The following is a 109,787-nucleotide window of genomic DNA, read 5'->3' on the forward strand; positions in this document are numbered from 1 at the left end:
TAGCAGCACAGGAACTTGCGACTTTGCTTATTGAATTTTAGAGGCCCGTTTCCAGTTGAAATTCTACAACCAAAAATAATCAGAACTAACCTGCATGGATTGCTTGTATTGCTTAGTTTTTACTGCTCCGAGGCATTCAGTGTACATGCATGTAGTACTTTTTTTGTCTGAGTAGCGGAATGAACAAAGATAAGGAGTCACAATATTTCAGTTCCTTATAATTATTGACGAAGAAAAAGTTGTGAATGTACAGGCTCAGTGCAAAAAGAACCTGTAACCAGTCTTAGTTTCAAGACAAGAGGAACATATTTAATACTTCATCAGGAGTTCACATAAAAACTGGGTCTGCATTCAACTCCGGTAATCTGCACACTTACCGCAAAAAGTTTTACACCGATTGTTTGTATGCATGTTTCTGCTGCTGCCCCGAACTATTTGCATGTCATGTGAGCAAATATAAATATCTGACGCTCTAGATTCCGTCTTTTTATAGACTCTAGCCACAGGGCAGTTCTCGGACAGTTCTCGGACAGTTTTCCGACAGCTTACAGACAGTTCTCGGACAGTTTTCGGACAGTTCTCGGGCAGTTCGGACGGCAGTGGAGAGGCGCGTTTGGCGTCTCCGGAAGCATGCCGCCGGAAAAGACTACGTAAGTACACCAGTTTTTCTGATGGTTTCTTCATGGATCTGTTAATTCTGTTCGCTATTTCTTCTAGTAGCATAAGAAAGAGTGTCCTTACTCCTCTTTTATAAAATATATTCGGTTAATATTTGCACTACAAAGCCATCCAGCGACATCATACGTCCTATGTCGAATAGCTTGCATATATGTGGCGATGTAACGAGTAAACAATGGGTGAAAATATTCAGTATGCCAACGCTGAACGTCTCATGCTACTTTTGATGACAGAGGCCATTGCGTGATCTTCTCTCTGTGTCAACGCTGGCTTTAATGATGAGCAGATATACCTGTATTTAACTATCACTAAATAAATTTCAACTGATAAGATATTCCATGAGAACCTAATTTTCGCTACTTTAGTGGCAATTACGAGCAGACAAAGTGTGCATAAAGGTTACATTTTCCTTTCTTGCTCTAAGAGGTACCTGAACAGCACAACTTGAATGTGACCAAGTTGTCGCGGCAATATTAAGAGCGTCTTTTGTCATGTGCACTAGAAATTTGATAGTGAATGAGCTTTTCATGTCCTGTTTCCGTAAATGTGAAGGGATGTCATATGGCACGCATTGGCTGCCAGTGCAACTCGCTTTACATTGGAACACGACACTCAAGAATAGACAGGATGCTGTGCTTGTTCTGTGTGCCTGTGTGTAGTGTTCATTTTCACAGCGTGCAAACATGGCGAAAATTTGCCAACTAGCCAACATGTTCTAATGGTGCATCTGTCGTTACAGGTTCCACACTGCCACAGTGAAGTCCAAAACGGAAAATATACGCACACACCAGCGACCGCAGGCGTCATCAAGCGACTGAGGGATTATACACAGCTGGTATCTCAGGTCAGCGAAGAGCTGCCTAAAGATCGCCACGGGGGAAGTACTAGAGAAGTTGATGCATCATGTCATCCCAGAGTTCTAACAACCATTGGGGAGCCAGGTGGCACTCCATTATCGCTAGAGGAAGGGAAGAACATGGAGAATTGTTTTCTGCAACACGTTGGCGTGGTCGCGCGCTTGTGCAGCGTCACCAATGTACTGAAATATGAGCTACGCAGCAGTATTCCCTAAGAAATATTTTGCTCTAGAAATTATCGCGTAGGCTTGCTGCAGCAGTTCTGTTATGTGCGGCTTATGCTGCATTTAAATGACGTCAATCTGGCTCTTGAAAAACAAGGCGAGAGAAAGAACGCTGTAATTAGAAAGCTCCAGAAGATTGAAATTGAGGAAAATTGCCTTACAGACATTTTATTTTTTTTTTTGCAATTCTGATAGCTCTTAGGGTGGTCTCCTGATTAACCTATCTTTACAAAATATTTGGCACGTTTCGATATTTGCATAAGCATTGCGCAACGTATTGTCTTTGTTCAGACCATCATTGCTCCCACACTTGTACCCTCCTCTTTCAAGATTATTACGTAGCTACCATATACGGATCTTGGGATTCTAGAATCCTCTTGAGCTTACTTTGGTGAAGTTGCGCAAGTAATAGTTTTGCTCGACACTTTTGACTTCAGCAGTTTCGTTATAGTGGCAATAGTGTGTTGGTGGTTGGGGGGGGGGGGGGCGGGGAGGGCTCCGTTTGGCAAAGCCGTGAATAAGCTGAATAAGCAAATAAAGCATGGTGTGCCAGTGGAAAAGTTTAAATGCTTTCGCCTCTTTATTGTGTTCGCATCAAAATTCTCAGTACAGGTGACCTTCAGCCAATGATTAAGCTCGCAACATAGCTCCGACATCTGTCCTAGGCTTCAAAGAAGTCGCACTAATGTGAGCTTTTGTGCAAGTATAAATTGCTAAATATTTTTGGCCCATTAGCACAAAGAGAGCTACGGATAAAATTTACTAGATGTAGGATGTTTTTTGGACTAACAAATATACCCCTTGTACGGAATAAGAAAGGCAGGTCTTTCTACTGGTATGCGAAAGACGTAATCAGCTGCTCTTGATAATCTCTTTACTATTCACAAATTACTATTGCGACAAAATTATACTTCATTAGAGTTGTGCGCAGCAAACGTTTTTCGGTCCGAGAAATCGTAGGAAGCAGTCTTATGTGCGATCGCAGTATAAAATGTGCCCATTTGTGCCGAATAATTATACTGAACGTGATATTATGTAGTAATATCAGAGGTTGCTAATAAAAGCCGTGAATAAACGACATTTTTCTTCCTGCTTATGTTTTACCGAAACACAGATGCGTTGCACACACGACTACAGCAAGAAATTTTGCAAAGTCGTGCGCCCGTCGAGTGCATAGCAGACAAGCGGGATGGTGTTTGTCCCACGCGAGTCAACTCGTTTTTTCTCTCTCGGAAGCAAACCTACCAAGCACCAGGGGGAGAAAATGGCACTAGTGACGCAATTGCCCTTTACCTTGACGGCATACCAGCTCGCATAACCCTGCTGCAGCAGAGAGTTCGTGAATTTGTTGTCCACTAACGGCCGTCACAGTAGCCGAGCAAGTGGGGCACTTGGTGTCTCTTGTCGATCCCCATGCACAGGTGACCGACGCTGTAAGGGCCACACCAGCCTCCGAAGATATGATCCTTGCCGCCGGGTAATGTTACGGAGAAGGCGAACCCTCGGGGCAACATCGAGCCGTTGCGGTCAGAGTCAGAGGTTGCAGACCATCACGATACACACGTTTTTTTATTTCAGAGATGTCCGAAAGTATGCGACAGGCACCTATATCCACCACAAGATGCCTGGAATACACCCAAGATTGATGTTAGTAGCTAGCGCATTTACATACTTCGATAAGAATACGCAGATTTGAGTGAAAACAGGAGTTAGACAAATAACTATGCAAGGCAATTACGGGATGAACAAGTTAGACATGCAGAAACAGTATACCTGATGTGTACGCGTACAACGGAGACTCCCTGGCATGCTGGCTGACCACCTGGTACGATACATGGCCTTTAGTGATAATTATGGTATGCATAGTGATCATATAAACAGCACATACACCCGCAGCCACACACAAAAAACGAATGAATGAATGAATGAAGCATTTATTTGGGTCAGGGATGAATGTCTTGGATAAGGTATGGGGTTTGTCGGGCAGGGCCCCTATTTTGGTGACGTGTTGGAGCTCCCACTGCTTGCCTCAGCCTAAGGCCGCTGCCTCCGTCTCCGATGACAGCGCTTCACGGCGGCCGTCCCTGCAAGCCATGGTTTCGGCGGCTGTTGTCGACAACGCCTGTGTAAACGAAGTAAATATTGGCTAAAGCTTCAGAGGTCATGCGATTGTCGCTTATCTATCCTTCCGCACACATTACACCGTGTCCAAATGACGCGAGCTCTACCGTATGTCGTGTGCACAAGAATACAGGGCTAAAAATATTTCAAGTGGGCGACAACTTTATTGAATATCCCCTAGTTCATCCGCGGGCATTGCAACTAATTCGCAATCGCAGAGTACATACATGTTCTATAGAGTGGTTTCTCTATCATCACATAATATACATTTGGCATCAGGGTATAATTCTGGAAACATGCGGTTGAGATGTGTCGGGTTCGTGTAAGTTCTTGTTCGAAGGCGCCTCCAGTCAACCGCCTAGACAGTAGGGTTTCCTACAAAAATTACTTGAGGGAACTCTGGCGCTAGTGTCTACGGGAGCTGCAAGGTTGTACCAGCATGGGAATTAGGGGAAGTACATGGATTTGCCTAAACTTCGTCCTTTTGGCTTCAAACGGCTTTGTGACTTTGTAAACTCGTCCTTTTCAACACTGTATTGCGTAATAAATAATTAAATAAACATTAAGATTGCCCGCCGACAGGATTCGAACACAACTAGCACACAAGCCTGATATTGAAACCATTAAGCCACGGACGCATGTATCGACAGGCGAATGAAGCGCCCTTATGAAGTTATCGCGGGCATGCCAGTGCCGTGAGACGCTTGGCGCGTTTCGATTTGGCCACCTGGACAAGCTCAATCGTTGCAATTAATAGCAATTGTGCGTGTCTTCTGCACTTATTTACGACAATAAGATTGATATAGCATATATACAAACCCACAAGACCGTATGAATTCACAAGCACGAAGATCAGGCAAATCCATGCACTTCCCATAATTGCCATGGTGGCGCAATGATTGCAGCGCCAGAGAGTTCCCTTTAGTAATTTTTGTAGGAATATCTATGCCTGAACCTCCTCGGCCAGAAGGGCGCCCCCCCCCCCCCTTTAATCGGGCGCGGTTAACGAGTCCTCACTCAACACAATGGGCAGACTCGGAAAGTTTGGCGGTGTTTTTCTTGTCGTAAAATTCCTCAGATACGGCTTTATTGTTCAGAATTTTTGCAGCTTCAACTGATATCCGGCCTCGGACAATTTCGTATAGGCGATTGAGAGTTGCCAGTAACGTATATATATATTTGGGAGAAGCGACAGCCAGAGTGATGGAGACCTCCTCCACAACCTCAGCGACCCTAGTTTTGAATGAGCACGTGTCTAGGCTTTCTTGCTTTCTCTTAACAGTACGGCATATTTTCCGCGTCTGAATTAAATCCGCCTAAGTTTTGTCGCTATTCGCCTTCTCCTATGTTATTGACAAATCGTTTCGGGCCCGCAATTAGTCATATTGTCGGGTCAGTAACGCTTTTCACTGATATGTGATCGCTCGATTGGTTGTCTGGGTAGGAGCGATTGTTCTATTCGATTCCAGTCCTTCACAGCGAAGCTGTTAGCCTCTAGTTTGTCCGCATTTTTTCGTGTCCGCGTCCGCCAGTGTGGAGCGATTCTGGCGGCAGTGCAAGGCAGTGCTGCTTCAAGCAGCGAGCAAAGTGAAGCGAACGAATCGCTTCGGGCACGAATTTCGTCATATTTTTTGCATCAGTAATTATTTTCGCTGCTATGTGATCGCTCGATCATGGCCAAGTCTGCAGCCACGTCCTGAAAACTAATTTCCACGGCAACTAAATAGCTTTCAGTCATACCGTTTCATAGAGATGATTAGCGTGCCTAAGCCAGGCTTTGTCCAGTAATGGTCCCGCTCGCAAGAGAAGAGGTCCGCAGGAAACGTCAGGAAGCAGGCGCAAGCTGAAAATGAAGCAACTAAAATAGGATGACTGTTCTCCAGGAGCAACAGCAGTTTTGGCACTGTACCATGCGTGCTGTTTGATCACAGTGGGAACAATCTGCTGTCACAAACTGCTGTCAGAACTAATAAATAATAATAATAATAATAACATAATAATCGAGGTGGCCCTGCAAGAGCCTCTCGTACCTCAGACTGCTGCAGCCAATTCGAAATCGGCCGAATTCGCTTTTTTTTAAAGAATTCTCCTGTATGTTTATAGTGTGTGACGTACTGTGTATTTGCTCAACTGAATATTTTAACAAAATGGGAACCACCTTCCAGGTCATGCGAAAGTGAATGTCCAGCGAAGCTGTTGAAAACGACCAGTACAAGTGCTGAGGGGGGGTATACAATGCTTTGTTGCTTTAGAGTAATCGTGGTAATGGCAATCTTGACATCACGCCACCGCTAGTCGTATCATCGGCATAATCATCATCAGCAGCCCATTTTATGTCCACGGCATCCCAGGACCCTGCGATCTCCAATTACCCCTGCCCTGCGTCAACCGATTCACGAGCGCCCGCGAATTTCCCCAATTTCATCGTCCCACCTAGTCCTCTGCTGTCCTCGACTGCGCTTCCGTTCTCTTGGTACACATTCTGGAATCCTAATGGTCTGACGTTATCTCACCCGCGCATTACATTACCTGCCCATGCATTCTTTTTTTCTCATATCGGCGGGTTGTATTGCTGTTTATTTTTCCCTTCGCCACTCCTGTTTCTCTTTGAGTTATCTTAAATTTACAGTTCAAGTGGAAGTGACCTAATTGATCGAAATTAGTAGGTAATTGGCTACTTTTGTAAGCTGGTGGCAGGCCAGTGATTAGACTGTCAGTGTCAGATTCCTTTTGGCAAGAACATCTACTTATGGAGATTGCAAGCTCACCACAAATATCAATGCGACAAACCTTTTTAAGAACGTTGACTGGCCGCTTGTGGCGTCTGCGCGGTCGCCATGGACATTCCAGCATATATTGTTAAGAGGCCCCAGCAAGGATCCTGTGAAAATGTTCATTTTAAAATGTTGTCGCCAAGTTTACCTCACATTCATTGTGATGTTTTGTGCGCGTTTGCGCGTGTGTCCACAAATAGTGGACCCAATCGGCGCCTCCCATTTGTAGCCAGCAACTTGTGCCACTTTCGCCAGTGCCACTTGTGGGCTTGGCAACTGAAATGCCCCGCGTCAGCATATTCCCATGCTCCACTGCAAGCAAAATTGCTTCTGACGAAAAGCAGGCTATACAATTCGAATTATTACACATCGGCTAAATAAAACGCAGCACGAGCAGAAGACTGAGCAACATGCACTCGAACCTCGTTATAGTTCAGTTGAAAGGCGAACCGAAATTCGTCGTGCAAAACACTGGAATGCTTTCCTGCCCGCGGAACCACCATGCGGCTACGTACGAAATTAAGTTTTAATAAATACTCCTGACGTCTACCAGCAACAGCAGTTTCGGCGCTGTACCATGCGTGCTGTTTGATCACAGTGCGAACAATGTGCTGTCACAAACTGCTGTCAGGACTAATAAAAAAGGCGAAGTCTTGCAGGTGAATGCTCACGACATGGTCCAGCTGTCCTCCTTGCCGAGAACATCCTCTCGACGAGGAAGCCTCAACGTCACCTGCACGTCGTCAAGTAGCCCAAGCCTGCAGAATTGCATTCACAAGCTATATAGCACGATGAAAAGCCAGCGATGTGCTCTATGAGATTATGGTGCTGTAGGCCTGGCCAGGTAGCTAACTATCTAGTGTCAATTTTTTGCCCCAAGCATCATGACAGTCAAGTAAACAAACCAACATAACATGTCTGATCCCACCAGAGAGGTAATCTTTAGATTTGTTGAGAAAACGATGCATGCGCAGATTCTCCTACATGCATCGGAAAGACCGCTGCATAGGTTGTGTTCGATTAGGAAACAGAGGACTTTATTGGACGAGTCTCACGTTTGCAGACCACTGTAACCTCTGGCGCATAGATTCATTATGTCCATCAAATTACGTTTCGCATTTAGCAGGGGATAAGAGCTTCAGGTCCCAAGCACAGTGGAACCTAGTTCTAACAAATTTCCGTCCGATAAGAAAATGTTCTTTCCGATATTCACTATAACCCTAGATTCACTTCAACATATCGAAAAGTTATATCGGGTTTCGACTGTAGTTTACGGCTATGTGCAACAAAGGTGCAGCCAAACTAGTAAAGCATTCGTCAGAGGTAGCGCCCTGAATAAACAGCCTGTGCGCATAGGAATGTGCTATAAGCACATCGTAAAATACGCTTTTCAAGTGTCCTTGGATTTCTTCCTTCCTAGAGCCCTCCACGATTCCTCTAGGAAATGAAGAAATCCGAGGACACCTCAGCGCTTGCTATCGGTTGTGAATTTCGAAAGCATTACTGACCAAGAAAAACGCCGTTGACCGGTCCTTATGAACTCCTCTTGGGCAATCGATCGCGCCGAGACGCTTGGCGCGTTTTGATTTGGCCTCACCGAGGCGCAGTTAAAACGCTGGCGAGAGCTTGGGCTGACAAGGAGCGCGCGCATAGCACAGGCGAGAGAGAGAGAGAGAGAGAGAGTGACGTGCCGTCACCTCGGCAGTAGTTTCACCTTAATGCAAGTTATTTCTTTGAACTTGATTTTTAAGGCCTTGATTTTAAGCAAACTTGATTTTAATCGAGAATTGCTGCTGGTTGTTTCCGTGGTTCAGTCTCATAGTGAAGGTTTAAATAGCACTTCTCGCTTACGAAGCCGTGTCTCGCGGCGCACAGCGTTCCAGTAAGTGGGTTGATGCGGCAGCACAATTCCGGTAAGATTGCGGTTACATGGCGACACGCCAAACTGACCCCGCTGGTGAATTGGTGGCAATATGCCTCTGCAGCAACTGCTTCGGCATCATGCTCTAGGAGCTTTAGGAGCAGACACCTACACCCCGTGCCCAGGTGGACCGCGATGCAGAGTTGCACCGTACATAAATCGAACAGAAGAGCACGTAGTACGCTGACTGAGCAAAGCTCATGCGCCTATGCGATCACGTGTTTAACCGCTGAAAAAAAACTGCTCTCAGCTTCATTAGAATTGTATACTGGCCTGTACATTTACAAAGTTTAGCTAGCCCTTCAAATTGGTATGCGCAAAAGGAGCATGTACCACAGATATACAGCGCCGTGTTGCGTATTTATTCTTTTTGTCCTTGTTGCTTTTTCGCTCTTACCAAGCCTATTATGAAGGTGGGTAGCACCGGAGATCACCTGGTGGGTTACGTGGTGGATGCCAGAAAGAGGCTAATGACTTCTTCAGGAGGACTGGCATACTCCGTTAACGTCATGAGGCAGGCCCAAGATAAGAAGAAAGCAATAAAGATTGGATTGGAATGCACGAGACAACGTAGCGATGCAGATAGAAGAAAAGGTACTTTAATTGTGCTGTGGCAGGGTAAGCAGTTTTGACGGCTCACATGTACAGGTTTTTATTGCAGTCAAATTTCTTCAATGTATTACTCTGCCACGTGGGACAATGTGTTAGTATCTTTTACAGTCGCGCGGCACTGTTTCGCATTTTGCGGGCTGTCTTCAAAAAAATTTCCTCATTACGACAGCTGGGAGTGTACAGTTATGTACACAGCCTATGCAGCTTGCCGAAGGATTTTAAATGCACATCGGAGACAGTGTTGTCCGATGCAGACCGCAAACAAAAAAGGAACCATTAGGTTCACACGACCACTTATATTTCTGCGTGTTTCGACCGGTCTTAAAAGCTCATCGTACAAATGGAACAGACAGCTACACATTTTCAGGCATTCGAGCAAGCAGTGCATGTGGAAAGGCATGGTGTGAGCGCAACGACGACTAGATACACACGCACCTGCAATATGCAACGCCTTCAATATGCAACACAGTGTAGTGCACGACACGTCCTCGTGGAGGGCTTCTTGCGCAGTCTCCAACACGTTGTCAAGCGATCCAGCAAAATGGCCTGCAGTAGTGCGTTTTCAGATGTAAGTAATGTACCCGTTGGCAATTATCATAACTGATACAGCTGAACCTTGACATAGTGAAGATTTACGCCATTATCGGATCTAACGAGGAAAATTTCTCACCGATATCAGCATGTCATGTATATAAAAGGACGAATACTGGATACACTAGGGCACCTCGTACCGCATGCCGCTTCGTGTTGAGGACGTTTCGCTGTATTGCACCATATTATCATCGAACCGTTTTGCAGTATTTTGTATGTAGCGTAATGTGTATACCCTTTCCGGATGGGCACATCCTGCCCCAAAGATGATTGCCTCAGGATGGCAGCTTAATGGCGTGACACCAAAATACACGAGTTAACGATTGATCATGTACTATTAAAAGCCAAGTGGAATGCAAATAAGTTTAATTCGCAAGAACAGGTATTCGTGTTCGAGCAACACTTTTAATCTTTAGTGCTTACGAACATGCAAATAAGAAAATGGACGAGGACTTCGCAACAACAAAATTCTGTAATCGTAAAAGCGATAACCGCACTGACGGCAGAGAGGCGGGTGAATCGACCACCATTCTGCAACTGTTTTCTGCTGGAAGCCGACAGGAAAAGCAACACTAACACAAGAACACAAACAGCCTTTTCAAAGTAAGGTCAATGTCACGTAGCGCACTTATGCCAAGAACACTGCCACACTCTCCTAGTGGATTATTTCGTGCAGGTGATTACACAGGCCCTGTTCCTAAGCACCTTTCGATGACGATGAATGGTGCCCATGATACACTGAATTATAAAGCGAAAGCTGGTTTAAGTTTACCGAACTTTTGTCATGCGTCCCTTTTTTTGTGTGTAACGACCTTTCAACGTTATTTCACGTTAAGCACAATCATATAAAAAATAATGTCTGAATGTTCAAAACGTCTATCCAAGATCACGAATATAGAGATTCTCAGGTACTGTGTGCTGTACACCTCATTGGGATATTTTATTTTGTGGTCAGCAATGCCTGCACGCCGTATTTCGCCAATCAAGAGCAGATAGGCCAGCGCCGTGACGTTATGCGGTTATCTTTATGTTTTTTGTGTGGTTGAGCCCTTCCGAAATACAGGGGCGATGTGCTAGTGACAAAAGAAAAATGATCAAAAGTGCCAGTTTATTTCCTTTTTTTTTGGAACTCGTCTGCTGTAACTATTGCTGGCCTTGATAAATTTTTTGGCAAGAGCACCCGCTCTTATTCGGGCTGACCCAATCGCAGCTAAAGTATCCTATGCAAATTTATGCTGTCATAACGAAACACACAGGCGAGCGAGGCGAATACGTCTGAAGCTAATTGCTTTCCCTTGTGGATTTCTCCCTACATTTTATCCTATTCTGCATTTTCTCTTTCGATATATGGGACACAGTCGTTGTGCAGAACGGTATCAGCTTCATATGAACAGGTAGAACATAAATCAATAAACTGACCCGTAACATCGTTAATATCTAAACGTTAACCAAACGAGGACACCTACCTACCTTTGCCAAGCAAGTACTTGCTTGGCAAAGCTGGAGAGCAATGATGCAGATGCCTGAACGTCGGTGGGCGGACTCGTGCTGAGAGCATAAACCTGGTTGTCGCGGAGCTTCTGCTGCACCCCATGCACGACGCAATCCACGAGTGCAAGTTCGGAGAGCCACGTGGGATGGAAAACAAACGGAAAGTCTTTCACAGGCTGTGCGACAATTACGACACGTACTCATACATGGCATACACCGTGCACTGTAATATTTGGGCGATACTGTGGGCAAATGGAAAACATCAAAGCTAAAACTGTGTACATTAATCAGACTCAGCAGAATGACCCGCGTATTTATTTCTAGGCTCGCAATTGGCGAAGAAGAAATGAGTCAGCATCAAAAGCCAACATGCGTACAGAATTGCCAGATCGACATTCCGACAAACACGCGAGGGTCATTCGATAAGGCCCGTTTCCTTGCTGATTAACGAAGTTCCTCTAGCTTGCTTTGACGTAGTCTCCTGGGAGACATGGCAGAGGATTTCCTACACTAGAGAAAAACGAAGAGAGCTTCACCAGGCTCTTTTCATACAATTAATACACTACAAACATTTGTCCCAATTTTGGCAGATGGATATAGAAGAGCAAACTCATTGTTCGGTTTCACAAAATATTTGGTACAATTATCAAGCCACACTAGGCATCCTATTGCAGCTGCATAGACCGTAGCAGTATTATAGTTTGGTATGCTTCATCATAACCAGCCGAAGTCAGTGGCCTACATGCATCGACCGTTACATATAAGGCGCTGCATGCAACACTGCCTGTTAAGTACCGATGAAAAGGCAATGATTGCATATCGGAATGCATAAAATAAGTGGGGGCTTACACCAATTCCTTATACTCGTTTATTTGGTACACAGCCATCACCTTTTGAGTTCGTGCTTCAAAGCGGAAAATTTAGCACTTCCTACCATGTAAACCATAGCAGTTAAGATAGCGCTTGCAAAGCGGTTTACTGGTTTTTTTTATTCAATTGGAGAGTTGGCTAAGTTACTGAGAATGAAAGCAAAGATATCGTTGCTTTTACATATCTTTTACGATATCTTTTACAATGCACACCACGATGCACACCACGGTGTCATAACACTTTAGTAGAACAAGGAGCGGAATAAGAAGCAGAGCTACGCTGAACGCCGCCTTGGGCACTTGGGCTACGCTCACTACAGCCCGCACAAAGCACAAAGACAGAAGACTTGCGATACATGAAAGCTACCACCGCTTGCCAACGCACATGCGGCGTGTATTTTGCCCGCCAAGCATATCCACTTGTATCATGTAAGCGACTTGTGACGTTGGCGCTTTCGTTAAGGCAATAAGAGTGGTCAGTCCAGAATGAGTGGCGCCTCCCGTGGAAGACCTTACAGCAAATCACACCCATCACGCTTACTTCTAGACATCCATGGCAGACTTACTAGTGATGGACCGCGTCTAATTTCACATACTGTAACACCGTAATAGCATTTGAATATTAGCAGACTTAACTACCTAACAGAGTTACAAAATGGTGCCTAGAGGGACTGACCTGACAAGATGACAGAAATGCGAGGTCAGTGTGGCAACCCTTTCATGATGCCTCTTACTCTGTTCCTTCTAAGGAACAAACAATGATTCGAAAAGTTACGCATGCGAAAATGTATACAAAGCGAAATATTTTCGACTGCAAATACCATTGCGAAGTGGATTACCAATACCAGATTGGAATATTGTATGCATATATGAGGGGGATTTCCACGTCCTGTAGCAGACATGAGATGATGGTAAATAGGCTTTGCAAATTGACGCTTTCTTGGATTGAAACGAGCCTGTGCACGCTATCTCAGGCCTAATAAGGGCCTGAGAAAAATGCTGGAGTGAAGATGACACCTCAAAACTGAAGCCGGGCCACCGGCACCTTAGCATAGGCACGAAAAAACGTTAGTGAATAGCGGGGATTATAAGAAACACGTGCTGTTAAGGACGAGCAACTTTGTCGTACAAATATTGATGTTGATCTAAAATTCGTCCAAACATATCGTAGTGGCCTTTTCGAAACAAGGCTAACGTCATGCGGCAGGCCTATGCCAAGAACACTGCCATGATCTAGTATCTGCAGGCAAACCGTACCTGCATGCAAGCGCACGAGTCACTTTGTGAGCATCATTTCGAGGAAGCCGAATAGTCAGATGCCCAGACTTCATGCTTTGCATCTGATATCGCCTCTTCACTTGAGAGGTTCTGCTACAACTCAAGGAAAAAGTACCAGACCATATTTCCCCTCATCCAATCAGTAGCATTCTTGCGCTAGAATTCAAAGTAGCATTCCAAAAACTATCTCACCTAGTCATCCTTAACCTCACAAGCACGAACTGCGGAAACAACACATACAATTACATCCGAGCTTTCTTCACCGATAAAATAGCTACCAGAGGCCTCAACAATATCCGCGCACCTCCTCTTCCAACTCCCAACCATGGCATACCACAAGAAACCGTGCTCTCCTCTATGCTTTTCAGTATTACCATGATGTATCTACCCGAACGCCTCAACTTTCCGAACGTCCATCGTGCATCGTACGCATATGACATCCACGACCGGATTCTTAGGCAACCAGCCAAATGTCCTGAAAAAAAGCAACTGACGTCACCCACCAATATGCCACTGAAGGTGCTCTTCAATTCTAAGAGGAAAAATCTGAGTTGCTCATACTTCGCCCGAAACTTCACACAAAGCACCAGCCAACATCGACCCTCTACCTCAATACAAAGAGCCACAATACTCGAGGTATTGTGGCTACGCCTAGAGGGGTGCACTTACTACCCGGCACCTTACACAAAACACTGCTCAGGTGATTAGGATGGTTAGTCGTACTACGTCACGTCACGTCACGGCCCCTCTCTGCTTGACTTCTCACGGAATTTACAATACTACCCGTGGAATTACCGAGGCAAATCTTGTCAGCCAAAACGAACACATGTTCCTTACCAATGCAGTCATCATTCTCAAATAGTTGAGCGATACCGCTAACATCGCCAGACACGCCATCCCTTCCCCTATCTCAAGACAAAGCACCTCGAATCTAGACAGCGCTAGCATAAGCACTTTATTGTCGCTATGGGTACCAGCCAGACATACTGACACCGCCAGTCACCCGTCTAAACACGCCTTCACTATCGGCACGATAAACAGTGAACTCTTAAGAAACCTGCTCGCTCACTCTAACATTAAACACCAGTGCCCTCGCAGCTTAAGCAGCAACAATCGCTCTCGCCATCACTTCTACTCCCACAGTAATGATCACCATCCTCACAGACTCCCAATCAGCCTGCCGCAACTATGCAAGTGGCACAATATCTTCTGCAGGCCCTCACATTATGAAGGCCCCGACGAGGTTGCTCCCGCAAACTGTGCCAATCTGAACACCGGGCCAGGGCTCGCTGGTTACCGTGATCATACGCTACCCGGAAACCGCTCAAGGATAATGATGAGGCGGCAGGCATGGTTCCAATAATTCCACAATACAATCATCCAGCACTTTCACCTTGCGCGCCTAACATACGCACACCCTGGATCACTACATTATCAGAGCAGAATTCGTCACTGTACGCCAGTTACACTCCACCTATCCACCCACCTATCCAGCCTCAGTCTATCAATACCATGACTCCAGCCATTTGCACATGTGGCCCAAATGCGCGGAAATCAATACCATGACTCCAGCCATTTGCACATGTGGCCCAAATGCGCGGAATATGCTTCGCGTTGTCATGCCACTTGGGAGTGCTCCCACACACGAACCCTTCCATACGTATACCACCACCATCAAAAAATCACTGAAGCCGCTCGCTCTAGCGCCGACCTGCCTGACCAGCAACAGCTGGTGCGGCGGGCCCTAAAGGCAGCCCGGGCTGCTTATATCCTGCACTGAGGGCCCCACCTACCACACGTAGGCTGTACAAGGTCCAGAGGACACCTTCGTCAATACTAAATAGAGTTGTATTTTTAATCTCTCTCGGTTATTGTGGTCTACATACCTTATTCGGACAATGCGTCTGGTGGACCGCACTGCGGCACGTTGTCAAGCGGCCCATCAAGGATCCTACAAAAAAAAAAGTTATTCAAATCTGTACGATGCAATGGCGAGCACGTTTTTAACGTCATTCGTCAGTTCAACATGTTAGAAAGCGAGTCGACCTATTTCCTTCGGTGTAACGTGCCTTCATATGATAGGTCGTGCTTCTGGAAAGGAAGCACGCGCTTTCATAGGCGCAGAAATGTGAAGGTTTTCGTACATACAATGCGTAATTGTGGCACGAACGCCTAAGTTGTATCGACGCGTAGAGGCTTCGTGCGGTGGTTATGCATTGCGAATGGGCTCTTGTTCTGGACGTTGCACGGCACGTGATAAACCACGAGATCCTTCGCAGTACTTATAGCTTCCCTCCAGAGAAACTTGAAATTAATTCAAATGAATATTTTCGCATTGATTGCAAGCTCCGCGTATGAGAGAGGAAACTTATCGACTTTTTGCACTGAGGGAGACAGCCAATGTTAGCGGAAACCTATTTTGCTACTTGTCCATGTAGAGGGTGAGAGTTTTGTCGTACAACATGGGGTACGCCTTGGCTTCCTTAATGAGCATCAGCGCCATTTTCAATTTACGACGGGATGTTTAGGTGTTAGTGCTACCTCCACTGAATCAGAAAATTTTGTGCTTTTGCTGAGCAAAAAAAAATGACCCAAGACTGAACGGGCGTATCGCTTGGTTGTCCGCTTGTTGAGGTGGTGGACTAAACGGATATATTGAGGCGTTTGCCGCTTTTGCTTGCTCCGACGCGACGTGTGAATGTGTCCACACAGCTTCAAACGTACAAGCTGCACAGTCCGTGTGATTGTGTATCGACGCGGTATGATTAAGCCCTTCCGCAATTCATGGCTGACTTGACAATGGCTGAAATGACTAAGAGTGGCCGCTAATGTCCTCATTTGGGAACTGGTGAGCGACTGGTGCTTTAACTGTTGGTGGTCTTCACTACTTAATGGCAACAGCATCCATTCTTGGATGGGATGACTGCCTGCGAGATTGTAAGCTCATTGAAGTATCAGTGCAGCAAACCTTTTTATGTGCGTCGACTGTGCGCCGGTGTCGGCGCCATCACCGTTCACACTTGTGCACGTTGTGAAGCGGCTCACAATATCCCGTGGAAATTGTGTCCGGTCCCGACCATATATGCTGGCCAGCCAAACGCATACATCCGACGCTAACTGCTTTGCTTTGTCCCGAGTAACACAGGAGCCTGGAAGTCGAAGCGAACGGGATAAGTTACGGTGCACAGTCGAACAGGTTTAATAACAAATGCGAGAGTTACACGACTGCAAGTAAATACCAAGTCTAATCAAATGTACTGCAGGCACAAAGAGAGGTCTCTTATTCGAACCTTCATTTGGAAGCGGAGCAGGAAGGGAAACATCCCTTCGGACTCCTCGAAAAACTGGAACGTCATGGGGCGGACTCCCGCGAGTGGCGTCTACGCGGCTTTCCAGCTTTCTGCACGTTGTTGAGCGACCCAACAGTCATCCTGCGGAAACACTGTATTGCCACGGCAGCCAGGTACACAATCTCGGTGATCTCTTACGAGGCAGTTTTTTGGCGAGGCAATGTTATACGACTACTTCTGAACGTTGCACAACGTGCACTCATTTTTTTGTACCTTGGATCAATGCGAAATAATGTACATACAATGTAAAGTTAAAGGGCCCCACTTTTTTTCTTAAGTGGCAGCCCTTAGACGGGAAAGGAGCATTTCTGTACAATTTCTTGGCTGCGCATAATGCCCGTGATTCATCTTAAAACATTGAAGCTGTCGTTTTTCTGAGGCATTTATGAGCATGGTCCTCATTATTGCTCAGTAGCGGCACAGTAGCACATTCGTGGGTACAGTCTTGTTACGTGCCATTTATAATGCTAAATATGCTTGTGGCAGAGTGTTTCACACCAGTGCCCAAAGCCACCGCAAGGACTAGCTCATATCAGGGCGTAACCTTGTTTGAACTTTCTGTTAATTTTGCACTGCGATTTTTGAGCTACGACTCTCGCACGAGCCTCGACCTCATTTGAGGGTTCTCACGCTATACCATCGCACCCATTCGAATTATATAACGCTTAAGCCTCTGAAGCAAGGGCGCTAGCTGCACTAAAGAGACGCTTCATGCAGTGTATAAACTTGGTTCGTTCATCACCTATCTCTGCTGCAAATAGGCTACACCTTTTAAAAGACACGTCACTCTTCACTATTCACATATGCACCGCTACCACTAGCATATTTTTGATATTCCTAAATATTTTTTCAATACCGCGACAAAAAGAGTGCAGATGCAGTTACCAGCAGAATGTGTTCCGAAAAGGCTTGCCAACAGTATGCCTTTTAAAACCTTATTTACTACTACATGTGCACTAAGAGTGCAACACACTAGGTATGTACTAAGTATGCTACATGTCTAGGCTCCAGCGAACGTTTATATTTTTGAACATTGCCAAAATATTGTCCTACATCAGATTTGTTTCATTCGTATTTTTGCACTATGAATTTCCAAAGCATTCCGAATGAATGGTTTGAAGATATCTATCCACAGTTTCTGCTTGGGCGACCAAGTTGCTTTGATGTTAGCATGGCTGATAGCAGAGACAAGCCGAGATAAGCCAAAGAGGAAGCCCTCTACATCATTGGCCCCCGATTTTTCAGAGGCTACAACATTTTATCATCCTCGTGGGACATTATGCGTGAAAAATGACAGCTTTGAAAAACGTTGTAACCATGAAATTTGTACGCAGAATAGCTTACTTTTACTAGAAGGACAGGGCACTCCAAGAGGCGTACAACCACTGTGAATAAAGCTGTGCCCACTGGAAGCAAACACGCTAACTTGCAGCAAAGCTGCGTTAATTAGGCATTAGAGCCAATTATGCAGCCTTAAAAATTAGTTGCTGGCGGGAGTGACTTTGCCCGCAGCTACAGCAAGCATGCCTACCAATTTCATCTGTGCGCCAACTGGATAGAACTGGATAAGTTCATGTATATTAGAAAAAAGCACCAACACAAATTCAAATTCTCAAACTTTACCTGTCCCGAAAAGCTGGGTTTGACTAAAACGCATAAGAAAGCTCAGAACGCTGAAAGCTTCCCGGAAACTGCCCTGTTATTTTTTTCTCACAAATATGACTTACCATGCTAGCGACGACCTGCTCGCTTCGGATTTCGACTTAACATTCCCCTGGCCATAATTTCTGTAAGACACGCCTGGACCCACAGTTCTTATCAGAATTCGAAGTGTTTCTAAAATGCCGTCACCCGAAATACTATGATTTGCACGAGATATCTAAGACTAGCTGCTACATATTTAACAAAAACGACAACTAACGGGAAAAGGATGAGATGAAGACACTGCTGACTAGCAACCGTGGCACTCTTTACTTTCTTATCAGGCTGGTGCAGTGTAGTGCAGTGGCAATTAAGGCCTTTCCAGTTTTGAGGTTCGGGTAAGCTTGCAACAGCCTCCAGCGGCCAACCTGAAAAACTGTTCTCGAAGCCACTGACATCACCTGCTCCCGGGAGCAGACGATGAATATGCGTGGTTGCCAGCTTCCCCGATTGGCTCATAGGGCTCGCACGATTTGTATGCATAAATAAGAGCAGGAACTTTCTGGTTGATTCAACCGTGACCAAATGTCTCCGCCAGTGCCCGCACAATTCTAGTTATTTCAATATTGGCACTTCAATCATGAGCTTGACCACGTCAGCATAACTCAAATCGACTTGGTGGTGCTAATTAGGGCAGAGATAAGACATGCCTATCAGTCTTTATAAATGCCAGTTTTACAACTGCTCTTGGATGAGGTTTGCGTAAGCAATTGTAGCTTCTACACTTCTCAAAAAAGAATGTCTCGCGAAATTACCTGCACGCCAGAGTAGGCCCCGAAGCCGGAGGGCTGGATGGCATTTCCTCCACCACGCAGATCAGGAACAGAACACTTAAAATCCATAAAATCTGGGCCATACTACATATCGGGGGGATGGGGGGAAGGAGCGTGATGCATTGTTATTGACTAAATACTGCGAAAACTATGCAACAGCTATTGTGTTTATAGCAGTACTCATTGCACGGAGGAGTACAAATAAACGAGTGGAAATATTTTATTATGGCATAGTATCATGGGGAACGACTACAAAACTAAACTAATGGAAATTTCATACTGCAGAAAAGCTGTGCGTGCTATTGAAAATCTGTTACTTCGCGAAAGTACGAAAAGTTCAGTTCATTTTTAAAACAGCTCCTTCACATTTCACATGCATATTGTTACGGGTAATTTGGACAGGACCGTGCGCGCAAGAGGGAGACGAAGAGGAAGTGGTAGACTGTATCCTGGAGCTGTGACCTTTGTACCAGCCTGCGCGATTACCACTAATAATAATAATAATAATAATAATAATAATAATAATAATAATAATAATAATAATAATAATAATAATAATAATAATACCACTTACACTTATTTTGAACAGCGGCCTAATCTTTATAGATTAAATGACAAGCGTCTCAGCTATAGTGCAGTGTAGCGCTGTGATGAACAGGTGTAAACAAATCTCCCACCTAAAGTTATGTAGATACTGCCTCACATTATCACCAAGCTGAATAGCAACCCAATTTTGTTTGGATATTTCTGAAAAATTTGTTTCAAGTGGTGCAGTCCTCACTACTCAATGCTTGTGTGAACGTAGCGAAAACTGAATGCGAGTTACCTGTTTTGAAAACTGGCGGCTAATCATTGCTCCGAGTTTGGCAGCCACACTTTTCCACAAGAACATACATTCAGTAATAGGGGATGATGACAAGAAAGAGCAACAAACCTTTCGGTTTTACTGTCAGCTTCGTTGTGGTGCTCTACTCTGCACATTCTGGCACGTTGTCAAGCGACCCAACAGGGATCCTGTGAAAATATATACATTTTTTGTCAGAACCTAACACTTGACTATCCCCGTATTTCACTGTAAAACACATCAGAATATCGGGGACAAAGAAAGTTCGATTGTAGGCAAATGCATCATCACCTTCTACGTTGTTGGGAAGTTCACGCAGCTAGCCACTAAAGAACTAATATGAGATATAAATTAAAGATCTAATTTGAAATAAACGAAAGAACATCGAAGTTATAATATTGGAAATCATTTATACATACTAAGATGCACTGACTGATACTAAGATTTATACTAAGATACACTGACTATTTCTCGCTTAATTGTCTTAAGTCGGGCGGGATGCGACACCAACCATGCAACTCAAAATTGCAACTTAAGCAGGATGTTGGCCCACTCGCCACACAGCAGGCAAAATGCAGCTTTGCCACCATACTTGACTCTCATCCTCGCGTAATTCCGCACCCTCCCGTGGTGTGAACGCACAAACCCTATGCCCTTGTATTTTACCACCAAGAAACCCAAGCTAGTGCCGACACTGAAACGTCGAAAGCTATTCTATAACATTTCCGCACAAAACCAGTTTGTGGCTAGGTCTCACAGTACGATGTGCCTACTTTCTGGCCTTTTACCTTGAATGATTTAGGAGCACAAGCCGGCCTGAACTTCTATGCTCACCTCGTTTGTTTTTTATAAAAATAAAAGAATAGAACTAGCATTAGGCACAAACCACGTTTTCGCATAAGGACACGTATGTAAGGACACGCAAGGTCTAGGCTTGCTACACTGAATGCAACCCCGGAACATTACAATGGAACCTTTAAGCAGGCAAACAATGAGAATTGTTCAGCCTTGTGTTCATCACCAATCTCGCTCGGTACTGCGGTGGCCAACCAAAGAGGAACCTATATCAACCTTAAGGAATGAGGAAGTGGAGGCTAGTGACGCAAGCTCCTCCACTGCTCGCCGCCGACAATCGCCTCCGACGCCGCCCCGAATGTGACGTCATCGCGCAGAGCGCGCGCGCAGCCTCTTTTCTGCGCAACGCCACCTGGCGCTTAAGACTGCCCACGCGTGGGACTTACGCGCTCCATTTTTTAACACTCGTGACATGACGTGGCGCCACCGCCTTCGCACCGCCACGCGCACCGCCCAATGACGTACACGCTAGTCAGTGAAATGACTTCTCGGCACGCCCGTTAGTAAGCCAGAACCGAGGAGCAGCAGTGGCTTCAGGTAATCGTGCTGGCCTCGCACCCCGGAGGTTCGGGTTCGATTCCCTCACGAGCCCATATAATCCCATATGTCATGTACTATGATAGGCTAATTAATATTGCTGAATTTGTTTTTCTGAGAAGTACGGAATGAATGGTTCGATGCTCACACAAAAGTATTTTTTACTTGCACGTGCATACACATGAATGGCGTTATAACGAAACTGGATTTAACGGAATAATGGTTATAACGAGGCAAATAATTAAAGTTACTAAAGAGGTAACATTACGTTTGAATTAAATCAGTTTTTCTTCCAATGAATCAAACAAATTACAACCAGGGCGGCAGTACTCTCGCCTCGAATACACCTTTAAGTAACACTAGTCTTTCAGTGCCCCGAGTTGCCGTACCGTTGCCGAGGTTCAGCAGCAGCTTACCCTCTATCGCACTTCTCCAACTGCCCCGAAAGTTGGTTTGGCCTCCGAGACGGCATCGGCGCGGATGCATTCTCACGGCAGTTGTCTGTTCGTCCCCTCCTTTTTACACGTGTCAACTTCTGGCTGTTTAAGTCAATGCTTGGCGCCGATCCCACAATCATTGTGCGTGAGCTGGCCATGCCAAGCTGGCGCGGGAAAGTTAAATGGAACCCTCATTCACACAGTGGTGACTAGGGCCACGTTAGTGCTCCGGGTCAGTTGCGTAGCCGGCGCTGAGAGAACACGTCGGAATGTGTTCGCGTCACAGCGTGGTACCTCTTTTCTCTGGGACCACGACCCCATTTTCCCTGTTTTACAACAGAAGCCAAATGATCGCAGTGGAACACAAGGCAGCCATCGTAAAGCGGTTGCGTCAAATGCGTATAGACATGTGCAGATTTTTTTTGTGCTTCTAATTAGAAAAATTTCATGGAAATTCGCGCGCGTGGCCGTTTGAACCTAGTTTGCTGTCGTGCACCTACTTGGGCATAATGCAGTAAAGTGCAATAATTGAAGAAACAAAGTAATGAATATGACCAAGTAATTAAAGAGCAGAATCTGTACGCATAAAATGCACGCACAAACCTACCACAGTGGGCAGAGGATAAAAATTAAATTATGGGGCTTTACGTGCCAAAACCACTTTTTGATTATGAGGCCCACCGTAGTGGCCGGACTCCGGAAATTTCGACCACCTGAGGTTCTTTAACGTGCACCTAAATCTAAGTAGACGGGTGTTTTCGCGATTCGCCCCCATCGAAATGCGGCCGCCGTAGCCGGCATTCGATCCCGCGACCTCGTGCTCAGCAGTCTAACACCATAGCCACTGAGCAACCGCGGCGGGTCGGGCAGAGGATAAAAGTGAGGTTCCCGGAAAGGCTATTTCAGTGTGTCACTACATTGCGAAAAAAAAGCGAAGTGTTGCGAACGAGTGGGCCATCAACCTGTGAATGTGTACCAGATGTAACGAAATACGTGAATAGCAGATGTGTTTGATTCTATGCTTAAATGAAATCTACAAATTAAAAAAATGGCACCTTGGATGGAAAGTTGAAGGCAACGAGGGACATCTGTATCATTTGCCAATACCTGTGCTATGTTTCAGACAAATAGTACATCCGCCTGTTTCCTCAGAAGAGAATTACAACTTCACATATGTTCAAAATGTATAGAGTCGCCGTCATGCCCATGGCGATAATTTCAGATTTTAAGATAACATTCGTTCCATGTGCCACTTGTGCAATGCTGGAGTGATAAATGAATTAAACGTAGACATCACTGCTTTGCGCATGTGTGCTTTCAGCCTATTGCATCTGTTGCTCTTCAAGGCATCCCTGTTTATTCAGGACATACATCCATGTATCACTGCGGTGGATGTCATGCGGTGGATCTTGTAACCAATGGCTATAATAGCGGTCACTCGGATTGTGCCTACGAGACTAGGAGAAGGAACCGTCTAAGTTACAAACCAATCGAAAATTTTTGTGAAATTAAGTCTCGGACGTTTTAAATGCGAGACATGTTTTTCAAGTTTTGTTCCTACTATTGACTCCTTGGAACTAATGAAGCAAGAGGTTATACATGCTTTGCCCAAATTACACTACGCCTTAATGAATAAAGCAACTTCCTGGTCATCACTGCATGTAGTTATCAATAACCCAGAAAGCATATATGCGGGATTAACATTAGATTGAGTGCCTTCTGGTAACTTGGCCGTTTAAAACGTACAAATTGTTTCTCAGCCTTCTGCGCGAATAAGAATCTCACATTATTGTAGGGTTATCCTTCCGTCCATTTGTTCGAACAAAATTTGTCGCAATGATATCATGTACCGTCAAAATAAACAGGTTTATCTCGTATATTTGCAGGCCAGAGAAATGTTTGGCTGGTGCGGTTCTGCCGTTGTACGGAGGCGCAACAAGGCAATCTGGCACTGACCCATTCATATCGTAACTCCTGTCACAGAAGAAAAAAGGAGGCCCTGCAGCTACACGCTTACCCAACTGTCCGTCCAACGGCTTTTTTTGTCGAGAAACATCCCCTCGCTGAGGAGATGGGGCCACACTGGTCGCACTGTTGCGCACGTTGCGAAGCGGCCCAGAATAGGCGCTGCAGAAATGCAGTCACTTAAATTAAAACACACCGACAAGACCACGATGTACAATATACCTCCGACTAGCATAGGTAACGGAAAGCAAGTTACCCGTTACACAGCCATTTTTTAGTATAGCCAAGTTCCTTGCAGCACAGTCGACCTTTCGCCGTACGGTCGAAAACCCCCTTCCCCCTTCCTTTGCTAACTTCTGACTGCTAAGTAAATGTTGGGTAAATCTCACAATCCTTGAACTACTATCGAACTTAGAAATGAATGTTCATACGTCTTAACTAAAAAAAAACATGTATGGCTATCTTTTATTTCATATAAAAGATTTACTCATCATTCATGACCGATTAGGCTGTCTTTCCTATGTCACTAGACGCTGCGTGGCAAGTTTTGTGACGCATCAATTATAACCTTCTGCAACATGTCGGCTATCTGGCAAACTAACAGAGTTGCAGAAATACCGAATAGGCGACGATATCTTAGTGTACAGCTGCCACCTTACTACTGCACCCTCCGAAAGCCATTCCTCCCTGCATGTTCTGCAAGCTGTACCTTGGCCGAAATTTATAGGACGACACAAACAGCGGGACACACTTAACTCACGGAACACGGAGGGGTGATTCTTACGCGCATCATGGGTCATCTAACAGCAGCAGGGAAGCACTTATGCTCCCTGCCTGATCAGTGATTATCGAGCACTGAAAGGCACACTGAAATCCAAGCTTTTAAACACTTTATGACTTGGTAAGCTGCTACTTGCACGCATGTGAAATGAGCTAAAATGGATTAGTACTGATGCCTGTAGTAGCAAGACAACTAAAGACAAGCTTTTCCCATCCTTCGGAAGGGCGCGGCAGGCTTTTGTCTATCTTGTGACTGCAGGCGCTGCATTTTGCTGCTTCGGAGACAAAAATCAAGCTTTTGATTCTCATCAGCGCGCAGGAATCACCTGTTTTTTATCGTGGTAGAGGCGAACAAATGACTTGGCGACGCCCTCTTTCCAGAGGTCCAGATAATGCAGCGAAAGTAGAATTCAAAATCATCCGACCACACGACATGTACGGATGCAAATAAACTGTACTCTCGTGTTTAGTGGAAGGACCATAGTTCTTTTTTGGGGGAAGCAGACACAGTGCATTGATTGGTTTTAAAATATTTCAGGTATTTCTACGCCAAGAAGACCGCATTAGGCTTTCTAAAAATGCTTTAGCTGATGACTTGTAGCATTTACGCATTATGTTGCCGAACGAAGACAGTGTCAATCCCATCCCATTTTTTCCTGTTTCACAATTACTCAATGAGGCCTCCATGGAGTCGGTGCAACTTGCTCAAGGATTTCATACGAGTATTACCGCGATAGTGAGAGTTACTGTTTGCGTAAAACAGATTTAAACATACGAGGCTCAAACAATCGGGTGAATCACTCATGTTGTGGCACATCACAGTGCCCAATTACTATTAGCAGAAGAGTGCACGTAGAAAGGAATTCAAGCAGGCAGATCACGCATAAGAGCCCGATGTCAGCAACATGAAATGTGAGAGCACATAGGTGCTTTGCAAGGCGCAGTGCCGTAATGAAATGCATATTGTCCGAAATCTTGATCTAATTGCTGACACTTCTCTCTCATACCAAACATCCACCCTGACCGCGATGGTGAGTTGCGAATGCATCAGAAATATGCACCTGATGCGCAGAAAGTTATATGTGAAAGACATTTCGCACTATCCTCGGTCCATCTGCTGCACAAAATTGTAAAGCGTCCACTTGACTGCCATTGCGACACTGAAGTGCCGGTAGAGGGTATAAAATCATCCATGGTTTTCATGTGGCTGGGCCCGTTTCACCAACCAAACTACGCTCCGCGCCGTGGTTGTAAAAAAACGAACTGAAGTCGTACAAATTGCCTCCTTCGGGAACTAGTGGCCCAGTGGCGTTCGGCATTTTGATGGCTTCAACCCCCTTTTTTCGCAAGAGCAGCCACTCTTACTCAATATGACAGCAACAATAAGGGCCCCGCAAAGTGAAAGCTCACCGTAAGTATCAATGCAACGAACCTCTCCTAGAACGTTCACTGCGCACCGGTGTCTGCGTCACCGTCGTTACAGCGCAGACGCTCGTGCACGTTGCAGAGCGGCCCAAACAAGGATCCTGTGGAGAGAAATCTCATCAACAGCCAGCACCGCCACTGTCGGACACCGCTAAGGAAGTCGGCAAACTTGATCAGAATACATTCGTACTAGTTAACAGCTCTCGAGAGGCCACCTGCACATCTTTGATTTTTCTATAACGCTGCTGCAACAGTATAACGTCTACAGACAAACATTTTAATCACAATTTCACGAACATATCTTATAGATCCGATATTTATATACATGTGTATTAAGTATGAAGGCACGTTTATATTAACAAAATTCTTTAACTCACTAGAAGGCAGAATAGGCACCTACGATCAGGCGCAAATACGAAGTCAGGGTCTCGTCAGGGTCGACGAAACCGAGCAAAGTGGGATACGAAACCGCTAACCTACCCCAAATTCAACAGACACTACATTCATCCAAGGGACATCACCCCATGGTGGTAGACCCTGTCCTAAATAATATTTGACCAGAAAATAGTCCAAGAGGGAGGTCAAAAACGAACATAAAATATAAAGCAGACTCGCTATAAAAACCTACTACTATACAGAGGCCCGTCAGCTACCGAGCTAAAGGCGTGCAATTGCTGATGATAATGCTAGTCATAACGACAGTCACGTGATAATCCGAACTAAGGTACTTTTAGAGAAAAATGATGCCGTGCCTTTATGCGTACGCACGAAGCTCCACCAGTTACGTGCAATATGATCTGTGCCCATGGTACGGCTCCGCAGACAAGTTCCAGATATAAACAAAGCTTCAATTAGTGGTATTTACTAAACCACCCTGGAGCCCCTTCGACCACGAACAAGGGTGTTGCAAATCACATTGCACGCGACTGCACATGTCTGCTTACCGCATTATACGAACGTCTAGGTCATACGATTCTAGGCGTGGGAAAATTTTAGCAGCACATCAGCTCTCGCACACAGGGAATCCGAGGCCTCCGATGCTTTGTGCGGCCAAAGACAACCCGAGAAAGAGAGCGAAATGCAACGAAATGAAAGGCTGTGTATTTTGAAGTTTTACGGGAAAGGCATGAACACTTCTCGACACACGATTCTACACCCTTTTAAGGGACACCTCATTCATTCAGAAAGCGCAAACACATGCATTACTCCCACCACACTACGTGTGAAATTAACAGGAACCCAGGCGGCCTCATTTGTAAACACCTGTGTGGCCTATCCATCAAATAAACCGACCTTGTGGGAGGTCTCCGCGAATTCCACCTTAAAAAACTACGACCCAACAAAAGTCCCGGCAGCTGGGAGTAGTGGACCACTCCCCGATGAAGTATGGCCACTTCTGACCATGCGTCAAATCAGCCCTGGTGCCAGCTGGTGACCACAACCATAATTGGGGGAAGTAATGTACAACATAATTCACGGGAAGTCATGGAGTGCTTAACCTCTCACACTATCTTTGGCCTAGCAGTACAATCTTATTAGCTGCACACATCCATCGGCAAAGCCTTCGATTATGCACCATTTCTACGCAGAAGACGGTCAGTAGGCCCACTGGCCAAAGTGGCAATTTGGATATTGCAAAATGGAGATCCCAGAATCACCCAAATACGTTTGCAACAAACCTTTTAAGCACACGTAAATGGCCCACCGTTGTCTTCACCTTCACTACGGTTATTTCTGCACGTTGTTAAGAGGCCCAGCAATGATCCTGTGAAAATAGACTGCAGTTACTCGCATAATTAAGCGATGCACACTTTGGGGCACATTTGCTGTGTGGGGTACCTTCTTTTCGCGTTAGGTAACTGTTTTACAGTAAAGAATACATGCACACAATTGACAACATTCTGGTCTGCTGCCCCTGAAAGGCGCGGCGGGCCCAATTCATAGCGAGAAGCTCTTGCTGCTTTCGCCAGTAGCACGCGTGCAATGCTGCTTTCGCCAGTAGCATGCGCCAGTGCACTGCATGCTGCTTTCGCCAGTAGCACGCGTGCAATGCTGCTTTCGCCAGTAGCATGCGCCAGTGCACTGCATGCTGTTTTCGCCAGTAGCACACGTGCAATGCTGCTTTCGCCAGTAGCAGCGTCCAATGCTGCTTTCACCAGTAGCAGCGTCCAATGCTGCTTTCGCCAGTAGCAGCGTCCAATGCTGTTTTCGCCAGTAGCATGCGTCAGTGCACTGCATGCTGCTTTTGCCAGTAGCACGCGTGCAATGCTGCTTTCGCCAGTAGCAGCGTCCAATGCTGCTTTCGCCAGTAGCAGCGTCCAATGCTGCTTTCGCCAGTAGCAGCGTCCAATGCTGCTTTCGCCAGTAGCAGCGTCCAATGCTGCTTTCGCCAGTAGCATGTGCCAGTGCACTGCATGCTGCTTTCGCCAGTAGCACGCGCGCAATGCTGCTTTCGCCAGTAGCAGCGTCCAATGCTGCTTTCGCCAGTAGCAGCGTCCAATGCTGCTTTCGCCAGTAGTAGCGTCCAATGCTGCTTTCGCCAGTAGCAGCGTCCAATGCTGTTTTCGCCAGTAGCATGCGTCAGTGCACTGCATGCTGCTTTTGCCAGTAGCACGCGTGCAATGCTGCTTTCGCCAGTAGCAGCGTCCAATGCTGCTTTCGCCAGTAGCAGCGTCCAATGCTGCTTTCGCCAGTAGCATGCGCCAGTGCACTGCATGCTGCTTTTGCCAGTAGCACGACTGCAATGCTGCTTTCGCCAGTAGCAGCGTCCAATGCTGCTTTCGCCAGTAGCATGCGCCAGTGCACTGCATGCTGCTTTTGCCAGTAGCACGCGTGCCGTTGCCCCAGCATGGTTCTCATGTTCCACTGTACGCGCCATCGCCTTTGTCTAGAAACCGGTCATAGAACTGGAATGCAACACAGGCAGAAAACTGAGCAAGAAACAATGAAGTTGTCACATTTTATGTAGAAGAAAGATCATGCAGAGCCCATGCGTCACTGGAATCGCTGTAGGCGAATATTTGATGAGCCAGCACGAAATAATGACGCATCACAATAAACGCGAACAGATTTGGGTGATGGACGCGTTTTGTAATGATAATCACCACAGTGGTGCACCTTGCAAGGGTTTCATTAAGTTTTATTTCCAATGAAACCCTAACACTGACAGAACCAGCGCAAGCTTGTGTATTTCGCAGTACATTCTCATATTTGGCCGACTGTGGCACAGTAAACGCTCCCGAAAACGCTCTCGAAGTATTTGCCTTGTGGTCTACCTTTGTCAATAAATTAACCAGCTGCCCGCCGAACTGCTATGCGGCTACGTACGATATGAAAATTTAATAAAGCTACCAGAAATCCTCGGCATCCACCGCCTAAAGCATTCCTGGAACCATGGCATGCGTGCTTTTGTATCAGAGTGCCAACAACCCACTGTCCCGAGCTGCTGTCAAATAAGTAGAGAAACCTTGCAGGAGAACGCCTACCCCACGGTCAAACCATTCTAACTGCCGAGAATATCACGCTGCTGGGGTAGTTTTGTAAGATCAGGCGCCAGCCAACCAAGATTTTGGACATTCGTGATTTTGGACATGTATACTATGGCTGAACACACCAGTGAGGTTATCTTGACATGCCTGTCGTATAGTGACGTACTGTCGCGCTCAATGTGAGCTATGCATATGAGCAGGGAATAACCACTGGTATTTAAAGAGTACCAAAACGCGCGCCAAAATTAAGGAAACACAATTAGACACCATATGAGAAACGTTTGCGCGCGTAGATGATGTGAGCGGAAGCTAAACTGGAGTAATGGGATGCCTAGTACTTCTGTGAACAGCAGGACAGGAACACCCGCTTGACTTCCTCCAAAGGTGAACAAACGTCACGCAGCAGAGTCAGCTGTTCTACCAGTCACTTCTGACAGTTCTCGACGCATTTCGTGAGCACCACTTTGAGGAGCCCGAGGGATTTCGTAATTTTACACCTACGCGTAAAAATTGCGAACCATCTAAATTGACAAAGGAGCCATCAAGCGCAATATAAGCAGGACAGCAAGATGTTACGGTGTGCGTATAAACAAACGCAGTATTTCTGCATGCAGTAGCATAAGAAATGTGATCACGTGCACTGCAAGCACGAAAGGAAGCCCCCCATCCGAACCTTTATTTGGAAGCAGAGCAGGAAGCGTAGTGTCCCTTCGAGCTCCTCGAAAGACGTCGACGTCATAAGGTGGACTCGTGTGAACGCTGCTTACTCTTCCTAGTTTTCTGCACGTCGTTGAGCGGCCCAACAGCCATCCTGTGAAAATAGGTTATCTTGAAAGGGTAGCCGGTATCTCTGTTGTGGCAGTTACCAATGCCCTACTACTACTGCCTTGCACATGTATTTCGAGATTTTTCTAGTCCTTCGTTACATCTACTTGTCTTATCATTTTACATTGACCGCTTACCACCGGCTAACAATTGCGAAACGTTATTGCTCGGCATAGGAGCGCGTGTATCTATCTGAATATTGTTGGCTTTTTGTCTTCTTTATTGCAGCCAAATGTTATCTAATCAGATTGCATGCGCGAAGCAAAATAGCTTTAGTATCTAGACCTTGCGCGATCATCAGAGTTTCCGCTACAACCTTGCGCGAGTCAAAAATAAATAGCCGATGACTCTGAACCACAGATCAGATTTCGAGGACCGACGACTGTACTCGCCGCTGGCATTGTGCTGAGTGTCGCGTGTTTTGATGGGCACGAGTTCACCCAATGAAACTTGGTCGCGTGACATGCAATGCGTCACTGCGGTACTTCGTCACGACAACGCAACAATATAAAGTACGCACCACATGCTATCTGCGGTCCCTTAACGGGAACGGAACAATTCACTACAATTTCTGACTGTGCAAAATCCCCGTTCACTCTTTTGTAGAAGGAAGCCACGAGGGTTGTCAGTTTCTTAACCGCTCAGGCAATGTGCTCTTTACTTCTGAGGCCCACCAAAGCAGCAAAGCCATGGATACAGTCGTCATATATGCCTCTCCATGGCGCTAGGTATGCCCATGTGACGAGAGCTTTCCATAGCAATGCCAGGCACACCACACAGGCAGGCTCAAATAGGGGCCCCTGACCTCAGTAAAGAAGAGGCAGGGATGAAGCTTGAATGATCGCATGCCGCAGAAAATCCTGCCCCGACACACAGCCGCGCGTGCTTGCCAGGCAAAGCGCGTCGTGCCAGCAGATGCCGTGACTGTTCGGCTTCAAACTTTCTCGCGCTTTTCCTCACGGGGCGTTTCAGAATGGTATCATAGCGGGGCCACCTTTTCTGCGCTCTCACGGCGCAAGGTTCTTATATTGCCAGGATTTACCTTCGTAATTTAATAACATCTTGAATCGGGAGCCACTGTCGAGAATTCTGAAAAAAGTGAGGTGGCATTAAAATGTGACTGCCTGCAATTTCACCATTTAAACAAATGCTGCTAACGAACTACTTCCAGCTCGCCTGGGAACTCCTCTGCACGAACGCCACGTTTTAAAAGGTTTGCATTGTCAAAAAATAATAAACGACCCTGAATATGTTCTGCGGTGGTACAATCGGCTCGATGAAAAAACTAAAACTTGGGCGGCCTGCCATCGACAAATGCTGTTTTTTGCCGGAAGAATTTATCTCTGGAACTTTTCGAACACCCACTTTATTACGTACTCGCCTGCACATATCACGCTTTCAACATTAGGGCATACTATCTCATTAAGACGAACTTTTTGAGACTTCCTGAGGACTCTTACTCAGCTGACAACATTTACTCAGCTTTTTGCTCTACAGTGTCTTTCACAATCGCAGCCTTGTTCGTGGCCATTGGCCAAACATCCATATACGACTGAACATCAGAAAGTGAATACATGCTATAGTACAGTTTACACATGGTATGCAATGCTAGAAAAGTCACTCACTCACTGCTCGCCCTTGCAACGAAAATTGCGTCACATATGAAACGAAAAACGCTTCATGTAATCTGTCACGAAATATCTCAGGCATTTTACCACCAAATGAGTGCGTTGACAAATTTATGGTATCAGCAGGCACAGCCTCAAAGCTTTATATCAAAACACTAAATCCTACAGCTTAAACGCAAAGATGAACAAACCATACGCGATTTCACGGAACAATAGTATCTACGAGATGTGGTTGCAACTAAGTTATTTCGAAGAAATCGCTGCACATTAAAACGTGCACTAGAAAACGTGTGTAAACTACTGTGCCCACACTGCTTGCGTAGGTTTTCCAGTGCTGCAGGCTAAGTATGAAATTCAGTTACATGAACGCCACGTAGCAGTGAAATCCCGACCCTCCTCACCGAGGAATCCGAGCACGGCGCAGTTTGTAGACGGCCAACAGCACTGTCATGGAGACGACCCAGACGTGGTTGAGCTACTTTCCTGTAGAAGTCATTTATGAGAAACAAGTAGCACGCAGTGAAGCACTGAATGCCGTTGGTACTGCACAGTACTCTACTTTTAAAAATGCGCTTCGAGTTTACGATATCCTAGGTGATGCAAACATTAAGTTGACCAGCGCGTTCATTACTTTTCATGCTCTTTTAGAACGTTACCTGTTTTCGCCCGACTCATTTGCACACCAAGAATGCAGCAGTTTGGGGCACCTACATGTCGCGTGCAAAAAACTTCATCGTCTCAACTGTGGTGGCTTTACAATCTACACCTCAATGACGTGGACGTCTCGTTTAATTTATGTGGAACGCAAATGCCAATCGACTTTATTAGAAACTTACTGCACACTTGATTCATTGGCAACGCTACTGAGGGTGTAGCAATTCACGGGAATGGTTTCGTGGAGTATATCTGCACCTTTTTAAAAACGCAACAGTGCTTTTATGAAAGAAATTGAATGCAACCTCAATAGCAGATTGTATGGCTAATGCATTTCAAGCAACCCAAGACGACTGCCGAAGGTTTGTCATGGTCACAAATTTGCGAATGGAATAACTTATTTCACCTGTGCCGCAAAAACACCTTTGCAGCCTGTTTCACATTTCAGAACACAGTCAGTGGCCACACATTTCTATGTATTTCAAAAACGTCATTTCAGTTATGGATTTTACGATAGAACTTCAATGCTTTTCGTTGTGCTAGTGAACCGCGAATGCATCATTAGCTTCTCACTGTCACTGATGACACCGCCTTGGACTGCTCCTGGAAGTGATTTATGTACTTAATTGTAACTTGCACCTCTTTATAATGTACACGAAAATTTCTGCGAAATAGATAAGAACATATAACCGGGGTGGTGGGCGGCATTCTGCAGCAACCAGCCTAGGTAACAAAATCTTGTTCGAACTCATAAAATCTGGTGCAGATTACATTCAACAGGTGCATTGGAATGGGGCTAACACTTTTCACAAAACGCAACACACCTTTGCGCACCTCCGCCGTCCTTTACAGCACGTTGTGAAGCGACTCAAAATTGGGTCCTGTAGGAATAGATTCAAAGAAATTTTATCACAGTCTTCTACTTCATGACAAAAAAAAAACTTTTGAACGCGAACATGTGTCACTAGTTTGCATGCGCTTGGAACACGGACGCAGCTAGTTGTAACTTACAAAATAAAACGGATTTCAGCAGGCAAATGATAGATGTAATTGTAACGCACAAGGCTTTGCTTACCTGAAACAATTATTTCATAGAAATAATTTTGCAAAGGAGCTTTTCGTTTTTAATGATAGCTTGCGAATTATTTCTCCCTCATTACTGTGAAATACAGAAGGTTGCGATGCTGGTGATGCAGTAACTCAAAGCTGCAGTTCGCACGAGCTGTAACATGCGACTGCGAGAACGCTGCCTGGCCGACACACACTACACCTCTCAAAGTCAACTACTCCCGCGCTCTCCTGTGCTCTGAATTCGCAATGTTGTGCCTGTATGTTTTTCTTTTTTTTACCAGGGCACCCTAGCTTGTATAGACACCTAAACTTGGGAGGTCATCTTCCACAGCTTTTATTGCGACAGCCACTAACTATATGGATGCTCCCAGCGAATTTTTGCGGTCGCAGTCGTCGCCGTCGGTGGGGCGCTTCACATATTACAGGGAAGCTGTGTATGGCTAGCCGATTGGCGGCGCCAATGGTGACGTCGTTGCTCTCAGTCGTAGCTGAGAGCGCGCGCAGCAGTTTATCTCCGGCCCCGAAATGGGTAGGCCGTGCGTCACACGCTCTCCTGAGGAGCCGGCAGCTTTCCATCAGCAACGCTGCGAGCAGAACCGGGAACGAGCTCGCCTATGCCGTGCCCATGCTGCCGCCCAGGAAGAACGCGCTCATGCAGCCGAGCGCAATCAGCAAATGCTAGCCGAGGATCCGGCACCCTACCAAGCCGTCGTTTAATGAACCGTCGGGATTAACACAGTTATAAACACCGGGGCCGCCCGTTTCAGCTTCGCTGGTTAACCCTCTTCTACGGAGTGCTTGGGTGGTGATACATTGAGTTATATGCATGCTATATCTTTATCCAGGCCGTATAGGCGGGTTGTATTGCTACACTAATCAATCACTAAAGTGGCTCATACCAGGTCTTACGTTTCTGACAAAATTATTCCTCATAATTCTGAGAAGGACAGCCTACAAACAATCATGAAACAGGACATACGCAGCGCATGCATTCTTCATATCAAATCTTTCAGACTTAAATATTAAGAGTAGAAAACACCAGTGCTCAGACCTGAGGGGATTGTATTGGCGTGGCTCTTTACGGGTAGCGTATAGGCGCCTGTGCGATGTCATTACAGGCCTTACACGGCGTGCCAAATCTTTTCAGGGTACCAAAAATTGACGTAACCACGATGTCGCGTCCGCTTTACTAGGCCCCGCGTATAGTTAACTTTCCATTGGGGGGGTGTTACGTGCCAAAACCACTTTCTGATTATGAGGCATGCCGTAGTGGGGGACTCCGGAAATTTCGACCACCTGGGGTTCTTGAACGTGCACCTAAATCTAAGTGCACGGGTGTTTTCGCATTTCACCGCCATCGAAATGCGGCCGCCGTGGCCGGGATTCGATCACGCGACCTCGTGCTCAGCAGCCCAAAGCCATAGCCACTGAGCAACCACGGCAGGTGCGCCGCGTATAGTTAGAACACCGTGCTCGAACTATGAAGTTCTGGCAGACTTCTACGACTACTTGTGTTTTTGGAGCACACGCCAGCCTCAACGTCCTTGGTATATAACACTTGCCACACTGCACAGTTCATAGGCTGCATCCAATGAAGCCTATGAACTGTGCAGTGTGGCAGGCTGCATCCCATGCAGCCTATGAACAAAACAGAGCAACAGCAACTTACACGCAAGAAAACAATACCTATCGCGCAGCATTGTGTTCATTGCCATCTAGCCCGAAATTGTGGCCAGTAGTGACGATCACCCTCAACATGAGGAGGTACATGAAAGCAAGTAACGCCACCAACCGGTGCAGGCCTAGCGCTCTTCAACCGGAAGCCGATGCAGGATGCATTCCGGCAGTCCCATAGTGCTGTTCCACAGCGGTGTCATGGTGGCGGCCCACGTGTATCATGGACAACCCCTCCTGCCACAAGAGCCGCGTGACGCACAAAAGTTAGTAGCATGCACTTGACATCCATGAGCACAAGTATGCATGAAAGCTCTAAAGGCGCAAGGTGCAATGTGAAGTACGCTTCTCGATTAAGAGCACTAAATTAGAAGTCTGGTCGATGTCATTTTGTGGCAACGGTAACACATGGATGAACATTAAGCTTGATGACTAAGCCCGTGATCCCTGTGTTAACAACAGAAGACAAGCTTATTGGGCTTCGTTAATGGTAGTTTCATCGTAGTTATCTATGAAACTCAAAGTGACACTTACCAAAACCTATTCATTACGGTTAAGAAAACGTGTTAACGAGAGATCACCCTGACTTCATCTTAGCTTCTTCGTATTTTACCTATCGCATCCAACTGAAGTATCATCTACCCTAAGCTGTTCATAGAAAGCGGTTTATTTCCGTTTGGATCCCCAAACAAGAATGGTTCCAATTGGTTTGAACCGGATTGTGCTCGCGACATGTTGAAAACGCCCGGTACAGTGATTTCTACATCAAGCAAATTTTACCCACAAATGCTGGCACTTCATGGATGAAGAGCTCTAAGGCAGGTGGCCAACATAAACAAAAAACAGATTTCCTTCCTTTGGTGTTCACTCTGAAATTGTCGCACCATAGTTCTAGTTTTGGTTCGAAACTCGGCACTCAACTCACCCAAAAGGCCCTGACCAAGATTGCTCATAGGGGTCAACATGCAGGAGGGCCTCCACGAACGTCGCATGGCAGGCTCAAGCTGAAAATAAAACTTAAACTTTTACGTTCACTCAGGGCAGCAAGTGAAGCCTAAAATTTGAAGATGCTAGGTCTGCATCTTACGCACTCCTGCCAAGTCGAAACAAGACAAGCACCAGCAGTGCGTGGTTCACAGGACAGAATTGTAAAAAAAAGTGAAAATCAAGCCTGTAATTCATCGATTGTGGCTAAACAAGCATGTGGCCGAACATGCAAGGCAATAAAAAAATTGATCTTCTGAGTTTATACGCCATGTTTTCTTAGGTAATGTTACGTGAGCATAAGCTTATTTTTTGTCTCTTCCACCAAAATTTACAAACCGCATGAGCCTATGCAATATTGTCCAAGGACATTGAGCAGACGTAGCATTCAGCGCAGTATCCTCTAAGAATTATCTACTGTTACATTAGCACAGGTTTATTCTATTTGTTCGGTTAAAATTCCTGCCAACAATGTGCATTATCACCGTAATGATAAAGCTGGATGCAGCTCATATAGCTGAATTTTTAGAGTGGAGAAAAGGCTTATCGGTGTGCATCTCATAGCCTAGGGACACAGGCAGCCAGTTAAACCTATTTACTGTCCCATGATCGCTGTCACGATCAAAAAGGAAGACTCGGCAGTTGAAGGCTTGCCGCACCGACCATGCAACTATTCCCATTGCCGAGAATATACCTCCCCTTGATGCGGGGATGGGGTGACTGCCTCTCCCGCACGTTGTCTTGAGTGGCCCAGCCTAGGTTCCCTACAAATGCCCACGATGGGCGGCATAGCCCTTGTTAAACAAGTTGGTCACGTTGGACAAGTTGGACATTTTGCAGTCTAGGGAAGTTCTTTGCAGTATAGCGGAATTTCCACAACAGAGTCAAAGGACCCCCCCCCCCCCCCTTATTTCCCACTTGTCCATTTCTGGTTGTTGTGTCAAGTTTTCACACATTTTGCACGATTTATAAACACTATTGCTATTTCTTTCGAATGACGAAATGAATGATACCGTACTCCTAAATCGTTCTGTGACTATAGCGAAGCAGTTTCTGACTCGCCGTGATTGCTCAGCGGCTACGGTGTTGCGCTGCTGAGCCCGTGGTCGGAGTCGCGGCCACAGCGGCCGTATTTCATGGGGGCGAAATGCGAGAACAGCCGTGTACTTAGCTTTAGGTGCACGTTAACCAACCCCAGGTGGCCGAAATTTCCGGAGTCCTCCACTACGGCGTGCCTCATAATAAGAAAGTGGTTTTGACACGTAATACCCCGTAGTTTAATTTTCTAATTCAGCATTTTCTAGTTCATAATTTGCTGATAATTTCTCACTTGTTGGGTCATGCCTCTCGGCATGCAACGCTCCACAGTAAGTGGACGGATGCATTGTATTGTATTGGGTTTTATGGCGCATAAGCAACTCAAGCTATCACGCGCCAAAAACATGGTATAATTTATTTCGAAAATTGGGTATCCTCAGCGAAGGTCCTTGTCCGGACAAGGACCCTGAGGAGCCCAACAAATCAAATGAAGACATCAGCCTTCTCAGGACTGAGAAATTAGGTGAGGTGCATTATAAGATACCTGAAAAAACTGGGTAAGAATTTTTAGAATTAGTAGTTCTGTGATATTTCGTTTAGGATCGCTGCGTCTTTCAAAAAACTAAAAACAGATGAAGCTCCTACAAGTGGTTTATGTCCTAAAAGTAGACTGGGATGGAAGGGAATGCGTTCATTGTAAAATACAGTAAAATATTATGCAGCAGTTCAAAACAACCTGTCGCCTCTACTGCTAAGCACAGTACGTAAAGCGCAGTTGTCGGCAATGCCCACACTGTATCGCTGCCATCCCGCCTCCGCGCGTTTACCGATGCGACAAACTCGTGCATTATCTGCACGCTGTTCCCTGAATCGAAGGTAACGTTGCAACACAAATAGGGGCGCACACAACTCTCGGTACATGGAGGAATTGGTTTTACTGTACGGAATGTGCGATCTAGGCTCTTTAATTCAAGTCTTGCAGTGCCCCGCTGGAACGCCCAAGGAACATTATAACAGCAGAAACGGATGAGCACTGCTTGCAGAAACCAATAAGAGCTAAAAGGAAGCTTTCGAAGATCTTTGTTAGAGCGGTGCAGATTTTTCTAAGTGACGTTCCATCTCAACGCTTTGTAATTTTACTGAAGGACATTACTTCAGGCTACTTCCAAGAGTAAGCTTAAGATCAAGATGTTTGAAACTTGGCTAAGCGCAAGAGATAACATGCTTTGTTTGACGGTGGATGCCAGCAAGAGAATATATGACCACTTTCCCCACGTTTTTAGCAAACGTCCCGAAGTAGGCCCAAGCTAGGAAGAAAGCCGTGGAGAGAGGTCTAATATTCACCAGACAGCACAGTTATGCACGACTCGCATAAAGTGCTTCCAGGTGCAATGCAGAATTTTCATAGGTGCAGATGTACAGCGCATTCATTGCATTGAATACATCCGGGGTACTGCTATGCGAAGTGACACGTGCGTTTTTTTTACGCTTGTGGCATTGATACATCGTGTTCTCATATGAGCACGCTAAAGTATAATTGCCATAATACTTTTTAAGCTTGCGAAATTTTTAACACAGACAGCAATTATATAACTCCGACAATTACTAGAATCCCTCAATGTTCCATGTCTTGAATGAACATTAAGAGATGTACAAACAGGAAAGTGCTCAGCCAGGCGGAGCATGGAGAAGGGCATTATGTTAACAAATAATGTGACCACACGCAGATAGCTTTTAAATGGCGTCGTGCAAGTTAAATACGTTAGATTGTCAAAGTCCCTATTATCACAAATATATTGATAGTGTGCCGAAGAATCATCAACCCAGGTATATGCACAGGGAGTGGGGTAAGGTGGAATACATTTAACAGCATCCTTGGTTTATATTCTAGCATCTTCAAGGCGCCCACTTGCACTGTCACGTAGGGATAAATATTCGATCGCTTTCATGTGATTCAGCCCATTTCACTGAGCAAAGCTCACATCGCGGTGGCCAAGATCAGAAATGGGTACCAAACTGCCTCCTTCAGAAACTGGAGGCTGATACGTGCTCCAACTATCGGGTTCCTTGACTGCACTGTTTGAGAGGGGCAACCTCTCAGATTCGAAGCGCGCCAGAAATACAAGTGCAACGAACCTCTCCAAAAGCTTCGACTTCAAGCCGGTGTCTGCGCCATCGTCGCAGCGTGGCTTTCCCTGCACGTTGTAGAGCGGCTCACACGGGACACTGCGAAGATAAAGATTTGTTCAACACCTTAGACAACTAGCAACACACCGTCGCACACGGCAAAGAAAGCAGTTCACTTTCTGATAATACAGTCACACTAGCTGACATGTCTTTGGGAATTCTCTATACCATGCAGATGACAGCTCAAAGATATGTGAGCCGACGTTTCAGCTACTTCGATATCTTTGTGTAGTCGTGATCGTTATATGGAGATATTGTAGAGTGCAACAGTACACTACTCGTCTGGTCTTTCTGGTTAGTGCATTTTTTGTGTTAAGTTTATCCCAAAGGAACCTTCAACGAGCACCCAATCTACTGTTAAATGCGGACTTTGCTCTCCAAAATGTCCGACCGCTCGATCGTATTTTTTGGAATTGGCCCATGAAGTGCTTGATTGCCCATGAAGTGCATAAAGAGCCGCCAAGAACACCAGAACGCGGATGCATACCGAAAACTGCACATGAGGGGCCACAGCACAAGAACATCCACGTGCAAAACGCCTTTCAAAGAAGACGCGTTAAGGCAGGTTGACAGTCTTTAAGGACAACGCCGGCTTAGCCAGCACCTTCCCGTTATGACAGAGTGATGACAAATAGCATCTGCCTTGCGCATAGCTACTATCGGCAGGTTTGCTAGAAGGGACCCTGAATGCCAAAACACCAGGTAAGGTAAGCAGCGAGGCATAAAACACCACCAGGTAAGACAAGCAACGAGACATAGCAAGCTTTATAAGAATTCTGACTTCACTAATAGGAATAGATTGCCATTAGTGCAAATATAGCAGTCATTTTCGTTATACATGCAATATATACATATATGGCCAACAGACTACTTTCACTATTTGTCGCTTATAGGACAAACACGTTTGTATCGATACCAGTAGGATCCAATACACAACAACTATTTGTCTCCTATACCACTATTAGTGTGTGTGAATTTCTACCAATAAGAGGCCAATGGTCCATTTGTCTATTTGCTGCCGATTCGTCCTTCGTTGCAGGAATGGTACTAAATATTTGTGGTGGAAGCAACTTCGTGATAAGTCTCTTCTGCGTGTTTCGACTGCGGGATGAGCAATACACTTGTCAAGCGTATTGTCAAATGCGGACTTTGCTCTTCCAAATGTCCGACCGCTCGATCGTATTTTTTGGCGGATCTAGTTGCGTAGAGTAAAACCAAAAAGAAAAAAGATTATTCGACGTTGGTGTCATCTACTTCGCGCCATTGGAGCCCGCGCACGCGCAATCGAGTCAACAGCACCTTAACCGGTAGCCTATCACGCCGGGCCTTTGAAGTTCGCCCAGCGGCTGCAACGTTCGACGTCTGCACATCCGCACTGCGTCACGACAGACGAAGTGTGATCAATAATTGCAAACTATGGTTAACTTCCGCCACTTCATTTTTTTTCGATGTTTTCGCAGCACACGTGTGAGCACTAAACATCGCAAGAACACAGACAAGATATAGGAAAAGACGAACACGGCGCTGACTTGCCACACTAAAGGTTAATATTGAAAAACGACGAGTAAAAAAACACTGCCACGACACCAAGCCAAATACTTCAGGAGACACGTCACTTCACCTTCTGATCAAGGAACAAACGTTTGGCAGAAAGTCACGTCAACGAATATAAAAAGGCTTCATGATAACCTCGCAGGTAGGGACTTATGCCGATACAATATTTCTTGGAGCATTGAGGTACAATGACACCTGCAACAATAAACAACAAGATGCGAGCCTATCCCGTTTTTAACGTTGAGTGCATGCTCCTGAAGCTTGCAATTCATACACCCGTTCGCTCTATGTAGGCGTTTCTGCATGAGCAGGGAATTTGGTAAACTTAACAGTAGAGTTAACATAGTTACCGTCAAGAGCAACTATGCACCCGGTACTTGTCAAACATCAGACTTCGACTCCTACATGACGAAAACAAATTGCATATTATATCGGCCCGTCACGTTTACTTTTTTCACACTTTCAGCACATTCTTTTACTGACTCGGTCGTACACTTGCGGCTCTCAAAAATCGAGTAATCAACTTTCTAACGAGTGCATTCATTTCTAATTCACATTCTCGTCCTCTGTGGCCCTGCTTTGACGATAGCATTCACAGGCAGGCTTTTGACAGCAAGCTTCATACTCACGTCCAAGAAAATACATTTTCAAAAGTGTATATGGCAACAATATTTGATAAAATCTAAAGGTGCATATTTTTGCAAAAAAATCGAGGATTTACCCTTGTAAATTCCCTAAATTTGTCCCGTAGAAGACTAATGGCGAATCGGCAAATCGAACCTGTGGGTACCGGGACGCCCTGGTGTACCACTTTAAGCAATCATTGTCGCCCCTAGGCGTCCCAGTGCTCTTCCGAGCAATCTGTCAAAATTCGCCATAAAAAGCTCAGGCGGTGCATTCTTGCACACAAGCACACAGGTAGTGCAAATGTGTAAACAGGATGACTCCAACAGAAAAAAAGCCGGTCTTACCGATGAACGGTTTCCACAACGTCCCCGTGCTTCGGCGCAAGCTGTGACTATTGCCTTGTTGGCGGAAGCACGTTGTACAGCGGCCCAGCAAAGGTCCTGCAGAAATGCATTTCACTGCAACAGGTCCGCCAACAACCACAGTACGTTGTCCGAAATTAGCTTACGTTTTATTACAACACATTCACTCTCATGCGGTTGTTTTGTAGAGAAAGGTCCTTTTGACTGCTTTTTTGATTACGATCTTCTGCCTGAAGTGTAAAAAATTGCTGTCACTGCATCGTTCTTGGGGCGAAACTGCCCATAGCGTTGCAAGCATCAAATTTGTGTGGGACAGCCGGCTACCCTACCAATCGAGCAGAGGCTACCCTACCAATCGAGCAGATGAAAAGCGTGTTCACAGATCAGTAGTAGGAGAGAAGAAAAATGTTCGCTGCACGTGTGCACAGGCATGATTAAGCTTTGACAATTCTGTGCAGCAAAGGCTCGATAGAACGCACACACGCAATCTTGACCTCAGGAGCGATTACTCGAATTATTATTCCTTAATATTAAGCCCGGTGCTTCTGGAATTGCATATATGCGGCTTACTAATATTCTTGTCATCCGCTTTCAAAAAAATTGATAATTTAATCTAGACATCTGAGTTGTCACAAGCAGAGGAAAGCAACCTTGCATTCTGCTTTTAAATCCTTGAGATTGGATAAACATTCAAGAAGCGGAAGAAACACGGCGACGTACTGCAGAGTAGTTTCACCTTGATATTTCTGTTTACGCAATGAAAGTCAGTTTTCATAATAGACGTTAGAAGCTGGTTATTCCGCTTTTCGCATGTAACGTTAGTGTTTACTAAAAAATGCCTTTTTGTATCGCAACACACCAGCCGACAATAAACATCGATTTCAAAAGCAGGTATGTCCCATAGCCATGTTCGGGTATCGGACGATTGTGAACAATTTCAACTTTACCAGTATCCCCATGTAACGAATAGCAAATTCTCATAACAACTACGTAAAACCAAGGTATTTTGAGCAATAAACAAAAGATTCCCCTATTGTTTCTTCCCTATGACCTACGGAAACCATTTAGGTCTCACCGTCTACAAACTTCCCACAAATTTCAATATGGAAATCCTCCTACCGACTCTTTTCCAACGCTGTCGAGCGGCTTGGTAAGTCCCTGCGTTGTCGTAATGAGTTTCCGCACGTTGTCGAGTGACCCAACCATCGCCCTGTGGAAAATAATCCCGATATCAGCGATTTTACTGGGGCTCGCGAAAAATTCAACGTTCAATACTCCTCACTTTACCCTTCCTCTTATGGCCAAGTGGTTATAAGCTTATAATTTTTCTGCTTGGTGTACTTTACTATGGGCAACGTGGCTGTGCATCTATTAAGCTATTGCAGTGCCACCGCGTGGGCATTGAGGCGGGCAGCAATGCATGGCCGCCAACAAGTTGGAAATTTTCATTCACATTGCCACGTTCAATAAGACCCCTGAAAGGTAATTTTTTATTCATTCGGTTCATTTACGCCGACGTTTTTTTTAAGTGGCCAGCTTAACGGCACTTCCATGCAAACAAACGGCTGGGACCCAGCGTTTGAGCTGCTGGGCTGCTAAGCACAAGGTCGCGGGATCGAATCCCAAACATGGCGGGGGCATTTCGATGGCGGCGAAATGCGAAAACGCCCGTGGACTTAACATTTAGGTGCACGTTAAAGGTGGATCCAAGCAACGGTCCAAGTGCCGTCCGTTCCGCGACGGGCGACGCATCACGTGACTGTACGTGACGGATTAATGCTGTCCACGCGTCGTACGCGACCCCCACGGACGTAAATTGCCGAGCTATTTTTCGCATCCGGATTCTGGTGGTCGGATGCTGTAGATTTGGCCTAGGATGCTCTACAAAGCACCCACGTGATACCCTTGCCTAAAGCGAGGTATCATAGTGTCACCTGCGGCCTTGTTTTCGCTGGTATTGCTCGCCGCATCACGCTGTCCTACCTTTCTATACGAAGTCCCACAATCGACAGCAACTGAATGTGCTCTCTTGTCAGTCGAAGCAGCCTCTGGTATTCCTCAACGTCACTGACCAACAGCTCTCAGCACAAGTGGTTTTAGGATATAGTGGTTTAGGATATATAGTGGACGGATATAGCCCATGTAACAATACCTCTTTTGATTAAACAAGTACTTATCATCCGACTCAAAATAACAGCCATTGCGGTCAACCATCGTTTCCTTTCGATCTCCAAACGCAATACTGCGAAAATGGCTACTGCCTTCGTGCTATTTCCCGGAAGTTCATGCCCGCTGATGGTGCCGACAGCCGCAAACTGTTAAAAGGTGAACGTGCGGTGAAAAAGCAGCGTGCCTCTTCGTGAATTGTCTCTCCCGAGTCACAAAATACCAATACTGTCGGTACGACCCAAACATAGCCAGGATACTCTTGTTAAGGAATACAAATAGATGCCGTCGCTATTGCAGCACACTCGCAAAACAAGATGCACGTCAGGTTGCATAACACGTGGAATCCAGTCAGGAATGTGACCCAAAGTCAATTTCGCGTGCCACGACTAGCTAATATTGATTTGAGTGTGTTCAGCTCTGTGTTGCATTAAGCCCGAAGATTCGTTTAGGGCCCGGTTAAACCTGTCATTAACAATTGCGCTAAATATGTGCCTAAAGAAAAATTTCGCTTGCTGTAGTGCGGTTGTCCAGCAAGAATTCGTCCTTTCTGAGATGCATGAATGTGGAAATCTCAGTGTGCTCTGGTCTAGCTCTCTCTCTTAAGAGGAAGCTTTAGCTCAAAGAGAACTACAATTTCCCTGTCAAAATGCAGATATGCTTTTACAAAACACTGTTGAACTGATCTGAATGAAATTAGTAGCATTTGAGGGAAACCATTAGTTGTGATTACTTTAGTAAGCCGCCTTCATTTAGGGACAATTTACCAGTACCAAAATTCTGTAATAGAAAAAGCACGAAGATCAGGTATCTAACTCTCTACCAAATATATGTGACAACTCTTTAAACTGGATCCGTTAGAGCATAAATTGCAGTTATATTTGATATGTCGTACTCTTTAATGGTATATTTCAGAGGTTGTATGACAAACTAGATATGCGCATTTTATTTGTATTTCAGCTGCAGTTCACTTAACTGTGGTATTGTTTTCATTGTTGAGCTGCAGAGTTATGAAGTCTTGAGTTTAGTTCTTTTTAAATTGACAGCCTTATTAAAGCTGCTTCCCAGTTCCTGTATTTAACCTCAGTATTTAAATATAACATACACTATTAAATTTGCTACTGTGGTACCCAACAGCAATTGATTTCTGTGCACCCAGACCCCAAATTTAGAGCTAACGAGCTAAGCCTTCCTCTTGAAGAGCACACGCCCATTCACACTTCAAGTCTTTCACGGCTTTATCATTCGCGATAACTGCAACGGAAAGCCAGACTGCAAACTCACCACGAATGTTAATGCAAGGCTTATTGCCGAGAAAAACACTGGCTGCCAGTGTGCGCGCCGTAGACCCCGCGTTTCCGCCTTGGATCCATGAGAACACCTCGCTGAGAAGTACTCAACCGTCTCGTACAGAGCTGCTTATTTCGCCTCCTCCAACTCCCAAGTCCGACAGAGGGTCGGCCAGGCCACAAAGTCAAACAGCATAGAGCACTGTCACATTTTCTGAATAAGCAGGTCCTCACCATCAGCCAATGGAGCGTCCTTGGTCAAGAGCAGCAGCAGCTCGCGGTTGTGGCTCACGTTGAAGCCTGCCGAGTTGTTCCTATTCTCCTTCCGCATTGCGGCAGCCAGGGGCGGGGCTCAACAACAGTGTCTGCGCTTCACTGCCTCTGTTACGGGGGGGGCACGTTGCGGAACGGCTCAAGAGCATCGAGAGCCAAACAATGGTGTCTGTGCCGTCGCTAACCCCTTTCGACATTGCAGAGTAGCTCAGCTGACATCCTGTGCACGTAACCCACGAATGAGCAACAATGAGCAACACACAGTGTAGCTTCAACAGGCAATGTTCTATAGTCGCAACTTTGCCCTACCCTCAGGGGCCATCCGACAACACTATTTCGGATTCTCTGCTATGCTATATTTGCCAGTGCAAGGGATTGTTTACATTCCGTATCTTGTCACTGTATACTCATTATGGCGAAACGCTGCAGCCGCATACTGGAGAAAGGACACGGCACCAGTCTGCATAGATATATACTTTACTACGTCTTCAGTAGAAGTTTAGTTGGCAGCTCAGCGAGCATCAGCGTAACCTAGCGGACGAGCAAATGATGAAAGAGCGACCAAGGGGCGCAGCAGGGGATGGAAGACGTGAGTAGGAAATTGAAAAAAAATTTTCAGCAGTTTTTTTCATGAAATTGAAAGTAAGGAAGGAGAAATTCAATAAAAATAAGGAGATTATGGGGCTTGGCGAAAGCGTGAGAAAAGCGTAGTGCAGCGACGATGGTTACGAGATGGCGCCAAAGTAGCGCGCGTCGTCTGCCAGTGCGTCTTCGGCGGCTCCTGCGATTCGCAAGAGAGTCGCTAATTTACTGATCGTGGTACCTGCGTCTGTTCGCCGCCATTCTCCACTTCGCGGCACCCGTCTTACTGTCCAGCCCGCTACTTACAGGCAGCGCTCCGGGCACGATCTTGCTACTCGCCACCCGTTTCTTAGCTGTCATCTTGCCACGCCAGGTGTCAGCACAAGCCTTACTGCTTTCCTCTGCCTCTCCATAGAGGCTATCATTATGTAGTATTGGGAGGCTTCTTAGCTTTCCTCCTGCTACCCAGGTGTCACCACATTCCTTACAGGTTTGGTTTGCTTTGCATCTTCACAGAGGGCGCGAGACTTTTGAGACACTGACATTGAAAAATGTATGGGAGGGTAGACATATATAGCTCCGCTGTAGAAAGCACGAGACATACGCCCAGCTCCCCTTGAAAATTGCCGCCATTGCACGATACCCCTGTAAAGGATGCACCGCCGTAGATGCACATATGCTGAGGTGCAGCCGCTGTACTGCACACTTATGTGGAACGAGTTTGCTTAGGCTAAGCAGGGTTTGCGCCAGGAAAGGATGAGCGGAATGTGGCTCTGCCAGTGTTTACAAGGAACAAGCGCTAGTTGCACACTAGTTAAAGTTAACATCATGTATGTAATCAGTGCTAATATTGTGTATTTGCCACATATCACCGTAGACTGCACTATTCACGGGATCAGCCCACCTGGCTTCTTTGTCAAAAAAGGAAAAGGTCAACAAAGACAAGTCCGACGTCATCATGCATAAAATACAATACGAATTAGATACGAAGTGAGCGAATAGTGAACATTAAAAAAAAATACACAAGAGATACATACAAAAAAAGCAACATACAATCGTGAAATTTTTTGAACCACCATGTACGCCTGAAATTATTTGAGCCAGTACTACACCGTCAACAAGTTTCACCCGTAAGCTGGAGCATTATTGGCGATAGCCACGGCTTAAAGTTTGTTGTTTGGTATAGCAACCGTTAACTACGATTTGAAACGTTTCCTGGCTTTAAAGGAGGATGTGTACCAACACTGGAAGGCAAATAAGTTTTGTATAACATGCACAACAAATCTAGCATTTTCTTGGACGTCGCAACTATCGGACCCTATCTGCACTATTAGGCGAATAAATGCAATATTGTTGAGAGCCTATACTGAATGTGTGCTTACAGGAGCCTATAAAATCGACTGCAACCTTATTCATATCTCATCACCGTCACCAAAAAATTGCGTTGTCACACGTCTCGCCATATTATGGCGAGCTAAATGTTGCTCGGCTACTTGTTCTGCAGAACGAGTTTAAATTATTGTAATGACTGCTAGGAAAAATGGCTGTAGTTGCGTGTAGTGGTCCATACCTTCTGCTACTCCAAAGACAATGCTGGAAGGCTTTCACGAACGTCCCATTGCCGACTCAGGTTGCTGGTTCCAGGAAGAACACCTCTTTATAACTCTGGGATAAAGTTACACCAACAGATTAGCATACGGTCTCAAAAGCCAATTCATTGCCATCAGTCATGAATTACGATCGATTGCAAATGGTCATCGAATAATTGCGAGCGGCCCTAAAATGATCAAATGCGTTATTTCGATAGTGCTCAAATTTAGTCATGATTATATTTTTCTTCTAAGATGGACTGAATCACTCGTCCTTTTTAAGTACACGCACGTCGTTATAACGCGACCGGATATAACAAAATAATCCAATTCAAATGAGAATGCAATTTCATGTAATATTCTCGCAGAGACGTCTATTAAAAATTTCATAATACAATTATATTGTTCTATGGCTGAATACCGCAAAAATCATTCGATGTGGCAGCTCAAAACTTGTGCAATGAATACACCTTTATAAAATACTGGTCTTTCTGACCACGACGTGTAACAGTGCTTTAACCGTGGTATTAGGCAGTCATCATCACCCTATCGCTGTCATACTTCTCTCATTGCGTCGTAGGTCGGCGCGGCCTCGAGCTTGCACAGACATCAGTGCAATCTCAAAGGACATGAGCGTTCCAAGCGAAGCTACTGCGGCGAGTTCGCAGCCTTCCTCGTTCACACAGCAAAACCAAGGCCCACATGAAAGCGGAGGGTCAACTATGTAGTCGGCGCTGTTTGAATACGATGGACTACGATGGCGGGACGCAGCGTTCTCCCTACTCTTTTGGACCACGTCGCCCATTTCGCCAGTTTCACGGTACCAGCCACTTAGAAAGCAAAAGCGAACTGCCATATTGTTAGAACAGCAGGCCGTCACGTCAAGTGCCGAGAAGGTTCGTGTTACACGCGCCTTAGATCCTTTTGCCTTTGCTTAAGATTGAAGCTTGGCGAAAGAACACAATCAGCGGATAGCATACGCCGCTGTGAACATCTTAGCCAAATTCGCGTGTGCTCCTGAACCGGTAGACACGTTTAGATTAAGAGCAGCCGGATCTTATCGACAATTTTGTATGAGAAGGATGAATTAATGACTAGGTAAAGACGTAGGCATGCTAATTAGGCGAGGTATAAAGAGGCAAAGGGTAAACAAAGATATCTTAGGACCATTTATGGGCTACCGTCATAAAGAATAAAGATGTCGCTTGGAATAGCCTGCCCATGGACAGGTAGTGATAGCAGGAATAAAAATAAATTGGCAAAAATAAAGTATATTTACTGACGTTAGATGTGATGTTAATTAGTTCAGGAAATCGGGCCAGGAAGTATTAGCGGAATATATGAATACACAAATGGAGGATGTAGATGTATATACTGATTACAACAGCTCTCTAGCGCTGTATCTGTGCGATTAACAGAACCTTATGACAGTTAATAAGGAGAAAAAGGTCATCAACAGGTAACGTGGCAATGCACAAAAATGCAGTCCTGTGTCGCCTACGCCAGAAATGAACGAACTGGTAGGTGTAATCGAGCAGTAAAAAAAATACGAAAAAAACTGTTGGAGTGGAAAGAAGAAGCTACGTAAGTTGTGGAATAAGGAAATAAGTTATACAAGATCATAAGCAGGCGTCTAGAGATCATACAGAAGCCAAAAAGCCGGGATCACATGAAGGAGGGGTGCTCCTTAGATGGAACAAGTACCGAAAACCGGAAAGGCTGGTGAGTGAGCTTGTGCAAAAAAACAACTTAATATGTACAATGAAGGCTGGGTGCATAGCGTTCGCAAAAAAAAAAAACACACACACACAAAGGCGCACCAAAAATATCCTGGAACCACCTAAAAGCACTCGACTAAAAAGTCCTGAAGGCCCTCATCTCGGAGGCATACGGCGCACGGCGGTACATCGCAGTCGTTATACCTTTATCTCTATTACTGTTCACGCTATATGTTAAGCGCTTAGAAAGATGTGTGCAAAACAGTAATTAAGATTTCATTTATCCTACATCCGTACTGGCCACGCTATCAACAGAATGTCCCGGGGCTCATGTGCGGACGACATAGCTCCACCACCATACAATGCCAAAAATATACAGGGACTTGCGAATACATGTGGCTACGCGATGACAAATATAGGCTTTAAATGTAGCGCGAATAAATCGGGTGTAGTGTTCGACCCATTGTCACGCAATAGAAATGCAGCATTAACGAAACATACCACTTTCGGCCAGCAATAAGTATGAGGCGGTGTGTAAAAGTAGTGGGGCTTGCGCTAACGTTCACAAACCTCATTTTTTTCTTAGTATCAGCTATCGTCCACACATGCTAAAGAAATGCGAAGGCATCCACTTAGCGAGACCCGTAGACAACGGACACCTTCCAGAAGCGCTTGTATTAAAAAGTGGATGAAGCGTTACACGTCAGCGGAAGAAGTTGATAGGACCCGCTTCATTACAGGCGTAGGTAACGCTACAAGGTAGATATAGAAGGTTTCATAGCGAAAGGTTAAGGTGATCTAGGCCCAGTGTTAGACGCAAAAATGCATGCATAGCATGCCTGAATAGCTCAAGCAGCACAGATCAATATTTGTAACGGCCCCGTTTCAAAGTTAATGTCAATAAATCATCGTGATCAGCAGCATAATCGTAGAGAGGAGGAGAGTTAGGAGAACGAAGAGCCGCCGACCGCTCAGAGTGCGTCGACGAAGACTCGAACATGCGTTTCGATGAAGCCGTCAGGCATTCGAGCCTATGCCTCGTGGTAGAAAGCAGATAAAAAAAGTCCGACGCCAGGATCCTTTCCAGAGTGTCAAACTTTAAAAGGGAAAGTCAACTATATGCAAAAAAGGGAAAGTCAACTATGTGCAAATGCACATAGTTGCGGTACAAATAAGATGCGGAATGCGTGACCAAAACACGATAAAAATACAGGATTTACGTAATTAAACGAACGACCATAAACGTCTTCGCCTTCAGCGTCGACGCTTGAAGTGCGTGGTACCTATGGATGACGTTTCCGTGTCAGCGCGCGACACTCGTGCCTGCGTCCTTTCAGCTTGACAATTCTCATGTTTTACTGAAAGAAAAAGCCTTCATGGAGTCGACACAATTTGTCCAAGGATTTCAATTGATTGCTGCCACAATTTGTGTTTCTACTGTTTCCTACAGGCATCATTGGAGATCTGACGCTTCGACAATGAGTTGAATCCTACATAGTTCCAGCATGAGTCATGAAAATCACAGTGAAATACCAGAATTATTAGAGAGGTACATGCAGGAAATCATTAAAGTGCGCGGAGGATTGAGAAAGTCACGATATTGGCTCAATGAATACGACGGCATTAGGTGTTGTCCCACTGCGCAGGGCAATAATGGAAAGCATAGGAGAACGGTTGCAACTTGTTGCCATATATCTCCGAGACCAAACTGACACTAACTGCGGTATCAAAGATACGCATGTTAAATTAGGCATCACTTCATGGTGCGTAGACAAAGAAAAAGAAAGAAAAACATTTTTGGGGGGCTTTGAAGTGATGGAGCACCTTGAAATAGCGCTCGTGTCGTGGTGGCCAAAACGAATGAATGTAGCACTAATATTGCCTTCTGCAGGAACAGGTAGCCAATTGGTGCTCCGACTTCTTGGACAGCGTTGACTGCACGTATCGGATCAAGCATCCACACTTACTCATAAAGACTGCATATAATGAGCATCGCAGTTCGCAAGCTTACAACACAAAAAAGCAATATCAACGAACCTCCGAGAACTTCTAGTGCCTGAGTGTCCCCCTTATTGGCCGGGTAGCTTTCCCAGCACGTTGTAGAGTCACCCACTTGGATCCTGTGGAGATAAGAAAAACGAAGTCTGTTCCCTTGCTCACGATACAGTTGCGTTAACCGACATTTCTCGAGTGGTTGCCTGGACATTTCCGGAGATTTCGGAGCTACAGCAACCACAATGCATGTCTTGCTACAGACGAAGTTTATTATGACAGCGTTAAATTAGACACAAAAACACATATTCGATAGATGTGCTATTTCTTAGCACATATCCATTACACGCTGACTTGAAATTCTTTAAGTTACTTTCATATTCAATAATTTGGTAAATGCATTATCGTAAAGAAGTTTGTTCGATGAATAAGCGCATTATATAGGCAGCATTTACGCCTTATCTAATAGGCCTTTCTCATTAGAAGGACCTCACCACATACCCACGCTGCCTGCAATTAACGTGGGAAGGGCCAGATGGCGGGACAGCCCTGAATATCAAAACATGAACGCTTGCCCTGAATGCCGCCTGGTCATCACGGCCCACGGAATAAATGTTTGCACGTGCACGATGCGATAATGGACGTCCCTCGGACAAGTCGGCACTTGATATTCAAGGACAACTGAAGCTGAGCCAGAACCTTCCGCTCATCACAGAATGACGAAAAGGGGCATCACGTATGGGCATACAATGAGTAGCAGTGGCAGCTGGCTTGAGAAGAGGGACCCAGATTGGCTGACCGATGTGAAGGGAGATAGGCAGTGAGGTACAGCAAGCCCACAGTACTCAAGTAATGTTGGGAGGCTAGTGTTCCTCATAAAGGCATCGAGAAATACTCATCGCGCAAGAAACAAGTGAAAATTGGAACCTTGTTTGGTTGAGGGTTCATTTGAGCACCCTTAGCTACAGCTTCTCTGCGATGCATTCTGTGGGGCTTAATGCACGTGTTTTTTGAGAATTCCAAAACTAAACTACGGCATGGAAGTACTGCACACCTGTTTTATTAGGAATGATAATCCGAGGCAGGGTGGACACCGTGGAGTCCACGGAAGCTGCAACGTCATGGGGCGGACTCATGACGACGATGGAAACTTCCTGGCTGTCATGGTTATGCCTGTCCTTGTGCTACACGTTGTCCAGTGACCTATCCAGACCCCGAGGAGAGATAATATCGCTGGGCTGAACTGGGGTAGTTAAGACATTTCTCACAATCTGAACTGCATCTCGCATAATTTCTGCCTAAACGACACCGAGGCGTATGCGAGGTTTATTTTTCAAGATGGACTTTTAAACCACTACACTAATTTCGATTAAATTATTCAGAGTGAGCAACGTTGCTGCTATTAAATATGGCTTATATTTCACTAGTGCAGCGGTGGCGCAGAGGTAGAGCATCCGCCTCGCGTGCAAGAGGACCGTGGTTCGAATCCCGGTGCAGCGCAATTTTCCACCGGATTAAAAAAAATCCGCGTGTTGATAAAATTGCACAAACAGGCCTGGATTGCGGCCTGATCCCGGTGACCAGAACCGGTAACGCAGTCCCTCACCAGAGCAGTATTCGCGACCCTGGTGCAGTACTTGGCTACAACCTCCTATATGAATAAAACAAACCCCAGTCATCAGTCCCCAGCAGCTGCGAAGCAACTGACCACGGCAGCGGTCAGACCTGTGACGCAGGAAAGGGTGCTAAGAATCCCTGGATCCGGACAGGCCACCATTGGAATCTATCCCTGGCAACGTTTAACGCTTGAACGTTATCTAGCGAGGTGAGTCTAGCAGTGCTATTGGAGGAATTAGAGGGCAGTAAATGGGATTAATAGGGCTCAGTGAAGTTACGAGGACAAATGAAGCATATACAGAGCTAAAAAGCGGGCACGTCTTATGCTACCGGGAATTAGCGGAGAGACGAGAGGATTCCTGATTAATAAGAATATAGCTGGTAACATACAAGAATTCTGTAGCATTAACAAGAGGGTGGCAGGTCTTATTGTGAAAATAAGAGGTACAAATTGAAAGCCGTACAGGTGTACGCCCCCACAACCAGTCATGATAACCAGGCAGTCGAAAGCTTCTATGAAGACGTAGAATCAGCAATGGGTAAAGTCAAAACGAAATACACTGTACTGAGGGGCGACTTCAATGCCAAGGTAGGCAAAAAGCAGGCTGGAGAAAAGGCAGGGGGGGAATATGGCATAGGCACTAGAAATAACAGGGGAGAGTTCTTAGTAGACTTTTAAGAACAGAATACTATCCCTTCTTCCGCAAGCGGGATAGCCGAAAGTGGACGTGGAGGAGCCCGAATAACGAGACTAGAAAAGAAATTGACCTTATACTCTACGCTAACCCTAGCATCATACAAGATGTAGACGTGCTCGGCAAGGTGCGCTGCAGTGACCATAGGATGGTAAAAACTCGAATTATCCTAAACTTGAGGAGGGAACGGAAGAAACTGGTACATAAGAAGCCAATCTATGAGTTAGCGGTAAGAGGGAAACTAGAGGAATTACGGATCAAGCTACAGAACAGGCATTCGGCATTAACGCAGGAAGAGGATCTTAGTGTTGAAGCAATGATCGACAATCTTATGGGTATCATTAAGGAGCGTGCAATGGAAGTCGGTGGTAACTCCGTTAGACACAATACCAGTAAGCTATGGCAGGAGAGGAAAGATCTGATCAAGAAAGGCCAATGTATGAAAGCCTCTAACCGTACAGCTAGAATAGAACTGACAGAACTTTCGAAGTTAGTAAGCGTAAGACGGCTGACATAAGGAACTATAATAAGGATAAAATTGAATATGCTCTCAGAAACGGAAGAAGCCTAAAAGCACTGAAGAAGAAACTAGGAATAGGCAAGAATCAAATGTGTGCGTTAAGAGACAAAGCAAGCAAGATCATTAATATGGATGAGATAGTTCAAGTGGCTTAGGAGTTCTATAGTGATTTATACAGTACCAGTAGCACCCACGACGATAATGTAAGTGAGAATAGTCTAGAGGAATTTGAAATCCCACGAGTAACCCAGGAAGAAGTAAAGAACACCTTGGGAGCTATGCAAAGAGGGAAGGCAGCTGGGGAGGATCAGGTAACAGCAGATTTGTTGAAAGATGGTGGGCAGATTGTTCTAGAAAAACTGGCCAACCTGCATACGCAATGCCTCATGACCTCGATAGTATGGGAATCTTGGAAGAACGCTAAAATAATCCTTATCCATAAGAAAGGGGTCGCCAAAGACTGGAAAAATTATATACCGATCACATTACTGTCCGTCGCCTACAAAGTATTTAGTAAGGTAATCACAAATAGAATCAGGAACATCTTAGACTTCTGTCAACGAAAGAACCAGGCAGGATTCCGTAAAGGCTACTCAACAATAGAAGATATTTACACTATGAAACAGGTGATAGAGAAATGTGCGGAATATAACCAACATTTATATATATCTTTCATCGATTACGAGAAAGCGTTTGATTCAGTCGAAACCTCAGCAGTCATGGAGGCATGACGGAATCAGGGTGTAGACGAGCCGTATGTAAAAATACAGAAAGATATCTATAGCGGCTCCACAGCCACCGTAGTCCTCCACAAAGGTGCCAGGCAGGGAGATACGATCTCTCCAATGCTATTCACTGCGTGTTCACAGGAGGTATTCAGAGACCTGGATTGGGAAGAATTGGGGATAAGAGTTAAGGGGGAATACCTTAGTAACTTGCTATTCGCTGATATTGCCTTGCTTAGTAACTCAGGGGACCAACTACAATGGATGCTCACTGACCTGGAGAGGCAAAGCAGAAGAGTGGGTCTAAAAATTAATCTGCAGAAAACTAAAGTAATGCTTAACAGTCTCGGAAGAGAACAGCAATTTACAATAGGCAGCGAGGCACTGCAAGTCGTAAGGGAATACATCTACTTAGGGCAGGTAGTGACGGCGGATCCGAATCATGAGACGGAAATAATCAGAAGAATAAGAATGGGCTGGGGTGCGTTTGGCAGGCATTCTCAGATCATGAACAGCAGGTTGCCATTATCCCTCAAGAGAAAAGTGTATAACAGCTGTGTCTTACTAGCACTCGCGTACGGGGCAGAAACCTGGTGGCTTACGAAAAGGGTTGTACATAAATTGAGGACGACGCAACGAGCTATGGAAAGAAGAATGATAGGTATAACGTTAAGGGATAAGAAAAGAGCAGGTTGGGTGAGGGAACAAACGCGAGGTAATGACATCTTAGTTGAAATCAAGAAAAAGAAATGGGCATGGGTAGGACATGTAATGAGGAGGGACGATAACCGATGGTCATTAAGGGTTACGGATTGGATTCCAAGGGAAGGGAAGCGTAGCAGGGGGTGGCAGAAAGTTAGGTGGGCGGATAAGATTAAGAAGTTTGCAGGGACGACATGGCCAGAAAAAGTAAGTGACCGGGGTTGGTGGAGAAGTATGAGAGAGTTCTTTGCCCTGCAGTGGGCGTAACCAGACTGATGATGACGAGAATGATGATGATGATGATCAAGGCTTAAATAGATGAAGTTTAGTTCGGTACAGCAACCGTTAACTACAATTTGAAACGTTTCCTGGCTTGAAAGGAAATGTGCACTAACACTTGAAGGCAAATAAATCGGACCCTATCTGCACTATTCGGCGAATAGATGCAATATGGTTGAGAGCCTATACTAAATGTGTGCTTACAGGAGCCTATAAAATCGACTGCAACCTTATTTCATTGATATCTCGTCACCGTTGCCAAAAGAAAATGCGTTGTCACACGTCTCATATATATGGCGAGCTAAATGGTGCTCGGCTGCTTGTTCTACAGAACAGGTCCAAATTATTGCAATAACTGCTAGGAAACTGGCTGTAGTTGCGTGTAGTGGTCCATACCTTCTGCTACTTCAAAGAAACGTCACATTGTAGACTCAGGTTGCTGGTTCCAGGAAGAACACCTCTTTATAACCCTGGGAAAAAAGTTACACCAACAGATTAGCATACGCTCCGAAAAGCCAATTCATTGCCATCAATCATGAATTACGATGGATTGCAAATGGTCATCGAATAATTGCGAGTGGCTAAAATGATCAAATGCGTTATTTCTGTAGTGCTCAAATTTAGTCATGATTATATTTTTCTTCGAAGGCGGACTGAATCACTCGTCCTAAGCACACGCACCTCGTTATAAAGCGACCGGATATAAAATAATCCAATTCAAATGACAACGCGATTTCATGTAATATTTTCGCAGAGGCGTGAATTCAAAACTTCATAATACAATTATTTTGTTCTGTCAGTGAATACAGCGAAAATCATTCGACGTGGCAGCTCAAAACTTCTGCATAGAATACGCCGTTATAGAATACTGGTCTGTCTGACCACGACGTGTAACAGTGCTTTAACCGTGGTATTCGGCAGTCATCACCCTATCGCTATCATTCTTCTCTCACTGCGTCATAGGTTGGCGTGGCCTCGAGATTGCATAGACATCAGTGCAGTCTCAAAGGACATGAGCTTGCCAAGCCAAGTTACTACGGCGAGTTCGCAGCCTTCCTCGTTCACACAGCGAAACCAAGGCCCACGTGAAAACGCAGGGTCAACTATGTAGTCGGCGCTGTTTGAATACGATGGACTGCGCGACGGAGCGTTCTCCCTACTCTTTTTGACCACGTCGCCCATTTCGGCAGTTTCACGGCACGAGCCACTTGGAGAGCAAAAGCGAACTGCCATATTGTCAGAACAGAAGGCCGTCACGTCAAGTGCCGCAATGGTTCTTGTTAGACGCGCCTTAGGTTCTTTTGCTTTTGCTTAAGAATGAGGCTTGGCGAAAGAACACAATCAGTGGATAGCATACGCCACTGGGAACATCTCAGCCAAATTCGCGTGTGCTCCTGAACCGGTACACACGTATGAGATAAGAGCAGCCGGATCTTATCGACAGTTTTGTATGAGAAGGATGAAATTTAATGACTAGGTAAAGGCGTAGGCATGTTAATTAGGCGAGGCAGGAAGAGGCAAAGGTAAAAGAAGATATCTGAGGGGCATTTATGGGCTACCGTCATAAAGAATATAGATGTCGCTTGGAATAGCTTGCCCATGGACAGGTAGTGATAGCAGGAATAAAAATAAATTGGCAAAAATAAAGTATATTTACTGACGTTATTATGTGATGTTTATCAGTGCAGGAAAATCGAGCCAGGAGGTATTAGTAGGATATATGTATACAGAAATGGGGAATGTAGACGTATATACTGATTGCAACAGCTCTAGCGCTGGATCTGTGCGATTAAGAGAACCTTATGGCAGTTAATAGGGAAAAAGAGTATCATCGACAGGTAAAGTTGCAATGCGGAATGATGCAGCCTTGTGTCGCCTACGCCAGAAATAAAAGAACTGGTAGGTGTCATTCAGCAGTAAATAAGAAAAATAGGACAAAAAGATTGTTGGAGTGGAAAGAAGCTACGCAGGCTGTGGAACAAGGAAATAAGTTTTAGAAGATCATAAGCAGGCGTCTAGAGATCATAGAGAAGGCAAAAGCGGGCATAACATGGAGGGGTGCTCTTTAGATGGAACAATGACCAAAAACGGAAAGGCTAGTGAGTGACCTTGTGCAAAAAAGAAAACGCTTAAAATGTACAATGAACGCAGGGTGCATTACGTTCGCAAAACAACACAAAGGCGCACTAAAAATATCCTGGAACCACCTAAAAGCACTCGGAACTCCAACTAAGTAGTCCTGAAGGCCCTAAGGGATGACGGCAGCAGCATCTTCGAGGGAGACGGCACACGGCGGTACATCGCAGTCGTTATACCTATGTCTCCATTACTGTTCGCGCTATAAACGCATAGAAAGATGTATGCAAAACAGTAATTAAGATTTCATTTATCCTACATCCTTACTGGCCACGCGACTAACAGAATGTCCCTGGGCTCATATACGGATGACATAGCTCCACCACCATACACACCATACAGTGCCAAACATTTACAGGGACATGCAAATACATGTGGCTACGTGGTGACAAATATAAGCTTTAAATTTAGCGCAAAGAAATCGGGTGTAGTGCTTGACCCATTGTGAAGCAATAGAAATGCAGCATTAATGAAACATTGCACTTTCGGCCAACAATATGTATGAGGCGGTGTGTGAAATCGGGAAAAAAATAGTGGGGCTTGCGCTAACGTTCACAAACGTCATTCTTTGCTTAGTACCACCTATCGTGTTAGGGTCGACACATAATAAAGAAATGCGAAGGCATCCACTTAGCGAGACCCGTAGACAACGGACAGCTTCCAGAAGCGCTTGTATTAAAATGTGGATGAAGCATTACCCGGCAGCGGAAGAGGTTGATAGGACGCGATTCATTACAGGTGTAGGTAACGCTACAAGGTAGATATAGAAGTTTTCAGAAAGAAAAGTTGAGGTGATCTAAGACCAGTGCTAGACGTAAAAAAGCATGCATAGCATGTCTGATTAGCTCAAGCAGCACAGACGAATATTTCTAACGGCCCCGTTTCAAAGTTAATGTCATTGAATCATCGTGATAAGCAGCATAATTGTAAAGGGGAGGAGAGTTGGGTTGCAAAAGTTAGGAGAACGAAGAGCCGCCGACCATTCAGAGTGCGTCGACCAAGCCTCGAACATGCGTTTCGATGAAGCCGTAAGGCATTCCAGCCTATGCCTCGTGGTAGAAAGCAGATAAAAAAAAGTCCGACGCGAGGATCCTTTCAGGAGTGTCAAACTTTAAAATGCAAAATCAACTGTGTGCAAGTGGGCATAGCTGCGGTACAAATAAGATGCGAAATGCGTGAATACAACGCGATAAAGATACAGGATTTACGTAATTATGCGAACGACCATAAACGTTGTCTTCGCCTTTAGTGTCGACGCTTGACGTTCGTGGTACCTATGGATCACGTTTTCGCGTCAGCGCGCGACACTCGTTCCCATGCCATTTTTTCAGCTTCACAATTCTCAAAGCCTTCATGAAGTCGGCACGATTTCCTGAAGGATTCAAGTTATTGCTATCACAATAATGGCTTCTACTGTTTGCTACATGCATAATTGGAGATCTAACGCTTCGACAATGAGTTGGATCCTACATAGTTCCAGCACGAGTAATGAAAATCACAGTGCAAAATAGTAGAGAGGTACACGTTTGAAGCCATTCAAGTGGGCCTTAACGAAAGCTTTGGCAGGAAAGGGTACATTCATAAAAGGGAAAATACATCATGCACACAGGGTTCAACGATAACCATTTACAAGAGGCCTTGGCTTTGGTTTAAAAACAAGCTTATTCATACACACGTAGAGCGATATGACAATGCACAATCTTGGTGACAATATAATATAATGTAAAAACCACATTTCATCACGTAGCGACAAAGAAATAAAAAGCATATCAAAACAGTTGTAACTTCTTGTTGCCATATATCTCCGAGACCAAACGAATGAATTGCCTCCTCCAGGAACTGGTATGCCTATCGGTGCTCCAATTTTTTGGACAGCGTTGACTTACCCCATCGAGCATCCACACTTACTCAATGATTGCATATAAGAGCATCGCAGTTCGCAAGCTTGCCACAAAACAAAAGATATCAACGAACCTCCGAGAACTTCTAGTGCCCGAACTGGTTTCCATCTTCATGGCAGCGTAGCTTTCCCTGCACGTTGTAGAGCCACCCACAAGGATCCTGTGGAGATAAAAGAACTATGTTCCCTTGCTCATAATACAGTTGCGCTAGCCGACATTTTTCGAGTAGTTGCCTGCACATTCCCAGAGATTTCGGAGCTACGGCAGCCATAATGCATGTCTTGCTACAGACGAACTTTATCATAACAGCGTCAAATTCGACGCAAAATACATCTTCGATAGATGTGAAATTTCTGAGCACATAATTACACGCTGACTTTGTCAAGAAACACCTCAAGTTACTTTGATATTCAATGATGTGTTAAATGCATCATGGTTGTATAGAAGCTTGTTCCATAAATAAGCGCATCATATACCAAACAAAGGCCTCGGGCAACATCCACACATTTTAACTTTTGGTAGGCCTTCCTCAACCATTATCCAGTGTGAGCATTATCCAGCATCGCAGTTCGCAAGCTTGCCACAAAACAAAAGATATCAACGAACCTCCGAGAACTTCTAGTGCCCAAACTGGTTTCCATCTTCATGGCAGCGTAGCTTTCCCTGCACGTTGTAGAGCCACCCACAAGGATCCTGTGGAGATAAAAGAACTATGTTCCCTTGCACATAATACAGTTGCGCTAGCCGACATTTTTCGAGTAGTTGCCTGCACATTCCCAGAGATTTCGGAGCTACGGCAACCATAATGCATGTCTTGCTACAGACGAACTTTATCATAACAGCGTCAAATTCGACGCAAAATACATCTTCGATAGATGTGAAATTTCTTAGCACATAATTACACGCTGACTTTGTCAAGAAACACCTTAAGTTACTTTGATATTCAATGATGTGTTAAATGCATCATATACCAAACAAAGGCCTCGGGCAACATCCACACATTTTAACTTTTGGTAGGCCTTCCTCACCCATTATCCAGTGTGAGCAGTGTGGGTAAGGGCCTCAACACATTCCCACGCTGCCCGGAATTAACGCAGGAAGGGCGAGATGGCAGAACCGCCCTCAAGAATATCAGAACATGAACATGAACGCTTGCCCTGAATGCCGCTTGACTATCACGGGCCATAGAAAAAACGTTTGCACGAGCACGATGCAATAATGGGCGTCCCTGCTGATAACTCGGCACTTGATATGCAAGAACTGAAGCTGAGCCAGAACCTTCCGCTTATCACAGAATGACGAAATAGAGCATCACCTAGGCGCATACAATGATTAGCAGCGTCAGCACCTTAAGAGGGACCTAGAATGCCTGACCGGTATGATGCGAGATAGGCAGTCAGGTACAGCAAGCCCACAGTACTAAAGTAATGTTGGGAGGCTAGTGTTCATCATAAAGGCATTAATAATACTCGTCGCGCAAGAAACAAGTGAAAAATTGGAAACTTTTGGGGTTGAGGGTTCATTTGAGCACCCTCAGCAACAGCTTCTCTGCGATGCATTGTGTGGTGCATAATGCACAGGTTTTTGAAAATGCAAAACCCAAAACTAAAATGTGGCATGGAAGTACTGCACACCTGTTCTATTAGGAATGATAATCCGAGGCATAACAGACACCGTGGAGCCCACGGAAGCTGCAACGTCATGGGGTGGACTCATGATGACGATGGAAACTTCCTGGCTGTCGTGGTTATGACTTTTTTGTCCTGGTCCTTGTGCTACACGTTGTCTAGTGACCTATCCAGACCCCGAGGAGAGATCACATCGCTGTGTTGAAATGGGGTAGTTACAACATTTTCTCACAATCTTTACTGCATCTCGCATAATTTCTCCCTAAACGATACCGAGGCATATGCGAGGTTTTTGTTTTACAAGATGGACTTTTAAACCACTACACTCATTTTGATTAAGTTATTCAGGGTGACTAACGTTACTGCTATTAAATATGGCTCATATTTCACTACTCTAGTGCAAACAAAAACCGACAATCGTCATTTTGCGTAGCTTGAGATTTCGCACAATTCATTTCACCAAGAATAACAGGCTCATTCGACTATGATATTTATATACCTATGACTATACCTTATGGACTGCAAGGTAAAGCGGCCTCCTATATTATCATTTTTGATGTTTACCTTTTATTATAACATTTTCCGACTTTATATTTTGTGGACTGGCTTAACTCTTTGTTTTAGCCAGACTATCCCGAAACAAATATGACAGGCGTCACGACGACTCTAACGCCACGCCTAGTTTCGTTTACTTTTCGTAATTGCGCAGTACACAGCGAAGTTGTAAATATTGTGTAATCCCCGCGTGCTGTCAATACATGGGCTTCTACGGGAGGGAAACGGACAGCCCAGTGTTTGTCCACTAGTCCTTCATAAGTCATTCAGCTAGTTAGGAAGCATACTCAATCGCAAAATACAAACAAAAAGTGTTTCGCTTCGTGCACTCCTTTGGACGGCGCCCCGGTCAACGCATATCGTCACTCGCGTCGAGGCTCGTTTAACGGCCACCTGCGTCTAAACGGCGCTCCATCGCAGCTCTGCGTCTTTATAGTCGCGTTTGATCTTTTTATTACGCATAAATGACATATACATAATTAAATCTACAGTTACACACTAACAAAACTCAATATCAACATAATTTATACCGCCACAGCAGCTCCGCTGGTCAACCATCCTCACAGGGTATAATGGCTCCTCAGCACATGACCGTTTGCATCCCGTAGGTCATCCACAGTTTTATCCTTCAATACAACTGCAATGAAGTATATGGTCTCACAGACTGATAACTCACCACAAATGTCAATGCGGAGAACCTTGTCGCCGACTTTTTTCTGCACGTTGTCGAGTGGCTCAACCATCACCCTAGGGAAATAAATCCCAATGCACATGTCATTGAGGCTCGCCTAACATAACGCCGAAAAGTCACCACTTATCCTTGCACGGTATGGCCAAGCGAATATACTCGGTATTTTCCACTGTGCATAACGTGGTATATACATTATATATGTGACTGCTGCAGTGCATGCATTGTACTGATGTGCTACCACTGCGCTAGAATTGAGGTGTAATGAAATAGCCCCTCGATTTATATATTATATAACTTACATGCATGCATACATAGATCCAATAGAGAAGGAACAGCTATGTTAATCCCGACCAATAAAGCAAACAGAACATGAAGCCAAGAAAAGCATCAGGGAAATGAAAGTGCACGAAACGAAAACTTGGGGCGCCGGTGGGGACCGAACTCGTGTACATATAAGGGCGACCGCGAGGTTTGTTAACCATATATATGTATATACCTGATGTGATTTTATATAGTGATACAGGAATATTGAGTGTTTCAGTAATGCATCTTAGACACGTAACGAGGGCTTAGCAATATTCAGTTAGCCCCTATGTAACTCAAGCTTTTTTTCTCTATGATCACCAGCCACAATACAGCGAACAGCAGAGACTGAGAATCAACATATTCGCTCGGGAAGTTAAAGAAACCTCCTTAAAGCAAGGATCCCACCCCACCTTTTTGGAACTTTCTTGCAAACAGAATTTATTTTTCGTGAGAAATGCAGGGACAACCTATTGTTTGAGTGTTTGAATCGCTCTTAAATGAAATTGTAATGCAATGAAAATGCAATATGATGAAATCGAAAGGATATCTTTATATCTATACGGATGATAAGGAGACATGTATTATTGGTGAAGAAGATTAACTGATTTACTGTGCAAATCTCATGATTAACTTATTTTGTGCGTCGTACAGATTCGTAGGAATTGTGCATATCTGCATAGTGGTGTAGAGTTCAATAGAGAGAACTGAAAGACGCCCACCCGAAACGCGTCATGTACGGATCGTACACTGCAGCGGGGCTCCTCACACTTCGCTTAGTGCACACTGCGCCATCTAGCGGCGCGCGTGCAAAACTCCTCTCCTTGTGTATGGCCTCCGAGATTACACCGATGGCGCGCCAGTGTGGGTTAACGCCTAAAATTAATCCCTCGTTGCCAAGACCGTGATTGTGGCCGAGCGGATAAGTAATTAGCTACAAAGGTTGTACGTAGCACATTCACTTTATGCAAATACACTTTCTACCAGCGCTGGTTCTCTGAGGACCATGTGCGAGTTTTTCAGTAATGCCGCTCAACACGTAAAAAAGGTTTAGCAATTCTCGTTCAGCCCCAACTTCGCTACCAGCCAGCACCGAAGTTGTTAAAAGTCTTTCTGTTTATTAGAAAGACCACGGAAGTTAAGAGGCTAGAAACAGGGTACACACCGAAAAGTTAGCTAAGAATGCTAATTGTATCAATGATATTGCCGCATTTGTAGCATTGCTGAACAAACTGAAATCCATTAACGTTATGAAAAATTCGAGAAAGTGGGAAAGCGTGCTAACGCACACTCATATTGCAGCTCTGATTACCGGCGTGCTTCATAGGTGCATTGAACAGGGATGCATCTGTGTGCCAAATTATTAACGCTTTCTGTACATGTGTATTGGGTACTTCCCGTATAGTTACACTGACGAATCAGCCTCTTTCTACATTTCTTATTTCTGCATACTCTCAAAACAAATAACTGACTCCACGAGTTATACCGGTGACCCCTATTGAATTGCGGTACCACGTACACAATGCACGTACTACATCTTCCTTTTGTCATGAGGATCCCAAAGCACCATCTCCCCATTTGTAGCAGCATCACAAGATCTTGACAAAGTCTGATCATGCTGCCACATTATCGTTGCAACCAATGATTTTAGCGTGTTCGAGTACGTTTTAGTACTCTATTGATACTAAAACAATGGTACAAAGAAAGGATGAAGACGACACTGGACCAGCGCGTAACTTCTTTCTATTATAGCAACTTATTTCATTGCAATCATTCAACATGCCCAACCAATTAGCCCCAACTTTCGATCGTTCTGGGCTCATCATTCCCAATCCTGCTATAAAGATGAAACAAATAGCTGGTGCAGTTCAACTCCCTCCACATGCATGGTCCAAGACTGTAGAGTACTGTATAATGCATCTTGGTGTCGTTGCAAATCTCGATGTTTCCTCTTTTCCGCTTAAGCAAGAACACAAACAGTCAGGGGCCAGTTTTACAACGTTTGATCAGCCCTTTTATGGTAACTATTGCACTTATAATGCCGGCACAGTGCTTGTCTACTTCGAAAGTGTGTTCCAAATCCCCACAAAGCCTCATATGCTTGCTACGGAGAGAAAGAGGAGACAATTACTGCTGGGATCAGATGTGCCGGTGACCAGATTGTGACGAGTCAAACAAGTCGTCAACAATTCGTTTTAAGTCGGCAGTAAAGTGACAGCAAAGGAAACCGTTACTCTTTTGGGTTATTTCACTATTGACAATGTCTTAGTTGGCGTAGTATAGTCAGCTTTCTTGCAGTACAGTAGAGGGTTCACACTACAGTGAAATGGCGTTTTTTTTTACATTTGTGAACTTACGGTATGTACGCAGCGTATTCACTTCTAGAATTTTGAACACCATTACACAATGCTTCGAGCCCAAAAATAAATATATACGCACAATACGAAATCTATACAATGAATATATAATGAACTATAATGAATATGTAATGAACTATATTTACTGAATTACCGATGATTTCTCATTTGGCCATGTCTCGCGCTACGTTGACGCTCAACAGCAAGTACTAATTCAGCATATCAAAAGTCCTCAAACTCGTCGGCTATCCGACAAAAGGCCTAAATAACACAAGTGCCTGGCTCTCAGTCACGCTCGCTGTGTACTGCTGCTCTCACGCCACCGCACTCTACCCCAAGCCACCGACTCTCGTGACGCAAACAGCGCAGTGCACATCGAAGTAGGCGGAAGGATGGTGCTTCTGCACCCGCTGTGCCGTCTGACCACAATCGCAAAACTGCCCATCCGCTCTGAGTCGGGATGTCTCCCCACAGATGAAGGACCTCGCGATTTGCCAGTTCCCCACAAAAGGTCGAAGCAACCAACCTTTCCGAGAACGTCGACGTTGCACCGGAGTCGCCGTCACCGTCGTTACAGCGTAGCAACGCATGCACGTTGTCAAGCGACCACACAAAGGTCCTGTGGAGATAAATTCAATAGATATCAAACGCGCCGATGAGCTCGAAAGAAACGTCGGACACTGAAAAATGGCTCACTTGCTCATAACACGGTACCCACGATAACTTACGCCTCTCGAGCTGTCACTTGCGGATCACTTTTTCGGGTTTTCCAAAGCTTGCGCCTACTACAACGCCTACAACTACAGCCTAACCTCAGTGTTAACATCGCGTGCGACATAAAATACCTTGAATATAGCGTATCCCGTTTCATACAGCACGAGCAACGTGACAACCTGAGGCGGCTTGCCCGAACATTCTATAACGAAAACAACGCATTCAAGAACGCGTTCTGGTGCGGACTAGGAGCTGTCTATGGAACATTCAGGAAAGAGTATGCCTCGCCCGTGTACACACATTTTCATGCGCATCTACAAGCTGGTGATATATTCGGCTGTATTATGGCATGACTGCTTAGAGCTCGTTGCGCAGGATTCGGGTCCTTGTTCTGTATTCTTCACCTTGTTGGCCGAGTACGTAAGTAAGGCCATTGATATTAGTCTGTAAAACAACGCACGTGCAAATTTTGCATAACATTTTGTTAAATGCAAAATGGACTCCAAGACCAATATGTTGTAAATGCTTATGCTTATCAGAAAGATTATTCTCGAGCTCCACAACCTGTATAAATTGCTACCAATCCTTGGCCCTTCTCGTGAAATGCGTATGTTATAGAAACGAAGATGTTTCAGTTAGTGGAAGGACTTAAGAAGTCGGCGCTTATTCTGTAAACGTTAAGTGAATACATAGAATGCAAGAGTTAATGTGCGCAGAAGAATAGACAGGTCAGAATCAGTTATCAAAGTACAACATAATTCATCACTCCACTGACTCGGTTCTTATACGTTTCCTAAATGTTTCAGACAAAACAAATATATACTTTATATAACACTATAAGATAGGATGGAAATAACTAATTATGCCGGCAAACGACGGTTTAACGCGTTGTGACGCTGGCCAAGCGTCGACCCGGAGTTATACCCTACTCTGCACTACCCCAGTTGGGCCCGTTTGTAGTGGGTCATGAGGCTTGTGCTTTTTGAGCGCACCCCGGGCCTAACTTCTCATGCAAGAATTAGTTTTGTAGAAGCTGCGCGCCCATCTTAACTATTTCAGAGACGCTGCTACGGAAAGGCCGCATATGGACCATTAGGGGAAACACTATTGGTCCATAAAATGGGATGCCGCAAATTTGATTGAAATCACTGCATTGTATATCATATTGACCGCTATGACGAGGACAGGGGAAAAGAAAAAACGACTACATGGCCAGTCGCCAACAAGGCTTAACTTGAGTTCTTCTGAAGCACTGCATTGTAGTTGCGCAAATAAGACAGCATTTCCTCTTATCGCATAATTAGTAAGAAGTCCACCTGGGACACTTCAGCTTATTCTATAGGATGGCCCAAAACCATTTGCAAAGAATGTCTTGAACACAGCTGCACGCAAGGGCCCGCACCGGTTCGCTGTTTTAGCGGCAGGGCCTTCATGAACGTCAAATGGTGGACTCAAGCATCCCGTTGTAGCATGGGCTCTAGCGGCTGGTTGATGACGACCTGGGTAAAAAGTTGAACCAACCGGTCAACACAAGCGTGCCCACGCTTACCTACTGCCCATCAATTAAATGGCGATAGAATATGAATTAAACATTGTCTAAACATCCTGAAAATTGTGCTGTGACATTTAATATGGGCATCGTGCGCTCCTGTTTCCAAGCGGGAAACGTGGCGCCATCCAGGGCAAGCCGATGCGAAAAGTGGTTAGCCTTGAACGACACTTTTCTGTGCTGTCGTGGCTAGGAATGTCGCAAGGAACGCACAAAACCCGCCTTATTCTGCCAAAGGTATAAAATTTATTTATTGTGGGGATATGCATGGGAAATTTTATTGGCAATATGCAGCCATATTTTATTGAAATAAATTGCCGAGCGTTGTGAACTGCCCAACACTTCATTCATTTGTAGAAAACAGACCTCACATTTACCGAGATTGAATAGTTTACATTCCCGACTAAATAAGTTTTTTTCTCTCGTTTCTTTGTTTGTTTTGATTAATTTTTTATGCTTTGTACTGTTTTCATACTCACTGATGTACCCAACTTGTGCTTGGGACAGGAAAGAGTCTGTAGTATCAAAATAAAATATACGACTGGATAAGACCTGCTCGGCTGACGAATTTCCATTGATAGACGATTGTCATGTAAGCGCCTCTAGAAATTTATATGTTCCAATAATGAAGCCAATTGTACTGTCCAAACATTTCAGAAACATTTTAGGCTTATTCGCAATAATCATGGGTAGCAACTACGCGTCTGAAGAATTGTACGTGGCGCTTTTCATATTTAGCGCGTCACCTTGCATATTATTAATGCGTAAACGTTCATTGGCGAGTACCCCACGAAAATATGTCCGTCACGCTGAAAGTTTAATAAGACAATAAATCGTTAAAGCATACATGTAATCTCGACAGCGGTTAGCGCTCCACGCCCAACGCCATCGGAGCTGGTATCACGATCTCCGCGCGACATAGTTATACTAGCTTTATGAGCGATAAGGAACAATTGAAACAAAAAAGAATTGGCCAGAGAGAATGCCTATATCACATTTAGGCATACATGGGGGGATGCATAGGGCTTCGTAAAAAGTAAATGGGAAAGTTTTTGGTAGAGATGAGCCAACTTCAAATCTAGGGATGGGCCAACTTGAAATTTGGGGATGTATCTTGAAATTTGGGTATGGGCAAGCTTAATTTAGGGGTTGGTAAACTTAAAACTTGGGGGTATGCTCAGGAATAATAATGACAACTCCTGTAGAGGTTCCCCTCACTTCGTGCTGGGAAGAATCGGTTGCTAACAAGGACGCTACTTGTGCGTTACGCGCGTGTGTCCTGTCAATTAGAACGCATTGTTTTCACCATTATCTCATCGTACTGCTCGCATACGAACACATTTATTGCACGCGATGCATTTTCGCAATAAAACACGAATTTAATTTCACGCAGGAATAGGTTCGTAGACGCACTTACCTTATTTTAATATTCAAAATAATTTAAAAATAGAGCGCGAATGAGCTACAATGTTTAATCGCCCAGATTTACTACTGATGCGTTAAGCAAAGTCTACCCGGCGACAGTGATATAAGACTATGCTAAAGATGCTACCGACTTTCTGTTTTCCTAAAGCCACCTAGCGCTGGCAGAATTTGCACTTTTCATGCCTCTGACAACTAGGCAAGAGGCATCCAACAAAGGAAATATGCACGACTCGCATGCCAGGTGGCGTCCGGTGACAAAAAACGATAACGTCCCCACACCCACGCACGAGGCCCATAGTGGTCTGCCACTGATGAACCTTTTCTAGGCTACATAGAGAACACATTGTTGGCGCAGTAGGTGCATCTCCTGGCCTACAAAGTCATCGAAACTCAAATTTAAGCAGTGTGTCAGCTTAGAAAAGCTGATTTCAACAGTATAATTAGGGTGCATTAATATTTTTTCCTCACTAGCACTTGGGCCAGAGCTTGGACCCGCACCTACCGTAAACACCTACCAACTTCATGCGTTTTGAACGGAACGGTGTAACCTCGCTTTGGGCATAAAACAAAACTTTTTGAGCAGCAATGCCTAAACTGATAATGTTATGAATTGTAAGCAGAGTACGTTGCGTTTGCGCTTCACGATGCTCCACGAGGAACATCGGGCTGTGCGATGGGGGAACGTGAAACGCACCTGGCGGCCTCGGTCCTCCCGAAATTAACATCAAAATTAATTTTACCATCTGAATTCTTTTGTTTTTTTCTGACTGCCGGATTCTCCAAATATTTTTTTTTTCTTATAAGAACAATCGGTCGGCTGCTGTATATGTTCGTATCGGACCATTAGTAGTAGAGTTATTCGCTACCACAATAGCGGTAGATAGAAAAACAGCGGAGCACATAACGAGGTGCGTAGAGGGACGGTGCTTCTGCACACAACGCGCCGTCTAACCACAGCTGCTAAGAGCTACTCCCCAATTTATATACTCAGAGAATACCCCCAGAGTCGTTAAGAATTGCAAACAGAAGGACCTCCCACCAAAAAGTGACCCAAAAAGGGAAAAGGAACCTTTCCAAAAATGTTTGACTACCCACCGGTGGCGTCGGGGCCATCGTTACAACGCCGCCGTTGCTGCACGTTGTAGAGTGACCCAGGAAATAACCTGCGAAAATAGATGTGATCAGCACCCAACGCACACTGTATCGCTAAACACACAACTGCCAGACACTTTAAGGAAACTTCACTTGCTCAGAATATCACCACATTAGCTGTCCAGCTATTCCTGTCGCACTACAGTCAAATGTCAGTGTAACAGGATCACATGCGACACAACATACCTTCAATACAACGCATCTCATTTTATTATAGTTAGGTTCGAGCGTACGCCGCACGAGGAAAGTAAGCTTGTGACTATCAATCCAACTATGTATTCTAAACAACGATAGGGCTAGGTTATTGCACTTTGCTAACGGCTCATACACCCAGCTTGCGCAAACATAGACGAGGATAAAGCAAAAAGAAATTTCTTGCAGCTGAACGTTTACCAGCATGTCTAAGCTTTGTCCTGTTTTGCTCTTTTTAGCGCGCTGTCTAGTGGCCCAGTAAGGGTCCTGCAGAAATCACTAATTCACTAATTGCGCAACAATAAGCCATTAATGCGTCCTATCTGCCATTGGCTTATCTGCCGTAACAAGATTGCTTTGCGTGATTGAGCAGTATTTTGGGTGCAGTGCTGTGCATTCTCTACCACTACCGTATTGGGCATCAACAAGCTCAGTTTGACATTGAAAATCGCGCGTGCATAGCATATACAAGCTTTTTGCACTTATTTGTTTGATACAAAAGTGAATACAAAAGCAATACGTTGTTCAGGCTTACGATTATTCCTAAGGTTATTGAGGGAATCCATCTTCTGCGTTAAGAGTCAAAAATGCTATCAGAGTGAGATGCGTATGTTTAGAGAAATAAAGGGAAGTGAGATGAAGGGAAGAAAAGGGAGGTGAAGCCGTCTGAGCCTGGTTGGCTACCCTGCATTTCACTGAATTGTTAATCGTTCACTTCGTCCTAAGTAATAGTATTTCTGCCGATAAAACCGTCATTTTCTTTCACTAGAGTCAGTGTTGCCTAATGTTTTTTTTTAGACCTTCAAGTTCGGCGTCCAATATTCAAACCACTTGCATTAGTCTAAAAGGCACAAAGCATTCCAAATGTTGCAAATGTAGCGTAGAGGCTAAGCTAGAGCAGAGACACAGGCTGGCACAAACATATGCTTCTTTTGCACATATGCTTTTCAAACTGCGTAGGTTCTCGTTTTTTGTGGTATTCATGTATCATGTCCCTGTATCAGCGCACGGAAGTCTCATTGCCATGACATTTTCTTGCTTCACATTTGTCATCTTGATCAAATGTAACTACCTCGAAGTGGCGCTATTTCCTCAATGGTTTCAGATTATTGTTGAGGCCAGGTGCTCCTGCTTGTTTAAGACAAAGATAAAGATAGCTCCTGCTTGTTTAAGACAAAGATAAAGATATTAGTATCAAACAAACAACAAATCGCCTGAGTTGGTTCGCACTCCGAAGCAAGTCCCGAAAAGCACATTCAGAGAGGTAGACATAAGACATCACTTCAGAGGTAGTGCACCATTAAGGCCGCGATGCCCGGAACGAAAAATTAGGCAGAACACAGGCGATTCTCAACATCAAAGTGCAATAAGATGCATATTATCGAACCTTATAATACGCATTGTTACCACGTATCTCTAACACCAAACAATCACAGTAACTGCAACATAAACACCCCTTTAACCGACCTAAGCTTCGCGACGAATCACAAATATAGTGATGATATTATATGCGCAAGGGCATAAATAAAACGCCTTTCGCACCATACTTTCTCCATCTCCTGCACACAAGCATTTTCCAGGCATTCACTTGTCCTTCTGATACGTACGTACCAGATGAAACAGATTCAATATTCTGCAACTTTCCTATGATTCAGCGCCTTTCGCTACACAGCGCAGTGTCGTGGTGGCCTAAACAAACTACAGTAGCACCAAATTGCCTCCATCAGAACTAAACTATTGCCTGATCGATGTTCCCACTTTTGGTGGCCCTGACTGCATTCTTCGGCATGAGCGTCTACTCTAGCTATAATAATCTGCAACAAAAGGACATCACAGATGGGAAGCCCATCACAAATATTAAAACAACGAACTTGTCCAAGGGCATCCACTGCTCGCTGCTATCTGCAACGGCGTCACAGCGTAGCCGTTCCTGCACGTTGTGAAGCGGCCCAAAATGATTCTGCAAAGAAATTCAATGGACACTCATTAATAACACAGCCACCGGAAGTACACAACATGCTCACAGACCCCTGCAAACATGTTAGGCAGCGTCGTTCAGCAGCGGTTAAAAAAAAGGGAACACTCCTCGCGTAACAAGCACGTGAAAAATGGGACGAATAATTGTCAAAAAAGTAAGCTTTAGCAAGCAAATTTCAAAAAAGCAAGCTGGAGGTTTATTCCGACCATTCGCAAGAAACTTCTGCACGACGGTTTCTATGAGGCAGAACACACCCGAGTTTTCTGAAATCCCAAAACCCGAACTGTAAAGTGAAAATTGCTTGGCTTCCACGGCCACCATGTTGCGCGGTGCAAAGTGACCTGTACAGACACACCGGAGGCATCAAATCGCTAGTCTGAAATAAGCCAGTAACACGTTACTGAACCAGTAACACGCATTCTGCACTCGCGTTCTAGGGGACACAAATTCCTAAGGCAACACGTTTAAAACATCGAATTATTTGTATTTCACGTCTACATTCTTTGACATATTGTGCACGTTATACAGCAAGCACGCACCATTGCCACATGAAGAAAATTTGCCTCTCTATGCAGCAGATAATCCAAACATGGCGCAATGCATTTTTACGAGATACACATACATCATATAACTTGTAAACTCATCTTTGGTGAGAAATTGTGGCTTTCGCCCCGTATACGCTATTCGTATGAAGTATACAAAGTCGAAATGCTGGGCAGGTGTACTTTGCAAACACAGGCAGTACATGCCAGTGTATCTGTATCAGTGTGTGTTTACCCACAGATAGTGTTAATGTACAGACAGTATGTCATGAACTAAAAAAGGACGACATTGCATATTTGTTAACTTCATTGTACTTAAGGCTCGCAGTAAAACCACTGCATAAAAACGGCTTGCAGATGAACATTTACCGGAATGTCCCTAGTGTATGTCCCCAGCTGAAAACATCACCTCGCTGAAGGGTTTCACTTCTCAGTACGTTGTCAGCGGACGCTGCATATAACCTGCAGAAAATATTTTTCTTAATTTTTTTCTGCACAGAGGATGGCAAAGTATAATGGGAACCTTCTTAGTGGACGAATGCATAAGATGAATATAGAAATGCAAGATTTCTGACGCAAATGTCTGCTTTAACCTAATATCCCATTTTATCCTTAAATTTGTATAGTAGACAATTTAAAAATTCGGCTGGTGTACTTTTGCACACACAAACACCCAGCTTATGCAAGCGTGCAGACAAGAAGCACAAACAGTAAAAAGGAGGCAACCATTGGAGACTGCATTGGTGTAAAAGGCACAAAGCGTTCCAAATGTTGCTCAGTTAGTGTCACTGCAGGAAGGAAAGCGTTGCCCAATGTTTTGGAGCAAGCCGTGTCATAGAATATAATGGCACTGGTTTTGGCCCTGTCGTCAACACGCGAAGGGAGCAACTACAGCAAAGTGATCTCAACAACACACACTACAAGCAAATGCACCCTCTACACTTTCCAGTGATATCGAGTGGGTTAGTCCACTGCTGAATGGGGCTTTCATTGAACATGTAAAGTGTACGAATTCTTTCTCCAGTAAGAGTGATGTAATGAGAGTTGCATTTATTTTTGTTAGTTATCTGCTACACCGGGATATCTAACAGAGTAAAACAACTTCTGAGTAGGCATTAGCCAGCTTAGCTCATAGGAAAAATTCATTATTCGATCTCAGAATTCTCGTTAGCAGCAGCATGGTCAAAAACGTCGTTGGCCATATTCAGTACCACAATCGTGCAGCTGGTGCGAGCAATAAAACACTTAATTTTTTTGGGGGGGGGGGCGAATAACACCACACTAAAATGTTTTTATTCAGTATTTTTTTATTTAGTTCATGTGTGTTCGTACACATACATGAACTTTGTGTGCCTTCGACGGATCGCGATTGCCATAGTCTGCAACTGACAGTCTAACGTGTAGGATCGCATGTTATCTGATGACATTTGATTTATCGGATGTCAGTACATACAAATCTATATATATCTTCCTTTCTGACAGGTGTATTAAATTACCATAGTTTTATACTTCTCCATTTCTGCCAAAAAACTAACGTTATCAGAATACAGTATCATTGAAATAAATATTAAAAGCTGTGAGTTCATGTGACTAAATTAGCGTGTACACGAGAGAAAGGTAGTGCGCTTTTCCTGTAGAGTAGAGGCTCAGCTAGAGCAGAGAGACACGCTGGCACAAGCCTAATTTCTATCTCATACCTGCAGCCATACTAAAACCGGAAAGGCCAATAATTAAATGCTAAACCGCACAATTTAATCATCCAATCTCCAATCATCCAATCATCCAGTGACCACGCTCAAGTGGCGTGGTCACTGGCTCGTACGCCCGTTGTTAGGAGCCCAAGCAGCGGTCCTGCGCAAATGCATTCTTTCTAACTATATTACGCCGATGACCTGGCAGTACACAACAATGTGCGAGCTGCTAATACGAAGTCGACTTGTGCAGCCGTTTTACGGAACCGTTCATTTTCTTTCAGCTCAGTCAACATTTTGCGACGGACACAACAATTCACAACCAATGCATCAAGTCTTCATATATAGCGAGACAGTTGCGCCACACATCGCTCCGTTTGCAACGTGCCTCACTAATAATTTCTAGTAGATGCATACAACCTACTGATCTTTTTACCCTTTTTATTAGGTCATGCTTATAGGCAAGCAATGTTTTACAGTAAATGGTTTGATGTAGCTGATCCAAGTTCCTGCAACCTGAAGGCTATCTGGCAAAGCACCAAACCGGCAGCACTGCCAAGTTGGCGGCTATACCTGCACTTTACCGACGTCTTCCAGTCCTGGTTTTTTTCAGCATGCTCTCCTAATTGAAGGTTTATATGGATATACAAATAGCGGAGCATATTATTCGCAATACATGGAGGGATGAGGCTTCTACTCATGCTGTGTCCTCTAACCACAGACCCAAAAAACTTCTGCACATACCTGAGTGCTGGTTAAGATACACTAATTGAACGCTTACAGCGAACTCCTGGCACAACAACAACAAAAATCTGACTTCTTAATCTCCTACTTTAACGCACATAATTAAAAGGCATCAGCACTGTCTTCTAGAAATAGGCAGCTGAACACGCCTTGTTGGGGCACTACTGTTTCAGCCAATGTTTGGCTCTAACATCAATTTTGTTATCCTGTGCATACTGTGCATACTTGTGCACAGTTTTCTTGTGCATACTGTTTTCTGCTACTTCCTAGACAAAGATTAGAGAAAGTTGCTAATTTTTAATTGAGCGTAGGAGCTACCTGTTTTGTGTGACGGATGTCAGCAAGTGGCCTTACGGCATCCTCCCTCTCATTCCCCTCGCCAAACAACACGAAACAGGCCCAAAGCTGGAAAGGGAGTAATCGAGATTGTATTGAAACTGACTGGACAACATAGGCATGAACGCCTGAATTAAACTGTACTTTCATGTGCAGTTGTAGTGCAGTGACACATTGCATTCATTGCATTCATTGCATTCAACCCATCTCAGGTATCGTTTTGCCAATTGGCATTTTCATGCTTTTTAGATATGCTTAATTTCTGTATCTTAAGTTCCTGTATCAGCGCACGGAATTCTCATTGTCATGCCATTTTCCTGCTTCACATTTGTAATCTTGATCAAATGTGACCTCCTTAAGGTGGCCGTACTTGCTCAATGGTTTCAGATTATTAAAAAGACAAGTTGCTCCTGCTTGTTTACGACAAATATGAAGATATGAGTATCAGACAACAAACCAGCTGGGTCAGTTCGTGCTCCGAGACAAGTCTCGAAAAGCACATTTAGAGAGGAAGACATAAGAAATCATTCGGGAAGGTAGACCACCGTTGAGGCCACTGCAGCGTAAAGGCCACGATGTCAGCAACAAAAAATGGGACAGCGCACAGGCGTTTTGCAACAACGCAGTGCACTAGTGAGATGCAGATTCTCAAAATTTTTCTTACGGAATAGTTGCCACGTATCTCACACCAAACATGCACTGTAACTGCAACATAAATACCTGTTTAACCAACCTAAGCTTCAAGTGAAAGTATGCCGCAGACGAATTGCATGATTCAGCCCCTTTCGCTACACAGTGTTGTGCCGTGGTGGCCTAAACGAGCTGAAGTAGCACCAAATTGCCTCCATCTGAACTGCACTATTGCCTGATCGATGTTCCCACTTTTGGTGGCCCTGTCTGCACTCTTCGGCATGAGCACCTACTCTTGCTGGAAAATGTCTGCAATAAAAGGCCTCACACTTTTCGGCATGAGCATCTACTCTTGTAGGAAAATATCTGCAATAAAGGGCCTCACAGATTAAAGCACATCCAAATATTAAGGCAACGAACCTGTCCAAAAGCGTCCACTGCTCGCTGCTATCTGCAACGGCGTCACAGCGTAGCCGTTCCTGCACGTTGTTAAGCGGTCCAAAAAGATCCTGCAGAGATAAATTCAAACGACACTCAATAATAACGCAGCCACCGGAAGGACACAGCACGCTTAGAGTAACCTGCAAACATGTTGAGCAGCTAGCGTCGTTCAGTAGCGGTTAAAAACAAAAAGAAATACTCCTCGTGTAACAAGCATGTGAAAAATGGGACGAATAATTGTCAAAAAAGCAAGTTTGTGCCGCTGAGTGTTTATTCCGACCATTCTTCGCACGATACGTCGGCACGACGCATTCTACGAGGCAGAAGGCACCCAATTTTTCTGAAATTCGAACACCCAAACTGTAAAATGAAAATGCTTGGCTGCCACGGCAGGCCTTTTTCATCCGCCATGTTGCACGTCGCAAAGTGACCCATACGGACCCGATGGAGGCATCAAATCACTAGGCCGAATAAAGCCAGCAACCTGCATTCTGCACTCGCGTTCTTGGGGGACACAAACTTCTTCAGGCAGCTCTTCCACGGTAAAACATTTAATTTGTTTGTATTTTGCATCTACATTCTTGGATATTGTCGAAGCTCTGCCTCCGTAAGTTTATTTTATAGGTACGCAAGCTCTTTTGCAGTGTGTATGCTGTAGACCATGGGTGCTGGTACTATACAGCTGCCGGTCCCAACCAGTGAGTGTTGCTGATTGAAAACCGAGCACCACAATGGGAGTATAAATCAATTTCAGTATCGGTTTACCAGTAGATGCTACGAAACTTTGCGCGTTTTTGTTACAGCCTCGGTCTATTATGGTTAACAAGGACAAAAATTATTTTATCCAAAGAAGTCATTTATTTCGCATTCAACTTGCCTCACGCTCTGCGTTTCCATTTTGACAGTAGAATTGAGAGGTGCACGTTAGACAGAAAGCACGCACCATTGCCACATGAAAAAAAAATTATGAAGTTGCCTCTCTATGCAGCAGATAATCCAAACATGGCGAGATGTATTTTTACGAGATACACGAAACATCATATACCTTGAGAACTCATATCCTTGCTGAGAAATTGTGGCTTTCGCCCCGTATCCGCCATTCGTATGAAGTATTGTAAAAAGTTGAAATGCTGGGCAGGAGTGCTTGTGCATACGCATGCAGTACGTGCGAGTGTATGTGTGTCAGTGTGTGTTTACCCAGAGCTAGTGTTTTTGTACAGACAGTATGGCACGAACTAAAGAAAGACGACTTTGCATACTTGTTAACTTTACTGTACTTAAGGCTCGCAGTAAAATCACTGCATAAAGAAGGGTTGCAGATTAACACGTACCGGAATGTCCCTAGTGTATGTCCCCAGCTGAGAACATCACCTCGATGAAACTGTTTCGCTTCTCTCAGTATGTTGTCAACTGACGCACCAAATCTCCTGCAGAAAAGCATTATCACGATTTTTTTTTCTGCACAGAGAACAACATATGATGAGAACCGTCTTAGTTGACGAATACATAAGATGAATATGGAAATGCATGATTTCTGACGCAAATCTCTGCTTTAACCTAGTATCCAACTTTATCCTAAAAGTGTGTGGTACATTATAAAAATTCGGCTGGGGTACTTTTGCACACATAAACACCCAGCTTACGCAAGCGTGGAGACAAGACGCACAAACAGTAAAAAGGAGGCCACCATTGGAGACTGTATTGGTGTAAAAGGCACAAAGCGTTCCAAATGTTGCTCAGTAAATGTCAGCGTTGTCCAATGTTAAGGAACAAGCCGTGCAATAGAATATCATGGCAGTGGATTTCACGTCGCAGCACTGGTTTTGATCCTGTGCCACGGCGCAAGAAATATTTAGGAGTGGATTCGCTGTTTGCGGCCACCAGAAAAGGTCACAAGCCCGCGGAGCCGTTATCGTGCTGGCGGTGCCTTGTGGCCTGGAAAGAAAGTACCGCCGTTGAGGGCACGCCTGAGCCCCCTGCCTGGGCGCTGCATTTTCTTTTTTTCGCTGCGGCTTCTACGACGCGCCGCATGGCGCCGCCACTGTGTACGGCCCCGTCGGCGCATACAACAATTGTGACCTTATCTGGTCGCCTGCGCTCGCTCGTGCTGACGGGAGTTCCACCTCCTAAATGTCTTACTCCGTGTCCTGTGGTTAACACGCAAAGGGAGCAACTACAGCAAAGTGTTCTCAACAACACACACAAGCAAATGCACCCTCAAGACATTCTAGTTATATTGAGTGGACTGGTATGCTGCTGAATGGGGCTTTCATTGAACATGTAAAGTGTACGAAGTTCATCTCAACAGCATACACTACAAGCAAATACATCCTTAAGATTTTCCAATGCCGTTGAGTGGATTGGTCTGCTACTGATGGGGCTTTCCTTGAACATGTAAAGTACATGAATGCTTTGTCCAGTAATACTGATGTATTGAGAGTTGCATTTATTTTGGTTAGTCATCTGCTGCGCCGGGATATCTAACGTTAGAGTAAAACAACTTATGAATACGCATTAGCCTGCTTAGCTCATTCGAATGCATTTTTGTACAAAGGAGTAGACTCGCCGAATAATGGCCGCGAATAAATAAAGTAATTAAAATAAGTTTTGTCAAAAATTATTACGTTTTTTAAAGTGTTCTTAGCAAAAAATTCAATTATTCGATCTCAAAATTCTCGTTATCAGCAGCATGGTCAAAAACGTCGTTGGCCATGTTCAGTACCATAATCGTTCAGTTGGTGCGAGCAATAAAACACCTAATATTTGGGGGCGAATACGAGCACGCTAAAACGTTTTTTATTACGTATTTTTTTATTTAGTTCATGTATGTTCTAGTACATACATGAACTTTGTGTGCCTTCGACGGATCGCGATTGCCATGGTCTGCAACTGACAGTCTAACGTGTAGGATCGCATGTTTGTAATGACATCCGATATCTAATTACATTTTGATCTATCGGATGTCATTACTTACAAATCCCTATATAACTTCCTGTGTGACAGGTGCATTAAATTACCATAGTTCTGAACGTCTCCATTTCTGCCAACAAAACAAACGTTATCAATATACAGTATCGTCGAAATAAAAATTAAAAGTTATGAGCTAACTTGACTCAATTAGTATGTACACCAGAGAAAGGTAGTGCGCTTTTCCTGAAGAGCAGAGAGACATGCTGGCACAAGCCTATTTTCTATCTCATACGTGCAGCCCTACTAGAACAGGAAAGGCCATTAAATAAATGCTAAACCGCATTATTTATTCATCCAATCTTCTCGGAAGCTGACCTCGCTCAATTGGCGTGGTCACTGTCTCGTACGCCCGTTGTTAAGAGCCCAAGCAGAGGTCTTGCGCAAATGCATTCTTACAATCTATATTACGCCTATGAGCTGGCAGTACACACCTATGGGCGAGCTGGTAATACGAAGTTGACTTGTGCAGCAGTTTTACAGAACAGTTCATTTTCTTGCAGCTCAGTCAACATTTTGCGACGTACACAACAATTCACAGCCAATGAGTAAAGTCTTCATATATAGTGAGGCAGTTGCGCCACACTTCGATGCATTTGCAACCTGCCTCACTACCATTTTCTAGTACATGAATACAACTTAATGATCTTTCACCGTTTATTAGGTCATCTTTATAGGCAAGCAATGTTTTACAGTAAATGGTTTGATGCAGCTGATCAAAGCTCCTGCAACCTGAAGGCTATCTGGCAAAGCACCAAACCGGCAGCACTGCCAAGCTGGCGGCTATGCCTGCACTTTACCGACGTATTCCACTCCTGTTTTTTTTTCAGCATGCTCTCCTAATTGAAGGTTTATATGGAGATACAAATAGCGGAGCAAATTATTCGCAATACATGGAGGAATGAGGCTTCTCACATGCTGTGTCCTTTAACCACAGTCCCAAATAACTTTTGCACATACCTGAGCACTGGTGGAGATACATTAATTCAACGCCTGCAGCGCACTCCTCGCACAACAAAAAATTTTGACTTCTGAATCCGCTGCTTTTACTCGCATAACTAAAAAGCATCAGCACTGACTTCCAGCAGTATTAGGCAGCTGAGTGCACCTTTGTGGTTGTTTGTTTGGGCACTGCAGGTTTCAGCCAATTATTTGGCTCCATGTTGAAATTTGTTATGAAGTTTTAGTGTGCATACTGCTTTCTGCTACTTCCAAGACCAAGATTGGAGAAAGTTAAGTTTCAATTGAGCGTAGGAGCTACCTGCGTTGCGTGACGGATGTGAGCATGTGACCTTACGACATCCTCCCTCTCAAGGTCCTCGTCAAACGACACGAAACAGGCCCAAGGTGGAAAGGGAGTTTCTTTCTGGGCGAGTTGGTGCATACTTGACATAAAAATTGTAACAGCGCAAACACATGCAACCACAAAGTACTAAGGACGAGACAGTCAGCGCTTGTGTCTCGTCCTTGGTACTTTGTGGTTGCATGTGCTTGCGCTGTTACAATTTTTATGTCAAGGAGTAATCAAGATTGAATTGAAACTGACTGGACAACATACGCATGAACGCCTGAATTAAACTGTACTTTCATGTGCAGTTGTAGTGCAGTGACACACGGTGCATTCATTGTATTCAATCCATTTTAGGTATCGTTTTGCCAGTTGGCATTTTACGCTTCTTAGATATGCTTAGGTTCTCATTTTTCGTGGTTATTCATGCATCATGTCCCTGTATCAGCGCAAGAAGTCTCATTGCCATGCCATTTTCCTGTTTCACATTTGTCATCTTGACGAAATGTAACCTCCTTAAAGTGGCCCTACGTGCTCAATGGTTTCACATTATTAAAAAGACAGGTTGTTCCTGCTTGTTTACGACAAATAAGAAGATATGAGCATAAGACAAGAAACCAGCTGAGTCAGTTCGGGCTCCGAGACAAGTCCCGAAAAGCACATTTAGGGAGGTAGACATAAGGAATCTTTGGAAAAGGTAGACCACCGTTAAGGCCACGGCAGCGTTAAAGCCACGATGTTAGCAACAAAAGATGGGACAGCACACCGGCTTTTTGCAACAGCCCAGTGCACTAGTGAGACGCAGATTATCAAAAAATTTTCATACGGCATTGTTGCCACGTATCCCTCGCACCAAACAATCACACTAACTACGACATAAATACCCGTTTAACCGACCTAAGCTTCGCGTGAAAGTATGCCGAAGACGAATCACAATATAGTGCTGATATTATAGGCACAAGGGAATAAATAAAACGCCTTTCGCACCATACTTGCTCCATCTGCTGCACACAAGCATTTCCCAGGCATTCACTTGTCTTTCTCATACGTTCGTACCAGATGCGACAGATTCAATATTCCGCAAATATACGATTCAGCCCCTTTCGCTACACAGCGTTGTGTCGTGGTGGCCAAAACGAACTAAAGTCGCACCAAATTGCTTCCATCTGAACTAAACTACTGACTGATCGATGTAAGCACTTTTGGCGGCCCTGACTGCATTCTTCGGCAAGCACTTTTGATGGCCCTGACTGCATTCTTCGGCATGAGCGTCTACTCTAGCTAGAAATTATCTGCAACAAAAGGGCCTCATAGATTGGAAGCTCATCACAGCTATTATGGTAACGAACCTGTCTAAAAACGTCCACTTCTCGCTGCTATCTGCAGCGGCGTCACAGCGTAGCCGTTCCTGCACGTTGTGAAGCGGTCCAAAAGGATTCTGCAGAGATAAATATAAATGGATACTCAATAATAACGCAGCCACCGGAAGGACACAGCACGCTTACAGTAACCTGCAAACATGTTGGGCAGCTAGCGTCGTTCAGTAGCGGTTACAAACAAAAGGTAATACTCCTCGCGTAACAAGCATGTGAGAAATGGGACGAATAATTGTCGAAAAAGCAAGCTTGTGCCATTGAGTGTTTATTCAGACTATTCTTCGCAAGAAAATTCCGCACGATGACCTCTACGAGGCAGAACACACCCAAGTTTTCTGAAATCCCAAAACCCAAACTGTACTGCTACGGCGGGCCTTTTTCATCAATCATGTTGCACGTCGCAAAGTGTCCTATACAGACCCGGCGGAGGCATCGAATCACTGGGCTGAATAATACGCATTTTGCACTTGTGTTCTCAAGGACACAAACTTCTTCAGGCAGCTCTTCTACGGTAGCACTGATTTGTTTGTATTTGGCTTCTACATTCTTGGACATGTTGTGGAAGCTCTGCCTCCCTAAGTTTATTTTATAGGTACCCAAGGTCTTTTACATTGTGTATGCTAGAGATTAGACCATGGGTCTTTGTACATGGTCTGCTAGAGATTAAATTATGGTCTTTGGACTGGCAGCCCATGGGATTAGACCATGGGCTGCCAGTCCCAACCAGTGCCTGTTGCTGATTGAAATACGAGTATTGCAATCGGAGTGCATTGCAATCATTTCAGTATCGGTTTACCAGTGGATCCCACGAAACTTCAGTTTGGTGCGTAGCTTTGAGCGTTTTTACAACAGCCTCGGTTAAAATATGGTTAAAAAGTACAAAAATTATTTTATCGGAAGAAGTCATTTATTTTGCGTTAAACTTGTCTCACACTCTGCGTTCCTATTTTGACAGCAGCATTCACAGGTGCACTTTAGACAGCAAGCACACACCATTGCCGCATTAAAAAAATTTAATTTGCCCCTCTATGCAGCAGATAAACGAAACATGGCGAGATGCATTTTTATGAGATACACGAATCATATAACTTGAAAACGCATGTCTTCGGTGAGAAATTGTGGCTTTCGCCCCGTATCCGCCATTTGTATGAAGTATTGTAAAAAGTCGAAATACTGGGCAGGTGTACTTTTGCACACACAGGCAGTACATGCGAGTGTATGTGTGTCAGTGTGCGTTCACCCACAGCCAGTGTTATTGTACAGACAGTAGGGCACAAACTCTAAAAAAGGACGACTGCACATTTGTTAACCTTATTGTACTTAGGGCTCGCATTAAAATTACTGCATAAAAAATGGCTGCAGATTAACACTTACTGAAATGTCCCTAGTGTATGTCTCCAGCTGAGAACACCTCGCTGAACGGTTTCACTTCTCTCAGTACGTTGTCAACAGACGCAGCAAATGTCCTGCAGGAAAGCATTTTCACGAATTTTTTTCTGCACAGAGGATAACCAAATATGATGAGAACCGTCTTTGTTGACGAATGCATCAGATGAATATGAAAATGCAATATTTCCGACGCAACTCTGCTTTAACCTAGTATGCCACTTTATCCTAAATTTGTACGGTGGACAATTTAAAAATTCGGCTGGTGTACTTTGCACACACAAACACCCAACTTACGCAAGCGTGCAGACAGGAAGCATGAACAGTAACAAGGGGGCAACCATTGAAGACTGTATAGGTGTAAAAGGCACAAAGCGTTCCAAATGTTGCTCAGTTAGTGTCAATGCAGGAAGGTTATGAAGCAAGCCGTGTCATAGAATATCATCGCACTGGTTTTGACGTCACAGCCCTGGTTTTCACCCTGTCATCAAGTGATCTCAACGGCACACACTACAAGCCAATGCACCCTCAAGACATTCTATTGATATTGAGTGGAATTGTCCGCTGCTGAATGGGGCTTTCATTGAACATGTAAAGTATATGACTTTGATAACAACATACACTACAAGCAAATAAATCCTTAAGATTTTCCAGAGGTTGAGTGGATTGGTCTGCTACTGATGGGGCTTTTCTTGAACGTGTAAAGTATACGAATTCCTTGTCCAGCAAAACCGATGCAATGAGAGTTGCATTTATTTTGGTTATTTATCTGCTATGCAGGGATGTCTAATATTACAGTAAAAGAACTTCTGAATACTCGTTAGCCAGCTCTCCTCATTCGAATGCATTTTTGTACAAATGAGTAGTCTCGCCGAAGAATGGCCGCTAACAAATAAATGAAAAAATTGTAAAAATTACGTTTAGGATTTCAAGTGTTCTTAGCAAAATCTCAAAATTCTCGTTATCAGCAACATGGTCAAAAACGTCGTTGGCCATGTTCGCTACCATAATCGTGCAGTAGGTGCGAGTAATAAAACATCAATATTTGGGGGCGAATACCATCATGCTAAAACTTTTATTAAGTATTTTTTTATTTAGTTCATGTTCGTGCACATGAACTTTGTGCGCCTTCGGCGGATCGCGATTGCCATGCTCTGCAACTGACAGTCGACGTGCAAGATCCCATGTTATCTAATCACATTTGATTTATCGGATGTCATTACATACAAATCCCTGTATAACTTCCTGTGTGACAGGTGTATTAAATCACCATAGTTCTATACTTCATTTGTGCCAACGAAACTAACGTTATCAATATACAGTATCATCGAAATATGAATTAAAGCTATGAGCTAATGTGACTAAATTAGCATGTACACCAGAGAAAGGTAGTGCGCTTTTCCTGTGGTAGAGACAGGCTGGCACAGGCCTATTTTCTTTCTCATGCATGCAGCCAGGGTAAAAGAGCAAATGCCATTAAATAAATGCTAAACCGCACTATTTAATCATCCAAACTTCCGTCTCGTAAGCCCGTTGTTAAGAGCCCAAGCAGAACTGTTGCGCAAATTCATACTTGCAATCTATATTACGCCGATGAACTGGCAGTATACACCAATGTGCGAGCTGGTTATGCGAAGTTTACTCGTGCAGCCCTTTTACAGAACAGTTTATTTTCTTGCAGCTCAGTCAACATTTCGCGTCATACACAACAATTCACAACTAGAGCATAAAAACTTCATATATAGCCAGGCAGTTGCTCCACACTTCGGTCCGTTTGCAATGTACCTCGCTAACATATTCTAGCACATGCATACAACTTACTCATCTTTTACCGTTTTATTAAGTAATGTTTATAGGCAAGCAATGTTTTACAGTAAATGGTTTGATGCAGCTGATCAAAACTCCTGCAACCTGACGGCTATCTGGCAAAGCACCAAACCAGAAGCACTCCCGAGCTGGCGGCTATGCCTCCACTCTACCGACGTCTGCCACACCTGGTTTTCCGCATGCTCGCCAAATTGAAAGTTTACATGGAGATACAAATAGCGGAGCACATTATTCGCAACACATTGAGTGTTGAGGCTTCTAAACCTGTTGTGTCGTCTAACGACAGCCCCTAATAACTTCTGCACATAGCTGAGCACTGGTTCAGATAAACTAATTCAGCGCTTGCAGCGCACTCCTGGCACGACAGAAAAACACCTCCGACTTATCAATTGCGACTTTGACACACATAAACGCACCAGCACTGATTTCTAGCAATAACAGGCAGCTGAACACGAATTTTTGGTTGTTTGTTGGGGCACTGCAGGTTTCAGCCAATGTTTGGCTCTAACTTCAAATTTGTTTAGTGTGCATACTGCTTTCTGCTACTTCCAAGACAAAGATTGGAGAAAGTTGTTAATTATGAATTGAGCGTAAGGAGCTACCTGCTTTGTGTGACGAATGTGAGCAAGTGACCTTACGACATCCTTCCTCTCAAGGTCCTCGTCAAACGACACGAAACGGGCCCAACGTGGAAAGGGAGTAATTAAGATTGAATAGAAACGGACCGGACAACATCAGCATGAACGCCTGAAATAAACTGCACTTTTGATGTGCAGTTGTAGTGCAGTGACGCACAGTGCATTCATTGTATTCAATCCATTTTAGGTATCCTTTTGCCAGTTGGCATCTTGTGCTTCTTAGATATGCATAGGTTCTAGTTTCTTGTGGTTATTCATGCATCATGTGCCTGTATCCACGCACGAAAGTCTCATTGATCAAATGTAACCTCATTGAAGTGACACTACTTGCTCAATGGTCTCAGAAATAAGATCAATTGCCCCGGCTTGTTCAAGACAAATATGAAGATATGAGTATCAGACAACAAATCAGTTGAGTCAGTACGTGCTCCAAGGGAAGTCCCGAAAAGCACATTTAGAGAGGTAGGCATAACTTATTCGACAAGGTAGAGCACTGTTAAGCCCATGATGGCAGCAACAAAAAATGGGACAGCACACAGGCGTTTCGCAACAGCGCAATCCAGTTAGTAGTGAGACGCAGATTATCACAAAATTTGTCATACGCATTGTCGCCACGTATCCCCCACACCAAACATTCCCTGTAACTGAAACAAATACCCGTTTAACCGACCTAAGCTTCGTGTGAAAGTATGCCGCAGACGAATCACAAATATAGTGCTGGTATCATATGCACAAGAAGGGAGCAGATAGATGACCTTTCGCACCATACTTGCTCCACCTGCTGTTCATAAGCATTTTCCAGGCGTTCACTTGTCCTTTTGATACACACGTACAGATGAAACAGACTCAATATTCCGCAACTGTCATATGATTCAGCCCCTTTCGCTATACAGCGCTTTGTCGTGTTGGCCTAAGCTACCTCAAGTAGCCCCAAATTGCCTCCATTTGAACTGCACTATTGCCTGATCGATGTTTCACTTTTAGTGGCCGTGACTGCACTCTTCGGCATGAGCATATACTCTGGCTGGAAAATGTCTGCAATAAAGGGCCTCACAGATTAAAGCTCATCACAAATATTAAGGGAACGAACCTGTTCAAAAGCGTCCACTGCTCGCTGCTATCTGCAACGGCGTCACAGCGTAGCCGTTCCTGCACGTTGTAAAGCGGTCCAAAAGGATTCTGCAGAGATAAATTCAATCGACACTCAATGATAGCGCAGCCTCCGAAGAGACATAGCAATCTTACCATCCCCTGCAAACATGTTGGGCAGCTAGCGTCGTTCAGTAGCTGTTCAAAAAAATAGAATGCTCCTCGCGTAAGAAGCATGTGAAAAATTGGACGTATAATTGTCAAAAAAGCAAGCGTGTGCCGCTGAGTGCTTATTCCGACCGTTCTTCGCAAGAACCGTCTTCACGACGCGTTCTATGAGGCAAAACGCACCCGAGTTTTCTGATATCCCAGAATGCAAAATGTAAAATGAAAAATGCTTGGCTTCCTCGACGGGGATTTTTCATCCATCATGTTGCACGTTGCAAAGTGACCCATACAGACCCGTTGGAGGCATCAAATCACTAGGCTTTCAGCCAGCAACACTCATCCTACGCTTGTGTTCTCAGGGACGCAAACTTCTTCAGCCAGCTCTTCCATGGTAAAACATTTATTTGGTTGCATTTCGCGTCTACATTCTTGGAAATATTGCGGAAGCTCTTCTAAGTTTACTGTATAGGTACGCATTCTCTTTTGCAGTATGCAAGAGTTTAGACCATGGGTCCTGGTACTCTAGCAGTTGCCAGTCCCAACCAGTGCCTGTTGCCGATTGAAATCCGAGTATTGCCATCGGAGTATAAATCAATTTCAGTATAGGTTTACCAGTAGATCCCAAGAAAATTGAGTTTGGTGTGAAGCTTTGCTCGATTTTCCTACAGTCTCGGTCTATTATTGCTGAAAAAGTACAAAAATTATTCTTTCCAAAGAAGTCATTTATTTCGCACTCAACTTGTCTCACGCTCTGCCGTCACATTCTGACAGTAGCATCCAAAGGGACACTTCAGACAGCCAGCACGCTCTGCTGCCACATGAAAAAAATTATTTGCCTTTCTATGCAGCACATAATGCAAACATGGCGAGATTCATTTTTATGAAATAGACAAAACATCATATAACTTGAAAACTCATCTTTGGTGAGGAATTTCGGCTTTCGCCCCGTATCCGTCATTCGTCTGAAGTATTGCAAGAAGTCGAAATGCTGGGCAGGTGTACTTTTGAATACGCAGGCATTACATGCGATTGTATGTGTCAGTGTGTGCTTACCCAGCTAGTGTTAATGTACAGACTGTGTAGCACAAACTTAAAAAGGATGACGTTGCATATTTGCTAACTTTATTGTACTTATGGCTCGCAGTAAAACCACTGCATAAAAAAGGCTTGCCGATGAACACTTACCGGAATGTCCCTAGTGTATGTCCCAGCTGAGAACATCACTTCGCTGAAGGGTTTCACTTCTCTCAGTACGTTGTCAGCTCACGCAGCAAATGTCCTGCAGAAAAGCATTTTCACAATTTTTTTTCCGCACAGAGGATAACAAAATATGATGAGAACCGTCTTAGTTGACGAATACATAAGATTATTATGAAAATAAAAGATTTCTGACGAAAGTCTCTGCTTTAACGTAGTATCACACTTCACCCTAAACTTGTTTGGTAGACAATTTAAAAATTCGGCTGCTGTACATCTACACACAAACACCCAGCTTACGTAAGCTTGCAGACAAGAAGCACAAACGGTAAAAAGAGGCAAGCATTGGAGACTGTATTGGTGTAAAAGGCACAAAGCGTTCCAAATGTTGCTCAGTCAGTGTGAGTGCTGGAAGGAAAACATGTTATGAAGCAAGCCGTGTCACAGAATATCATGGCACTGGTTTTGACTCCGTCCTCAACACACGAAGGGAGCAACTACAGCAAAGTTGTCTAAACACACACTACAAGCAAATGAATGCACCCTCAAGACATTCCAATGATGTTGAGTGGATTAGTCCGCTGATGAATGGGGCTTTCACTGAGCATGTAAAGTATACGAATTTCATCTCAACAACATACACTACAAGCAACTGCATCCTTAAGATTTTCCAACGAGATTAAGAGGATTGGTCTGCTACTGATGGGGCTTTCCTTGAACATGTGAAGTATACGAATTCTTTGTCCAGTAGGACTGATGTAATGAGAGTTGCATTTATTTTGGTTATTTATCTGCTACGCCGGGATATCTAACATTAGAGTAAAAAAGCTTCTGAATACGCATTAGCCAGCCTAGCTCATTCGAATGCCTTTTTGTACAAATGAGTAGTCTCGCCGAAGAATGGCCGCGAACAAATTAAAATCAGCAATATCGTCAAAAACGTCGTTGGCCATGTTCAGTACCATAATGGTGCAGTTGGTGCGAGCAATCTACCACCTAATATTTGGGGACAAAGACCATAACGCTAACACGTTTATTAAGTATTTTTTTTAATTCAGTTGATGTATGTTCTTGCACATAAATGAAATTTTTGTGCCTTCGACGGATCGCGATTTCTCTGGTCTGCAACTGACAGTCTAACGTGTAGAATCGCATGTTATCTAATGAGATTTGATGTATCAAATGTCATTACATACAAATCTATATATCTTCCTGTGTGACAGGTGTATTAAATTACTATAGTTCTATACTCCATTTCTGCCAACAAACTAACGTTATCAATATACAGTATCATTGAAATAAATATTAAAAGCTATAAGCTAATGTGACTAAATTAGTCTGTACACCAGAGAAAGGTAGTGCGCTTTTCCTGCAGCATAGAGGCTAAGCTAAAGCAGAGAGTCAGGCTGGCACAAGCCTATTTTCTCTCTCATACCTGCAGCCAGACTAACACCGGAAAGGCCATTAAATAAATGCTAAACCGCACTACTTAATCATCCAATCTTCTCAGATCACCTCGCTCAAGTGGCGTGGTCACTGTCTCAACGCCAGTTGTTAAGAGCCCAGGCAGAGGTTCTGCGAAAATGCATTCTTACAATCTATATTGCGCCGATGAACTAGCAGTATACACCAATGCGCGAGCTGGTAATACGAAGTTGACTTGGCAGCCGTTTTACAGAATTGTTAATTTTCTTGCAGCTCAGTCAACATTTCGCGACGTACACAACAATTTACAGCCAAAGCATAAAATCTTCATATATAGAGGCACAGTTGCGCCACACTTCGCTCCGTTTGCAATGTGCCTCACTAACAATTTCTAGTGCACGCATACAACTTCTGATCTTTTACCTTTTTATTAAGTCATGTTTATAGGCAAGCAATTTCTTACAGTAAAAGGTTTGATGCAGCACATCAAAATCCTGAAACTTGACGGCTATCTGGCATAGACCAAACCGGCAGCATTGCTATGCTGGCGGCTGCGCCTGCGCTCTACCTACGACATCCACTGTGTTTTTTTTGGATGCTCTCCTAATTGAAGGTTTATATGGAGATGCAAATAGCGGAGCACTATAATCGCAATTCATGGAAGAATGAGGCTTCTACACATGCCGTGTCATCTAACCACAGTCCCAGATAACTTCTGCACATACCTGAGCGCTGGTTAAGATACACCAATTAAGCTATTGCAGCGCACCCCATAACTAAATAAGCAGCTGAACACGCCGTGTGGTTATTGGGCACTGCAGGTTTCAGACAATGTTCGGCTCTAACTTCGAATTTGTTAAGGTGAAGTTTTCCTGTGCATACTGCTTTCTGCTACTTCCGAGACCAAGATTAGAGAAAGTTGTTAATTTTCAATTGAGCATAGGAGCTACCCGCTTTGTGTGACGAATTTTAGCAAATGGCCTTACGACATCTCCCCTCTCAAAGTCTTCGCCAAACGACACAAAACACGCCCAAGGTGGAAAGGGAGTAATCAAGATTGAATTGAAACTGACTGGAAAACATAGGCATGAACGCCTGAAATAAACTACTTTCATGTGCAGTTGTAGTGCAGTGACACATGGTGCATTCATTGCATTCAATCCATCTTAGTTATCGTTTTGCCAGTTGGAATTTTATGCTTCTGAAGATATGCTTAGGTTCTCGTTTCTTTGTAGTTATTCATGCATCATGTGGACATAAGAAATCATTCAAGAAGGTAGAGCACCGTTAAGGTGATGGCAGCGTTAAGTCCACGATATCGGCAACAAAATATGGGACAGCGCACAGGCGTTTTGCAACAGCGCAGTGCACTAGTGAGACGCAGATTATCAGAAAATGTGTCATGCGGCATTGTTGCCGCGTATCCCTCACACCAAACATGCGCTGTAACTGCAACATAAATACCCGTTTAACCGACCCAAGCTTCACGTTAAAGTATGCCGCAGACGAATCACAAATATAGTCATTATATGCACAAGAAGGGAATAAATAGGTGACCTTACGCACCATACTTGCTCGCCTGCTGCACACAAGCATTTTCGAGGCATTCACTTGTCCTTTTGATACACACGTACCAAATGAAACATATTTAATGTTCTGCAACTCTCATACGATTCAGCCCCTTTCGCAAACACTGTGTCGTGTGTGGTTGTGTCTTTGTATCATGGTAGCCAAAACGAACTCAAGTAGCACCAAATTGCCTCCATCTGAACAGCGCTATTTCCTGATCGATGTTACCACTTTTAATGGTCCTGACTGCACTCTTCGGCATGAGCATCTACTCTTGTTGGAAAATATCTGAAATAAAGGGCCTCACAGATTAAAGCTCATCAGAAACATTAAGGTAACGAACCTGCCCAAAAGCGTCCACTGCTCGCTGCTATCTGCAACGGCGTCACAGCGTAGCCGCTCCTGCACGTTGTAAAGCGGTCCAAAAGGATTCTGCAAAGATAAATTCAATCGACACTTAATGATAGCGCAGCCTCCGGAGAGACATAGCAAGATTAACGTCCCCTGCAAACATGTTGGGCTGCTAACGTCGTTCAGTAGCAGTTCAAGAAAATGGAATACTCGCGTAACAAGCATGTGAAAAATGGGACGAATCATTGTCAAAAAAGCAAGTTTTAGCAAGCAATTTTCGAAAAAGCAAACTCATAGGTTTATTCCGACCATTCTTCGCAAGAAGCGTCTGCACGACGCACTCTATGAGACAGAACGCACTCGAGTTTTCTGAAATCCCAAAACCCAAACTGTAAAGTGAAAATTGCTTGGATTACACGGCGGGCCCTTCTCATCCACCATGTTGCGCGGTGCAAGGAGACCTATACAGACCCACCAGGGGCATCAAATCACTAGTCTGAATTCAGCCAGCAACACGCATTCTGCACTCGCATTCTCGGGGACGCTAATTCCTAAGGCAGCACTTCCACATTTAAAACATCGATTTATTTCTATTTTGCGTCTACCTTCTTGGACATATTGTGGGAGCTCTGCCTCCCTAAGTTTATTGTGTAGTTATAAGCAAACTCTTTGCAGTGTGTATGCTGGAGATTAGACCATGGGTCTTGCTACTCAACAGTTGCCAGTCCCAATCAGTGCCTGTAGCTGACTGAAATCCGAGCACTGCAATCGGAGTATAAATCAATTTCAGTATCGGTATACCCGTGGATACCCCGAAACTTCAGTTTGGTGCTAAGCTTTGCGCGTTTTTGCTACAGCCTCGGTCTATCATGGCAAAGAAGTCATTTATTTGACATTCAACTTCTCTCACGTTCTGCGTTCCCATTTTGACAGTAGCATTCACAGGCGCACGTTAGACAGCATGCACGCACCATTGCCCCATGAAGAAAATTAATTTGCCTCTCTATGCAGCAGATAATCAAAACATGGCGAGATGCATTTTTACGAAATAGACAAAACATCATATAACTTGAAAACTCATCTTTGGTGAGGAATTTTGGCTTTCACCCCGTATCCGTCATTCATCTGAAGTATTGCAAAAAGTAGAAATGCTGGGCAGGCGTACTTTTGCATACCCAGGCAGTACATGCGAGTGTATGTGTGTGAATGTGTTTACCCACAGCTAGTGTTAATGTACAGACAATAAGGCACAAACTCTAAAGAACGACTTTGCGTATTTGCTAACCTTATTGTACTTAGGGCTCGTAGAAAAACCACTGCATAAAGAAGGGTTGCATATGAACACTTACCGGAAAGTCTAGTGTATGTCCCCAGCTGAGAACATCACCTCGCAGAAAAGTTTCTCTTCTCTCAGTACGTTGTCAACTGACGCAGCAAATGCCCTGCAGAAAAGCATTTTCACACTTTTTTTCTGCACAGAGGGTAGCAAAATTTGATCAGAACAGGCTTAGTTGACAAATACATCACAACATGAATATGAAAATGATTTCTGGCACAAGTCTCTGATTTACCCCAGTATCCCACTTTATCCTAAATGTGTATTGTAGACAACTTAAAAATTCGGCTGGTGTACTTTTGCACATACAAACACCCAGCTTACGCAAGCGTACAGACAAGATGGCACAAACAGTAAAAAGGAGGCCAGACCATTGGAGACTCACCACAGTGTGGACACGTCTGTGCCTAGCGCAGTACAGCACGCTGCCGTTTGGTTTCACTCTTTTTAGCACGTTGTCAAGCGGCCCAGTGGAGGTCCTGGAGAAATGGTTTCTGCAATTATTACGCGCCCACGTGGAAGCAATGTAATTCATCTGCAATGTATTATAACATGCTTTCAGAGGGTCGTATTGCAGTATTATCTACGAAACTTATTGTGTAAATTGCTGACTGTATGTAAATTTCTTGCAACAATTTCTTAAATGTTACGGCAGTTTGTATGTTGTGATAATTGCAAATATTTTTCTAAGCTCTTGTTTTGGAGCTCCATGTGTGTGTCTGTGTATGCTAGAGAGCGAAGTGCTTGACAGGCACATTAACCAGACTGAGCCCAACTGCCTAAACCACACTTGGGGTTGATCGTTTCATATCACGCAATTCCAATTCGGGTTCTCCAATTACCCCCATCCTCCGCCAACCGATTCCAACTTGTGCCGGCGAATTCCCTAATTTCACCACCCAACTAGTTTTCTGCCGTCCTCAACTGCGCTTCCCTTCTCTTGACCCCCACTCTAACTCTGGTGGTCCACCAGTTATCTACACTACGCACTACATGGCCTGCCCAGCTCCCTTTTTTTTATGTCAATTAGAATGGCGGCTGTCCCCGTTTGCTCTCCGATACACACCACTCTCTTCCGGTCTCTTAATGTTACGTTTAACGTTCTTCGTTCCGTCGATCTTTGCGCGGTCCTTAATTTGTTCTAGAGCTTCTTTGTTAACTTCCAAGTTGCTGCCCCATATGTTAGCACCGGTATAATGCATTGATTGTACATCTTTCTTTTCAATGATGGTAGTAAGCTTCCAGTCAGGATCTGCAATGTCTGCGGTATACACCCCATCTCATTTTTATGCTGTAAATTTCCTTCTCATGATCAGCAACCCCTGCGAGTAATTGACCTGGGTAAACGTACTCCCCACACTCTTGAGGCTGACTGGTGAGCTTTAACTCTCGTTCCCTTGTCATTCTATTGAGATTTATCTTTGTCTTCTCCATATTAATCTTCAACCCCGCTCCTACACTTTCTCTGTCAATGCCCTCAATCATTTGTAACAAATATAAAGCCATATATAATATTCCACATCGCGAAGCCAAAACGTTAAATAATTGGGCGCACATTGCTTCTGCTTTGCGAACTGTCTTTTTTGCGTGCAGACACATGCTCCGTCTGTGACATCGACAAGATTATGTGCGTCGCCGGGAGGCAAGCGCGTACGGAGGGGAGCGGCAAAGCTGCGCCACATAGTGGAAAGTGTAGGTGGCGTCGAGTGGAAGCGGCGAAGAAAGGAGGCGAAGTGTCGCGGAGTGGGAGGGTAGGTGGAGGCGCGCTGGGTTGACCTCTGTCAATTGCTACGAGTGCTGTGTGTGCTATGGGCGTACCGGGTTCGTTTCATGATCGAGAGGCCGAGCGCCGAGCGAGAAGGACGGATCAGCAACGCAAGCGATGTCTGGCCGAGCGTGAGTCGATCGACCCTGAAGTAGTCGCCAAGCGCCGGCCACGAGCTGAACAAGTCCGGCAGAAGGCACGAACTTGGCGTGCCCAGGCGACTGCAGAAGAGGAATAAGGAGAAAAGGGGAGGAATGAATAGTGTGAATAATAAATTACCAAATTGCTTGAAATGACAGAGTGCATCTCCTTAGAGTGCCCTACCATCTTTGCTAATGACACTTTACAGCTCATAAATATAAGGGAACGGACATATAACAGGAAATACAAATAAGCCTTGAAAAAGCGGTTCACTTGCAACGCATTTTTAAAACATTCTACGTACAATGCGCAAAAAAAGAACAAAAACCATGCGCTCGCGCGCAACCGGCGTTCACGATGTGAAACGTCATTTCAATTTTTCTTTTTCTGTAGTTCATTTTCTTCTGCGTTCTTGTTTTTATCTTCTGCACTCCTTTTCGTTCTGTTTTAAACGTTTTACAAGGTCGGTACGCATTTAATTCGGTATTGCAATAAAACAAGAAAATACTGCTAAATGAATTAGCAGTGCGCTTCGGCTTTATTTCGGCCAACTGTATAATTTTATCTATACCATTATATTGAGTTGACGAACATCTGCAGTCGGTTTGCGTCACGTTATGGCACGGCCTCCTCAACGTTGAAGAGATTTTGCACGCTTTGAATGCACTAGTAAACTCCTGATAGAGGACGAGAGGTGAACCCTTGTAATATGCGCGCGACAACCGAGAGCCAAAGCGTCTCTCCAATGTGGCACTTATGCATCCATCTCAGTCTGCTAATAATGCAGGATAAATGGAACATTTGGAGCAGCACATGTCCGCTCACATCCGCCAAGCCATGCACAGTTTTTATTGCAACTGCGGTGTGAATCGAGGTTCTCACAGACTGCAAGCTCACCGGAAATCTCAATGCGGAGACGTTTCCCGGCGACACGCCTCTGCACACTGTCGAGCGACTCGAGAAGTGGCATGTACTGAACGGTGTAGAGATGGATTGGCAGGAAGCTGCATGGCGCCCTTAAAGTCATCGTAATAACTAAGCCGGAGCGCCGTCACAGACATATTATTCCTTTTTTATTTTGTGTTTTCTTTTCCCTTTTTTTGTTACGACCTTGACGTGGCTACGGTGGCGTCACCAGATTATTTTTTCAACGCCACCAATAATTTATTATTATACTATTATCACATGTACCTATCATTTATTTCTATTTTATGCCCAGCAGCCCTATAGCAGGCTTCTCAACACACAGGACCCTGATGAGAAAAAGTAAGCGTTCAGGCAGCCTGACGAGAACGGTTTCATCTAAGATCAATTTTTTAATCGTTCCTTATCGCTTATAATAAGATCATTTGAATAATATATAATATAGATCATTTGTAGCATAATAAGCGATAAGGCCCAATTAAAAAAATCTTCGCAAATTATGCATTTTTTGTGCAGGTACAATGCATTGCACTTTACGCGGTACTCTCCAAAGAATGCTTACGCATTAAAAGTATTTTCTTAATTATGTCTCTCTCGCCGATATTTTTTGCTCGTGAAAGGCGCAATTTAGTTTGTGTTGGCGTTGTGCCTGTAAAGTGCCTATAACATTAAAGGAGTTTTCTGAGCTTAAGGCGACAAACGCAATTCTAAAACTGTCTTACGCATCCGTTCAGTTAAAGTGTCCATTCAGATCAATGCGTGCGCGCGCAGCAGCAATGCCCGCAGCAAAAAGTCAGGATGTTGGCCTGGCTCCATCCCCGAGCCGACTGAGCAGGCATGAACGCTGCCTTCGCTTCGTTTTTGCAGCCAAACGCACTCGGCGTCTCTGAATATCCCCTAGCACTCGGCGCGGGAGCGGCGCATGCGTCTTCGATAGCGGGACAGCACGACGACGACGATGACAAAGGCACCACCAACAGTGACAGTGCGAACACGCCTCGAGCCTCTGCAGAATTGCTATCGCAGTAAAAAAGAGGAATATTCGAGAGAGTCTGCGAACGATTAACTTACGTCCACGGCGTAAGCTATAAACTCTTTTTAGGCAAGGACACTCGCGAGACGCGGTCGACCAGATGAAGTGTAGTAACAGCGAGCTATTGACCAAGTGTCGGCAGCGGATACCTATTGGCGGTATGACTCAACTTCAAGAAAGAAGAGGTTTTAATTCTTTGATTTCGCACAGGTATGACTGACTGACTCAAAAACTTTATTGGTGGGAGCATGCGACAATCGAACGGTTTTGCCACCACTGAAAACACCAGACGGCGATCGTACGGAAAGCGTATTGCAGTCCGCCGAGCTGCTTCTAAAAACCTTGATCGCCAAGGACGACGCCGACACGGACCTGCCCATGCATAGAGAAATCCGCGAGCAGAACAGAAGGGGGTGGAGCAGTCCTTAAGGGGCCGTTCCTTATAAAGACTACGTGGGCTCCTCATTACAGGAGCCCATTGGCTCTAGCCGCGGCTCGGGCACGGCCGACCAGGGCCTTCTTGCTCGCCAGGTCGGAGCCGCCGAGCAGGGCCGTCTCCCGATCCTACCGCGTAGGGTTGGGTATAAGGGGAACGTGCGGGGTTGATTGGCATGCCCACACCACGTGGAAAATATCCTAAGATTTTTCCTCACAGTGAGGGCACTTCCCTGTGCACGCAGGGTCGAAATATTTTTTGACTGCCGGGCACAAGAGCACAAGGGCACAAGAAGGAGTAAACGCTCCTCCGCCTTCGCGAGGCCCTTACAGGGCTTAGGAAAGATTGCATGGCCGTATTGGTAATGTTGGGTGATTTCCTTAAAGTTAAATGCCGGGTTGGGGTCGGAGTCCGCATCGAGGAGAGGCGAGGGCGATGCCCGGAGAGTGAACGCACGGGCAGCGGCATCGGCCGCTTCGTTGCCCTCGAGACCCTCGTGCGCGGGAGTCCATATTATCGGGTGGGACGCGGGGACCCCGACAATTACTGCCTTGAAGTAGGCGGTATGTAAAATAGGGAATAAAGCCATTTCGATGTTTCTGCAGGCCCCTCGCGAGTCGCTAATAATAACCCGCGAGTCCTGGTCTGCGGCGGCGAGCGCGATGGCCACCTCTTCCGCATATGTTATGTTTTGTTCTTTGAACGTAAGGCCATTCACCGCGATGTTTTGGTGGATGACTACGGCCATACACCAACCCCCATGCTGTAGGCTGGAGGCGTGGCAACGGACGCTTCGCGGGAAATCTGAAATGATTGAGTGACGTGCTAAAAAAACATGGCAGTGGCTTAGCTTGGCTGTGCCAGGATATACGTAGCGAAAGCTAAGGCATAGCATGGTTAGCCTTGGTTATTCTTTATTGCAAGTCCAGGTTAGTCTGGTTGTCTAGCTATGTTGCGGCGTTTTGCCAGTCGTTCGGCGCGCTGTTCGTCTATTTCCTGGACAATTCGTTTCCTCTTCATCTCGTCCCGATGTCGATTCCAGGCCTCCTCCTGCTTATCAGATTTATCGCCGTCCATACTGCCGCCTCAACTGTGGTTGCGGGGTACGCGATCTCTTCTTTTCAATCCTCCGACATGTTATCAGGCATGCGACGCAGCTGGCGAAGCGAGCGGAGGTGAGCGCAACGACGAGGAACGCGATGTGACGTCATACCAAATGGCGGCGGCGGAAAGTAGCAGCGCTGCGCAGCGGCGGAGCACCAGTGCCTCGGTGCTACTAGCGGTGCATGCGCAGTAGTGACTAGGGAGCGAGAGAGATAGAGAGAGAAAAATATCCGCGGCTAGGCGCGCGTGGTGACGTCATGTGCCTCCTGGGAGCATCGCCACGGCGAAATCGCAAGTTCGCGGGCAGTAAAGCTTTCGCTTTAATATCCGCGGCGAGGCGTGCATTGTGACGTCATTTGCCTCCTCGGAGCACTGCCACGGCGAAATCGCAATTTAGCTGCCAGTAAAGGTTTCACTTTAATAGGTCACGGTGGTGAGGGGACAGCGTGAACCGAAAGGGCGTTACCTCGACGAAAAATACGGCGATGCGACGCCACGCGTAATGAGCGCGTTCCTTGTCGGCACAAGCTCTCTCCAGTGTCCGACTATTTCCTTCCTCCACGAGGGACGCTCGCGGCGTCTCTAAGCCACTGTGCAGGCCATGCTCGAGCTAAATCTCAGCGCGGTCAGGACCGGCGTCCAGGGACTGCCGACCTTGTCCAACACGGCGAACACCCGTTCGCCACGATCATGGAGGTGGAAGCTACCAACGGTGACGATCCAGCAACAGAAGGATATCCAGAAGACCTGGTGGATGGATCATGGCTCACCACTCGGGGCCGGCGGGGATGCCGCACCGACGCTAAGTCTGACCCAGCAGCCTGCCGCCAAGAGACGCAGCTTTCCAACCAAACTGTACCACGACGACTGTAGAGGCCCCCACCTCTGCCCATGGATGATTTTAAAGTCAACATGCGCCCGAGAAACGGTTTCACGTTCGGTGAGTGGCCTCGCCACTCTGACTCTCGCCGTCGGCATTGAGGCGAGCCTAAAGGAACAAGAGTTCTATGAACTTCACCTACGTGTTCAACGTGCTCAAAACATCGCCCTCATTAGCACGCCAAGCGAAAGAATCGCGACCAGCCTTAAGATGACGTCGCTTACACTTGGCCCGCATCGCTACCCCATCTCAACATACATCGCCTCCCCCGATAATTCCTGCAAAGGAATCATCATGGGTCCCAACACAGGGACTACACCAACCGAACTTTTAGACCATCTGTTGGCACTTGGGGTGGAAATCCTCCATGCTTACTTGATGGGGCGAACAACCACGGCCATCATTACATTTGCTGGCCTCAAGGTAACGCGTTACGTGAGGGGCCTAGTACCGATGCTACATTACACACCCGGAGGGCCGAGGTGTGCAGCATATACCTTAAAGTGGGCCACCGTGCGGACATCTGCCCCGCGCCAAGCATCAAGCGCGGCACCACAGGTGGGACTAAAAACCCATCCACTACTGAACCTCACCACTCCCAGCCCCGGTGCCTGACTTGCAAAGGGGATCACCTGACAACCGAACCCAAGAACCGCTAGCGGGTGCCACTCATCTTCCTAATCATCACCCTCGTCAACACCACCGGCCAAAAGGAAGCTGCCACCATTACCGCAACAGCTACCATTAGCGGCGCCCGAAGGGCCAGCCGGATCTAAAAGGGTAAGTTGGGCGGAGGGCCCACCACCTTCACTGCGTAAATCTCGCTCACACTCATCCGAACCTCAGTCCCTATCACAAACCCAATCCCAATCACAGGGGCCTCGCACCATGATCCTTCCCCAGTCCACAACTGCATTGTGCCACGACCTCCAGCATGAACTTTGACGAGAATTGCACCCAGCTATACAGGAGATGCGAGAAAGCATTCTCACGCAGGTCAAGGAAATCATCCGAGCCGCCATCCGAACCGTGCTGAAACCCAATGCTACATGAAATTAGCAACGAACTAAAGCAGAGCGTGAGAGAGCTCAAGCACAACTCCTTCCCTCTAAATCATCCTCCTCCTTGTTCTCACTAGTCGCACGCGCTACACCAACCTCAGTGCCGCCACTAGCGACAAGCGAACGCGTTCACCCGTACGTTCGCCCAGCCAAGCTAAAGAATGATGGCTCCTGCAATGCAAGTGCACAATAGAACGGCGGTATTGACACTGTGGCAATGGAAATGCCGGGGATACCGATCTAAACAGAGCTCGCTGCAACAGTTCGTTGTCGAAGCGTCGGAACCGCTGGACATCATACTCCTCCAAGGGCCGGGCGCCACAATTTTGTTCCTATCAGTGGCTACGAGACAATTAGGGGCTCGGACGAGGCGAAAGTATGTGCGCTCGTGTCCAGGAAACTTACCTATAACCATACTATACTCTTACGCCAGACATACCTCATCAAATCATTGAGATTGTCCCCGCGGACACGCGACAAAATAGCCTGTAGATCTGAATGTGTACAGTGCACCTCGTGCTCGGTGGGACAATTTTCAGTACCTACTCTTGGTACTCAAGTTGGGCCCAGTGTCCGTAGTGTGCGGTGACTTTAATGCCGCACACGAGGCCTGGGGCAATCGCAGTAACACACCAAAGGGCACCCGACTTTGGGACCTGACACATAATCACCAATTCACTATCATAACAGATCATAACCAGCCTAGTCGCCAGGGAAATAGTGTCGAGAGAGACACTTGTCCGGATCTCACTTTCACGCGGGAGGTCCAGGGCGAGTGGCTGAACACTGGCGAGACGCTGAGTAGCGATCATCACATTCTCATCCGCATCAATCGCACAAGTTACAAACGCCCTGAAAAGAAAACTTGCATTACAAATTGGACCAAACTCCGCGAAATCTGCAGGGATCGAGCCACAGCAGATGAAAGCGCCAAAAATTATGCCAGTTGGTTCAGTGATTTAGGCAACGATCTAAACAAAACGACTAGCCGCATAACCACGTCTACAAAGAACCCCGAGGTTGACCTGCAAATACATCTGTTGGACGCCCGCCAACGTCTCACAAAGCGATGGAAGCGACAAAAGTTCAATCGGAAATTGTGCTACAGGATATACCAAATTACGAGAGCAGCCCAGGAATGCGCAGACCAGCTAACCAGTGCTAACTGGCAAACGTTTTGTGTTAAGCTAAATGGTACGCTGGGCACCGCGAGAACCTGGGCAATCCTTCGGTTGCTAATAGATCTGAGAAACACGAAATGCATAAAAATCGGCAGCTTTAAGTATTCCTCCACCAAGTTATCCGGACTATCCGTATAGAGAAGAAAGTGACCCGCTAGGCCCTGTAAACTGTCCACGAAATCAAAGCCGCACTCGCAGAATTCATAGGGATACAGCACCCGGTGAGGAAGTGCTACGCTATACTCTACTGCAAAATCTCGCTGATGAGGACCTGTAAACGCTCTGTGCTATGTACAATCAGCACTGGCAGGCCGGCACTATCCCTCAAGAATGGCGATGTGCAGATATCACTCATGCTCAAGCCCGGAAAACCCCTGTCGATCCAAAATTTACGGCCAATTTCCCTCCCATCGTGCACTGGAAAGCTGCTTGAGTATGTAATCCTAGAACGGCTTCAACCTTTCTTGAAAATGCAAAATTTCTCCCACACACAGTTTGGATTTCACCCCATTTGTCCCCTCACGATGTTGTTCTTCAGATAAAAAAGGATCTCGTTGACCCCACATCAGGGCGCAGACGAGAGCTCTTTTGGTACTTGATGTCAAGGGAGCTTTCAATAATGTTTTCCATTGTCTCATCCTTGAGAACCTGGCCCACTCCCACTGTGGCTTTGTACAATTATGTGCGAGCCTTCTCAAGGACCGTCTAGCCACCGTGGGAATGGGCGCAGCCATATCGGTCATGAGACATTAAAGCTACCGGAGCGGGGACACTTCAGGGGTCCGTGCTCTCGCTGACGCTATTCAACATAGCTAAGGCCAGACTACCTCAGTTACTGGAAAGGTCGAGGGGCTATACCACGCGATATATGTTGACGATTTGACTCTCTGGATGAGCGCCGGCTCGGATGGAGACATTCAGAACCGCCTACAGACGGCGGTGAATATAGTGCAGGCGTATCCCGCGACTGGGGACCTCGAATGTGCGCCACATAAATCAGGACTATTACTAATCCGACCCTGAAGCAGCTATGAAACGCAAATTCCAGTGATTGAAGTGAAAATACAAGGCATACCAATTCCTACTGCACAAAAGGTTGAAGTCCTTGGTTATCACCTACAATCCAATGCCAAAGCTCACTTCACGACAGATCTCCTTGGACAACAGTGAGAGCAATTCATCGCTATGAGGAGGCGTGTTAGTAACCGCCGCTCAGGACCCAAGGAAGCCGATATGCTGCGGTGGGTCAAGGCACGAAGTATAAGCCGGTTAGCCTATCACCTCCCATACCACAACCTGACGCTCTCCCAGACCAACCGTATAAACACAATTATTAGAATAGTCGTTAAACAAGCACCCTGAATTCCTGTATATGCTTCCACGGAACGACTGCTTCCTCTTGGGGTACACAATACCATCGAGGAACACATCGAAGTGCACAGAGGGGCGCAACTCGAGCGATTGAGACTGACCCCCACAGACAGGCATTTGCTCTCACGGCTGGGCTACCCACAGCATTCACCCTCTACGCGAGAGCATGTCCCAGTCCCCTCAAACGTCCAAACCTTACTCACCATAGCGCCCATACCACGCAATATGCATCCAGCGCATCGTAATGGTCGCCGGGATGCACGAGTTATATACCTTCGGAAACTACTCAACGCCCAGCCGGGCGGCACCGTCTATTATACTGACGCTGCCCACTATGCTCTTGCGATAAGAAACACAAGAAACACAAGTGTCGGTGGTGGTGGACGATCAGGGTAATATTGTCACCTCGTGTAGCGTCCAAACCGAGGCTGCGCTCACAGGGGAGACCTTGGCCATAGCACTCGCCATCAACCACATCGTCAGTCTGATGAAAAGACCACCAAACCACAACCACACAATTACAGACTCCCAAGACGCATGTAGAGCCAACTCATGGGTCATATACGCCAGGAAGCCAATCGCGCCCTCACCAGAACACGTAAGCTCGCCGCCATTCCAGATCCCTCATTACCACGCATCTAGCTGATTTGGAGACCCCTCATGCCTCACTGTCGGGCAATGACCGCGCTCATGCGGCTGCCCGAGAGCTAACTTGCCGGGCACCTGCCAGTGAGGCGAGCAACCCATATCAAACTGCCCAGGATTTTCCCAACACATACCGTGACACTGTAGACTTTTACAGCCTAGGGTGCTTGCAACATCACCCTCCACCCAAATCCTCCCGGAATGAAGCCGTATCCCTGAGACGGCTTTAAACCAACTCATATCCGAACCTCCTCCTTCTCAACAAGTTCTCCCCAACCTTATATCCCACAACGTGCCCAGGCTACAGTGCACCACCGACGACGTTCTGCGTCACTATTGAGTGTCAAAAAATTGGAGGACGCTTAAGCTTCGCCTTCAAGAGTGGAACGCGACAGCGTTCCCGTCGACCCGCCAAGGGGTATTGGGCTACGGCGCAGCGACAACGCGCCCCGCATCGGACGCGGTGAGCGTCAAGCAACGCAGCGTTCGGCGCGACAACGAAATGCGCGCCTCAGCAAGCGACGCACGCCTGAGCCTTCTAAGGTAACACCGCGTTCACTAGAGGCGCTTTTGTACCGCTTTGAAGCATCGAACTCGTGGCTCAGTGGTAACGTCTCCGTCTCACACTCCGGAGACCCTGGTTCGATTCCCACCCAGCCCATCTTGGAAGTTGCTTTTTATTTATGAAGTGCCTGCCGTGATTTATCGCTCACGGCCAACGCCGCGGACGCCGACGCCGACACCGACGCCGACGCCGACGACACCGGCTTTTCTGCGACACGAGCTCCTTAACGCTATCGCGTTAAAACTACTTAAGGATATCCCTGTTCTGCAATACCCCCAACCAACATATGCGCAGTAGGAGGCCATCCTCCGTCGCTCCGAGCCTCAGGTCTGGCTGGCCCTGATGTGACGAGCACGAGCGGTAGGGACAGCCATTGGGGCCCCTGACTGAGGGCCCTAACCACATCAATCCTTTCACTTTATAATGAAGTTTCTTTTTTTTCTCTCTCTCTCTCCTGTGTCCGAACAAGTACTGAAGCTGCGTCGTCCCACCGATAGGTATCCGCTGCCGTCACCGCTCCGACGGACGCGCGCCATTGCTATTTTATCTGGTCGATTGCGTCTTGCTAGCAAGCGGAGCAGTCCCCACCTGAAAGGGTACCTTACACCGTAGTTACGACTAACTCGAACGCGATCTAGTCCGACGCTGTTATCAGGAAACGTAGCGGATATAACGTAACGCATACATGCGTAAAAAATGAATGGGTAGCCAGAGTCCGCGAAGAAGTTGAAAGCTAAATAAATCCCGTTTGACATGGTGTGAATTTGACGTGCGTTTTCGCAGTTGCGAATTCGCAGTTGCGGCAAACGGGCTGTCAAGCCTTCGCGCGTGCGATTTTTCAATGTTCGGACGGCTGAACTTGTCTGCGAAAAAGGCGCATGCGGCAAAGACAGGAGCCCTATCACAACATTGATCGTAAAAACGTCACTATGATCTACCTACTTAATTTTTGCTTTCATGAAGCATCACACTCAAATACAAAGAACTTTAATGAAAACAGTTTCTAAGTTGCATTACTTTGTTCTGATACCGAAGCGAACTGACGCCAGAAATAATTCAGTCCTCCACTAAGCGCCCGGAAAATGCGAAAACCGTAGCTACCGCGTTCGGTGTACGTGAAACGGGATTGCGAAGTGCGCATTTACGGAAGTCGCAGCTGCAAGAAACTCAAGTGTAAAATCGCACCATGTGGGCCGGGCTTAACTCGAACTAGCTCTATATTGATGAGCCGACATAAAAAGAAGCCGATAAAATAGCTACCGCTGACATGCATAAATAAGGAATGGGAATATTTGGCTAAGTCCGAGAACAGTTGAGGACTAGTTTAAAGGCATTCTAGACGCACATGCATCAAGAAATATATTTGGCAGAGTCCGCTACCCCTTTAAGGCTTATGGCATTTAGGCAGACGATGGCTATGCCGAAACGTGGTTGGTCGAACAGTTTACGCAGACACGCATAAAATAATGATTGACAGAGTTCCCGAACAGCTTAAAACAATTTAGAAATGAAAAGAACATTCCATAATATATGATTGCGCCACTAATACTTCCGTCATGATTTAAAGGAAGATAAACACCTAGAAAATTAAATATTCGGCGGAGTCCGCGAACGAGTTAGGGCTAACGCGAGCGCGGTCTTGACTGACGCGGCTATGACAATGTCTTCGCTACGGCACTTAACACATACATGCCTAAAATATTTCGCAGAATCCTCAAACAAGTTAGAACAAGCTAGGTATAAGCCATTCTTTTGTGTACGCTTTAGCCACTATGGCACGCTTTCGACTAGGCCTAGGCCTAAGCCTAGACCTAGGCCTAGTTCTACTTTTCGGCCTAGGCCTACGCTAGCGGTACGAAATCACGGTCTCGAGCTGTACTGCTGAACAATTAAGCAGGCGCTGTACTTCCGGTTTCGCATTCCACTTGGAAACTATTGTAACGCAATCAGTCGTAGCCGCGCAAGCACGCGAGAGCACTAGCGTTCGGAAGGTCTGAGGTCTCATCCACGAAAGGCTTAGCGCTTCGTGCTCGGACCAAGCGACGAAACGAAGGGCGCCCTTCTATTTAGCGTTTCTTTAACATAAACAGTTGGAGTCAGCGACGCTGGGGAGGTGTAATGTACAAGTGCCCATCAATATAGCGGACATGGAACGCAAGGCGACTCACCCACTGCCCCGGGCTCCAGCCGTCGGTTCGGAAGTTCAACAACCAGGTAGCCCAAGAGACGCCGCCCGCCTCAGCCGGTAGCAGTGCCGAGGCGCAGACTAGCGTCCCTGCCGACGCCTCGACCACGGTCGTGGGGTGCACGACGAGCCTCGCAAGGACGCTCCTCCCTCGATGCCTGGCCAGCTGCAACTGGGGCGGTCTCGCGTTCGCATCGTTCCAAATAGATTCTTGCGCGCGCTGTCTCGAGGGAGCTGCTGCCGTGGGAGACGCCGATTGGCCGTTCTTTTGCTTTGTTTATTTTTATTACTTCTCTTTGTCCTGATTGGCTCGCGACAGCACGAGCGAAAGCGTTCCCCCTGTCGTCGTCGTCGTCGTCTTTGCCTTAAAGCACGTCGGGGGGGGAACGGCGTTCCAAGCGCGTTCCTCACGCATTTTCTATGACGTGGACGCCGGGCCACGCGGGTCTGGAGGGGAACGAGAGGGCGAACGCCCTAGCTCGAGCGCTAATCAACCGAGCGGGGCAAGACGCATCGTCTCATCAATCCCCACCATTTACCTTCATGCCCCTGCCGTCCAACTACTGCGACCGACTCGAGATCCAGCGACTCAACCACAGGATTTATCCTCCGCCTCACAGAAAGCTCAGCACTGAAGATGCCGTAGCTCTCCGACTTATTCAGACCAACACATTTCCTAACCTACACAAATACAGTAAAATGTTTCCACATACATATCGCGGCATCTGCCCCTGGTGCGGCGACACACGCCCTGCACTCTTCCAGATCTCGTGGGGGTGCGGGGGCAAACCTCAACACTTAAAGACGCCTAGCACGTCATTTGAGCGGTGGGAGGTACAGCTGACCGGCGATACCCTGGCGGAACAAGAAGCTCTCGTCCAGCAAGTACGTCGAGCAGCCATGGCCAGTGGAGTCCTGGAATGAGGACACCACCCACTCGACCTCAAGAGCAACCACCTCGATGGTTCGAATAAATGTTTTTTCTCTCTCTCTATATGCCGATCACAGACAGGCAGTCTCCGCTGGTGGAACCGATGATGATGATGATCTTATATTATGGCTCATAACCATATTGGGAGACCGGCCAACATATGTGTGCCGAAACATTTTCTTGATCGTTCGAAATGTTACATGTTCGATTACAAAAGAAAAAAACCTACAAAAACAACCAAATAACGAGAAGACATTGTTACGTTTAGTTGATTGTACGTAACCACAAACGGCCTCAAATAGGTCCATGTGGCTGACACCTGTAGCTGACACTCCGAAAAATAGTATTATTTCTAATGACAAGATTAACCCTAATTTAGCCAGCGGAATTTCTAGAAGTGTCTTTCTTAACGATTTGTATCGGCGACACAACAAAGAAATCGTGATCTAGGGATTCTGTTTCATAGCAGTATGACACAGAGGTGATAGTGTCAGACCAGTCCTGTGCAAATATGACTTTAATGGAGGAATTAGGCGCCCTAATCTCGTGATCATATTTCTGATTGTCTTGGTGAACAGCACTGGATTTTCACGGAAGTTTTAGGTGCTGAAATGCTGTCTATGTTATTTGATTCAATGACATCTCTATGAATTGAATATTTTCGATCTCTAATTGCTCTCATGTGCACCACTACTGGAAGAAGCGACATTAGAGGTCCACTCCGGTATACGCGCGCGCTGATGAGTCTACCATTTAATTTAAATGTAATCCACAGTGACCTGGTACACATAACAGTTTTAGAAAATTCAACTCTGGAGGAACTAATGTTGGAAACGTCTTTAGAGCTGGCGAACTAGATGAACCTGTAAGCAAAGTACAGAGAGGGAAGGAATCTGCTATAATCACCGAACTTATTGTTTCCGAAGGGAATTTCCGAAGAAACATATAGCGCAAGGCAGTACATCTGCCCTTAACCTCCTAAGAGAGTCTATAGCCAGTTGGAATCCGCTCACAGCTCAATGACGTTGCTTTGATAATGTAAACGCTAGACTAATTCGAAAATAAAAGCCAGTCGTTCCAAGCTTCGGCCTAGCAGTGACACCAGGGTTCAACCACAAAACTTTGCCTAGACCTTCCGGTTTCATCCCGAAACCAGCGACACAAAGACGGACCTCTACCAAGAAAAACCGCTGTTTCAAACGCACGAAACCACTCGACTTCAGGTAAATCAGCGAATCTAATTGGCTGGCGCATCCACGTGAGTTGTGTTTGACTTGGAGGTCGTGCATGCAGCCTTCCAATTCTTAGGTTGCCGCCGACTATACAGATGGGATGACAGCTGATGGCGCACGCGAGGCGGCGCTCGCGCGCTTGAGTGTGCTAGTTCTGCGGGGCAGTTTCGCACCCTCCGCAGTCCCGGTCATCGGCCTCGCAGGACTGCGTTGCTCTGTTGCATCGCTGGCGTCCGGCTGCGTGTTCTCACACCGACGGCCTGATTTCGGGACTCCGACGCTGGCGGTGCTTCGCTGTAAGAAAGTTGCCCTGAGTGTGCGGCTCCCCCTTATCGCGTGAAAACTTTATAACAAATTAGAGCATGTATCTGCAAAAACAGGCTTGCGAAGTTCTAAAAACTGTTGGGAGAAGCACGAGGGAGCAGTTAT

The 109,787-nt window shown here is 45.4% G+C and overlaps 1 protein-coding gene across 5 annotated transcripts; it reads right to left on the reverse strand.

The window, feature by feature from the left end:
- Window positions 1-3,673: 3,673 nt before the first annotated feature.
- LOC142564533 (uncharacterized) lies at window positions 3,674-107,377 on the reverse strand. Of its 5 annotated transcripts, XR_012824594.1 has the most exons (40): window positions 107,179-107,377; window positions 94,290-94,383; window positions 93,918-94,010; window positions 92,561-92,649; window positions 89,212-89,305; window positions 87,860-87,948; window positions 84,293-84,384; window positions 82,892-82,980; window positions 78,619-78,714; window positions 77,267-77,355; window positions 73,815-73,907; window positions 72,797-72,885; window positions 70,677-70,744; window positions 68,010-68,106; window positions 66,420-66,512; window positions 63,219-63,289; window positions 52,839-52,987; window positions 51,830-51,912; window positions 48,056-48,150; window positions 45,865-46,123; window positions 43,295-43,385; window positions 42,158-42,271; window positions 39,582-39,671; window positions 36,349-36,427; window positions 35,542-35,660; window positions 32,426-33,559; window positions 30,245-30,382; window positions 27,763-27,848; window positions 26,091-26,184; window positions 23,931-24,040; window positions 20,175-20,254; window positions 16,707-16,847; window positions 16,385-16,565; window positions 15,303-15,367; window positions 11,245-11,361; window positions 9,623-9,733; window positions 7,326-7,412; window positions 6,671-6,761; window positions 5,621-5,723; window positions 3,674-3,881 (listed from the first exon to the last, which is right to left on the reverse strand). XR_012824594.1 is itself a non-coding variant. In XM_075675552.1 (19 exons), the coding sequence occupies exons 12-18, from the start codon at window positions 72,808-72,810 to the stop codon at window positions 56,741-56,743; spliced, it is 498 nt and encodes a 165-aa protein (XP_075531667.1). In that variant the 5' UTR covers window positions 72,811-72,885; window positions 73,815-73,907; window positions 77,267-77,355; window positions 78,619-78,714; window positions 82,892-82,980; window positions 84,293-84,384; window positions 87,860-87,948; window positions 89,212-89,305; window positions 92,561-92,649; window positions 93,918-94,010; window positions 94,290-94,383; window positions 107,179-107,377; the 3' UTR covers window positions 52,910-52,987; window positions 56,719-56,740. The 5 variants fall into 5 exon arrangements, 2 of the variants coding, with proteins under 2 accessions (XP_075531667.1, XP_075531668.1); XM_075675552.1 differs by lacking the exons at window positions 3,674-3,881; window positions 5,621-5,723; window positions 6,671-6,761; ... (19 more) ...; window positions 51,830-51,912; window positions 63,219-63,289 and adding exons at window positions 56,719-56,792; window positions 60,433-60,519; window positions 60,966-61,052 and having other exon boundaries at window positions 52,910-52,987; XM_075675553.1 differs by lacking the exons at window positions 3,674-3,881; window positions 5,621-5,723; window positions 6,671-6,761; ... (19 more) ...; window positions 51,830-51,912; window positions 52,839-52,987 and adding exons at window positions 60,433-60,519; window positions 60,966-61,052.
- Between the last annotated feature and the right edge of the window lie 2,410 nt (window positions 107,378-109,787).

Source organism: Dermacentor variabilis, chromosome 11 (assembly GCF_050947875.1).
Source record: "Dermacentor variabilis isolate Ectoservices chromosome 11, ASM5094787v1, whole genome shotgun sequence".
Taxonomy (NCBI): Eukaryota; Metazoa; Arthropoda; class Arachnida; order Ixodida; family Ixodidae; genus Dermacentor; species Dermacentor variabilis.

Coding starts and splice junctions, on each gene's coding strand:
- LOC142564533 (XM_075675552.1), bottom strand. Junction 61,053..66,419: donor ACGTCGACGTTCTCGGAAAG/GTTGGTTGCTTC, acceptor TTATCTCCACAG/GATCCTTGTGGGTGGCTCTA. Junction 56,793..60,432: donor GGCACTAGAAGTTCTCGGAG/GTTCGTTGATAT, acceptor CTTTTTTCCCAG/GGTTATAAAGAGGTGTTCTT.